Genomic DNA, 144,179 nt, shown 5'->3' with positions numbered 1-144,179 from the left:
ATTACACTGGGATTAACAGTGAATAAACATGATTACACTGAGATTAACAGTGAGAAAAATAAAGATGATTACACTGGGATTAACAGTGGAATAAAGATGATTACACTGAGATTAGCAGTGAGAAAAATAAAGATGATTATGCTGGGATTAACAGTGGAATAAAGATGTATTTTGTAATTGGGATTAACAGTGGAAGGATAAAAGAAAAGGTTAAATTAGAAAATGGATAGCTATAATAATTGGGATATTGTTTAAATATGTATAACAATTGTGATAATTTGAACATTTATTACTTAAGTGGAAAAGAAAAGGAAACTGAAACAATATATGATTATGATTTATAAACAAAAATTACTTAATTGCTGTTATATAAATGGTATGGTTTGATACATAGAATTTAGGATAATTGGGAAATTGTGTTAAAGAGCATTATTTGAACTAAGAACTATGTTTAAATGTTAAAGAGCCTTGGTAGTACAGTGGTCTAAGGCACCCTGTTATTAAGCTGGTTATTAAGACCAGCTGCCTGCAATTACTGCAGGTTCGAATCTCGCCAAGGCTCAAGGTTGACTCAGCCTTCCATCCTTTCTAAGGAGGTAAATTGAGGACCCAGTTGTGGGGGCAATAAGCTGACTTTGTATAAATATACAAAAGGATGAAGGCTATTGCTGAGCACATTGTAAGCCGCCCTGAGTCTCCGGAGAAGGGCGGCATATAAATCAAATTTTTTAAAAAAATTGCTCTATTTCTAAAATTAAAAAGATAAGATTTTAATTTGATAAAGTAATAACGGAATAAAGATTTAATGAGCATAATGAAATATAAATATATTTGAATTGTATTGTTAATAGTGAGGATTTAGGGTAAGAATTGTTGTATTATGAATTATTAATTGAATTAAGAATTAAGGTGAGTTAATAGAAGGGTAATTGTTTTGATTAAGTATATATGTGTTGATTTTTTAAAGATGGTATTAGTTGAATATGTGATTTAAGATTTAGAAATAAGTGCTATGGCAAAATAGTATAGATAAAATTTTGTTAAAGATTTTGTTAAAAATTGAACAAAGTGATGACCGGATCAAAGCTCTGTTCCGAAAGGATATAATTTGTATGTTTGGGGAAAAATAAAAAACTTTTTGCAAAAAAATAAAATAAAATTAAGAATTCTAGTAAGATTTGATTCATTTAGATTAGTTTTCCTTTCCAGTTATTTTCTGGTTAATTGCCATCTCTTAATACTATTTGATCCTTTAGGACAGTTTTATTGTTGATGGCTATATTATACTGTAACTATGCCCAATTACATGTAATTAAGATAAATAACATTCTTTCCCTCACTATTCTCATTTTCATTACCATTCATTTCATTCATTACAACATGCAATGAATTTTAGGTCACTTCTCCATAATCTCCAAGTATGTCCATTCAACTCATAGCATATGTACAGTGCCTATCTTCTTCACTTGGGTCTAGCTAGCACCTTGAGGCTACTGTGCCCCTATTGCAGGAATCAAACGCTTTGTTACTTTCTTGGGGTTGCCTGGATTTTTGAAGCCATGCTAACATTCCTTGTAGTTAGTTAATATTGCATTTAAACATTATCCCATCAAGTTTTTGTTTTCTCTCGTGTTTCTTATCCACAGTGGTGAAAAATATAAATAACAAAATCCTTGAACAACTTGCCACCATCTAGAGGTTTTTTTAAAAAAAGCTACTATTACTTAGAGCAGCCAGAAAGCATGAGGTACTCTGGCACTTTCAGTTAAGAGGGGAGTAAAAAGAATTGGGAGTTAGAACAATGGGGAACCACCTGTCTGATAGCTAAAGTGAAAACATGGCAACACAATCTTTCTTGCATTTCTCAGAACATAAATAGATCTGATTAAATTCTGCAGTCAATTAATTCAGTGTACAGCAACTACTAAGAACTCCACAAACTAACTTTGCCATTATGTGTGGAACGACCATTAGATTCCGAGGGACTGGGGCAGGGGTGAAATCCAGCAGGTTCTGACAGGTTCTGGAGAACCGGTAGCGGAAATTTTGAGTAGTTTGGAGAACTGGCAAATACCACCTCTGGCTGGCCCCAGAGTGGGGTAGGAATGGGGATTTTGCAGTATCCTTCCCCTGCCACACCCACCAAGCCACGCCTACCAAGCCACACCATGCCCGTCAAGCCAGGCCCACAGAACTAGTAGGGAAAAATTTTGAATTTCACCACTGGACTGTGGTTTTTTTAAATCTCCTTTGCAGATACTGCATCAAACCAAAAGTCTACCAATCCAGCATTTTTCCCCAGAATAATCCAATGGTTATGAACATGAGAGTTGTACTCTTAGATTCATGCTTCCCAGTAATTGGCATTGAGAGACATGCTGCCTCAGATTCTAGAGGAAACTCACTCTCTGAATTTGATCCAAGCGCTTTTGTCACCTACCAATCCTAACTCAGAGGTTTTTATATCAACTTTTTTTAATATCTGCTTTTATATCAGCAATCGATGGTGCAAAAATGTAACTACACTAAAAAATTCTGTGATGTGGACTTAGAGACATTATCAGTCACAAATCATTTTATTCTCCATCAGAGTTTTCCTTATTATTCTATTTGCAACATATATTCCTCCAAAAGCTTGCATAAACATTGCATTACAGATTCTAGTTGACCAGATTATGTGGGCTGAAGTGAGATACCCAGACTCACTTCTCATTGTGTTTGGAGATTTCAATAGGGCTAATTTAAGCCAAGATCTACCAAGATATTTTCAGCATGTCAACTATCTTACTAGAGGCAAGAATATTTAGACTACTGCTACACAACATTAAAAGATGCTTATCCGTCTTTACCATAAGCAGCTATAAAACATTCTGATTATTGTATGATTTACCTTGTACCTGTTTATAGACAAAGGCTTAAAACCATAAAACCAACAATTACCATACTTTTTGGAGTATAACATGCACTTTCCCCCCACCCCCAAAAAGAGGGTGGTAATGTTGGTGCGTCTTATACACCAAATACCGCCATTTTTGGCCTCCTGAAGCCCCGCCCCACACAACCCGTTTTTGCAAATAACAGGGTGCACAGAGACTTTGGGAGGCCTACAGAGTCCTCAAGTGGGCTGGGGAGGGAAAAAACGCCCCCGTTTTTGGCCTCTAGCCCCCCCATGTCCCATTTTTGCACTCTCCAGCCCCCTGGAGCACTCTGCAGGCCTCCCAACCCTCTGTGTGCCCATTTTTTGTGAAAAACGGGATGAGCAGAGGGTTTGGGAGGCCTTCAGAATGCTCCTGGGGGCTGGGGAGGGGGAAAACTTTTTTTCTTGCTTGGTGCATCTTATACACTGGTGTGTCTTATAGTCTGAAAAATATGGTAAATCGGTGAAGTCTTGGACTGAGGAGGCAAAATTAAAGCTACAGGCTTGCTTTGATTGCACAGATTGGAACATTTTCAAAGATATCTCTGCACTTAGATGAACTCACAACAGTGGTGGGTTGCTACCAGTTTGCATGGGATTAGGTGAACCAGTAGCGGCAGTGGCAGGAGGTCTCTGCCCACCCACCTGGACACTTCTGCACATGCGCAGAAGTGCACGCACACAAGCAAACCAGTAGCGATGGGATTTGGAACCTGCCCCTGACTGACAGATACTGTAACATCATGTGTTAGTTTTTGTGAAGACCTATGTGTGCCAACCAGAAACTTGCAAAAACACAGTAACAACAAGCCTTGGTTCACAGTTAAACTCAAGTAGCTACATTGTGCCAAAGTGGAAGCCTATAGGAAAGGAGATAGAATGCTGTACAATCAGGCCAGAAATATATATTTTTTACAAGGGAGATCAGAGCAGCAAAAAGAAGCTACTCTAAAATGCTGAGAATCAGCTCTCAGCAAATGAACCAGAAAATGTGTGGCAAACTCTTAAAAATATCATTGGTTGCAGCAAGCCTCCCTGCTGAAGGGAATCAACAATTAGAAGATGAACTGAATGTTCATAGAGGAAACCACTATCAACTATTTGGACCTAGATGCCCTACGCACGGTTACTCATGCACTTGTCACCTCCCGTATTGACTACTGCAATGCCCTCTACATGGGGCTGCCCTTGAAGACCACTCAGAGACTTCAGCTGGTGCAGAATGAGGCCGCACCAGTTGTGATGGGAATATCCCGACACTCTCATGTTACACCTCTCCTATGTGGCTTGCATTAGTTGCCGGTTGCCCTCCAAGTGAGATTCAAGGTGCTGGTGATTACCTATAAGGCCCTACATGGCTTAGGCCCAGGATATTTGGGGGACCATCTGCAGGCAGCAACAGCTTCCCATCGCCTGGTGCATTCCCACAGAGAGGGCCTCCTTAGGGTGCCGTTGGCCAGACAGTGTCGGCTGGCAACCCCCAGGGAGAGGGCTTTCTCTGTGGGTGCACCTACCCTTTGGAATCAACTGCCCCTGAAGCTCCAGGTGGCCCCCGACCTCCGCTCTTTCCGCCGTGACCTGAAAATGTGGCTTTCGTTTGGCCGGCTTGGACTGATGGGGTTTTAATTCTAATTTAATTTTAACTTGTTAGTCTTAATTGTACCTTTAACTGTTAAATTATGACATTTGGATTTAATTTTTAACTTTTTATTAGATGTTTCTTAGCTGTTGTGAGCTGCCCTGAGTCTGGCTGGAGATAGGACAGCATATAAATCTAATAAACAAACAAACAAACAAACAAACAAACAAACAAACAAACAAACAAACAAACTATCTCCACCATTTCCATCTCAGATACACCAACAACAATCAAGCCTTCATCAACCCTCTGTTTGGGCCCCCTATCTCTGGTAATCACAGAAAAACATGTGCAAGGCTTCCGATGATGCTGTCAGGGCACTGCAGAGGGAAAAGGATGAGCTCCATTCTTTGAGCCTGTGTTTTTCTGTGCTCGGGGATCCTTCGAAGGTGTATTGAGCTTGGAGAGTCATGCAAAACAGAGGGAAAGCCCAGGAGTCAGTGAGGTGGTGTGCAACCACCCGCTGGAACCAGGGAAACCCTCTATAACCCAGGACAAATGTGTCCTGTTATCTCACTTTGACATGGTGGACCTGAGGCTGTGACAGCGCACAAAAGAATTGGAAGATAAAATCTTATTAGCAGACTGTGCCTATTTCTACTTGTGAGGAAGTCCCATATGTATAGCAGCTGGAACTGTTAAAGTGAGTAATCGTAAAATATTTGGCAAAGTGCAAGGAAGCTCTGGCAGAAAACTAGCGGCAATTTAAAGGGACAAGCCGTGACTCATTTAAAACAACTGCCGAGAGAGAGGAACTGAAAGAAAAGAAAGAGCAGAATTAGATTGTAAAAGTGAGAGTGAGAGTGGGTGAGTGTAAGACAATGGAGAAAAGAAAGGAGGAAGAGAAGCAGAAAAGAAGAACTCACATTTGGATAATTGATAAGAAAACTGGTTGCTAGAGAAAGACGATCTAAGACAGAAGAAGAACAGGTGATCAGGGAAAGTACGAGAGCCAAGGAGAGAAGTCTGGAGAGGAGCAGAGGATTAGACAGAGTCATGAACAAATAAACTGAGGGGAATGGCATTTGGTGGAGGAGAACAGTGATATACAATGGAAAAGTGAAAACGGAGTGGTTGGAGCAATCTGGATCCATATTCAGATTGGGCATAAAGATAAAGATGCTTGAAAGAGACAGTGAAAGGGCAGTGAGGAGAAGAGAAGAGAGAGGAACTGTAAAGACTGAGAAATCCAGACATAATAGAACATCGGAAAACTCAGAAAAATCAAAAAGTTAAAATAGAGGGTTTGCTTTGCGCAGAATAGCAAATAGATTGTTATATTATAGACTGTGATTAACATTCTGGTAATATGATCTTTCCTGAATAGTGATTTCATGACATTGTTTTTGTAGTTTTTGTAGTAAGGTTGTATTTACAAGCATATAGATGGACATTAATATTGATAGTAATTTATGATTAGTCAGATTGTGTTGAAGGTATATTTAATACACAACCATTTATAATTAATATTTATTAAAAATTAGGGATACTTATAGTTATCTTAGTTTAATTTAATCAACTAAATCAATTTAGCTGGTTAAATATAGAGGAATTATTTGGAGTGATATATATCTATATTGTATTGTTTTGTATGTTCTTATAATTGATTTATTATTATTATTATTATTTATTATTTATTGAATTTCTATACCGCCCTACTCCCGAAGGACTCAGGGCGGTGAACAGCCATGGAATAAAACACATACATATACAAAATTTAAAATCGAATAAAATGAATTAAATAAATTTGGCTGAATTAATACCCATAATTTAAAATACCCATATTTTAAAACACATTAAAATTTAAAAATTTGCACTTAAAAGGGAGAAGATTTAGGCGAGGCCAGCTTGATGAAATAAAAGAGTCTTCAACTCACGGCGGAAGGTGCTCAGATCTGGAATCCTCCGTATCTCTGGGGGGAGCTCATTCCAGATCGTCGGTGCCCCCACAGAGAAGGCTCTCCCCCTAGGGGCCGACAGCCGACATTGTTTGGCCAACGGCACCTGGAGGAGCCCCTCTCTGTGGGAGCGTACTGGATGGTGGGAGGCTATTGATGGTAGTAGGTGGTCCCGTAAGTAACCAGGTCCTAAGCCATGGAGCGCTTTAAAGGTGGTAACCAGAACCTTGAAGTGCACCCGGAAGACCACCGGGAGCCAGTGCAGCTTGCGCAGGAGAGGTGTTACATGGGAGCTCCACGCCGCTCCCATAACCACCCGCGCAGCCGCACTCTGCGCCAGTTGGAGCCCTCCGGGTGCACCTCAAAGGGAGCCCCATGTAGAGAGCGTTACAATAGTCCAGACGAGAGGTGACGAGGGCATGAGTGACTGTGCGTAGCGAGTCCCGATCTAGAAAGGGACACAACTGGCGAATCAGGCGAACCTGATGAAAAATCCTCCTGGTCACGGCCGTCAAGTGCTCTTCTAAAGACAGCCGTGAATCCAGGAGGACGCCCAAGTTGCGAGCCCTTTCCGTGGGGGCCAATGATTTGCCCCCAATAGCCAGCGATGGCACCAGCTGACTATATCGGGACGTCGGAAACCACAGCCACTCGGTCTTGGATGGGTTGAGCCTGAGCCCGTTTCTCCCCATCCAGATCCGTACGGCCTCCAGGCACTGGGACATCACTTCAAGGGCATCGTTGGAGTGGTCCGGGTTGGAGATGTACAGCTGGGTGTCGTCAGCGTACAGATGGTACTTCACCCCGAAACCACGGATGATCTCGCCCAGCAGCTTCACATAAATGCTGAACAAAAGGGGCGAGAGAACTGATCCCTGCGGCACCCCACATATAAGGGGCCTCGGGGTCGATCTCTGCCCCCCTGTCAACACAGACTGCGACCGGCCAGAGAGAAAGGAGGAGAACCACCGTAAAATAGTGCCTCCCACCCCCAACCCTTCCAGCCGGTGCAGCATGATACCATGGTTGATGGTATCAAAAGCCGCTGAGAGATCTAACAGGACCAGGACAGAGGAACAACCCCTGTCCCGAGCACTCCAGAGATCATCAACCAACGCGACCAATGCCGTTTCCGTGCTGTACCCAGGCCTGAAGCCCGACTGGAATGGATCCAGATACGACGCTTCATCCAAGTACTGGGGAAGCTGTCGCACAACCACACTCTCAACAACCTTCGCAACAAAGCAAAGGTTGGAGACTGGATGATAATTAGCCAATACTGCTGGGTCCAGGGAAGGCTTCTTGAGGAGGGGCCTTACCACCGCCTCTTTCAGGGCGGCGGGGAAGACACCCTCACCCAACGAAGCATTTATAATCCCCTGGAGCCAGCCTCGCGTCACCTCCCAGGAAGCCAGCACTAACCAGGAGGGGCACGGGTCTAACAAACATGTGGTCGTGTTCAATCTACCCAGAATCCTGTCCACGTCATCTGGGGTCACAGGATCAAACTCATCCCAGATAACAGTCTCAAGACCTGCCTCCGTCACCCTCGCTGGATCTATCCAGTCAGAGTCCAGACCTGCCCGAATCTGAGTGATTTTGTCATGCAGATATTGAACAAAGTCCTCGGCTCTTCCCTCCAAGGGGTCCTCCCGCGCTTCCTGGTGGAGCAGGGAGCGGGTCACCCTAAACAGGGCGGCTGGGCGATTATCTGATGATGCAATAAGAGCAGCAAAATGAGTGCATTTTGCTGCTTTTATCGCCACTAGGTAACTCCTAATATGAGATCTTACCAGTGTTCGGTCGGATTCAGAAAGACTAACCCTCCAACAGCTCTATGCGTCTTTTCCAGCGCTTCATCTCCCTCAGCTCCTTGATAAACCAAGGAGCCAGACGAGATCGGCGCCGGGTCAGAGGCCGCAAAGGCACGACTTGGTCCAGGGCTCCAGCAGCCGCCCTATCCCAGGTGGCCACTAGGTCTCCAGACGAGGCGTGAGCCAGAACCTCCAGGATTGGCCCAAGCTCCATCTGGAACCTATCAGGTTCCATCAGGTGCCTGGGGTGGTATCATCTTATCGGGTCCACCTCCCTGCAGCGGGGTGCCGCAGTTCGAAGGTCAAGGTGAAGGAGCGAGTGATCTGACCATGACAAGGGCTCGATGACTATATCCCCTATCTCGAGATCACTCAACCACTGTCCAGAGACAAAAACCAAGTCCAGTGTGTTTCCCCCAGTGTGCATAGGGCCATGAATTAGTTGGGTCAGGTCCATGGCCGTCATGGAAGCCATGAACTCCCGAGCCACCTCAGACGCCTCACCCATGGATGGCAGGTTGAAATCCCCCATGACCATAAGTCTGGGGATATCAACCGCCACCGCAGCAATAACGTTGAGTAGCTCGGGCAGGGCTGCCGCCACGTGGCAGGGAGCCAGGTGCATGATCAGCAAACCTGTCTGAACCCCGTGGCCCCACTTCACAAGGAGGGACTCACAACCAGCCGTCTGAGGTACAGTGGTCTCCCTCAGCCTAAGGCCTTCTCTAATAATAACCACTACTCCCCCGCCCCTCCCCTGTGACCTTGACTGATGGAATGCGTGGAAACCTGGTGGGCACATTTCTACCAGAGGGACCCCTCCCTCCGGGCCCAGCCAGGTCTCCGTAATACCCGCCAGGTCCGCTCCCCCCTCATAAACAAGATCACAGATGAGGGGGGCTTTATTTACTATGGACCTGGCGTTGCACAGTATCAGACGAAGGCCCAGGCCCTGAAGGTCTGTACTACCTGGAGAACGAGTGGAGCCTTGGGGACCGGAGCACCCTACCGCTTGAAGACAGCGGGTGCGTGCTCCCTTAACATGATATGGCCCCATGCTCCCACCATATCTACCTCTCCCACACACAGTACCGATGGTGAAAACACAGCCTGGACCAGCTCGACCCCCTCCGGATCCCCCACCCCCCCGCTGAACGTCCTGGCCAAGCCCGACCCTCCCCTTAGTGGGTTATCCCCCAAACCCACAGCCCTAATTCCAATCCCACCCCCCTCCCCCCTCCCCGGACCCCTTAAAAGTTTAGACAAGGACAATTTTAAAAAACCCCGCAGCCCCCTCTTTGCGGCATGCCACCTCTCGGGGTTCCAAAGCCCATCATCGAGGTAGGCCCTCGATAGAATGGAGGGCCAAGCCTGCGAGAGGGGGGAGTCTCACAGACCAAGAAGCTCCGCTGCTGAGTACATTGACCATAGTGGGTAACACGACCATATCCTGAGGGTCTATATAAAAAGGACCAAGGAGAAGACAAAGGAAGGGGGATCTCAGAGACATATTTCGCAGGACCAAGTCCACTGTCCCCTCACAACAGAGGACATAGTCCAGTCCAGAGCCAAGACAACCACATTCCAAGGGGGAAATAGATCCAACCACCCTCTCATGGTGGTAAGGTCAGCTGGACAGCCCCCTCTTGTGGTGAGATGGTAGCGATGAACCGATGCATATAGACAGCGTCCGGGGGTCAGGTCCAAAAATCGCCCTCTCACGGCGGTTGGTCCGATGATGAAGTCCCCCCACTGGCAAAGTGCATATATGTAGAAAACCTCCCAGTTCAGCCCCCAGGGGCTCCGACACCCGGCCACCCTCTCACAGTGGTCGGACAATGTCTAGCCCCCTCAGCCGACGGGATGCAGCCATGTACCAGCCTCCCCTTCAGGTGAAAATAGCCCTCTCCAGAGTCAGGGGGGTTCAGAATAGTGATAGAACATAGTGCCAATGAGTCCCACAGGCTTGATAGTTGGTCCAGGTGGGCCCAGTCCTAAAAGGGAACGCTGGAGGAGAGAGAAATGGGGCAGAAATGGGGCAGTTATCTCAAGCCCCCAGCCCCTGCACAACCACAAATTGAGGCCTCCCAAGGCCTGGAAAGTCACTCCAGGTCTTTTCCGCCCCAACCGTGGTTGCAGGTCTCCCAGTCCTGATGATTCATTGCCCCCCCAACTCCTATTCCAAGGGGGGGGTCACCAGCGCCGTCTGACCACCAGCTAGCCTTCACTGCAACTGCCATCGCCGCCGCCACCACGCCGTCATCGCCAACCCCCGAAAGAGCCTGGCGACATCCCAGAGATCTTCAGGGGGTGCCCGACACATCTTGCAGCTTCGGGCAACCCCCCCGGGCTTGAAAACTCACCGCGCGGCAGGTGCCCCTGGCTCAACGCCGCTCCAATTAGCCGATGGCCTCCAGCTGTGAAAAAATGCTGCCGATACTGCCGACGCCCAGCTGATCAGCCTGATGCTCCTAGCATCGCGCCTTCCTCTCTGCTGAGTCAGGGAGGGAAAGAAGACCCTCTCCGTGCTGGCAAGGAGCTCCCCTGACTGGTCCTGGGGTCATAGATCTTCAAAACGACCCCCAAAGGACCCAAAGTGTAGGTCGGCGCCCCATCCTCAGATTGCGATCCCAGCGGGCGCCGCCATCTTGGACATGCGCAAATTGGCACAAAAAATTTATAAGCTATAAACTTTTGGATAGGCAATTAATGATAATAGGAAGAGAAATCAGAACAAAATGTGAAAGAAGAAAATACTACAATATTGATAGAAAAAGAAAAAAGACATTGGAAAAATTATAAGTAACATATAGGTGGTCTAACTAAATTTAGATATAAGAAAAAAACATCAATATAGAAAAATTAATCTTGAGGGATAAAAGAAAATACTAGTAGTGATAAAAGCAGTGGATGGTAATTTGGGAAAAGATTTATAAAATTTTGGGAGAACAAAGTAAAATTTTAAAAGAAATGACAAGTATTATTACTACAACATTCAGAACAGGGGAAAGGGCAGCATCCAACCTGACAGTGGTGATGGCCTCCCCATCAACTCAGAGAACAATAGAAGGGATGCTGCCCACAGAAAAATCAAGCTCCAATTTGACTTCTCAATCTATGCAGTCTACCCTTGTAATGATACAGGAAACCATGGTGAAACTTCAGGAGACGATGACAAAAAACCATGGAGAATTGAAAACTGACATACATAATTTAGACAATAAAGTGGATTCAACCCAAGAGGTGATACAAAGAAATGAACAAAAAACTAGGTCTGTGGAAATAAAAACTGAACGAACTGAAAAAAAAAAATAGAACAGATAGATCAAAAAATGATGGTGGTAAACAAAGATTTGGGAAGTTCGTTAATACACCTGGAAATGGATCGAGCCTCCTTTTATCTGAGGTTCCAAAATGTGATGGAAATGAAAGATGATCTAGGAGAGGTAATGGCAGGACTGATTGCAAAAGTCCTCCAGAGAGATAAAAAAGAGATTATAAATGAGATGGACAAAGTGTACAGAGTCCAAACTAATTATGCAAAGCACCATCATCTATCCAGAGAAGTATACATCAGGTTTGCATGTAAGAAGGACTGTGATATTATTTACATAATTACAAGAGACGAATCTATGATGTACATAGTTTACATACCCTGGCAGAATTTATGATTTCTTGGCCATTTTTCAGAGAACATGAATGATAACACAAAAACTTTTCTTTCATTCATGGTTAGTGTTTGGCTGAAGCCATTTATTATCAATCAACTCTGTTTACTCTTTTTCAATCATAATGACAACAGAAACTACCCAAATGACCCTGATCACAAGTTTACATACCCCAATTCTTAATATGGTGTATTAACATCAATGACAGCTTGAAGTCTTTTGTGGTATGTGTGGATGAGGCTCTTTATCTTCTCAGATGGTAAAGCTGCCCATTCTTCCTGGCAAAAAGCCTCCAGGTCCTGTAAATTCTTAGGCTGGCTTGCATGAACTGCACGTTTGAGATCTCCCCAGTGTGGCTCAATGATATTGAGGTCAGGAGACTGAAATGGCCACTCCAGAACCTTCACTTTATTCTGCTGTAGCCAATGACAGGTTGATTGGCCTTGTGTTTAGGATCATTGCCATGTTGGAATGTCCAAGTATGTCCCATGCACAGCTTCCGGGCTGATGAATGCAAATTGTCCTCCAGTATCTTTTGATAACATACTGCATTCATCATGCCATCAATTCTGACCAAATTCCCTGTGCCTTTGTAGCTCACACATCCCCAAAACATCAGCAATCCACCTCCGTGTTTCACAGTAGGAATGGTGTAGTTTTCATCATAGGCCTTGTTGACTCCCCTCCAAATGTGGCATTTATGGTTGTGGCCGAAAAGCTCAATTTTGGTCTCATCACTCCAAATAACTTTATGCCAGAAGGTTTGAGGCTTGTCTCTGTGCTGTTTGGTGTATTGTAAGCAGGATACTTTGTGGCATTTGTGTAGTCGTGGCTTTCTTCTGGCAACTCGACCATGCAGCCCATCTTTCTTCAAGTGCCTCCTTAAAAGGGGAACCAAGATGAAGAAAGGGGTACTAGAACCAGATCACAAAGAACTACAAGAACAAATAGAAACCAGAGACCAACAGAAAATTAAGAAAATGGAGAAAGAAACACAACTATTGTCAATAAATGTGAACAGATTGAATGATCAGGTGAAAAGGAAAAGCCTTGGTAGTACAGGGGTTTAAGGCACCCTGTTATTAAGCTGGTTATTAAGACCAGCTGCCTGCAATTACTGCAGGGTTCGAATCTCGCCAAGGCTCAAGGTTGACTCAGCCTTCCATCCTTTCTAAGGTAGGTAAATTGAGGACCCAGTTGTGGGGGCAATAAGCTGACTTTGTATAAATATACAAAAGGATGAAGGCTATTGCTGAGCACATTGTAAGCCGCCCTGAGTCTTCGGAGAAGGGCGACATATAAATCAAATTAAAAAAAAATATTTACAAAATTAATAAAACTGCAATCCCCTTGGAAAGATCAGAAGAAGCTCCTCAAATTGGATATTGTGGGAAAGCGACCTAGAAGTCATTGAAAAGCTGGGAACAAAAGAGAAACTGAAAGACCACCTCGCTGTGACAGCGAGGTGAGATCAACTTAATTTTATTGATCAGAAAGTTTCTCTTTCATCTACCTGGATGACTGATAGGGTGGAGAAGAGTGGCTGAAAGCGAGGAGTGGGTGCAGGCGGGTGCTCTCATTCACATCTGGAATTTTGAACGGCAAGGAATGCATGTCTGGGAGCCTTTTTAAACTTTTATCAAAATTTTTAATTGAAGAAGAAAAGAAGATTTGGGGATTGTAAGACTGTAAGAATAATTGGATATTAGTGCTTTGAATGACTGAACGGAATATACATTTTTTAAATAGTTTGTTGCAATGCTGATTGATTACTGATACTTTTGTTTGGAGTAAAAGTACCAAAAGCACCAAAGGACTGAGCTGAGACTGAAAGTTAGCTTGCAGTGCCACCTAGCGGTGGAAGAAATAGCAAAAGAAAAACAATTTTTACTTTGAAGAAAACCTAATAGATAACTGACCTTGACATTTTGGCTAGAAGATAAATAGGCCAGCTGTGGAGAAGGGAGTAGAGACTAGACTTTAAAAGCGTTTGAGAGTTCCTTTTTTTCCCCCTCTGGATTTGTGGATTGTGATTTTTAATTTTAATTTTTTTCCCTTTACTTTTTGGTGGATTAGCATTGTTTTGAGAAAAAAAAAGACTTCAGGTTGTCCTTTTATTTTTCTTATTTTCTGGTTTGAAACTTTGCAAGAACTGAATGAAATGGTCTTTTTTCCTCTTTCTTTTTTCTGAAATATTGTTTTTTTTATGGATTAAGACTTGAAGAAGAATTCATTTTTATTTATTTATTTATTTTTATTTTTTCACTCTGGGACCTTTTTATCTCTTTCTTCTGGTGTTAAACTGACTTTTTTTATGGATTCTAATCTTTGATTTTGAACTTAAAACTTTATTTTTCAACCTTCCCTTTCTTCTCTCTCTCTCTCTCTCTCTCTCTCTCTCTCTCTCTCTCTCTCTCTCTCTCTCTCTCCAGTTGGGTCATATTTTTTTTCACCTCTTTTCCTCTTTTCTTTTCTTTCCCTTTCCCTTCCCCCTTCTAGTTTGAATTTTTTTTTATCATTATTAAATTTTGGAAGGGGAGGGAGGTTGTGAGATTCTTCCTATTTTACTATATCCTGCTTTATTTTATTATTACCAATTCAATCATTGGTTGAATTAGGTATTTGAATTACAACCAAACTATAAGTGGATTATAAGTATCTGGGGAAGTGAAAATGAAGAAATATACACAACCAGCACCAAGTCCCTCAGCAGTATAAAAGCACAAAACCTCAGAGATAACAGAATTGCAAAATTTGATGCAGTCACTCCTGGCTGATATAAAACAGGAATTAAAAGAAATGAAAGAAATAATGGAGAAGAATGAGCAGAGAATACAGAAAGTAGAGGAAAAAGCAGAAAAGACAAGAAATAAAGTTGAGGAGTTGGAAGAAAAATTGGTTTTAACAGACAAATCACAAAGAGAACAATTATTCTGCTGGAAATGGAAAGATCTGAATTCTACCTAAGATTTCAGAATATAGAAGAAGAAAAAGGAGAAAATCTACCAGAGGTAATTGCAGAGATTCTGGCTGAAGTTATGGAACAACCCCAGGAAAAGATTTTAAATGAGATTGATGAAGCATTTAGAATATATACTAGATATGCAATAAGGAATAAATTGTCAAGAGAAGTACATGTAAGATTTACAAAGAGGGCAATGAAAACAGAGATATTACAAGCAACAAGGACCTCAACACTGAAACACAAAGATAAAGAACTTGATGTTTTATGACAAATACCTAGAAGGGTCAGAGACTTGAAGAGAGAATATCAATTTTTAACGAAATTCCTAATATTCAAAGCAGTGAACTTTAGATAGCTGATATCTGAAGGGATTATGGTGACATGGCAAGAACAAAGATACAGACTTGACTCGATTGAGAAGCAAAAATATTTTACCAATAATTTTGTGGACCATTGGATGGAGATTTAGGAGCAGTAGATGCTGCAAAAGAGAAAGATGAAGATAAAGACAAAGAAGAAAAAGCCAAAGATGAAAGGGCCCTCAGAGAAGGAGCGAGAGCGAAAGATCCACTGGAACAAAGAGAGACTAGAGCGATGAAATTAAAAACTAGCAACAAGTAAATATGGAGGAGGAAGTAAAAGCAATATCTTTAAATGTAAATGGACTGAATGTGGCAATAAAAAGAAATAGAATATTGAATAAATTAAACAGCTTGAAGATGGATATTATATATTTACAGGAAGTGCATATTAGAAAACAGCATTCAAAATTATTACAATACCCAAAACTAGGAGTACTATTTACATCATTGATACAACAAAGTAAAAGACGGGTGGTACTGTATGTTAAAGAAAGACTAGAACCCAAACAAATTTTTGAAGATGAGGAAGGCAGGTTCTTGATGGTCGAAATTAAAATGAACTTCAAACAAGTACTTTTCATAGCATTATATGCACCAAATGAAAACAGGAAGAATTTTATCAGCAATTACACAGGAAAATTGTAGAACTGGACTATGAAAATGTATGTATAATGGGTGATTTCAATGCTGTAACAGATACAGATTTAGACTACAGAACAGTAAAGACAAATAAAAAACCTAGGAAAACACTGCCAAAGGCCTTTTTTACAATGACAGAAGAACTAAGTATTCAAGATATTTGGAGAATGAAACACTTGAATGAGAGTCAATATACTTTTTACTCAAATAGACATTTATTGTGGTCAAGGATAGATATGATATGGATGTCAATTGGACTTATAGAAGTGGTGCAGGAAGTAAATATTGGCTCAAACATATGGGCAGACCACAGCCCAATAACAATAACATGGAAAGGGTAAAAGAAAAAGATAAGATGGACCTTGAATGCAACAATATTAAATGAAAAAGAATTTCAGAAATTTGTGGAAAAGGAATTGGAAATTTTCTTTAAAATAAATGAAAAGGAGGACACATCACTCCAGAATGTTTGGGATACAATAAAAGCATATATTAGAGGAATTTCCGGAAGCGAGCAGCATGACTGGTTGGGAAAATACCAGGCTTCGATGAGCCTGGTGAAACCCAGCCAGACAAACCATCGCTGGGGTGTCTTCAGACCGGATCTGTCCTGTAGGGACAGTGAAGAAGGAGAGGCAGCTCGGTATCTACAGAGGAACAGGCAAGTTCCTCAGAAAGCCTGAGAAAACTCTTTGATCTGATGATGGGGGGGGGCGGCAACCAGTGCAAATCACCATGAAGCCAGAGCATCTGGAATAAGCGTTGTGCAGGAGTGAAGATTTGGACAGAGTACTGGTACCGGGTGAGTGATTGGCTAATTGACAGGTAATAAAAGAAAAATTGGAAAATTTTAGAATTACCCCAGTGTGGAAATAGCGGCTAAATAGCGATGGGGGGAGACAACTGATAGAGAAAAAATACGGAAGTGACAAGTGCTCTATAGGAGAGCCCGACTAAAGATTTAAAGTTGAATATGAATGAAAATGTTAAGTTGGAATTTGGACTTTTCAGATTTGGATTGGATTATAAACAGATTGGTTGGATATAAAAATTAAAGAAGAAGTGGGAAAACTTTCCTTTTCTCCTTTTTGAATTACAAACAAAATGGATATTTTTTAACCACCTGAGTGGAACTGTAGAGAGACATCTCCAGGAGAAATGAGAATATGACATTAAACTTTCTGTTTTGAGAGAAAACTTTGAAGCAGTGAGAGAAAAGAAATAAAACCTTGAACTTTTAAAATGATAAGCTGTGAGAACTAAGGAAGATTTATGTGTCTACAAGCAGTTAAACTTTGATGATTAAAAAAGGAGGATTATAATTATAATTATAATTATCTTATACAATTAGTCAAATTCAAATATTGATGCTTCCGGTTGGTACCGCAGGCTCCGTGGACAGTCTTTTAAGACCGCCAGCTTTGCGTCTCCATAAAAGCCGCTTTGACAGCACAAATCGGCTGTCTAGTGGCTGAAAAATTCTCCTTTGGGAAAAGAAGGAGAGGAGAGCCAGTGGGCGAGAGTAGAGCTCCCCGAAAGCCCTCTGGAACATTTCCAGAGGCTTGGAGGGTGAGAGCTCCTCAGCCAGCCCCCAAGAAGCTCCGGAGCCAGGACGACTTTGTGAAAGCAGAGCGAGAAGCCACGATCTGATCCTGCTTTTAAAAGTGAGTTTGATTGACTACAAGCGCAGGCAGAGCGGAAAACAGGAGAACAAGCCTTAAAAGTACAGAGCTTAACTCCAAAGTTACTTTGTTTCAATTTGAATCTTAAACTGGAGGCAGAAGATGGTGTCTTTGTTATGATTTTGAAAGTGAAAGCCAGAAACAAAAGTGCTTGAGAACTTTGCACTGGGAGAGTGGATTAGCTGCCTATTAATTGCTGGGAACTGACAGTTTGTGGAGGAAAGAGGAAAAAAAAACTACTCTGCTTGGCAAATCAGAGACTATAAATTACAAACATCTTTAAAGACTTTATAGCTTTTAAAGAAAAGGGGGGGAGGAAAATAATGGCTTCTAGACAAGTGAAACCAGGAGTTGTTAAAGGAGGGGGAGGTTCTCCAGTTGTGTCAGTGGTGACACAGAAAGCACAACTTCCGGTTGATTCACAGAGCCAGACTCAGAGTCAAGATGCAGCACTTAATGATTTTAAAGAAGTTATGAAAGAAGCCATGAATAATCAAGCAACAGCAATGAGAGAAGCTATGAATAACCAAGCCACAGCAATGAATAACTTAACACTACTTGTGGAAGGGAAATTTAAGAAAATTAAGGAGGATATAAGTTCAATCAAGGAAGCGATTGCAGAGAAGCATGATAAAATAAGAGATGATATGGTTTTTGCTGTATCAGGACTATCAAACCTTGTTATCCAGCTTGAAGGGAAAGTTGAAGAAATTAATGAAGCCAACTTAAATTTGGAAAGCAAAAGGGGTGATGTCATGACCAGAACAGAGAAAGTGGATGATGAATTGGTAATGTTACAATACAGATCCATGGAGTTTGCTCTGAGATTGAGAGGCCTGAAGGAAAATAGCAAAGAAAATTTAAAAGACATTTGTGCTGATGCTTTGGCAGAGATAATTAAAGAAAGACCAGAAGATGTGGCAATTCAAATTGATAAAATTTACAGAGTTAATTCCTGGTTGGCAAAACAAAGACAGCTGCTTAGAGGTGTAGTGATCTATTTTACAACTAGGAGGATCAGAAATGAAATCCTACAAGCTTCTTACAAGAATAAAGTTCAGGTGGCTGGGCAAGAGGTGGTGGTTTTGAAAGAGATTCCTCCAAAGATGTTGAGAAGTAGAAAAGACTTTGGCTTCCTGGTAAATGAGTTGAGAAATCAACAAGTGGCATATAGATGGGATGTTCCAATTGGTCTAATAGTGACTTATAATGGAGAAAGATACCAGTTAAACACAGTTTGGAAGGCAAAAGATTTTTATGTAAATGTTTTAAAGGCTGGATACCCACCCTCGCCGGGGGGGGGGGAGGAAGAAAATGGAGATGTTACAACAAGAAAAAGATGGAAAACAGATACAAACCTATGCTGAAGTTGCAGCTGGAGGAATTATCATGGAAGAAGATTTGGATCTTGGGGGCTTACCCCCAACTTTGGAACCACCTAAGAAGGGAGAGCCGAAAGTACAATGACTGACCCGATCAACTTATAAATTGCAACAACAACAATCAAAAAGGCAACAATCTCAAGATTTATCTCAAGAAGTCCAAAAAACAGAAGAGTGGGGGGGGGGGGGCTAGGCCAAAGAGTAAGGTGGAGGAGGAGCTTTAGCTGATGCTCACAAGGCTTTGAAAGGCTAAAGATGGCAACTAAATTCCTATCTTGGAATGTCAATGGCCTAAACTCACCACAAAAAAGAAAGAAAGTATTTCACTACTTGACACAATTTAACAATGATGTTATTTGCTTGCAAGAAACACATATTAGATTATCAGACCAAAAATATTTGATAAATTCAAGATTAGGTACAAATTTTGTGGCATCAGCGCCAGAGAAGAAAAATGGACTAATCATATATGTAAGGAAAGGACTATCAGCTAATTTAATTGAGGCAGATGATAGAGGAAGATATATTGCAATTGAATTATCAACACAGACTGGAAAAATGCTTTTTATTGGAATATATGCCCTAATCAGCAACAAGACAAGTTTTATAAATTTTTACATACTAAAATAATACAATGGGACTATAAATCTTTTATATTAATGGGTGATTGGAATGGAGTAATTGACACGTAGAAAGATAAAAAAAGCTTATCAAAGATTTCAACACGTGCAAAACTACCTAAATCTTTTTTTGATATGATGGAAGATATAGAACTGAGAGATATTTGGAGAGAACATAACCTGGAGGAAAAAGATTTTACTTTTTTTTCTGATAGACATCAATCCTTCTCCAGGATTGATTTTATACTAACCACAAATGATTTTATTTCCAGGGTGAAGATGACGAAGATATGTCCAAGAACCTTAACTGATCATAGTCCGGTTTGGGTGGAATTTGAACAGGAGAGGGGAGAAAGGAGGTCTTGGAGGTTAAATGAAAACTTATTTAGATATGAAGAAAATGTAAAAGAGCTTAAAAACCAAATGAAAGAATTTTTTGTTATTAATATGAATAAGGGTACTCCTATGGAAATGGTCTGGGATGCTAGCAAGGCTTATATGAGGGGTATCTTAATACATATGAACAATAAATATAGACTAAAACAACAAAAGAAGTGTAAAGAGATAGAGGAAGAAATAAAAAAGAAAGAACAGTTACTTATATCTAATCCAGGAGATAAGAAAGTAAAAGAAACAATAAATATACTATGAGGGTAATTTAATATGTTAATGGCTGATCAGGTGGCAACTAGCTTACAATATGCTAAACATAATACATTTTGTAATTCCAATAAACCAGGTAGATGGTTGGCCTACATGCTGAGGAAAAAACAGAAATCACGAGTCATTAGTAAGATAGAATATAGAGGTAAGGAAGTTTATCAACAGAATATGATTAAAAAGGCTTTTTTGGAATTTTATACAAAGTTATATGCTAGTGACTCAATACAAGGTATAGATATAGATAGATATTTAAAGGAAGGGAATATTTTGGAATTAACATTGGAACAGAGGAAGGATTGAATCAACCAATAACTTCTTAGGAGATCGTTGCGGCAATTAAGCAATTAAAAACAGGGAAAGCTCCAGGAACAGATGGATTAACAGCTGTTTATTATAAGAATTTACACCTTGAAATGGTAGAGCTGCTTAGAGCTCTATTTTGTAAAATTCAATTAGGGGAGGAGTTCCACCCTCTTGGAGAACAGCTTTTGTTTCATTGATTCCGAAGGAAGATCAAAACTGTATCAAACCTGAAAATTTTAGGCCAATTTCACTTTTGAACACGGATTATAAAATCTTTGCTAAAATATTAGCGAATAGATTAATGCCAGTTATGCAACAAGTTATTCACAATGACCAATCAGGTTTTATAAAAGGGAGGCAGATGAAATATAATGTTAGACAAATTATAAACTTATTGGAATATTTGGAAAAAAATAACCAGGTCACTGCAGCGTTCATATTCTGGGATGCAGAGAAAGCATTTGATCGACTGAACTGGCAATTCCTGTTTAAAATAATAGAAAAAATGCACTTTGGGGAGTATTTCATACATTCAATTAGAGCAATATATCAGGAACAAACAGCACAAATAATAATTAATGGAAGTTTAACAGATGTGTTTAAAATTGAGAAAGGTACGAGGCAGGGTTGTCCCTTGTCTGTCAGGGCATTGATTAATCCCATGTTTGGCTCTGGGACAAATCACCCTGGTTTAATTAGAGGATGGATCATGGCTCCTCCAAGTTGCAATATTCTGAAAAGAAACGCGAATAAAAGTTCTCTAATAAAACTCATTTATTTGTTATAAAGAAAATAAAACACCTCACTAACTAAGAAAAGTAATTGCTACATTTTGAAATAGTTCTTGCCAGCTATTTCTCAGCCGGACCTTTCTGGCAAGAGAACAATGGAAAAACTGTGTGAAAGAATGTGGGTGGATGGACATGCGTAGTAGCTTTTGATAACAATTCTTGGCAAGATACGGAAAATCTGATAGTCCAGAAATGATGAGCTCAGCTGGTAAATAAAATAACGCAGTGACATTCCCCTTCTTTGCCAGTTGAGCAAATATCAGTACATCATCAAATAAGGCACATCTTCTTACGCAGATACTCGTGTTGAGCTGCTGGAAGTGGTTTGTTGAGCACATCAGCAATTTGATCATGTGTAGATACATATTGCATTTTAACAAAACCTTTTTTCACTAAATGTTTTATGTTTTGATAACGAATGTCAATGTGTCTGGACCTAGAACCTGTAAAATGAGATTCAGAAATATAAACCACCGATTCATTGTCTTCCATCACCGTGATCGGTCGGATCGGGTGTGTCCAGATATCTGTGACTAAAGCATCAAACCAAGTTAGAGAATTACATGCATCTGAAACACAAGCATATTCAGCTTCAGTAGATGAACAAGAAACAAAATTCTGTTTACGTACTTGCCAATAAACAAGACATCCATTTAAGAACATCATATAACCTGAAGTACTTTTGCGTGATTTCTTATCACTTGCCCAATCAGAATCTGCATAACAACTTAATTCTGCATAATCAGTGTGTGTTGGTTCTAACAATAACTTCAAATGTTTGGTGTATTTTAGGTATCTCAATAATTTCTTAATACATGTCCAATGAAACTGTTTTGCCTTACCTACGTGTCGTGACAAGAGATTAACACTAAGTGCAATGTCGGGTCTGGTCCAACTACTAATGTATAACAGTGACCCAATGACTGAATGATAAAGTGTTTGATCCTCGAACTCAGGACTTGCTTCTTGTGTCAAGTTATGAAAATCTGTTTGCATGGGTGTCTTTGTTGTGTTAGCATCTTTCATGTTGCAATGATGCAAAATTTGTTCAATTTTATCTTCTTGTGAAAAACTAAACCCATTCTGTGTTTTTTCAATCTGAACACCTAAATAAGTGCTAATGTGACCCAATGATTTCAATGTGAAGTATCTCTGCAAAGCTTTTGCAAAAATCTGACTCATTTGCTTATTTGGACCAATATAAACAATATCATCAACATAAACAAGAACTATCTCATATGCATTGTTAGATCTTTTTGTGAACACACACTCATCAGTTTCGGACTTAATAAAGCCCATTGAATTTAGTTTGTCAGTAAGACATAAATACCACATTAAACCAGACTGTTTCAGACCATAAAGACTTTTGTTTAGAAACCAGGTATCCCCTTCTTGCTGTCGGAATCCTGGAGGACTTTTCACGTAGATCTCTTCATCTAGGTCTGCATGTAGATAAGCCGTGTCAACATCGAACTGGAAAACTTCTAAACCAAGGATAGTTGCAGTTGCTAAAACAATTTTTACACTCTCAGTTCGAACTGTCGGTGAATAGGTATTTGTGTAGTCCTCAGGATAACGTTGAGCGAAACCCTGAGCTACAAGTCTGGCCTTGTACAATGACTCACCATTTGGCTTCTTTTTGATTCTGTAGACCCATCGAGTGCCAATGACCTTTATGTTTGCTGGAGGTTTTGCAGGTGTAAATACCGTAAGTTTCTTTAGACTGTCCATTTCAACCTGCATTGCTTCATACCATTTGTCTTGCTCTGAATCAGGGAGCTGCTTGATTTGTGTGAAATTATCAGGTGGAAGTGTAACATTGCAAATCAAAGGCAAGGGTGCTTTTGTCAGTTGCCAAGAATATCGTTGTGGAGGGATTCCTTTTGTGACCCTCTTGGAACGTCTCGGAACAACAGTCCAGTCTTCTTCTGCTTCGTCCTCGTCCTCACTTTAGTCGCTAGCGTCAGCATCCGCGGCTTGCGAAGACGGAACATCAGGTTGAGAAGAACCAGTGGAATCTTGATCATCAATCTGCGTGGCATCAGCAGTATCATCTCTAGGAAAATAAACTCCAGGATCATTGGAATGAATCCTGGACCAGTCAATATCTTCTTCAAAATTAGCAGCTTGGGAAATCACAATTACATGTTTAGAGTCAATAAATCTGCTCCATTTTGAGCTATCATCAATATCCATAAATCTCAGACTTTTTCCTGCTGGACTTCCTTTTCTTCTTTGAGCTAAGGGAATGTTCACCATAGCGTATGAACCAAAAATATGGATGTTTTTAAGATCAGGCTTGTGGCCATACAACATGAAGAAAGGAGTCTGATTTGTTACACTGCTCCAAGTACGGTTGACAATGTAATTTGCATATTTGATAGCTTCACTCCAGTATATCATATCAAGGTTGGCGTCTTCTAGGAGACAACGCATCATGGTTTGCAGTACCTCTCCGTTGTGAGCCAGTGTGTCAGGGGCCGAAGTCTGATGAAGAATTCCATTCTTACGCATCCAGTCCTGGAAACGCTGAGACATGAACTCGGCACCACGATCACTCTGGATTCTGGCGATGCGAACTTGGTGTTGGGTAGAAACAAGGGCTGCAAAGTCTTTAAAGATCTGAAAGGTCTCTGATTTTTCTTTCATAGGATATACATATCCATATCTAGAGTAATTATCAACAATTGTTAAAAAATATTTTCTACCACCAAATGATGGCGGAAATGGACCAACTATGTCAGTGTGAACCAAATCAAAAATGCGTGTTGACAGGCGTGTAGCGTGTTTGGGAATGGCTGCTTCTTTGGATTTGGCCTTTTTGCAGACAGCACAATCCAAAAACACCTTACACCCCTTTAGATCCAAACCTTTTGCGAACTACGGCATCTTCCTAAGAACACGGAAACTGGCATGCCCCAATCTTCTATGCCATTTGTGGGTACACCTGGAATGCAAAGGTTTACCAGTTAGTGAATTCTCAACATTAACATTTTTATGCAGAACCTCAGGCTTGCTCTGAGCAACCTGTTTACCAATTCTCTTTTTGTTGGCTTTAGGGGCCTTAGGAATAGCAACAGGATCTCTCTCCGGAGCATCTCTCTCTGGGCCTGTGCTCTCCCTTTTTGGAGTTTGTATACTTGCCTGTGTTTGTGGTTTAGGCTTTGGCTTTAAGTAATAAACACCACCAATTAATATGGTTCCAGCAACAATATCTCCATCTTTAACTATGTAACTTGCATTTTCAAGGTGGTGAACCTGGAATTTTAACATTCTAGACAAGTGACTCTGACTAAGCAAATTACTGGTTGCTGTTGGTATGTAATAAACATCAGGAATGAATGCATCAAGCTCTTCAACATAAACAGTTCCTTTTCCTTTGACCTGACAAGGATGATTTGAAAAAGAATAAAGTTCACGTAGTTCTGGTTCAGGCTCGTGCATCTCTGTGAAAAGTTCCTTTCTGGAGATAACATGCAATGCTGCACCACTGTCCAAAGTCCACAGGAGTTGTTTGTCGTACTCTGGTTGAGGTTGTGGATCATTGGTTAAAGCCAGTGTGGCAAGTGGAGTTTGTGGATCACACCGGGGACCACAACGACCTTGTCTTCCGCCTCTGCCTCTGCCTCTGGAGTCTGTTCCTCTGGGCTGGTATGTGACGGGAGCTGGAACTTGTTGGGGACAATCCCGGGTGGCATTTCCCACACGATTGCAGGTGTAGCATCTTGGCATCCTTGGAGCGTAGGTCCTTCCTCGGAAGGGGCGTCTAGCTGAAGTTCTTGATGTGGGTGGTCCTCTCAAGTGTGGTGTGGCCAACATGAATGCCTCTTCTTCAATTAAAAGTCTACAGACATTGTCCACTGTGCGTTGAGCAATTGGGACTTGGTTAATTTTTGTAATAGCATCTTTCCATTCATAATTCAAAGAGTTAATAATGATGCTGATCATTTGAATATCTTCAATGTTATGGCCTCTTTCTCTCAATTCTGTTCTCAGACCTTTCAGTTTGGTCAAATGTCCTCCAATTTGTTCACCGGGTTTCAATCTCAAACCGTGGAGTTCAGACATGAGTAAACATGAAGATTCAATTGAGACAGGCCTGTAGCAATTTTCCAATTCAGCCAAAATTTGTCGGGCTGTTGTATTTGTGGAAAAGTGACCTGCAGTTCAGTATCCATGGACATCAATAATGTTGTGTGAGCCCTTATCTCTAAATCTCTTATTGCATAAGTCCAAGGTTGAGCAGGAGGATTAAAAACCATGCAGTGAGTGCCTTCTCTAAGAAGCAATAGTGTAATCTCACTGACCCAGGCTTTATAATTGTGTCCTGACATTTTTAGTTTTGACTCACCAGTTAGTGGAGAGACAGAAAATGCCTGGTAAGGAGCCTGCATTTGATATGCTGGCTGTGCTGGCAGAAATGCCTGTGGTATTTGCTGTGCCTGTTGTGGACCTAAAAATGGTCTTGGTTGTGCCATTGGAGGTGGGCCAGGGGCTGACCCTATTTGCATTTGTGGCTGGAGCACATATGCAGGCATTTGTGCTTGATCTCGGCCAGTCCACCCAACTGCACTGAAAACAAGCCAACACCAGAATGGAATAAAGCAGTTGCAATCCTTTAATTAGGTTCAGCACAGCAAACACAGGCAGGAGAAAGGCACAAGCCGGAAACAAGGTTTAAAGTTAGCGCTACACGCAATCGCAGTGTAGCGCCTTTTATATACACAGCAATAAATCAAGTGGCAATTAAACAGTTAACATCACCCCTCCTTCCCCTAGCTGGCCTGAAGGAGGAGCACAATAAATCAATTAACAATCAAATAGTCAACATCATCCCTCCTTCCTCAAGCTGGCCTGTAGGAGGAGCGCGCCTCTGTTACAGCACAAGGCAGCGTCATCTGCAAACACCATGCCCCCCCCATCTCCGATGAAAGAGTTTGCTTCGTTTTGTGTGCGGGTGGTAAAGACTTCTCAAACAGCTGATGACATGCCCCCGGAGAGTCCAACAGCTTGCACCCTCCTCGTCGTCCTCCCTAGTGATGGCGAGACCCAACCGAGGCTCGACAGGCGGCTCCTCTCTACCAGGAGTCCACCTGCAGGAAATAAAATAAAGATGTTAGCATAGCAACCGTTCTACCCACTGGGACCTGGTTTATTTGGATATTTACAATGATACCGACGGAGCAACCGGTCGGCATGAATGTCTGGAGATGCTATCCAAGATGCTTGTGCTAGTGGATAACCCTTCCACCGTACTAAGTACTGTAACCTGCCTCTACGTAGACGTGAATCCAATACTTTATCTATCTCATATTGATCTGAATGACTCGGTCCCGGGGAAACAGGCTGATGTGTGGGCCTTTCCTCTTTGACAGGTTTAAGGAGGCTGCTATGAAAAACAGGATGTACTTTTCCTAACAGTGAATGTAGCTTAAGCATGACAGTGACAGGGTTGATCACACGTATTATAGGAAAAAGACCTATGTATTTGGGACCTAGTTTCCTACTAGGTAGTCGTAATTTCAAGTATTTTGTCGATAGATACACGTGATCCCCTACAGAAAACGGTTTTGGGTCGGCTCTTTTTTTAGCAACATAAAGTTTGTATTCATTTGCTGCTTTTTGAAGCGCCGTTTTTACTGCTAGCCACGTTTGTCGGATCTTGTCGGCCCAACCGGAATGTGTAGATACCCCTGTAGCTGGAGGTTCTACCTCAGGTATGGCAGGGAATTCTCTTCCATAGATGATTTGGAAAGGAGAAAATCCCGTGCTACAGTGGCTGATATTGTTGTACGCGACTTCAGCGAACGGGAGTAAGGCAGACCAATCAGTTTGCTGATACGAAACGTAGCAACGTAGATATCGTTCCACAGCGGCATTAGCCCGTTCAGCTGCTCCATTTGTACTGGGATGGAAGGCTGAACTTAATCCTTGAGTGGACCCTATCCTGTGAATGAAAGATCTCCAAAACTGGGCGGTGAACTGGACACCTCGATCTGATATAATACGCTTCGGGACCCCGTGAAGGCGGTAGATATGTTGTATAAACATGTCTGTCAATCGTCGGGCAGATGGTAAACCCCGACAGGGTATAAAATGCGCCTGCTTTGAAAATAGGTCTACTACTGTCCAAATAACGGTATGTCCATTGCTGGGCGGTAGGTCTACTATAAAATCCATCGCCACTTCCTCCCACGGACGACTAGGATCAGCCACCGATTGTAATCGACCAAGTGGTTTTCCTGACCATGGTTTTGCTGCTGCGCATGTGGGGCACGATTTAACATAACGTTCAATTTCACCACGCATTCGTGGCCACCAAAATTGACGTCTAATCAGGTGAAGTGTTTTAAGGAAGCCGTAATGACCTGCTGGTTTGGCATCATGGCACCGTCTTAAAACTGTAGTTCGAAGCGGTTCTGGAATGTATAAACGATCCCCATTCCACCCTAATCCATCTCGTAAGATTACTGACGTTTGGTTTTGATTTACCCATGTATCCTGGCTGATAGCTATCCGAAGATTCGTTAAGAAGGACGCTTCTTTCCGTAACACCGCCGCAACTGCATGCCCACTCTCAATAGGTGGTATAAGAGATTCCACTACTTCCTCGCGCTTACTGTTATATTGTGGCATACGAGAAAGTGCATCGGCGAGGAAGTTCTTTCCTGCTGGCACATATTTGAGTCTGAAATTGAATCTTCGAAAATATTGTGCCCAGCGTAGTTGTTTTGGGGACAGACGTCTAGGCGTTTGTAATGCCTCTAAATTTTTATGGTCTGTCCATACCTCAAATGGGATAGTAGCCCCTTCCAGGATGTGACGCCACGTAAGTAGAGCCCAACGGACAGCGAAGGCCTCCTTTTCCCAGATCGCCCACCCTCGCTCTGTGGTGTTTAATTTACGTTAGGTATAAGCACAAGGGCGTATCCTATCCTGTTCATCTTTTTGCAGCAACACAGCTCCCACAGCAACGTCACTAGCATCGGCTTGAACGATGAATTCACGAGACAGACCAGGGTGTTTAAGTACCGGTTCTCTGGTAAAAAGATATTTCAACTGTTCAAACGCACTTTGACATTGAGCTGTCCACTGCAATAACTGGTTTGGTCTTGGTTTTATCACAGGAGATTTAGTGCGTAACAGGTCTGTTAACGGTAGTGCTATAGCGGCAAATGCAGGGACGAATTGGCGATAGAAATTCGCGAAACCAAGGAAACTTTGGAGTTGTTTCCTGGTTTTCGGTGCTTGCCACTCAACTATAGCTTGGACTTTACATGGATCCATTTCTATCCCATCGCTTGAGATCCTGTACCCGAGGTAATCTATCTTCGACTTATGGAACTCACATTTCGAAAGCTTTATAAACAGTTTAGCCGCTAACAACTTCTCTAAAACCTGATGGATTAACACAACGTGTTCTTCCAAGGTGCGCGTATATATTAGAATGTCGTCTAAATAAACAAGAACTCCTCTATACAAATGTTCATGCAAAACTTCATTGATAAGCTGCATGAACACCGCTGGAGCGCCTTGAAGTCCAAACGGCATAACTCTATATTGGTAGCTACCAAGAGGGCAGTTAAAAGTGGTCTTCCATTCATCGCCCTGTTTGATACGTACTCGGTAGTACGCTTCCCGTAAATCGAGTTTTGTAAATACCCGTCCTGTAGATAGCGCAGCTAACAAATCCTTCATAAGCGGAAGGGGGTATAGATGTTCTATACATACTCCATTCAAACCTCGGAAGTCAACACATAACCGAACCCCACCATCCTTCTTCTCCCTGAAGAAGACTGGGGCAGCCATCCTAGATCTACTAGGGACGATGAAACCTCGAGCTAAATTTTTGTCAATATATTGTCGTAACTCGGATAATTCTTGTTGGGTCATGGAATACATCCGAGGTTTCGGTAACTTAGCCCCAGGCACCAACTCGATAGCGCAATCCGTAGTCCGATGGGGGGGTAGTACTTCGCATTCCTCTTCACTAAACACGGCTGAAAGGTCTTGGTAAACAATAGGAAAGTCCGGTGTAAGCAACACCTCTGTGGAGGCACAGCTATTGTCCTGTCCCTCATTCGACTGTCCCACTGAAGAAGCAGGGGACGGGACAGCAGGTCCCAAAGGGATTCTAAGCTTACGATAACCTCCCTCCCACCAGATGTGAGGTTGCCATTTATCTAACCATGTGAGACCCAGAATAACTGGCTCTATCATTTTTTCAACCACAATAAACTGGATGGACTCTTGATGTTCACCTATCACCAACAACACTTGTTCAGTTACGTGGTTAGCAGGCGCCCCCCCCCAATAATGACCCGTCCATCTGTTCGAACTTCACAGGAACTTTTAGCTTTTTTATCTGTAGGCCCAGAGCATCCACCACACTTCTCCGCACCAGACAACGGGTACATCCAGTGTCTATTAAAGCACCATACTGAAAACCCGTTGTGTTTCGGGGATTCCTCAGCACCACAGGTATGACAAAAGGGAACACAGTTTTGCTCACCATAGGGTCCTCCGGCTCGTTGTCATCACTGTCCCCTGACACCACCGGGAATCTCCCCGCCACAGTGGTTGGTGTAATATCACGAACCTGATGATCTACGACGGACTTTGGTCCTTGAAGTGCTTGGGTACGTTCTTGTGGCTGCCGTGGTCGGCCTCTGGTTGCTACCCCCGTAGCCGGCTTTTGGGTTTGTACTCGTACCGGAGGTACAGGACATTCAGCCGCTCTGTGTCCTATCTGATTGCAGCGAAAACAACAAAACGCCGGTCGCTGAGACCTTTCAGGTAGGACGCTGCTGGGCGGAGGTACTTGAATCCGCGTGGTTGGCAGCTTTTCTGAGGCCCTCTCCATGGGAACCCGTCTCTGTCCCACATTAACTTCCGACCGAGGCCTAAACTCCCGGAGTGTAATGTCCAGTTCAATAGCGGCTTTAAACCAAACAGCCAGGCGCGGAGCCAGGCCTCGGTACGCACAGGCTTGACGTAACTCACGATCCAGCCCCATCCGAAATTGCTGGACTAGCATCCGTTCGGGCCAGTCCCTTAAGTGACTAGCAATTTTCCGGAAATCACGTACATAGTCCTTTGCAGGAACACCCCGCTGTTTGAGGGCTACAAGATCTCCTTCCGCAATTTGTACACTGGAGTCATCCTCAAAAGCAGACCGGAGAGTTTCCAAGAACCTACCCACGTCCACTAGTTCTCTAGCATGGTTGCGATGTAATCCCGCCACCCAGTCTGCTGCATCACCAGTTAACACAGCTGTAATGGCTACCACCATGGCCCATTGTGATGGATACCAGCGACCATACTGGTCTAGATGACTAACCACCTGCCTTAAGAACAACGCCACACGGTCTGGGCTCCCGTCAAAGGTAGTTTGCAGTGCAGGAGGGCCCCAGATTGGAGGTGGTGCCCACATCCCAGGAACCGGGATCCATGCTGGGGGTGGTACAGGTGGTCTGTTCTCCCCATCTCTCCTCAGATCTCCAACGGGCCTCCGTTCCCCCACAGGACGTTGTGCCCACCTTCCAGCTCCTACCTCTCTTCTGGTCGATGGCTGTTCGGAGCCCCTGGTGCTATCCTCCCTCTTAGGCAGTTGGTAGTCCCGGTCTTCGAATTGGCCCTTTCCTTTTCCTGTTTCCTGTTCCCTTCGGAATTTGGGGCTAGCGATGCGAAACCGAGCCTCTGGCCGGGAAAGGCCCTCATCCTGCCAAGACTTGCCTTGTAACGGTTCCGCCCCAGCGGCCCAGGGTTGCCAAGACGGGGCGTCCCGGAAACTCCCTTCTCCAAACCGATCTCTTATGGCATCCATAGCACTGGATTCAGGCCCTGTATTATCATAGCCCCAATCCGCCTCTTCCTCGTCTGTCCAACGTCTCTCCCGCCAACCTCTAAATGATGGACCCAATGGGGGGGTAGATGGCCATTGGGGCCTGGTATGAGTAGAACTAGGCCACCAGCCCCCACTGGAAATCTGTCCCGAAGGGTCTAGCCCTTGACTCTGCGCACCAGCCGTCTCCACACAGTCCTCCTCACGTGGCTGGCAGAGCTTGGATCTGACTACCGGTTGATGAGGGGTTGCAGTTTGTAGCTTCTCCTCTTCCACAATCACCTCCTCCACGTCAGCCTCTAGAGGGACCTCCAACTCCGAATCACCCAGCGCCGTCCCTTCTGCCATCACCGACAGCCTTTCCCACCGGACTGCAGCTAGGGAACGTAGGCAGTTGAAATTGGTGAGTGGGGGAGCGCTAACTTTCTCTCGGCCAGTCCACCCAACTGCACTGAAAACAAGCCAACACCAGAATGGAATAAAGCAGTTGCAATCCTTTAATTAGGTTCAGCACAGCAAACACAGGCAGGAGAAAGGCACAAGCCGGAAACAAGGTTTAAAGTTAGCGCTACACGCAATCACAGTGTAGCGCCTTTTATATACACAACAATAAATCAAGTGGCAATTAAACAGTTAACATCACCCCTCCTTCCCCTAGCTGGCCTGAAGGAGGAGCACAATAAATCAATTAACAATCAAACAGTCAACATCATCCCTCCTTCCTCAAGCTGGCCTGTAGGAGGAGCGTGCCTCTGTTACAGCACAAGGCAGCGTCATCTGCAAACACCATGCCCCCCCATCTCCGATGAAAGAGTTTGCTTCGTTTTGTGTGCGGGTGGTAAAGACTTCTCAAACAGCTGATGACACGCCCCCGGAGAGTCCAATAGCTTGCCCCCTCCTCGTCGTCCTCCCTAGTGATGGCGAGACCCAACCGAGGCTCGACACTTGAGCTGCAATATTGGCGTGACCTGCTTGGGATGCAGTCATTTGCCTTTGCTGCACTAAGTGTGGCTGTGTTCCATCTAAAAGGACACCAACACCACCAGGGGGTGTTTGAGTTCGGGCCTGTGGAAACACTTGTGGCATTTCAGCTTCCTGTAGTAAATTACTTTCGCCAGCAGATGGTGCTTCGGGCAGCTCAGCTACAAGAAATGACTGTGTGGCAGGTTTATATGTAACTTGATCAGGGAGACTTTCATGTGACGTATGCAGTGCTCTTTGCCTTAATTGGCCTGACACAGTATCCACCAGGGGGAGTGTCTTTGGCTCCGGAGAAGAAGGCAATATATGGCGCTTTTTGAAAATCTTAAGTCACGAGATTCTCCCTTATCTTGCTCAAGCATAGATATAGCCATTTTTGCCTGGGATAGCTCCTGTTCATAGAATTTTATACGGGCACAATAGGCTTTCATAGCCAGCTCATCCAGGGTGAGCTTAGAGCTTCGAGGAGAATAATGAATTGTTTCTCTCTCTGCGTGGGAGTAATTTTGCTCGGCAGTTTGCTTTGGCCTTGCACCGAGCATTACAAATTCAGAAGGTTCTGGGAGGACTTTTTGAGAGCATGCATATTCAGAAGAAGACGTCACTGACGTCAGTTCCAGTACGTTATCTTCAAAAGCATTTTCTTTGTTATCTCCCTTCATTCCTTCTCCCATGGCTTCTTCTTGTTCCAGGCGTGTGGCTTTAGCAAGGGGCTGGAAATCTGAAAACCTCCTTTCTGCCACTTCTCAGCAAAACACATTTTGTATTTGTTTTTCTTCTGTTTCGGCATCTTAGCAAAATAATTAGCGTACCTCAGTAGCTAAAAACTAATTGCCTATGCGCTATAATCAGAAATAACAAAACAAGGAAAAAAGCCATAAATCAACCGTCCGAGGCTACCAGATGTCAGGGCATTGATTAATCCCATGTTTGGCTCTGGGACAAATCACCCTGGTTTAAGTAGAGGATGGATCGTGGCTCCTCCAAGTTGCAATATTCTGAAAAGAAACGCGAATAAAAATTCTCTAATAAAACTCATTTATTTGTTATAAAGAAAATAAAACACCTCACTAACTAAGAAAAGTAATTGCTACATTTTGAAATAGTTCTTGCCGGCTATTTCTCAGCCAGACCTTTCTGTCAAAAGAACAAAGGAAAAAGTGTGTGAAAGAATGTGGGTGGATGGACATGCGTAGTAGCTTTTGATAACAATTCTTGGCAAGGTACGGAAAGTCTGATAGTCCAGAAATGATGAGCTCAGGTGGTAAATAAAATAATGCAGTGACATTGTCGCCATTGTTGTTTATTTTAACTTTAGAAGTTTTGTTGAATAAGTTACCTGATTCTGATAAAATAAAAGGAATTGTAATTAGACAGCAGGATTATAGACTAAGAGCGTTTGCAGATGACCTGGTTCTTACTTTATCTCAACCTATAGAAGCGGCTCCCTATATGTTGGACATAATAGCTCAATATGGCAAAGTATCTGGATTTAAAGTAAATCTTCACAAGACAAAGATGATAACTAAAAATATGTCCATAACTCAAAGAAAGATTTAGGGAGATTAACGGGGTTTGAAGTAGTTAAAAAGGTTAAGTATTTAGGAGTATATATTGCAGCCTCAAACACAAAATTGTTTAAAAATAATTATGAAATTCTTTGGCAAAAAGTACAGAAAGAAATGGAAAAATGGAAAAAGTTACAATTATCACTACTGGGAAGGACAGCAGCAATAAAAATGAATGTACTTCCTAGGTTTTTATTTTTGTTCCAAATGATACCAGTGCTTAAAAAAGATGGAAATCTGATGGAATGGCAGAAAGGGGTTAATACTTTTATTTGGGCTGGGAAGAAACCAAGAGTGAAACTGAAAATCATACAGGATATATGTGAGAGAGGAGGTCTTAAAATACCTAATTTAAGATTGTATTATGAAGCAGCAGCTTTATCACAAATTAGTGATTGGTTTAACTTAACTGAAGAAAGAATGTTAAACATAGAAGGTTATGATTTGTTATATGGGTGGCATGCTTATTTGTTATATGAAAAAAAAGTGGATAAAGTGTTTAAGGGTCATATACTCAGAAATGCATTGTTGAGGGTTTGGAAAAAGTACCAATATAAGCTGAACTATAAGATACCTATATGGGCAAATCCCAGACATGCAATAGAAAATATAAGTATAGAGCAAAAAATAGAGGTGATTACTTATAAAGAGCTTCTTCTTTTGGAAACGGGTAAATTGCAACTGAAATCTCTAGATGAATTAAAAGAAGAAGGGATAATTTATACTTGGTTTCAGTATGGTCAGCTTCAAGCTAGATGGAGGGAGGATAAAAAAATTGGGGTTATGCAAAATGAGGAAAATCTGGTGAAACAGATTAGAGATCAAAGTCAGATGCATATTAAAAGGTTGTATAATGCATTATTGGAAATAGATTCAGAAACAGAATTGGTTAAGGATTGTATGATAAAATGGTCACAAAACTTTCAGGAACCAGTGATGATGGAAACGTGGGAAAAGATTTGGGTCAGAAATGTTAAATTTATGCAAGCACAAAATCTGAGAGAGAATTTTTATAAAATGTTTTATAGATGGCACTTAGATCCTAAAAAATTATCATGTATGTACTCGAATTTGCAAGCTAAATGTTGGAGATGTGAATGTAATGATGCAACCTATTATCATATATGGTGGACCTGTAAGAAAATCAAGGCAGTTTGGATAAAAATTTGGTGGGTGATGCAGAACATTTTGAAAAGAAGGTTCAAATTTACTCCTCAATTGTTTCTATTGGGCATAACTACGGACTGCACAGTATTAGAGACTAAATTGATTTTGAACTTAATATCAGCACTAGGCTGTTGGTAGCTCAATATTGGAAGAAGGAGTCTTTGCCTACTATTGAAGAGTGGATATTGAAAGTAACAAACCTAGCAGAAATGGCGAAAATCTCAGCGTATTTGAAGGACCACACGCAAGAAAGATATGTATCAGAATGGAGAAGATGGATTGATTATATTCAAAATAAGTATCAGACAAGAAAATATCAAATAGCTTATGAATGAATGTTAGTATTAGAAGTATTAGGTTATCTATAGTGGAGTTAAGGTTTCAGGGGGGGAGTTAGTACTTTGAGATAAATAGATTAATCTAGTTTATGATTGATTAAATGAAATACCTTGTATTTTGCTCTGGGAAGTCTGGGGGGGAGGGGGGATGAGGGGGGGAAAGGGGCGGGAACATGGGGGGGAAGAAAATTTTTGTATTTTTTTTTGTAAAACTGTTCAATAAAAAATACAAGCAATTAAACTTTGATGATTAAAAAAGGAGGATTATAATGTGGATTTAAATTGGAACAATATCAACCCAGAAAGAATAAAATGGCACAGGAACTTAAGGAAATGATGAAGATGATGTGCTTGGACATAAAGGAAATGATTACGATCTTGCATGGAAAATCAAAACTTGATGAATCTAAGAGTGAGCTAGAATACATGGAAGCTGAAAAGGAAATAACCAATGTAAAACAGGAAAGAGAGATCAACAATGAAGAAGAAGCCAAAGACAAAGAGACTGACTATAGAAAATTAATCAATGAAATAGGTTGTAATAATAAAAGGGGGAACCTTAAAGATTACAGTGGGACTAATAATGGGGAATATAGAAAAAAGGGAAAGAAACACGGAAGGAAAAGAGGGTCAAATAGAAAAAATATAAAAAGATTAAACGATTACACTGGGGTTTACAGCGGAAGTACAAGAAAGAGGGAAAAGAGATGGAAAACAATGGGAAATAAAGGGCAAAACAAAAGATTTTATGATTTTAAAATACAAGACAAGTATACTGGGATTAATAATGGAAATATAAGAAAAAGGAAAGAGAGGGGAGAAATAATGGGAAATATAGGGCAGAATAGGAGAGCTCAAAATCTTAAAACACAAAAAAAAAGGAAGAGGAAGGAAAAAGAAAAAGAAAAAAATAGAAGAGGAGAAAGGGAGAAAGGGAGAAAGAAATGAAAGGAGGAATAAATTTAAAACTGTAAGATTTAACAGATAAGATGAATGTTAGAAAAAAGATAAAATAGTGATACCAATTAAGTGACTTAAAATGATGGGAAATTATAGAGATGTATGAAGTAAATGAAATAAGATTTATGTTTGATGTTTTATGTTTTAAATATGCTCTATTAAAAATTTGAGAAATTGAAAGAATTGTCATATTTTTAAGTGCAGTGTTGGAGGTTTAAAAAATGATGTTGTAATAACATGAATAAATTTAATTGGGGGAATTGTAATAAATTGGAATATTTTAAACTATATATTTGAAATGTAACTTAAAAAGGGAAAGAAGGTGAATTAAGATTAAAATAAGAACTAATTAGATTGGGGCAATTAGAAATGATTAAGATGTGAATTATAAATATATATTGTTAACAATTAAAAAGATAAGAAGAATTTTGAGAAAGATATTTAATAAATGAAAGAAAGGTCAGAGTTGCCTGGACACCATAGTGAAAATATTAAATTGAAAATCTATACACCAATAGAGAGAGATGGAAGAAGAAGTAGAGAGATGGGAGAGAAGGGAAGGAGAGAAAAGGATAGAAGAGAGGGGAGGAAGGGAGGGAGGGGAAATCAGAGTAGGAGAGAGGGTTAGTCAGGGAGGAAGAAAGGAGGAGAAAGGAAGGGGAAATAGTAAGGAGCAGAAGAAGAGGGAAAGAAAGTAAGAAGGAAGGAAGAGAGGGAGAGGGAAGAGACTGAGGAGAAAGATTGCTGTATAACAAAAAAGAGGAAATGGAAGAAAGGCAACCCCAAACACACATATGAATATATGAAGATAAAGAAGAAATTGTTAAAAAAAATAAAAGATAATAAATGTGAACAAACAGGAAAATTAGAATTTGAGAGCGAATGAAGATGTTGTTTATATAAATAAATATAGAAATATTGAGATATGAATTTTTAAAAAAAGGGAAAAAAGGAAGATTTTGGCAAAAATTGTAATTGAGTAAAATGTATTTGAACTTGAAAAATTGTATAAGGTAAGAAATGGCCAATACTCAAAAAAAGATGTGGGTGAATGTGGGGGTGGGGGAATCAATTAAACTTGATTTAAAAAAACATGGCAATAACATATTTGGGAAAAAAGAATAAAAAGAAATGCCAGAAACAAGTAAGATTGGAAGAAGAGTATAAAAGTCTGGAAAAAGAATTCCAGAAAAATGGCCAAAACAATAAAAAAAAAATCAAGAAATTGATGGAACTAAAGAAACGAGATAATTTTAAATGAACAAGAATCATTAGCAAATCAACTGAGAACATTGAGACAGAATTTATTTGGAAATGAAAATAAACCAGGAAGATGGTTAGCATACAAATTAAGAAAAGAGAAGGAGAAGAAAACTATAAAATACCTTCAAGATGGAGAAGGGAAATTACAATATAGAACTGAGGAAAAAAAGAAAATAATCCAAGAATATTATTAAAAACTCTATTCTCAAGAGAAGATTTCAGAGGAAGAGGTACAAAGCTACCTGGAGAAATCTGACTTAATTAAAATATCAGAACAATACAAAGAAATGCTAGAAGAAAGAATAACAATTATGGAACCAACAGAAGCCATAAAAAGTCAAAAAAGTAGAAAAGCACCAGGACCAGATGGTTTACCAGCTGAACTGTATAAAACATTACAAAAAATGATTAGTTATGTAATGTTGGATTTATTTAATGACTTATTATTGAAGGCTAAGATGCCAGACTCATGGAAAGAGGCATATGTGACACTTATATCTAAAGAAGATGCAGATTATACCAATATAAAATGTTTTATAGATGGCATATGCCACCAGAGAGGTTAGCAAAAATGTTTAAAGATAAATTTGCAAAATGTTGGAAATGTCACCATCTACCAGGATCCTATTATCATATGTAGTGGACATGCCCTGAAGCAAAAAACTATTGGAATAAAATTAAAACCTGGCTGGAAGAAATGATACAATTACGTATTGAATTCAAACCAGAGTTGTTCCTATTGAGTATCCTACCTGACAAAATTAAAAAGGAATATATTTATTTGATTATACACTTAATAACAGCTGTAAGAATTATTTATGCTCAAAATTGGGAATTAGAGAAAATATCTTTGGAAGATGAAGTAATAAAAAAGATTTTAGATTGTGCAGAAATGAACCAATTAACTTTGTTGATTAAAGATAGGGAAGAATCAGAATACTTTAGAATATGGAATTATTTTTATTGTTGGTTGGAAAAGAGATATAAATGATTACTTTTATAACTATGTATAAAAATTTGATGGCAAGAATATGGTTATAGGAATGAACTTTTATAGTGGTTTGGATGACAATTAAGATAGAAGAAACTGTTGGAACAAGAAGAATAAAAAGAACTGAAGAAGTCAACACCAAGATGTCACAGGGGACGGATGATTGATGTATTAAATGTTTGTTTGTCTTAAAAAATAAAAAAACTTTCAAAAAAAGAGGAAAAGAAATAAAAGCAAATATATGAGAATCCTAAGGAAAGGGTATTATTTCTTTTATTGGTTTATTGGTTTTTTTTCTTTTCTCCTCTCCCACCTTCACCCACATCTTTCTTTCTTTTTTTGAACAGAGTGTTCAAAAACTCTGAACACTTATCTTATACAATTAGTCAAATTCAAATATATTTTACTCAATTACAATTTTTGTCAATATTGTCTTCCCCCTTTTCCTTTTTTTTGAATATACCTCAGTATTTCTATACTTGCATACATAAACACTTTCTTCATTTATCCCTAAATTCTAACTTTACAATTTGTACATATTTGTCCTCTTTTATTCTTAAACCATTCTTTTCCTTAATATATTTATATTTGTTTATTCAGAGCTGCCTTTCTTCCACTTCATCTTTTTTTAATTGTACAGCAAACTTTCTCCTCAAACCTAATCTCTCCCTCTTCTCCTTTCTTTCCCTACCTTCTTCTTCTCTTCTCTACTTCCCCTTCCCTTCTCCTTCTCCTCCTCTCTTCCCCTGTCTTACCTTCTCTCCTACTCTGGTTTCCCTTCCCTTCTTTCCTCCCTACTCTTCCATCCCTCTCTCTCCTTCCTCCTCCCTTCCAATTCCTTTATCTCTCTCTCTATATTTCATTTTCAATTTAATGTTTTCCATTGTGGAGTTCATGCAACCCTGATCCCTTATCTTTTTAATTATTAACAATATATTTCATCTTATTCTCTTTTTTCCTTCAAATCTTTACTCAAACAATTTTCTAATCTCTTATCTTTTTTACTTTTACCAATATATTTTTTCTGCTTTACTTCTTGCAAGTATAACATTTAAATCATTTTTATCATTTCAATTTCATTCAGTTTTACATTCAATTTCAATCATTAAATATATTTCTCAAAACATCTTAACAATATATTTTCACTTATTCAAATATATATTTATAAAGCGCATCGTAATCCTTTCTCATTTTACTGAATCCGATTAGTTCTTAAAATATTCTTAATTTGTTTTCTTTTCTCTTTTTAATTATGTTTCAAATATATAGTTTGAAATATTCCAAATATTACATTTCCCCCAACTGGTTTATTCATATTGTTAAAACTTATCATTCTATAAACCTCCAATATTATTGAGCATGTGACATTTATTACACTTTTCCCTTTGTTTCTACTTTTCTTTTCCTTTTTCGTATCTTTTCATTATTAATATTTTGTATCTTAAAATCGTGAAATCTTTGCCCTTTATTTCCCATTATTTTCCATCCCTTTTCCCTCTTTCTTATATTTCCACTGTAAATCCCAGTGTAATCATTTATGTTTTTAATATGTTTTTAATTTTTTCTTCTCCACCACCCTCTTTTCCTTTGTTTCCTTTTGTTTTCCCTTCTTCTTCCTTTCTTTTGTATTTTAAAATCATAAAATCTTTTATTTTGTCCTTTATTTCTTATTATTATCCATCTTTTTTCCCTCTTTCTTATCTTTCCATTGTAAATCTCAGTGTAATCATTTAAGTTTTTTATATTTTCCCTGTTCTACCCTCTTTTTCTTCTTTGTTTCTTTTCTTTTTGTCCATACTTAATATTACAATTGTTTAATTTTCCATAGTCAGTCTCTTTGTCTTTGTCTTCTTCATTATCCATCTCTCTTTCTTGTTTCTCATTAGTCATTTCCTTTTCATCTTCAATGCATTCTAGCTCTGTCTTTGCTTCCTCAGATTTCGATTTTCCATGCAAATTTATAATCATTTCCTTTATTTCCAAACACATCGTCTTTATCAGTTCATTAAGTTCCTGTTCCATTTTATTCTTTCCGGGCTGAATTATTCCAGTTTTAAAGTCGCATTAAGGTCCCTCTTTTATAATCATCAAAGTCTATCCTCTTGTAGGCAAAACGTATCCTCCTTAGTTCTCGCCAGTTATCTTTTTAAAAGTTCAAGGTTTTATTTTTTTTCCCCTCATTTCTTCAAAGGTTTTCTCAAAGTAAACAATTCCATGTCATGCTCTTCCTTCTCCTGCAGATGTCTCTCTATAATCCATAGTTCCACTTGACTAATTAACAAATTGCCATTTTATTTGTAATCCACATCCGTGTTTACCGAGTCATAAAAGAGAAAAAAGCCAGTTTTCACATCTTCTTTCACCTTTATATACCACCAATCAGTTTATAATCCAATCCAAATTGAATTCAAGTTCCAGATTTACATTTCCATTTGTCAATCACTTTTAATTCTTTATTCGGGTTCTTCTATGGTGCGCTTGTCATTCTCACTTTCTCTTCCCATCCGCCATCTCCCCCCGCCACTATAGCCGCAATTTCCACACCAGGGTAATTTTAGTAGTTAAAAATATTTAGAATTTTCTTTTTATTGTCTTTTTAAAATTGAATTTTTATTAGAGTATAAATATTAAAAAAACATAACATGACATACACATAATAAACATTTATACAACATATAAACAAAGAGAAATTATGTTTCCTTCTTAAGCATTGTTTCAAAGTGACATTCTGCTTGTTATATATTTCTTCCCCTCTCCTTAGTCTAATGACATTTTCTATACCGGTAATATTTCCCCTCTAGATTTTTTGTTTATTTCTAATTTTTAACCAATTATACCATTTATTCCATATTTTGTAGTAGTCTGATTCTTCTCTTTCTTGTATTTCTTTGGTTAACCTGTCCATTTCAGCGCATTCTAGAATTTTTTCTATTAAATCTGTTTCGTTTGGCGTTTTTTCTTGTTTCCAATTTTTTGCATATATTATTCTTGCAGCTGTTAGTATGTGAATTGTGAGATATTTAATATCTTTAGGGTATGATTTATTAAAAATTCCTAGTAAAAACGTTTCTGGTTCTTTATCTATCTATGTTTCTGTTATTTGTTTCAACCATTTTTTGATGTTAGACCAAAATTTCTTTGCTGCCGGGCATGTCCACCATAAATGATAGAAGGTTCCTTGTGTCTTCTTACACTTCCAGCAGATCGGGCTATTTTGGGCTGTATTTTTGCCAGTCTGGTTGGAGACATGTGCCGCCTATAAAACATTTTCAGTTGGTTTTCCTTGTAATATTTATAATGTTCTTTTTATTGTCTGTGGGTTAGCCAATCACTCACCCAACACCAGCACTCTGTCCAAATCTTCCCTCCTGCACATTGCTTGCTCCAGAGGCTCCAGCTTCATGGTGATTCACTCTGATTGCCGCCCCCCGTCACCGGCTCGGAGAGAGTTTCTCAGGCTATCCAAGGGACTTGCCTGTCCCTCTTTAGACACTGAGCTGCCTCTCTTTCTTTACTGTCCCTACAGGACAGCTTCATTCCGAAGACCCCCCGGTGTTGGTTCATCTGGCTGGTTTTTGCTGAGCTCGTCGGAGCCTGGCATTTTCCCAGCCACTCATGCTGCACCGCTTCCGGATTCTTGGAAGGGTATTATTACTTGAATTAATAATAGGGGAAATTAAAATGCTACTAGTTAATATATATGCTCCTAATAAAAATCAGAGGGAATTTTATAAGAAAACACATGAAAGGATCAGGTTGTAAAAATATGTGTATAATGGGTGACTACAATGGAATAATAGACATAAAAAAAAAGTTTATATTAGTGAGGAGAAAAAGCAAAAAAAAAAAAAGGAATGTATTACCAAAAACTTTTTTTGATATGATGGAAGAGTTAAACTTGATTGATATGTAGGGAACATTAAATCCCAAAAGGAAAAAAATTACTTTTTATTCTAACTTGCATAAGTCCTTTTTGAGAATTGATATGGTATGGGCAAATAGAGAATTAAGTAAAGAGGTAGAAAATGTAGAGATTTTCCCAATATTTGGGTAGATCATAACCCCTTGAGAATAATATGGAGAGGTCAAAAAAAGAAAATCAGGAGATGGACTTTGAATCTGCAGTTATTACAAGAGAAGGAATATTTGCAGAAGATTAAAAAGGAATTGACTTTATTCCTCGATGTAAATAAAAAAACAACACACCTCTTTGCAGAATTTATGGGACACAATAAAAGCATATACAAGGGGAATAACAATAGCATATATGTCAAAAAGGAATAAGGAAAAACAGAAACAACAGAACATGCTAATGAAAGAATTAGAACAGCTAGGAAAAAAATTTCAAACAAGGCCAGGTGATGTACAATTAAGTGATGAATTAACATTAGTTAAACACAAATTAAACTTAATAGAACAAGCAGAACATGTTAAAAACACTAAATAACAATACCAATTTGAAAACGCAAATAAGCTGGGGAGATGGTTGGTGTATAAATTAAAAAAAGAAAGGGAAAGTAGGATAATACATCAATTGCAGGACGAGGTAGGAAATCTACAAAACAAAGAAGAAGAAATTATAAGGATTGTATTAAAATATTTTGAGAATTTATATAACCAGGAAGAAATTGAGATAGAAAAAAATAAATGACTATTTAAAAGAGGAAAGTATGCCTACCTTGGAGGAAGAAAAGAGAACATTGCTAAATAAGGAGTTAACATTGACAAAGCTAAAAGAAGCGACCCAAAGACAAAAAACAAAACAAAACAAAAAAACAATAAGACCCTGGGACCAGATGGTTTACCAGGAGAAAACATGGGGGAACTAACAGAACCAATACTTTTAGAACTATATAATGAGGTTCTGTTGGAAGCAAAAATGCCTATCTTGTGGAGAGAAGCATATATCACAGTGATCATGAAAGAAGGTACTGATGCAAATCAAATTCAAAATTACAGACTAATTTCATTTTTGAATGCAGACTACAAGATTTTTATGGCTATCATAGCAGGAAGGATGAAAAAAATATTAAATGAGATTATTCACTCTGACCAAAATGGTTTTCTCCCATCAAGACAAATTAGAGATAACACAAGAATGGTACTGAACATATTAGAGTATTATGAAGCGTATCCAGAGAAACAAGTTGCCCTTGTTTTTCTGGATGTGCGGAAAGCATTTGATAACTTAAATTGGAAATACATGATTAAACAGAGAAATGAAATTCGGTGACAAATTTGAACAAATAATTGAAACAGTTTACTCTTCCCAAAAAGTAAGTATAATAGTAAATGGAGAAATTACAAGAACATTTGAAATAAAGAAAGCAGTTTGCCAGGGATGCCCATTGTCACCTCTGCTTTTCATTCTGACATTAGAGTCGCTATTGATGAAAATTAGAGCAAATCCAGAGATTAAAGGAACCAAAATTAGAAGGGAAGAATATAAATTAAAGGTGTTTGCAGATGATCTGGTATTCTTTTTGGAGGACCCAAGGGAGACAGGACCCATCTTAATACAGGAGATAGAAAAATATGGGGAAGTATTGGGCCTTAAAATCAATAAGGCAAAAACAAAAATGATAGTTAAAAATGTAGTAATACGGACTTCCACCGGCGACGTCAACGTGTTAGGGGCGAAAGGAACGGTGCTCCGTTTCCAAAGCCCCTAATATCCTCGCTGCGGGCGCTGATTTCGGCGCTACCGACCCCGTAGAGGTCGGTAGAAGAAGGGGAAATTTCTGAGGACCTCGGGGAGGGCAGCAATCCCCCCGAAGGTTCAGGATAACTCCTCTAACTCGGAACGAGGAAGAACCAGCCACCCGGCTGGCCAGAAACGCTGACAGCTGTTAAGAGGGAAGCGAAGATTGAAAAAGAAAAGCATCGGTGAAAACAGAAGTGAGGATTAAAGATTGAAAAGGTATATCTGCATTTTCTAACGGTTGGGAGAAAGTGGGCGGAAGGAACCCTTGAGTAAAAGAGGAGAAAGAGAAGCGGCGACTGATAAGTGGAGTGAAGGGGAGGAATCCATATTGAAAGTGACAGCGCGTAATCTGGTAGTCAGTGGAATCCGAAAGAATCCAGAGGAATACGGTTGAACGAAGTGTGTGATTGATAACCAGAGCTTCATAACAAAAAGCTGGGAGAGCGAAGGTCTCTGAAAACTTAAAAGACTTAACGGGAGGACTTTTAGAGCCCCGGATATCCATAGAAGAAAGGACGGCGAAGCCATATTGAGCAACGGCAGGGAGAACACAGTCAACTTAGAACTTATAACATTGTTGCCGATACTTACTGGACAATCCAGACAAAGGCTTCCTTAACAGGATCAAGTTTATTGATCGAGTTAATTGGATAATTGGATAATAAAGCAACGGGACTATTGGATTGTGTTATTTGGGGAAGCAGACGCTTGATACTTTTGGCGCACGATCGGTGTGTATTGGACAAAAGTAAAGTAAAGGGAGGAAAAAGTACGATCGGACGTGAAATACATTGGATTTATAATTTTTGTTTCTGCCACGGCTTATCCCGGTGAGGACTTGAACTGAGGATTACGGAACAAGTGGATAATACATGGACATATTATATTGAAACTATTGACAGTTGAAAGGAAGTGGACTTGAACTATAATTGGATATTTGATATAAAGATTGCCAGAACATAAGATACTACCAAGACCAACTACTAATTACTAACAGTGACTAAGAAGTAATATTTGGTGTATATATACTCACTGCTTTGGAAATCTATACTTATATGACTGCATAACATTACCTTATACTTATCTTGTACCCATTAAGTGAATTATTGCCTTATTAATTTGTTTTTATATATTTATATACGTAGAATCAGAGATATAGATTTTATTATAGCTAAATATAATTTCTATTAATTTGTCTTTATATAGTTAGAATCTCAATGATTTGTTAATTTGTCTTAATACAACTAGAATCAAAGATCTGGATTATATTATACTTATCATAGCTATATTATAATTACAAAAGTATATCCATATACGTATGTTATATAAATTAAAATAAATTGGATAAATTAGATAAGTAAGATAAATATTTAGACAATTGCTGAAGGAATCTACGTTTGACATTTGATTGCATAGTATGACTTTATTTATAAGAAGTGTATATTAATAGATTAAGTGATATATTAATTTGATCTATATATAGTTAGTATTAAAGATTTAGTCCATAGTATATTAGATACATTTATATTAACTACATCCCTTTACCTTCTGAGAGAAATCATATTGCACTTACTCCCTACTTACTAATATACCACTTACTCAAATACTTAATACCAGGGAGAATTAGCTGATGGATTGCTAGAACGTTACACTTTTCCCTCGACCCTCCCACTTAGCTTCCCATGCTGATTGATTTATAAGTACAAAGGAGCCTGGAAAAAAGAGAAAAATAAATTTGGGTGAAATTTTAAAACAGACCCTGAAATATTGACCAGTATATGAAAATCTGGGAAAGAATAAAAAAAGAGATAATAATGGCGACCACAAGTATAACGACAACAGCTAAAATAAGTAAGAAAACACCATTGGGCCAAATGATACTTATGACCTCACCAGCTCAACAGAAAGTAATTGAAACCACAGAAAAGGAGAAGATGAGTCCTGCCCTACAGAACATCCACTCCGCATTAGCAATGATCCAGGAAGGCATGAATAGAATGCAGGAAACCATGGCACATAATCATGAAGAGACCAAGAAAAATCATGAAGAATTGAGGTCAGATGTGAGTGAAATTAAAGATAACATCAAAAATATGGATGAGAAGATAGAACAAATTCAGCAAAACATAACAGAAAACGATCAGAGGATCCAAAAGGTGGAAGAAAGAGTAGAATATGCGACCAACAGAATGGAAAGAATGGAACAAGATCAAGGGGCATTTAATAAGGAAACTGAGGACGCGTTAACCTATCTGGAAATGGAAAAGGCATCATTCTACTTACGGTTTCAAAATGTAGAAGAGCAGAAGGATGAGGATCTAAGTGAAATAATGATTGAGATACTGGCAAAGGCAACCCAGGTGGATAAGGATGAACTGCAAAACGGAATGGATGAAATATATAGGGTGTACACGAACTACGCAAGAAGAAACAAATTACCCAAAGAAATTCACATAAGATTCACGAAAAAATCTATTAAGGAAGAGATCTACAGGAAGATGAGGGAAGAGACAATCATGCATAAGGGAAGAGAAATCATAACTCTCAAACAAATACCAAGAAGAACGAGAGATCAAAGAAGAAATTATAATTTCCTGACCACCCAGCTAAATAAATTTAAAATAAAATTCCGCTGGCTACTACCGGAAGGCCTACTTATCTCCTGGGATGAAAGAAAGTACAAGATTGATAATCTGGAAAAGGCTCAAGAATTCTTTGACCAGCACTTTACAATGGAAGAGGAACAGGAGACAAGGAGAGAAGCGGAACCCGGGACACGGCGGATGGAGAAGGAAGAAAAAGATCAGGAAGAGGCAAAAAGATTGGAGAGAGAAAGAATGGAGAGAGAGGGAGCGAGGGAAAAGACTCAAAGAGTTACCAGAAACACAGCAAAGTTGAAAATCACAAATAGATAAACTCGATAGAGATGGAAGGAGAAATAAAAATTATATCAATTAATATAAACGGACTCAACTCCCCAAGAAAAAGGAAATATATATTTACGAAATTGCAAAAATTGGACTTAGATGTGATAACTTTACAAGAAGTACACATTAAAAGACAGCAACAAATATTGTTGGAGAATCAAAAATTAGGAAAATTATTCACATCCCTAGGAGATAATAAGAAGAGAGGAGTGGCAACTTATGTCAAAAACCATTTAAAAGCTAAACAGATATATACAGATTCGGAAGGACGTATTTTAATAACTGAAATACAAACAGAAACAAGGAAAATATTGCTAGCTTCTATCTATGCACCTAATGGAAACCAGAGAGAATTTTACAAGAAACTACATGATACAATTAAAGATTTGGAGTACGAAAATATCTGTGTTGTCGGAGACTTCAACGCAATCGTGAATATACAAGATGACTATCGAAGTAATAAACAAAGTAAGACTCGAAAAAGAATCTTACCGGATACATTTAAGGATATGACTGAAGAATTGCAATTACATGATGGATGGAGAGAGGCCAACAAACAAACCAAACAATATACCTTCTACTCAAACCCACACCAGTCATGGTCTCGGATTGACATGGCCTGGATGACGCCAGACCTCAGGAAGGATCTACAAGACATTGAAATTATACCGAATACATGGGCCGACCATAATCCTATAAAAATAACATGGAGAGGACAGCGAAAGCAGAAGAGGTGGATGATGGACACCGGAATAATAAAAGATAGGGATTATGTGCAGATGATGGAGAACGAACTTAGAATATTTTATCAAATAAACACAAAGGAGCAGACTTCAGTACAGAATCTGTGGGACACTACTAAGGCCTATATAAGAGGCCTCACAATAGCATACACAGCAAAAAAAATAAATAAAGATAAACAACAAAAGAGGAAAAAATTAATGGAAGAACTCAACATATATGAGTCACAATTACAGAAACAGCCTGACGACAAAACAACAAGGGAAAAATTGAATCGTACTAAACATGAGTTGAACTTAATTTCACAAGCAGAAATCGCACAGAAAATGAAAATGGTCAAGCAGAAATACTTTGAATATGCAAACAAAACAGGTCGCTGGCTGGCATACAGACTGAAGAAAGAGAGGGAAAAAAGAATAATATACCAATTGCAGGATGAAACAGGACAACTATATAGTATGAATTTAGATAAAAAACGTATAGTAAGGGAATTCTATCAAAACCTCTACACACAAGAAGAAACTCAAGACCAAGATATTATGGAATACCTACAAAAAGCAAATATCCAGAAATTAGAAGAATCCCATAGAGAAATACTGAATAAACCAATAACAATGATGGAGTTGATGGAAGCCCGAAAGAAACAGAAGAACAACAAAGTCCCAGGTCCGGATGGAATTCCAACGGAATTTTATAAAAACTGCCAGTCTGCAATAGACGAACTACTACTACAAGTTCTCAATGAGGCACTGCTGGAAGCAGAAACACCTAAATCTTGGGCTGAAACAATTATCTCACTCATCCCCAAAGAAGATACGGATCCGACTAAAGTCCAAAATTATAGACCCATCTCGCTGTTAAATGTAGATTACAAACTATTCACGACAATTATAGCACAGAGGCTGAAAACAATTATACATAATTATATACACCCCGACCAAAATGGTTTTGTCCCAAGGAGACAAATAAAAAACAACATGAGGACAATAATAAACGTTCTCGAATACTACGAGCAAAACATCAATAATCAGGTAGCGCTAATCTTTCTCGACGCGCAAAAGGCGTTCGACAATTTGAACTGGAAATTCCTTATAGCACAACTGCAGATTATGAATTTCGGCGACAAATTCCTGAAAATGATTAAGAAAATATATTCTTCCCAGACAGCGAGAATTATAATTAATGGAGATATGACCGAAAAAATAAGCATCCAAAAGGGGGTAAAACAAGGATGCCCGATATCGCCTCTACTGTTTATAATCTCACTGGAAGTCCTTCTAAAGGAAGTAAGAAAGGAAGAAGAAATAAAAGGAATGAAGATAAGGAATGAGGAGTATAAACTACAGGCTTTCGCGGATGATGTGGTCTTCATAGTGGAACAACCGGAAGTAGCGGGAGTCAAATTATTAGAGAAGATAGAGGAGTATGGCAAAGTGGCGGGGCTTAAGATCAATAAACAAAAAACCAAAGTCTTGACCAAAAATATGACAATGACACAAGAGGAAAAATTAGAAGAAGAATTAGGAATCCAAATTGCGAAGAAAGTAAAATATTTGGGAATTTGGCTTACTACAAAAGCAACAACTATTAGAGAGGACAATTACATTAAATTGATGAAGCAAATTAGAAAAGACTTGGAAAGATGGAATAAGGTACAACTATCATTCCTTGGCATGAATATTCTGCTGAAACATAGCAGTTTTTTCAAACTTTTTCAAACCATACCCATAAAATTGGATAAGAAATTTTTCACGGAGCTGAATCAAATTACAACAAAATTTATATGGGCAGGAAAAAAAACAAGAATAAAACTATCAGATCATGAGGATAGTAGAAGCAGAGATGGCCTAAGGCTCCTAGACTGGCGACTTTATTATAAAGCAGCAATCTTAGTTTGGGTTAAAGAGTAGATTAATTTGAGAAAGAAAAGATTACTTACACTGGAAGGACATGATTTTAAAAAAGGATAGCATGCCTTCCTATGGGACAGAGAGAATAAATCTCATTTATATTTTTTTCAACATAAAGTACGAGAAGCTCTAATGGCAAGAAATTAAGAAAAAATACTATATGAAAATGCCTAGTTGGGTCTTGATGATAGAAGCGATGATTCATCCCAATACCCTGGATATAAGCAAAATGGCCAAATACAACGAAATTCTAGACAGTAAGGGGAATCTAAAAAATAGGTAAGAATTGGAAGAACAGGGAATAAATATAGATTAGTGGCCTTACTTGCAATTAAAATCACGATATATAAAAGATAAAGATGAATATGGAATTCAAATGCTGCCCCAACAACTGAATAAAATATTGATTGAAATATTTTATCCATATTAATAATCAAAATGTACAACTATTTACTAGAGTTCAATAGAGCCAAAGACATAGTAAAGGGAGCTATGATAGCTTGAGCAAAAAATGTTGGGTACAATATTGAATTAGAGGATTGGGAAATAATTTGGAATAGATATTACAAATTAACCAGATTGGCAAAATATAAAGAGAATCAATACAAAATGTTTTATCGTTGGTATTTGGCACCTTCTAGATTGGCAAAAATATATCCAAATTTAAGCCCCAACTGTTTGAAATGTGGACAAAAGCAAGGTACCTTCTTTCATACATGGTGGTTATGCTCCGAAACAAAAAAATATTGGATGAAAATACATAGTTGGATGGCTGAAGTAACAGGCTTCCAGATAGAATACACACTGGAATTGTTTCTGTTAGGAATAACGAAAAGGAAATATGATTAAAAAAACCAACATATATCACATAACAACTGTGGCAAGATTGGCCTTCGTGCAATGTTGGAGAAGCACAAATATACCCTCTGAAGATTTAATAATTTAAAAAGTATTGGATTGCGCCAAAATGGGCAAATTGACGCTTGAATTGAAAGGATTGATGGACTCGGACTTTTACGTAATATGGGAGAAATGGTACAATTGGATCAAAAATAGAAAAATGGGGAAAACAGATAAAATAGAATGTAGATTTAGTAAAAATGTACAGAGTATAGGTGAATTGTAGTATGATGTGTAAAGCATAAAGGGTCACAGTCATGCACAAGAGGTGAATAAGAATTGTTTAATTGTGGAAACTCAATAAAACAAATTTAAAAAGAAAAAAAGAAAGAAAAAAAAAAGAAAAATATGTGCAAGATCTATTTCACAGACAAAATCCTGGAAATGCACCAGACCCAGACAAGGTAACTCCTTCTTTCTTGAAAGTTTTAGCTGGCCCCTAGCTAGACCCACATCTTTAATAAATCACTAGAGATATGTTATGTTCCTTCTTGCTTCAAATGCTGTAGTATCATTCCAGTGCCGGAAAAAACCCTCCATTAAGGAGCTGAATGACTTCAGACCAGTTGCTCTGACATCCGTAGTTATGAAAACCTTTGAAAGGTTAGTGCTGGCCCACCTGAAAACTATCACAGATCCATTGTTAGACCCCTTCCAATTTGTCTACTGAGCAAATAGATTGGCAGATGATACTGTTAATATGGCTCTGCACTACATGCTATAACATTTTGAAACTCCAAGAACCTATGCAGGAGTCCTTTTTTGTAGACTTCAGCTCGGCATTCAAAACCATAATTCCAAATATTCTTCTAACTAAACTGATTCAGCTAGCCACACCTGACCACACTTGTAAGTGGATCATAAGCTTTGTAACAGACAGGAAGCAGCAGGTGAACCTAGGTAATTTCGAGACAACGTTGAATCTGTGTACAGATGGAAAATTGAACAACTAGCCTTGTGATGCGGCCACAACAATCTTGAACTGAAGACACTCAAAACTGTAGAAATGATAGTAGTTTTTAGGAGAAGCCCTCCTATTGTACCACCTCTTACAATACCAGACAACACAGTATCAACAGTATAGAACATCAAGTTTCTAGGTTCTATAATATCTCAAGACTTAAAATGGACACCTAACATAGAAAATGTCATCAAAAAAACACAACAAAGTTCTTCCTGAGCCAACTCAGACTGCACAAGGAGCTGTTAATTAATTCTACAAAGGAATTATTGAGTCTGTCATTTGCACCTCTATAACTGTCTGGTTTGGCACTGCAACCAAATAAGACAGACACAGACTTTAACAGATAGTTAGAACTACAGAAAAAAACAAATGCTATCAGCCTGCCTTCCATTGAGGACCTATCTACTGCATGAGCCAGAAAGAGAGCTGTGAAAGTATCTACAGACCCCTCACACCCTGGACCTAAACTATTTCAACTTCTTTCCTCAAGATGATGCTATAAGGCAGTGGTGTCAAACTCAATTCATTGAAAGCTGCATCAGGGTTGTGTTTAACCACAGAGGGCCGTGTGTGTGTGTGTGTGGCCAGGGGTTGGCGTGGTCATGGTGGGCATAGCTGGGGTGGGCATAGCCATGATGGGCATTTGTAAACCATTCCAATCCAGTCCTCCTGCAGCACTCTGCTGGCTGAAAACGGGTTGTGGGGGGACCATGGGAGGCCTCTGTATGTCCCATTTTTGACTGGCAGAGTGCTTCTGGATGCCGGGAGACTGAAAATGGGCCATGGGGGTGCATGTGGCATCCCCGCAGCCCGTTTTGGCCAGCAGAGGCACTGCTGGCCACTCTTTTATATTTCCAGGCTGACCCTGTGGGCCAGATTTAAGTACCCCATGGGCTGGATCCAGCTCATGGGACTTGAGTTTGACACCCCTGCTATAGGGCATTGCATTCCAAAACAACTAGGCACAAGGACCGTTTTTTCCCCATCACTCTGCTAAACAACTAATTCCCACAACACTGTCAAATTAACTAGTAGGGCTGTATTACAATTACCTTTCTCATCTTTCCTGTTACTAGTTCCTTATCTTTTTATGACTATAACTTTGTTTCTTGTAACTTATGATTTATGTTAATTGTATTTAGTATCCTAGTATGATTTATTTAGTATCCTATGACTTTCACTGTGTATTGTATCTTATGATTTATGATGAATGTATTTTATTATTATAATCATGATTTATCACTTTTTGCTTGTATGTACACTAAGAGCTTATGCACCAGAGACATTCTATTCTGTTCTGTTCATAAATAAATAATATTGAATAATAGTGTGTAGTAATTTGGATTTGCAGGGAGAAATTTGCTTCATTAGGGTTTTGTTTTTGTTTTTGTTTTTTTAGATAATGGTGACATCTCCGATACAATAACAAAATTGCAAGTGCGCTAGTACTAAAGAATTGCATAAAGACACTAAGATTTTGGTAGTTTTATTTTTAATGCTTTTGGGCATGGCATTTCTTATCTGTTTTTTTCCCCCCAATAGCCTCAAACTTCTGTTCTCTCACTGCCAGTTAAAACTGCATCACCATATACAATTATATGTTCCCCCAATATATCTCCTTTCCACTTGTTTACACTGAATTGCATTTATTTACTATGTTAATGCCAACTTTCCAACTAAGGAAAGATCCTCTTGGAGCTTTCCATTCTTGTTTTAACTATCCTAAATTGTTTTATCAGAACAGTTTGTCAATTTTCAGTTCATTTATGCACAATTTGGAAAGGATCAGCTCTACTACAAATCCTTGGGGAATATTAAATCCTTCCAATACAAAAAGCTTTCTGCTTTCTATTCTGTAATCTTTTCTATGACATTCATAGGACTTCCCTTCAAAACTGTATATATAAAATGTCATGAATATATTTGGGAAATTAGGGTATATAACATTTTGAACTTGCCATTTTAGACAACATTCTCTTCTTTAATTTCAAATTATGGATAAATTGTTTCTCTAAACAGATTAAAATTGTAATTCCAATTTAAATTAATAAATAAGCAGAACACTCAAGCCAGAATTCATAGAAGTACAATGTAGAATGGGATCACAAAGCTGGGAAATGGAAACCAAGCCCCAAAGGCATATTTTGACCTCCCAAGTAATTACTCTGCTGGTAATTACTCTGCAGAGGATGGGGAAATACTATTATACTTTTGACCAACAGCTGAACTTTAGAGGAAGAACATCTGGACATTCCTTAGTGGAAAACATTAATGCTGGATTCACTAAGTCATTTTTAAAGCGTTCTTTTCCCTAGAGACCATTCTCTGAAAGACCACTGTTCTTTCGAAAACCATTTTCCATGAAACTCTTAAGGGGATTGTAATTTTGGCATTCTACTTTATCTGCAGGATATCTGCAGGATATCTGCATGCTACAAAGCCACATTTAAAAAAAAAAACTTGGTGCAAGGTGGTTTACTTAATCATGAAATTCTTTTTAACACATAAAGAACTAAATTTCATACTAGAGTATAGTGGTAGATACAGGGTCATTAATTACATTAACAACATGCTAATCACAAAATATAAATATCAACAGCAGGGAAACCTGGGCATCAATAGGGCTACATGGAAAGGGACAGAATGTTGAACACATTCATACTTTCTTGTTGCTCCATAAAAATGTATCTCAAAAGCTATAATTTGTACTTGGATATTGTTTAATATGCCCTTTATTCAGTGGTGGGATTCAATTTTTTAAACATCCAGTTCTGTGGGCATGGCTTATTTGGGTGGGCGTGGTTTGGAGGTCATGTGACCGGGTGGGCATGGCTAGCTGATCATGTGACTGGGTGGCCGTGACTATGTGTATAGGGACTACTCAGAGGGCTGAAAAAAGTCATTTCTGACCGGTCCTAGCACTTTTGACTGATCCTCACACTTATGACCATCCTCACATTTATGTCTGTTGCAGCATTCTTAACAACCATGTCACTCATTTCACAACTGTTTCTCTTCACCATGGTGACAAGATAGGGCAAAAAATGTAAAATGTGAGGACAATCATAAGTGCGAGGACTGGTCAAAAGTGTGAGGACCGGTCAAAAATAACTTTTTCAGCCCTCTGAGTAGTACATATGCAGATAGGGACTACCCAGAGGGCTGAAAAAAGTGATTTCTGACAATTCCTCGCACTTTTGACCATTCCTCGCACTTATGACTGTTCATCATTTATGCCCATTGTAGCATTCTTAACCGTGTCACTCATTTCACAGCTGCTTCTCTTCACCATGGTGACAAGATAGGGCAAAAAAAGTAAAATGTGAGGACAGTCATAAGTGCGAGGACTGGTCAAAAGTGCGAGGACCAGTCAAAAATAACTTTTTTAGCCCTCTGAGTAGTCCATATGCACAAAAGGACTACCCAGAGGGCTGAAAAAAGTGATTTCTGACAGGTCCTCACACTTTTGACTGGTCCTCGCACTTATGACTGGTCATCATTTATGCCCATTGCAGCATTCTTAACAACCGTGTCACTCATTTCACAACTGCGGTGCTTCATGTGACTGGGTGGGCATGGCCGGGTGGTCATGTGCATCGCTTCTTTGCCCTAATGACAGTTTGCTGCAATGGTCATAAGTGTGAAAAACGGTCATAAGTCACTTTTTCCAGTGCCATTGTAACTGTTGTAAGTCAAGGATTACCTGTAAAAAAATACAAAAAGCTTCTTTGTTTGCAAAAAGCTGCTCTAAATACCAATCATTAGATTAGAAATATCTGCAAACTGGAGTTACAAATCAGGGAGGGTGCCAGAGCATCTTGAGGAATTAAAATAATTAAAATGCAATGATAACTATCAGCAGCCAACTGAAATCCTTTAGCAAAGAGGTAATTTAAGCTCTCCAGAATGAAGCAAAGGAAAAACAAAGTATCTGTTGTTTGTTAAACCAATTACCAGAACAAATAGACACAGAACTAGTCAGATTTCCAAAGCTGCTTCTTTTCAGGAACAGAGATTAACATTTTTCCTTCCAAACAAAGCTGAATAGGGAAAATTATCCCATCATTAAACACAGGATTAAACATCACCAAGCACAGAATTAAACTTCACCAAAAACCAGTTTTAGACCAAAAGTCAGAAAGGGTATGTAAACTCACGTTGGAATGTCAATCTTCCTAGCTAGTCAAGAAGCCTTGCAAAATGTCACTCATCTTGGTTCCTTGTCATTAAAAGCTTCTGCTTCGTTATTCAATTATTTCTTCAAAGTGCTGATCATTGCACCCTGGCTGGAAGAACTCCAACAGGGGAGTATTTCCTCCCAACAGTGGTGTAAAAATCTTAAAACAACCCTTCCCCTTTAAGAAAGTCAAGCAATGAAACAGGGCAATAAAGATTAGGCTAGGAAACAACACCAAATGTTGTAATTCCTTACAGGATTAACCCTGTAAAGTGGAAAAAAAACAAAAGGAGATTTCTTTTAACAACCAGTTCTCCGAACTGCCTAACTACTTAACTACTTAACTTTACTTAACAACCGGTTCTACTGAACCGTTGTGAATCAGTAGAATCCCACCACTGCTTTTATTTTTTAAAAATTCCATTCAGTTATGTCTGATTCTTGTAAACTGCCTAGATACCGTATTTTTCCGAGTATAAGATGCATCTTTCCCCCCCCAAAAAAGAGGATGAAAATCTGGGTGCATCTTATACTCCGAATGTAGCCCCACCCAGCTTCTCAAACGGAGGTTTCAGAGGCTGAAAAAAGCATCAGAAAGAAGCTTCAGAAAAGACGCCCCCAAACAGAACTTCAGAAAAAAAGCCTCCAAACAGAGCTTCAGAAAAGAAGCCCCCAAACAAAACTTCAGCAAAGAAGCCCCCAAAGACAGCTTCAGAGCCTTTTTTTTCTCTGTTTTGGAGGCTTTCAGAGGCAGAAAAGAAAGTTTTTTCTGAAACAGACTTTCAGAAGTTTCAGAGGAGAAAAAAAAGCCCCCCCCCCAAAAAAAGCAAGGCACAGAGCTCACAACCAAGGAACCTGTTGCTAAAATTCACCTCTGGGAACAGCTGATTGGGGGTATTCTGGGAGGCTGATCCACCTGCCAATCAGCTTTTTTCTTATTTTTCTCTCCAAAAACTAAGGTGTGTCTTATACCCCGGTGCGTCTTATACTCTGAAAAATACGGTAACTCCTGCAGTTTTCTCAGGAAGATTTTTCAGAAGTGGTTTGCCATTGTCTCCTTCCTAGGGCTGAAGGAAAATGGCCCAAGATGGTCAGTTGGTTTTGTGTCCAAGGTAGAACCAGAGCTCATAGTCTCCCAGTTTCTAGCCTGATTTATTTATTTATTTATCAAATATAGAGAATGCACAGAGCAACTGATGCCTTAACTACCATAATAAAATGGGTTTTGTCCTTTAATAACCCTCACAGAATGCATATCACAGTATAAATCACTTCCCCCCCCCCCTGAATTTGGGGCATCTATGACACGTTCAGATAGCATACCAAGCTTCACTACTCTGTCCTTTTCTGCAGTGATCAGTAAATCTTAAAGGATTGCATGTATTATCTCATTTTTATAACCCAAACTTATGCTATCCATAGTTGGTGCTGACATTTCTAACTAATGTTTAAAGCAAGCTATATAGATGTGAGAAGCTCTACTAAGAGGTCATACACCTATTTTGATTTTTGCTTTTGAAAAACCTACCCCAAGACTAGCCCCTTAATGTTAATCTTTCAGCCAATATGCCATTGTTGCTATAGTTCTCAGAGGCTGATAATTCTTTCACTGCCCCAAACTGTTAGATTCGATGATGGAAGAGACTGACACAGCTTCTTTAGTGACAACAGCTCTTTATTAGTAGACCAGTACAACCCAACAACCTGCTTGTCTGGCAGAATCCTCTTTTATAGAGGGCTGCCAGACAGCTTAACCAATGAGCTTCAAGTATTTTCCCGCCGTTTTGGAGGACCTGAGTGAAGCTTATGACATAACACTTCCTATGATACATAACACCCCTCCCCTCCTAGAATACAATTACTTAAGTCAATATATGTACATATTTACAGATGTAATCACGCAGGTAGGCGGGGCTGGTGCGAGCCCTAGTAGACCTGCACAGTTCAGTTTGTTCCTGGGCATCAACTTGAGCGGGTGGATTAGTTGCAGTCTCTGGACCCACCAATGGAACCTCCTGGAACATGTTGCTGGGCATGGTGGGAGTTGGAAGGCCCAACCCCTTGGAAAGTCTGCGCTGGAGTCTTGGTTCCACAGGTGGGCAATCAACTGTACAATTGGGTTTGAGTTAGTGTTAGACATTGGATTTAACAGTTTAGAACAGTCAAGGTCTGGCCGCTTGTCGGTTTGAGTTTGGCCTGGTGTGCGAAGCAGAGAGTTTGAAATCTGGCTGCAGAGTTGGTCCACATGCCAACGCCACAATCTCTTGTCCTCTAGCTCAACCTTGTAGGATCAAGGACCAGATAGTTCCACAACCTTGCCAGGAATCCAGAGAGCACCCCTGGCATAATTGTGGGCATAGACCTTGTCCCCAATTTCAAACTTCCTAATTTTCCCAGTGGAATCAGGGGGAGTGTCAGCAATATAATTTGGATGAATTCGGTCCAACTGTGATCGGATTCTCCATCCCATAAGGAGCTCTGAGGAGCTTCTATTCATGGCAGCACAAGGGGTAATATGTTATAATAAAAATATCTTTATTAAATATTTACAGTAAAATTAACACACAATAATGATTGGAAAACAATATAAGAAGTGAAATGTAGGAACACATAAACACAAGACTAAAACGAAACAACAAACATGACTAATCGAGAGTTAAGCTCACTCTCCAATTAATATTAACTAATATCATCCTAACCAAACATTTCAATACAATCAAGTTCTTTTAACTATCTACAAAACAATTGGCCTGTTTTTTTCAAAATTATAAAGAATTATATAGCCTATTAAGTATCTATTTAATCTAATTAGATGATCTTATCACCTATCTCCTAGGTTTAACCTTCTTTTGAGCCAGACAAAGCATTTGTCCCAACTTTTATTATATATTGAATCTTTCTTGTCTTTTAAGATATACGTTAGCCTGTCCATCTCGGCACATTGAAGAATCTTATTTATTATCAGATGGTCAGGGGGCGTATTTGCATCTTTCCACAGTTGAGCAAATGCCATTCTCACCGCTGTTGAGACATGACAAATATATACCAATCCTTGTTGTCAATGTGGTCCGGTCTTATTCCGAGTAAGTAGAGGTCTGGGTGAAGGGGAAAGCTCACACCTGTTATTTCCAGCAGCCACTGCTGTATTTTCCCCCAATAGCGTCTAGTTGACAGACAAATCCACCACTGATGGAAGAAAGTACCCTTGGCCGACCCACATTTCCAACATCTATTAGAGGATACTGGGAACATCTTAGGATTCTGGCGGGGGGGAGATACCAACGGTAGATCATCTTATAAAAGTTTTCTTTGAACGGGGAAGAAAGGGTCCGTTTCATAGTTTTGGTCCATACATTTTGCCATGCATCAAGCTGAATTGTTGTTCCAATATTTCTCCCCCAGGCAATCATCGTGTCCTTTACAATCTCCTCCGCCATAAAATTGGACAGAAGAAAATTGTAAACATTGGAAATAAATTTCCTTCAGCCACTTAGGAGAAGCTTGTCAAAAGTTTGTAAATGAAGGGAAATACCATGTTCCTGTTTAACCCTAGCGAATCTAGTTTGAATTTTCACATAGGACCACCGATCTATATCTAATCCTCTAGTTTGGAGATTGGCTCTAGGTCTAAGTCTCTCAACTTCATCCAACAAGTCACCATAAACCCAGTTCCTCTTTGTGTTATGCACAGTCGGAAGGGTCACTGCCTCTAACGGAGACACCCATTTAGGAATCTGTGTGTAAACTTACTTCTTCACCATTTCCCAAACCCTTAATAAAATTCCTCTAATATAATGATTTGTAAAATATTTGGATTGTTTGTCTTTCTGAGACCACAAGAAGGAATGCCATCCCTGCTGCAAATCATATCCTTCAATTGCTAAAATGCGCTTTCTTGAGAGGATCACCCAATCTTTTATCCAAACCAGGGATGAAGCTTGGTAATAAAGCTCCCACATAGGGAGCCCCAAGCCGCCCCTTGTTTTGTGCTCTTGCAGCATTTTTCTTTTTATATGGGGTTTTTTACTCTGCCAAATAAATTTACTTAGAATTTGGTCTAATTTCCTAAAAAAAAAAAATATCCAATCTTGCAGGAGCCATTTGAAATAAAAAGATCCATTTTGGTAAAACATGGGCTTTTATCACGGCAATTCTACCCAAAAATGAGATCTGAATATGCCGCCATCTCTCCACTTCATTCGCTGTATCTATTAATAATTTAGAATAATTGAGCTCTTTGATAGAAGAACATCTATTTGTAAGCCAAATACCTAAATATTTAAGTTTTTTGACACAATTAATCCCCATAATACTTTGGATCTGTTCCTTTTGGGCACTTGACAAATTTTTTGTTAACATTTTGGTTTTATCCTTATTGATTTTTAATCCCGCTACCTCTCCGCATTCGTCTAATTTAGTAAATAATTTTGCTCCTGTATTAAGGGGATCTTCTAATATGAAAACCAAATCGTCGGCGAATGCTTGGAGTTTGTATTCTTCCCCTTTAACTTTTAAGGCCTTAATTTCTAAATCCTGCCTGATCGTCTTAAGAAGTGGTTCAAGTGTTAAAATAAATAGCAGCGGTGAAAGAGGGCATCCTTGTCTGGTACCTTTATAAATCTGTATCTCATCTGATAGTGATCCATTAAACAATAGCCTTGCCGACTGTTTAGAATAGATGGCTTGAACTGCCCTTGTAAATTGAGGCCCAAAACCCATCACTTCCAATTGTTGTATTATAAAATTCCAGCTGACTCTGTCAAAAGCCTTTTGGGCATCCAGAAAAATCATTACCATTGGTTTATCAGAGTGTGTCTCATAGTATTCTAAGGCATTCAATATCACCCTTACATTATCTCTTAGGTGCCTATGAGGCAGGAAACCATTCTGGTCTTGGTGGATAAATCGGAGTCTCTCAACTAGTATTGTCGCAAAAATCTTATAATCCACATTCAGGAGCGAGATTGGTCTATAGTTCTGGATCAGAGTTTTATCTGTTTCGGGTTTCGGGATTAGGGAAATGTAGGCTTCCGTCCAGGACCGGGGTATCTTAGAGTATAGTAAAACCTCATTAAATAGATCTTTAATATACAAACTAAGTGAGTCAAAGACTCCTTTATAAAATTCACTAGGAATCCCATCCGGTCCCGGAGTTTTGCCATTGGCTTGTTTCTTGATAGCTACTGCTATTTCACCAACTGTAATTTCTGCATTTAAAATTTCTTTACAGTGATCCGGAATCATCTCCAATTGTATATTCTGAAGATAACTCTTGAGTTTATCTTCCTAATAGATTTCTTGGCTATATAAGGAAGTATAAAAATCTTGGGCCACCTTTGCTTTTTGCTCTGTAGTACCTACCAAATTTCCCATAGAGTCCTGTAAAAATTCAATCTTTCTAGATTCTGCCTCTTTTCTTAATGTATATGACAACCACTGGCCCGGCTTGTTAGCATGCTCAAATTGATTTTGTCAACATTTCCGAATTTTATTCGCCAAATCGTTTTGATCTAGGATAGATAACTCATGCCTAATCAAGTCAATTTTCTCCTTAATCAAATTATTATGCGGATCTAAATGCAGCTCTCCTTCAGCTTTCTCCAATTCAGCCATTAACTCAATCCGTTTGGCTTTCTCCTTTCTCTATTTGGTAGCTGTATATTTTATTACCAATCCCCTAACTACTGCTTTAACAGTATCCCAAATATTTTGAAGGGAAGTATCTTCTCTCTTGTTTAAAAAATGATCTAATTCTTTTTTAATCATATTTATAAATCCCTCGTCTTTCATGATCTCAGCCCTCATAGACCATCTCGCTCTTCTAGTGGAGCCCTTCCATTTTATTACCAGGGGGTGGTGGTCATTTTATTACCAGGGGCTGGTGGTCGTCCCTATTTCAACCGAATTTATGCCTTCTTTCAGATCTGATGTTGACCAGACCATATCTATCCTAGACCATGATCTGTGCCTGGGGGGAGAAATATGTAAAGTGCTTTTGCATAGGATGGAAGTCTCGCCAGATGTCTCTTAACCCTATTTCTGTTCTTAGGTTATCCCATGTTTTAGGGAGTACCTTCCTATGCCCTTTTTTATATTTAGGAGAGCCCTTTCCTGGATCATAATCAATTGAAGTATCAGCAATCACATTGAAGTCACCTACTATGCATACATGCTCGTAATTTAATTCATTAATTTTCTTATACAAATCTTTAAAGAAACCCATTTGGTTAACATTAGGGGCATATATATTTACTAACAATACTATTTTTTAGCCAATACTAATCTCTAACATCAGTATCCTACCCTCTATATCTGCATATACTTGACGTTTCACTAGGCCTCTCCGATCGTAAACAACAACTCCCCTTTTCTTCTGGTCAGCCAAGGATACATACAATTTCCCCAGTTTAGGATAAATTAAAATCTTAGAGTGGTCTTTCTTTATGTGGGCCTCCTGTATACATATAATATCATAATTATCTTTTTGAAGTTTAGCCCAGACCTTTTTCCTCTTAGAAGGAGCATTCAGGCCATTGATGTTAATGGAAAACAGGTTTAGCACCTCATCCATACCTCTACTTACCTGCATTCTTGAGTTTCTGGGATCTGGTCTCTATTTGGAAATTTGTTCCTCTTTCTTCTCCAGATTGGGCTGTGTCTTTGTCATGTCCAATATGCTCTGTGGCTGCTGTTTCCTGGGCTACCTCTTCTTAGCTCTTACCACCTTCACTCTCTTGGTCACTAAGATTAATATAGGCCTCTGCGAAGTCCTGCACTTCCTGTATGGATTCCAATCGTAACCTCTGTCTTGCCAGATAAACATCAGACCTTCCGTTAGAAGCCAACGATAACGTATCCCTTGCTTCCTCAGCCATGTTGTCAAAAAGTCATATTTCCTCCGAATGTCTCAGGAGCTGGGGCAATACTGTTAGTCGGTTATCTTTGTAGGTAAAAGCTTGGTCCCTCGTTTTCCGAAACACTTCATCTCTTAGTGCTGTTCTAGTAAATCGAACATGGATCTCTTTAGGAAGCTTGTTGCGCCGAGCATAGCTGGTATATATTTGGTACACATCGTCAATATCTCTTGAAATTTCTGCAAAATCTCTTCCAGTAATTCCTGCAATGATCTCTCCCATTAGTACATCCAAGCGCTCATCTTTCTCTTCAGGGACATTCTGAAACCGTAAGAAGTAGCCAGATCTATCCATTTCGAGGAAGATAATCTCTTCCTCGATTTTTTTATTAGCCAAGGCTTGCCGGAGTTTGAGCCGCTCCATCCTACATGTCACCTTCTCGGTCTTTATCTCGGAAGCTTGAATCTGTTCCTCATGATTAGTCAAAGTATTTTGGACTTCCTCAAACTTTGCATGAAACAACCTTGTCTCAGTACTTAATGTTTCGACATTCCTCTTTAGCTCTTCCAAGGTTTTTGATGTTGAATCTTGATTTTTAATCAATGTTTCCTGTATAGACTGGAGAATAACTTGCGTCGATGCTTTTCCCGGAGTAGCCACGTCTTCAGATGATCTTCATAGTGTCACAGAGGTAGTGGCTGGAGATGAGGCTGAAGAGGTTGTGATTGCCTTCTTCTTCAAAGTAGTAGTCATGGTAGCCATTTTGGATATTCCTAAAAAGTCTTTCCAAGCAATCATACAACACCAAATGGTTTCACCACCTATTATCAAAATTCATTCTTACTTCGCTATGTCCAATGTCCAAACCACACTAGGGGTAAATTTACTCACTAATTCCTACTGGGTATCTAATTCCTACTGGCTATCTAAAAGGAAATAGGAAAGGAAAGGAAAAGGGGAAAGGGGGGGGAAGTCCAACTATAATGAATCTAGGTGTAGTTAGCAATTTTAGTCACTAGATGGCAGCAAACACCAACTTCTCCAGTTCTCCAGCTCTTCCAGCTCTTCTTGCAACAAAAGCAAATTCAAAAGTGATTGCTCATACAAATGGCATTTTTCAAAAACAGAAAATGTTAGTACTAAGTCAAAGATAGGAAAATCAAAGAAAGCACAGCACTCTTTCTTTCAAGGTCTGTGGGGGATCACATTCCCAAACAGTAAGTCAAAATTCAAAATTCACCAGTCATAAAAACAGGGTGAAATCAGATCGCAGTAATCAGTTATAATCCAAGGTTGATAATCTTCTCAAACTGCCAACTAACTTCACTGCCACCTCACTCAGTTTAGGCTCTGGGAGTAGGAAAGATTTTAAACTCCACTACCTTGCGGCTTTCAATTGAATCACAGTCTCAAATTACCGAATCAGTCTGTCAGCCTCCGACTTTCTGCTTTGGCTGCCATAAGAAACAGGGGAGGGAAAAGAGGAGGGGGAAGGAAGCAAGCTGGTGGATTGAAGAAATGAAACCTAAGCACCAAAGTGGCTATCGGGTCAACCATCATCGCGTTCCTGATTGATGATGATGCCAGACGTGTGTCCACCTGACCTCTGGGAGACCTTTGGATTGGGTGATTGATGATGAACAGTGGGAGGAGATGCTTTCTATATGCAACTTTCGCGCCTTTTGCTTTAGTTTCAGCTTTCCATGATTGCGTTCATTTCATTTTCCAGTAAAAGTACATTACTCTATAAAATATGGAGTTTGGCTCATTCTTTCTTGGACTTTGAAGGAAGCAAGCCTGACACAGTCTTTTAGTTTGGTTTGGATGAATAGACTTCCTCAAGCAGTATAGCCACAGCCTCGGGGCGCCATAACAGGCATCCTCTCACTGTGCCGACATCAGGGAGACCAACACACTGTCAGATGTCAGCAGTTTCTTTACTGCAGTGAAGGCAGCTGCCTTGGCCAGGCCCTAATACCAGAAGCCTTTTTCCCTAGCAGCCTATGTAAGGGTTCAGCCACAGTGGCCTTTTGCACCAAAAATATGCTGTAGAAATTGAGCAGCCCTAGAAAGGCTTGCAATCCCTCTTATTTTGTGGGATAGGAGCATTTTGAATGGCAGCAATTTTGGACTTGGTGGGATGAATCCCTGAGCCGTCGATCATGTATCCCAGGAATTCCACCCAGGTCACTGCAATGTGGCATTTTTCCCGCTTAACTTTAAGGCCCACTTCTCTGAATCTGGACAGACCTGAGACGGGCAAAGAGGACAGGTTTATCAGTAGCAGACACCAGAACGTCATCAAAATATGGCACCACCCCAGGGATGCCATGTAACAGCAGTTCCATTAGACTTTGGAACAATCCTGGTGCCACGCTGACCCCAAATTGTAAGCGGCGGCATTTAAATGCACCCCTATGGGTGGCAATCGTTTGGGCTTCAGCTGTGCTGTCATCAACTGGTAGTTGGTAAGCTTGCGCGAGATCAAGTTTGGCAAATGTAGTTCCCGTTCCCAATGAATGTAGTAGGTTTTGAATGATGGGAACAGGATAGGCATTCTGCTCCAAGACATTGTTGATTGTGCACTTATAGTCCACACAGATGCCGACTGAGCCATCAGCTTTGACTGGCTTTACTATGAGGGTCTCCCAACGGGCATGGTCTACCAGCTCAAGGATTCCCTGGCCAGTTCTTTATCAATTTTAGGTCTAATTGCAAGGAGAACCCTACAGGGCTTAATTCGAATTGGTGCCATCTTGGGATCTAGGCTGAAAGAGATAGGTGTTCCTTTGTACTTGCCTAGGCCACTGCTGAATACGTCCTGGAACTCCTTCATGAGGTCCTTGGCGCTGTCGTATGCGAAGGCATTGATACCGGTCACTCCCATGTCCAGGGCTTCAAACCAGTCCAAGCCAAGCAGGCTTGGCAAAGCCCCTTCAACTATGGTTATTTTCAAAGAACCGGAAAAACCCTGAAATCACACTTGGAATGTTCCACTGCCCACAATGGGGATGCAGTTTCCTTGGTAGTCTTTGAGTTGTAACCGCTGTGGCCTCAAGTCTTTCTTTCTTATGCCCAGAATAATGTTCATCATGGTGTTCCACGCAACAATGGTTAGGGACGATCCCATGTCAATTTCCATCTTGCACACTGTCCCCTCAATCAATACTGTCACATGGATCTTTTTGGCTGACAAGCTGGTCTGTCCTATATTCGTCTGATACGCCTCTCTGTCAGCAGTTGGAGATTTCTCCCTGCAGTTGGGTTTCCATGGTCTGGGTTTCCTCTTTTCAGGCATTGCAGAGGCCACAGGTTGTTGTTTAGCTCTGAACGCAGATGACATATTAGCACGGCAGACCTGAACCAGATGTCCCTTATGGTCACACCTCTGGCACACAGTGTCCTTGTATCTGAATGTTGCTCTGGAATGTGTCCCTCCGCACACAAGGGTTGTCTCCATTCTGCATTGGGGTAGGCTCTTTTCTTGTCATCTTGTAGCCGGTAGATGTCATTTTCGTCTTCCAATGATTCAATCAGCTCGGTGCTCTCTTGATACACCATGGCAGTTTGGCGTGAAGTCAGCACATTTCCCGCTCTTTGCAGGGGAGCTGCTGATTTCTGCGAGTTCTCTGCCGCTCTGGCCTCTTCTAAGGCCATCTGTAAAGTGAGGGCCGGCTTGGGTAACAACTGCTGTTGTAGGCTAACATCCCTCACTCCACTTCTGAGTGCTCTAACAGCACATCCTCCAGCTCTCAGAACTCACAGTATGTGGTGGCTTTTCTAAGTGCTGCTACATAGTGGTTCATGGACTTGCCTTCTTCCTGCATTCTGCGGTGAAACTTGCGCTATCGTACAAACTTCGACTGCACTGGGGCATAATGCCCCCATAGTGTGTTTTATAGCATGGCCCACGGTACCACTTGAACCGCGACTGGTTATATGGTCATAACACTTCCTATGATACATAACACAAATTAAACCTGAAAGGGAAACAATGACTTGTATCAATATCTGAAAGGAAATGACCCACCTGAAGTCTTATCTATTTGAATAGTTAAAGGCCTCCAATTCATAAATTTCCCCAACATTCCTTAGACCCAGCATGTTTTTTCATGTTCCAAAACAAATTTTTATCAAAAGCAGTGAGTTAAAATAACCAGCTCTAGTCATTACTGGCACAAGCTCAGAAGACTCCCTGCCCACAAAAGACTCCCTGCCCTAAATGGCATCAGTGTATCAGATTTGTGTAACAAGCCATTCTACAAACACCAGCAACCACCACAGTCATCAACTTCATTCCTAGACATGGTGTATCGGCTCTGAATGTTTATATGTTGCCTTCAAACCAGTTCTCTGTCTCTCCTCACTGCCCTGAGTTTTGCTCAGTAGTTGCCTAGCTAGGGCAGTGTTTGGGCAAAGACTCTGGTTTGGATCTGAAGGTTTAGCTCTCCAAGGTTTAGCTGACCACTTTTACTTGATAAAAGATTAGATTTGTGTTCATTTTTGTCCACATAAAATTGTTTCCTGGGCAGATTCTGAGTTAGAAGACTTCTAAAGCTAATTGTTCTTCTCATCGACGCTTTAAAAACAACTTGTTGCACTTCCACTCCTTCTTATGATATTGATTTGAAAATCAGCTGGTCCCTTTCATTAAAATCTACTAGTGCTCAGGCTAAGGTTACCTCTTCTTCACCTTCCTGGGTTACTTTTGAAACAAAGCATTGCCATAGCAACAGCTACTGCTGTTCCCTAGATAAGGCATGCCAGCAGAGGAGAAAGTTCCTGCTCCAGTGAACACCAAATCCCTATCATACTTACCCCAGCATCCCGGCTGGTAAATTCTTCAGCTTTCTTTGTGGTGAGATGGAGGGGGGAAATGATTAATACAGTCTTCCTAAAGAAGTTAAACAACTACCTGCCAACTCTGTAATAGTAATGAAAGTCACAGATCTCTTCCTCTGTCAGGAAGTTTTAAAATGCCCTGTTAGAGGAATCTACTTGGTAAAAGTTGAAACTTGTGAGCTGACAGCTGTGAACTGAGACAGAAGGTCAGAAGCCAATCCCAAACACATGCAGGCATACTCACATATGGAGAGTTGGTATTTGAATGTTATTTTTTAGCTGGATCACCATTCACATGGTGGTGAGTAATTTTGAATGATACAATTTAATTCTGAATATATTTCAGTTCAACTTAATCACATTCAAGAGAATCTATGCCATTTTTGTAGTATTAATGTGTTATTTAACTTTTAAATATATGGTGTTAAGCCAGTTGAATGGTAAGAATTCCATTTTAATCAGAGTGAAAGTCAGATTCCAAAAGGATTTAGTATTTGAAATCTTTTGTGTGAAATTTGTATTTGGGAGTGTATATCACAGTGGTTCATTAGGTGCATTATATTCTACACACTACAAGGTGAAGCTTATAAGGATGACTGCTTTTTAAAAAAATTCTTCTTTCAATTTCTTGAAAAAGTTGTTCTTTTAGAAAATATTTCACTCATTTTCTTCAAAGCATGATATTGTGTAGTCCATGCTATTTAAATTCCTGTTTAAAAATTTAAAAGCATGAAAATGCTTGTATACATCCTATTCTAATGACAGTTTATAGAGTTTAATTTAATGTTGCCTTAAGGGAAATATTGAAACAAGTTTCTTATTTGAAAAAAGATGTTAATTTATATTGAAAACTAGATATCTCAGTTCCTCCAAATTTCTTTAAGAATCTAATATCTTTGTACTTTCCATGTGCTCATTAACTCTGAAAAATATGCCATTAATTTTTAAATTCTTGACAAGGAAATGATTTTCCTAAAAATCAGGGAGGTATTTCTCTTAACATCATAATGATCGTAATCTTAGAGAGGAAATAGCATCTTAGAATATAGAAGTTTGTCATCTTTTCAATTAATTCTGAGACAGAGCCTACCAATAAGGGCAATTTTTCTATCCCAACTTGAGGAATGAACCTGGCATCTTCCATATCATATGTCAAACTACATAAGATTTGCTTTACGAAATCTTTTCTGAAACCAGTTTCAGAACAATACTTAGAGATAAGTTAGGCATGCCACCATGATGTGACCAAACTTTAAGAACCTGGGAATATGACAGTATTTTAAGGTTTACTATCCTTAAAAGAATTGGATTCAAAATAAAATAAGTTTTTCTTTTTCTCCAGTGAAAAAGTATTAGTGTGGAGTTTAAGCATTGTTGATGGAAAGATTCATTTGTTTGTAGTACATATATGATGGCACTGTCCATTGAATAGCACTTTCCTGCCTTATTAAGAGTTTATTACTTCATAAACCCAAGGAATACCTAGCAGATAGACTCCCTTGCCCAACGTCCTTCAGAACTGTCAGCTCTAAACCTTCTTTCTAGGGCCTTATTTAGCAATCTTTTCTCTTACCAACCTCATCTATACTATAATCTGCTTAAATATTTGTATGATTGAGAGTAAATTATTGGCTATAAGGATGATGGGGATTCAGGCATTAATGTTACATAAAACAGTTTTTATTATAATAGGTCATCTGATTAGTTTATTGCATAATTGTTAAAAAGTATTCTGAAATACACATTATCTTGAAAAATTGTAATGTTTTTCTAGAATCCAGTTGCCTTTAACAGGAAGAATTGAGATTTTATGATGAAAGGCATTTATAAGAAACCATACAAAAATGAATGTGGTAAGAAGTCACATGGAAGGATAAGGATAAGAACAATGTGAACCATGTGTTTGATTTAGTAACCCAGAATTCTTTTTGTAGATATTGAATATTTCCCACTGAAACACCCACACAGACATATACACAGACTTATACATACACATAAACCTATATATTTTCTTTCATAATCTGCAAATTAGTGGCAAAATATATAGACAATGTGCAGCTTATAAATCACATGTTAGAATTTGGAATTTCTAATAACCCTGCCCATTTTTCCCTATGGCCCACCTGATTATCCAACACCTGGGCATCAGAGAGCAGAACCTGTTTTCTATTGTTAATAGCAGTGGGAAAATAGTAATTTTGATAAAGACTAGAGAGGAGAAAGGAATTTATACAGGAGTGAAATGCTCCCGGTTCGGACTGGCTCGGGCGAGTAGGTAGCGATGATGGCCAGTGGTTCAGAGAACCGGTAGCAATGGCAGCTGGAGGCTCCGCCCATCTGCCCACCCGCCCCATTCCCCGGACTCGGGGAATGCACCATTCCCGGACTCCTACTGCTCACCTTTCTCCTGTGGCTGGCTGTCAGGGAAGGCAAGCGCCTGAAAGGTACCTGAGTTGCTTACTCTCCTTCTTGAATGAGCCGCTCTGGTCCGTGTGCCGGCTGTGCAAGTGCACATCATTTATTTAATTCAGCGGCAGTTTGGGTGTGTGCTTGCGCAGCTGGTGCGTGGACCAGAGTGGCTCATTCAAGAAGGAGAGTGAGAGATTCCACTACCTTTCGGGTGCTTGCCTTCCTTGACAGCCAGCTGCAGGAGAAAGGTGAGCAGTAGGAGTCCGGGAATGGTGCATTTCCTGACTCCGGGGAATGGGGCAGGTGGGCGGAGCCATGTGGCGAAGGGCGAGCAGGCAGCGGCTCTGCGGCAAGGCTGGAGTTGAGGAATGGTGCATTCTCCAACTCCTACTGCTCACTTTTCTCCCGCGGCTGGCTGTCAGTGAAGGCAAGTGCCTGAAAGGTACCAGAGTCGCTCACTCTCCTTCTTGAATGAGCCGCTCTGGTCCACGCACTGGCTGCACAAGCGCACATCCAACCTGCCGCTGAATTAAATAAACTGTGTGCTTGCGCAGCCGGCGCATGGACCAGAGCGGCTCATTCAAGAAGGAGAGTGAGCAACTCCGGTACCTTTCGGGCGCTTGCCTTCCCTGACAGCCAGCTGCAGGAGAAAGGTGAGCAGTAGGAGTCCGGGGAATGGGGCGGGTGGGCGGAGCCACGGGAGAAAGAAATTTAAAAAGTTTTCCTACCAGGTTCTGTGGGCGTGGCTTGGTGGAAGGGGGTCTTGTGACTGAGTGGGGGTGGCTATGAGTGACATCAAGTTGGCCATGCCCACTCAGTCACAGGACACCCCCCAACAAGCCACGCCCACAGAACCAGCAGGGAAAAATTTTAGATTTCACCCCTGGATTTATGTTTCTCCTCTTACTCAAGGCTGTTATCCCCTTCTTCTCTTTCCAGCAATCTTTATCAATCCTTGTTTCCCAGTTGCTAAAAATTGCTAAAAAGGAACAAGATTTTTAAAAATCCCACTCCCTCAATAATTATGTGTTTGGTTTATGGTACAATGTGATTTTGTCTGTGTGAACTGGGAAATGTGATAAGTATATGCAAATAAATAGAGCAAGTGAGCATATTTTTGTACAGACTGTGAAGTGTCCCACCTACGGACTCCAAACACATCAATGGCCCCAGAAACAAAACTGCTACTCATTCTTTGCATATCTGAAAATAACTTTCTGTAAAATTACTGAATCTTCCAAGTATTTTCCCTGTGGCTTTTAATAACAATCTTGAAGGACTTGTAAGCCACCCAGTGTTTGGTTTTAAGTTGGACAATTGTATAATTAAAGAATCTTGTAGATTTTGTCAGAAACAATTGCCAGCTCAAAGGAAGAAATGACCAGTGTTAAAAGCAGGCATAAATTGAAATAGACTTTTAACTCCAATAATCATAGTTTGCTCATTGGACACCCTGTTCTTACCTTTTATCTTGGCTTACCTTTTATCTTGCCTTTATCTTGGCTTACCTCTAGGCCAGTGTTTCCCAAACTTGGCTATTTTAAGATACATGGACTTCAACTCCCAGAATTCCTCAACCAGGCATACTGGCTGGGGAATTCTGGGAGTTGAAGTCCATGCATCTTAAAATAGCCAAGTTTGGGAAACACTGCTCTAGGCTTACAATGCAGATGAAATCTGGTGCATTTGTACCACAGGTCATGAACTCTATAAAATATGCATGGCTACCATTTATGAAGCTATGGTGCCTCAAGGCAGAGGGAAACTATTCCTGCAGCTATGCAAAAAGCAATAAATATTGTTTCATAGTACCCTAGCAGATTAATGATAATTTACTATTACTAGGAAAATCCTTAACTAGGTTTATCATTTGCTAACATGCTTTGGGAGATTCATTCAATCATCTTAGAAAGATATGGATGTGATTAGAGTTTTGCTGAGAACCTATTAAAAAGAAAGAGTAGGAAAATAAGAATAAGAGATGAAAAGTAAATTACAATAGAATGAGCTTGGCTTTCTCCCAAATCTAGAGTTTACAAAACATATACACACCATTGGGTTAAATGCACATCCATATACCTGTTATCTATACAGGTTGGGGGGGAAGAATCAAAGGTAAATCTGTTTTAAAGACTAGCAGTGGCTGAATATGAGGCACAACATACCAGTACTGTAGAAAGAATGGCTTTCTGCTCAGAAATACAATATATTCTGGGCATATTTGTTTACAGATTTAATTTTATTTTTTATACTTCACCCTTCAGCCAAGACACTCAAAGTAAAGCATATAACTCCTAAAACTCCAGTTTTCTATGCCTTCCAATCCAAGGTACTGTTGGAAATAAAGTATATAAAGGGGCTTATGATTTTGTCTATCCATTGGTAGGATTATTGTTTTAAAACAGAACAGATGAGACCAGTTTGGAGAAGATGGATTGTATTTACTACTATAACATAAAGCAAATAAGCACCTATGATTCAAATTCTATGCTCAACTGTAAGTAAAATAAATTTCAAATTAAGTTTGATTCCCGGTGATTTCATGGACACATCCATGTCATTTTCTTAGTTTACTCTTGTTGTCTTCTGTCATTTTTGCTCTTTTCCACATGTCAATTATATCCTTTAGATTCCCTGGTTGGTCTCCAAATCCAGTTCCAACCAGGTTTTGAGATCAGGTAAGATCAGGTAAGTATTTCTGTGAAATGCCGAATTTGGGAGATTATGGGACATAATTGCAGAGTTAATCCATCTAAGCCAAGAGAGTGTTTCAAACTATGGGAGTCATGAAATGGTTAATTATTATTTTTATTATTCTTGTTAATTATTATATTTATTATTATTGTATTTTAGTTACAAAGGAAGTAAAGAAGTGCCGCTGTTACTTTTGGTCTCTGATGAAAAAATAACTTGGGTATGTATGGAGAGGGGGTTATTTATTGCTGTCTTTATGCATCAAAAAACTTTCAGACATTTCTCCCAATTTCCAAAATCGCTTTTCTTTTACAAACAAAAATACTTCCTGGAAATGTGGAAAACAAGGATAAATGTAAGATTAAGTTTGGCCATTGTGTTAGTAAGAGCAAGGCAATTTTCAGAAGTATTTCTTACTTTCCATTATAAGTGATGGAATGTTGGCATGAAAAGGTGCTCATATTTAGTGATTGGATTACGTATATATGTATCTATGAATGTGTCAGGGATGAAATGCTACACATCTATGAATGTGTCAGGGATGAAATTCAGACCGGTTCGCCCGAACTGATAGTAATAAAAGCTACCAGTTCGGGTGAACCAGTAGTAAAAAAATGCTACTGATTTGGATGAACCAATATTTCTGACGATCAGCTGTGCCGTGTGATTTATATTTACTAGAAAGCAGGAAATCCCACGAGTGCACTGAACTGGTAGCAGAGTTCAGAGCATTTCACCACTGGTATGTGTATGCATGCATGCAAAGTAGAGAGACAGGAGGGAGAATGAGATTGAAGAATTAGGATGAATCTACATAATCAGTAATCCATGAAACCAAATACAATCTGCCAGCTTTGGATAGCAACTGGATTCATCTTTCTTTGTTCATTTTTGTTCTTCCAGCCGATGATGGGCTGTATATGAAGCAACTTGCTAAGAAGCCAGATGTCCATAAAATATGACTGGTCGGCAACATTGAATTTATGGAGCCCCTAAACAGCCCATAAACCAAGAGAAGATTTTTAAATTCCATAAAATGTTATGGGCTCCTCAAGCCCATTCCACATATTACTGAAATATGTTTTACAATATAATTATTTTTTATATTGACATATTTCTACTGGTTGGGGATTTACAAACTACTTCTTTGTAGTTGAGTTAAAATGTATTTATATATATATGCACATATGCATGTATGTAGGGATGGTGATGGGAAGACATGAGATGATTCAGTTTTTAAACTGGATCAGAAGATCAGTGTGAGCATGGGATATATGTTGTCTAACCATTTGCACATCATGTCTGACCTTGTTTCTGCATTTCTTGCGGAAAACCTTCTTCAATTATGTCGACTGAATATGTATAGACATCACATGATAAGTCTGAAGACAGATTGGATGGATTTATTCATTATTATTTATTTTATTTTATTAGATTTTTATACTGCCCTTCTCCCACTGGACTCAGGGCGGTGAACAACCAAGAATAAAAACATCACATACAAAAATTTAATTTTTTTTAAAAAAAGAATTAAACAAATTCTGGCCCAATAAATTTAAAACACTCCAACTAAAATCAATTAACAATTAAAATATCTAAGGGGGGAGGGGTTAAGGCAGCATGGCTTGATGAAATAAAAAAGTTTTAAGGGCACAGCGAAAAGCATGGAGATCTGGGATCCTACGTATCTTCGGGGGCAGGTCATTCCAGAGGACAGGTGCTGCCACAGACAAGGCCCTCCCCCTAGGGGTCACCAGCCAACATTATCTGGCTGACAGCACCCTGAGGAGTCCCTCTCTGTGGGAGTGTATTGGCCGGTGGGAGGCTATCAGTGGCAGAAGGCGGTCCCGTAAGTACCCAGGCCCTAAGCCATGGAGCGCTTTAAAGGTGGTAACCAATCCCCTCAAGCGCACCCGGAAGACCACTGGGAGCCAGTGCAGCTTGCGCAGGAGGGGTGTCACATGGGAGCGCCCCATCGCTCCCATAATCCCCCGCGCGGCCGCATTCTGTACCAGTTGGAGACTCCAGGTGCTCCTCAAGGGGAGCCCCATGTAGAGAGTATTACAGTAGTCCAGGCGGGAGGTGACGAGTGCCCAAGTGACCATGCGTAAGGAGTCCCGATCCAGAAAGGGACACAATTGGCGAATCAGGCGGACCTGATAAAAAGCCCCCCTGGCCACGGCCATCATATGCTCTTCTAAAGACAGCTGTGCATCCAGGAGGATGCCCAAGTTGCGAGCCCTCTCCGTGGGTGCCAGTAACTCACCCCCAATAGTCAGCGATGGCACCAGCTGGCTATATCGGGACGCCGGAAGCCACAGCCACTCAGTCTTGGAAGGGTTGAGTCAGAACCTGTTTCTCCCCATCCAGACCCACACGGCCTCTAGGCACCGGGACATTACTTCAAGGGCATCACTGGGATAGCCTGGGGTGGAGATGTACAGCTGAGTATCATCAGCGTACTGATGGAACTCCACCCCAAAACCACAGATGATCTCACCCAGTGGCTTCATATAAATGTTGAACAGGAGGGGTGAGAGGACCGACCCCTGCTGCATCCCACAAACAAGGCACCTCGGGGTCGGCCTCTGCCACCCCACCAACACCGACTGTGACCAGTCAGAGAGATAAGAGGAGAACCACCGTAAAATGGTGCCCCCCACCACCAACCCCTCCAACCGGCACAGCATGATACCATGGTCGATGGTATCAAAAGCCGCTGAGAGGTCTAACAGGACTAGGATAGAGGAACAACTCCTATCTTGAGCCCTCCAGAGATCATCCACCAATGCGACCAATGCTGTTTCCATGCTGTGCCCAGGCCTGAAGCTGGACTGGAGCGGATCCAGATAGACAGCTTCATCCAGATACTGTGGAAGCTGTCATGCCACCACACTCTCAACAACCTTCGCCACAAAGCGAAGGTTGGAGACTGGACGGTAGTTAGCCAAAACAGCTGGATCCAGAGAGGGCTTCTTGAGGAGGGGCCTCACCACCACCTCTTTCAAGGCGGAAGGCAAGACACCCTCACTCAAAGAAGCGTTAATAATCCCCTGGAGCCAGCCTCGCGTAATCTCCCGGGAGGCCAGCACCAACCAGGAGGGACACGGGTCCAATAAACATGTGGTCGCGTTCAGCCGTCCCAGAATCCTGTCCACATCCTTGGGAGCCATAGGGTCAAACTCCTCCCAAATAACATTCTCAAGACCTGCCTCCATCATCCTGCCTGAACCTATCCAGTCAGAGACCAAGCCTTCCCAAATTTGAGCGATTTTATCATGCAGATACTGCACAAAATCCTCAGCCCAACCCTGCAAGGTATCCTCCTGTGCTCCCAGATGGAGAAGGGAGTGGGTCACCTAAACAGGGCGGCTGGGCAATTATCTGCAGATGCGATAAGGGCGGAAAAATAATTACATATTATTTAATAATTATTACAGTAATAATTATTACTGTAACCATTTGGGTCAGTTTTAGGGAGTTGATGTCATTGTCTGTGGCTTTTAGAGGAAAGGTCTTTGCATTATGAAATCTGGCCCATTGACACACACTTTCCCTTTAGTGCCATCCATCCCCACTTTCTCCCTTTTCCCTAAGTAGAACAACTGTTTCTCATACAATTTGATAGACTGCACCTTCTGGTGACACATCAGATGCCAAATGGAGAGGCAATGGATTCTTTCTTTCTTTCTTTCTTTCTTTCTTTCTTTCTTTCTTTCTTTCTTTCTTTCTTTCTTTCCTTCCTTCCTTCCTTCCTTCCTTCCTTCCTTCCTTCTTTCTTTCTTTCTTTCTTTCTTTCTTTCTTTCTTTCTTTCTTTCTTTCTTTCTTTCTTTCCAACTCCACTTTCTAAGGAATCCTTGTTCCTTACTATTTCAAGTAGTTCCTTGAAAGTATTTTCAAGGCCTTGTTAACCCAACAATTAAGTTCATGATAACCAAATCTGAAGTTAATGTGACTATTTTGATTGTGGCTATCTATTCTTTTTTTTTAAAATCCCAACAACCCACAGATGATCTTTCTGAGCAGCTGCTCAAAAGTTGTGAACTCAAGAGGATACCAAGAAAAGGGAAGACTCCTCAAATCTCTCAGAAAAATGATCTGGAACAGAGAAAACCAAAGAGAAAAGACACGCCAGCAATAAATTCTCCTCCACCAATAGCAGGTTAGCATTGCTGATTATTGCCATTGATACCTGCATGGAATTTCAATGTAATAACAGCATATCTTTTACTTGTGGTTCCCCAACTTTCAAGTATTGTATGTAATAAATTGTTTGTCAATCTTATTGATTACGTGCCATCAAGTCATTTTTGACATAAGCCTTGTTCAAATACTTTTCTAAAGAGGATTTAGCAGCCATTAGTACAGGAATGAGACTGCTTGCTTCAGTTACATGTTACTGTATTAAAGTGAAAATGAACATTATCCTTTGCTTAGCTGAATATCTTAATAAAATAGGCTTCTAGAACACGTGCAGTCTGTGGGAAGACAGAGAATGCAGACATAGAAGGCACAGTGCATGCCAATATTGTAGATATGTTGGATGCTGTAGGGGGAAGGCAAATTGCTACAATAGGTTGTTATGGTGTTGTGTACATCAAGTTATACTTCTCTCCTGATCCTTCCAAGCCTCTGGGATTACTTTGCATTTCAATTTTCAGCTTCTATATTTAGACTGCAAAAGTCAGGCAACTGCCCAGAAATTTATGCAGTTTTCTGTATCTCTTTCCATATGATTCTCTCAGATTTTTGCAACCAAAATATGGTAGCTCTACTTTAGAATGGAATGGAATTCTCTATTGGCCAAGTGTGATTAGACACACGAGGAATTTGTTTCCATTGTGTAAGCTCTCAATATACATACAACAATAGTGATAAGCAACAAAGTTATAGTCATAAGAAGATAACAAGATAGGTAATAGGGAAGATGATAATAATGATAGTAATACTGCCTTTTTAGATAGTTTGACAGTGTTGTAGGAATTAATTGTTTAGCAGAGTGATGGCATGGGGGAAAAAACTATCTTTGTATCTAGTTCAGGGATCTCCAACCTTAAACACTCAAAGAGCTGCTTGGACCCATTTCTCACAGAAAACAAAACACCAGGAGCCACAAAGCCTGGGTGGGTGTGGCCAACTTGACAACACTCCCACCTGGTCACATGACACGCCCCCCCAGGCCATGCCTGTGTGGGCATGGCCAACTCAACATCACTCCCACCCAGCCACTCCCACCCAGCAACAAAAATATTTTGAACATGTGTACTGGATACAGTGGTGGGATTCAAATTTTCCACTACCAGTTCTGTGGGCATGGCTTGGTGGGCATGGTGGCACCACCCCACCAAGCCACACTCACCAAGCCATGCCCACAAAACCAACAGAAAAGTTTGGCCAAGTCTTCTAGCATTCAACATTGCTGCTTCTCGCCTCCTTCTCATGTTTGCTTGTATGTATGAGGCTGAGAAGGAGGAGAGAAGCAGCCACGTTGAATGCTATGGCAGAAAGAAGCCTAACTTTTCTGCCACCCTTTGCAGAACTTGGAAGGCAACTTCTGCGGCCTGTCCCTTCATGGTCCTCCCCTCCCTCCATTGTCAAAGTACCTTAAAGACTGTGGTGGCTGCCTTCTGAGCAACTCTGCTGTGCCGTTATCCCTCTGGTGCAGCAGGGTGTTCTCCTGGCCGGGTCCCGTCACGAGCGGCACCGGCAGGCAATGGGATGTGCGTGTGTGCCTGGCGCGAACAGGGTGGAGATGGTCATGGGATGGCATTGCAATAGGGCTGCCCAGAAGGTAGCCGAAAACAACCAGCAGCTGGAGGCTTCCCATGAAAGGTGGTCAAGCCTCGCCGTGTCCCCCCCACCAAGGCGACTGGAACAGAAGGCAGGTGAGTGAGGCAGAGGTGAGCGGGCAGTGAGTGGACAGTGGCTCCAGGACAAGGCTGGACTCAGAGAATGGCAATTTCCCAACCCAGCCAAGGTGGACAGTGAGCAGGCAGCAGCTCCAGGGCAAGGCCGGAGCTGGGGAATAGCTTGTTCCCTGATCAGGCTGAGGTGGGCAGCGAGCAGGCGGAGGCTCAGGCCTTGGGGAATGGCATGTCCCTGGGCCCTGGGCCCTGACCCAAGGCAAAGGGCAAGTAGGTGGCATGCTTACCTGGTGAGGCGATTAGCTGGGCCGCATGGTGAAGGCAACATATATAGGGCAAGGGTAGGCGGGGCAAGCGGCAAGCGGGTGAGCAGGCGGGTGTGGGCGGGGCCAACCAGAGGTGGTATTTACCAGTTCAGGGAACCAATTCAAATTGCCATTACCGGTTCAGAGGGGTGTGTGTGTGTGTGTGTGTGTGTGTGTGTGTGTGTGTGTGTGTGTATAGAGGGGGGGAAGGGAGGGAAAGAGGGGAGAGAAATAGAGATAGAGATAGAGATACAATATAAACATTCCATCTTCTATTAAACAGTGTGTCATCTGAGTACAAATATCTCTGGGCAATAACAATCAAAATTTACAACAGTATTCATTACATTGATATTGATTCTCTGATCTTACAATAGTAGTATGGAATGTAATAAACCTATTCATTTCTCCCTCTTAACATATATTCTAATAAGAATATAATAATAATATTAAACTTAATAATCATAATAGTCATAATAATAACAATCATTCATGTTGTTTACATCTCTATCTTAACATATTTTCTACATTTCACTGATCTCCTTCTTTTATTTCTAACTTCCATTTTTATTCTCTAACCATTGATAAAATAATTCCCATGTCATAATATTCAGTTTGTTCTTTCTCCTTAATTGCAAGTGTTAATCTATTCATTTCTGCACATTCTAATATTTTTCTAATCACATTCTCATCAGTAGGGATCTCTTCACTTTTCCAGTTTTGTGCAAATACAATTCTAGCTGCAATTAATACATGGATAATTAAATATGCATTCCCTTTACTATAAGTTTCAGGTAAAATCCACAACAAAAATATTTCTGGTTTTAAATCAATGCGCTGCTTTGTCATCTTTTTCAGCCATGTATGTATTTTTGTCCAGTATTTTTTGGCTTCTACGCATGTCCATCACATATGATAATAAGACCCAGGTATCTCATGGTACTTCCAACATTCAGCTGACTTATCTTTAAACATCTTTGCCAACCTCGCCGGTGCAAAGTGCCATCTATAAAACATCTTATACAGATTTTCTTTATATGCAGTTGACATTGTTAATCTGTAGTTCCTGTCCCACAGTTTCTACCATTTATCTAATTCTATTGTGTAACCAACTTTTTTTGCCCATGCTATGATTGTCTCCTTCATATGTTCATCTTCCAGTTTAATGCCCAATAAGTAGCTGTACAGTTTCTTTATCAATCTTTCTTCTGTCTTGTCTAATTCTGTTAATTCATTATAGAAACCATATAATTTAACATCTTTCTCATATCTAGAATGTATCTGCACTTGTGAATACCATATCATATTGATCCCTTGATCACTCAGTTCTTGTTTAATTTTAAGCTCCCCCTTTTCATTCAGAATATCTTTATATCTAACAATATTTCCCCTGTTAATAACATTTGGGTGAATCAGTGCTTCCATTGTTGAAAGCCAAACTGGTATCTTCAAATAATGTTGCTCTCTAGTTTTCTCCCATACTAACAGTAGAGCATTCCTTATGCAATGTCTTTGAAAGTAACCATGTATCTTACTTTTCCCATACCACAAGAAAGCATGCCAACCTAGTTGCAAGTCGTATCCCTCCAAAGTCAATAATCTTGTATTCCTCAATACAATCCATTCTTTAATCCATGTTAATGCTGTGGCCTGGTAATACAGTTCTCAATTTGGTAATCCAAAACCTCCTCTACTTCTTAAATCCTGCAGCATTTTTAAGCTAATTCTTGCTTTTTTCCCTTGCCAGATATATTTTAATATTATTTTTTTAAGTGCCACAAAATATATTTTCCCAATTTTATTGGCATTGTTTGAAATAGGTACAATAATCTTGGCAAGATATTCATTTTAATTGTGGCTATGCTTCCTATCAATGATAGTTGCAGGTTTTTCCATTTTTCCAGATCTATTTTAATTTGTTGCATCAGTTTATAATAATTATCTTCCTTAATCGTTTCACATCTTGCTGTCAGCTGAATCACTAAGTATTTTACTTTCTTAGTGATCTATTCTCTTCATTAACTCTTTTTTTCTGTTTATCTGTAAGATTTTTCACTAAAATCTTAGTTTTTCTCTTTATTTATTTTCAGTCCTGCCACTTCTCCATATTCTTCTTTTTTTTTTATTAGTTTAGTCCCTGTTTTTTGTGGATCTTCCAAAATAAAAACTAAGTTATCTGCAAATGCCTGTAGTTTATACTTTTCCTCTTTTTTTATTTCCATACCTTTTATCTCTGTATCTTGTCTAATATTTCTATTTAATACTTCCAGTGTCAATACAAATAATAGGGGAGACAAGGAGCATCCTTGTCTTGCATCTTTCTCAATGCTAACCTTCTCAGTCATATCTATATTTATCATCACATTTGCAATTTGCTTATAATATATCACCTTAATCATATTAATAAATCTCTCCCCAAAGTCCATGTCTTTTAGTTGTGCTAGCATAAATTGCCAGTTCACATTATCAAATGCTTTCTGTGCCTTTAGGAAGATCAATGTTATTTGCTTCTCTCAATGTGCTTCATGTATTTAAAATTATTCTCATATTGTCTTTAATTTGTCTTTTAGTTAAAAAACCATTTTGATCTGGATATATAAATTGATTTAAGAAGCTTTTTAGTCTTTCTGCAATTATTGAAGCAAATATTTTATAATCAGCATTCAGTAAAGATATTGGTCTATAGTTTTTTATCTGTTGTAGGCCTGAGTTTTCTTTCGGTATGAGAGTAATGTATGCTTCCATCCATGAATTTGGTACTTTCACTTCTAACAATAGTTCATTGAATACCTCCAACATTGGAATTCTTAAAGTATTTTGTAAGTCTTTGTATAGTTCTGATGGTAATCCATCTGGACCTGGTGTTTTGCCATTTTTTTTGTCTCTAAATTACTTCTGTTAATTCTATCATTGTTATACGTTCATCTAGCATTGCTTTCAATGTTTCAGGTACTTTAGGTAGTTCCACTTTTTCTTAACGTTGTTTTATTTTATCTTCTGAAATTGTTTCTCGATCATATAGTTTTTCAAAGTAATTAAAGTAAGTAATTTTTCTTTTTGTTGTCATTTTGATGGTGAAAAATTCCTTCTTCATTCATTAATTGATGTATCAATTTCTTTTCTTTTTCCTTTTTCAATTTATAGCCAGCCATCTTCCTGGTTTGCTTGCATTTTCAAAGAAATTTTGTTTATCACTTAATTTTTTGTGCTAATTCTTTATCTACTAAATTCAGCTTGTTTTTTAAATTCAATTTAATTTTTTATATTCTTTTTTTGTGGATCTATCTCTAGTTCAGGGGTAAAATCTGAACTGGTTTGCTACCTGTTTGCTTGCCATGCATACGTGCTGAGTGCCAAGTGTGCACATGCACACCAAACATGTGCTGCATGCACATGTGCAGTGTGCACCAAATGCACACTGCATGTTTAAAAAGCTACCAGTTTGGTCAAACCAGTAATTAGCTACTGGTTCGGTCAAACCAGTAGTTTAAAAAAGCTACAATTTGATGATCACCTGTTCCGCACGATTTAGCTTTGCTAGAAAGCAGGATTTCCTGCTTTCTAGTGAAGCTAAACTGCGTGCCACAGCTGATCCTGCCCCCTCACTGTTCTACTTACATTCCCAAGCCTCCTTTTGGAGTGTACTGTGCACGCACCTTTTCTTTCCCATATATGTTATGGTTAATCTATATATAAAAAAAGCAAAAACCACTCACGCAATAATCACGAAATCTCCAGAACCGTAAAGCCTACAAACTTGAAATTTGCCACATATGTTCCTCTTGGCTTCTAGGTGCTCACTAAGAAATGATTTTTCAAAATGGCCATCAGACCATTAGTATTTCCTATATTATTATTCACAAACTCTGATGCTAAGGAGTTCCACTCCCCCTCCCCACCTGAAAAGAAATCTGTTCCAAATGCAAAACACAAGCAGAGAAGAGGACTTTCAGTTTCAGTTTTACTTTCACAGCAGCAAGCAGCTTTACTACAGAACACTTGAGCTAAGCCACACCCAGCCTCCTTCCTGTTTCCTTCTTGCTTACACAGCAAATACTGTTTCACTTTCCAAACACCCCTCAACTCTCTCACACACTGACAGGATGCTAGCCAGATGAATACCGATGGATGCTGATAGGCAGAGGCAGATTCCCTCCCCCTTATTTTCCTCCTCCAGTTCAGATGAATCTGTTTCTTCAACTGTAATACCAGTTAAAGGGAAAAGAGGCAAAAAAAATGCAGAAAAAGATTTACAGGTGCAATTAGTAAGGGAAGCTGTACACAAGTATCATCCAACTCAGCCCCAAGGCAGTAGACAGGCTATAAAAATGTATACATCTAATAAACCCTACATTAATCAGTCACAAATGAGATCAATGTCTTGGACTAATAAGTATTTGTCTAGTTTTAAATATGAACCTCAGATTGATTACTCCAGGGACAAGGTCGTTGATCTCGGACTCCAGTTACCTTGTGCCTGGTGCCATGCTCTAAAGTGGCAGGATGAGAGTCCCAGGATGTGCTGCAGTGGCAGTAAAGTCCACCTCCCTCCCCTTCAGCCTTACCCTGAACGCTTACATAGCCTTCTCACCGACCAGCATCCAATGGCAAATCATTTTCTTTCTGCTGTCTGGAAGTACCCAGATTGTGGGATTCTGCTGTCTGGAAGGACCCAGATTGTGGGGGCAATAAGCTGACTTTGTATAAATATACAAAAGGATGAAGGCTATTGCTTAACGCATTGCAAGCCGCCCTGAGTCTCCGGAGAAGGACGGCATATAAATTAAAGCAAAAAAAAAAAAAAAGTACAATGGATGCTTCCAAATGATGTCTTTGAGGGCCAGAGAGGTGAAGAAGGGAAATTTTATGCCAACATTCAAAGTGCAAGGGCAGGTCTACCACAGGATAGGGAGTATCATGGCGGAGCCTCAGCAGCAGCCTTCATTTCTTCAGTTGGTTAGCCAACTGCAGAAGTTGCTGCGTGAACACAAGAAGTATATTCTGGAACGTAAGGCTGCTGTTGATTCTGTTCCTAAGGACCACAAGGACTTCCAAGTGGTAATTAACACTGATAGGAAGCCTTCTGGAGAGCACCGAGGTTGTTTCAATGCCCCCACGACTACAGAAGTGGCTGTTCTCATTGTCGGCCAGGATTTTGAGAAGAGAGATATCATTTTCCACAGAGAGACAACAGGTTGTTATGAATCAATGAGACACACCGTGCCTATAACACTCTCCAGTACCCTCTGATGTTCTGCTGTGGAGAAGATGGCTATTACATCAGTATACTTCAATGCAAACCAAGGTTCATCTCAAGAAGACCGTGTCTGCTGCTGCCTTTTACAGCTACCGGATAATGGAGCGTGATGGCGAAGAATGCTACCTACTGCTGTTCTGCAACCTTCTCAATCAATTTCTGGTTGATATGTATACAAAAATTGAGAGTGAAAGGCTCAACTGGATTTATAGAAACCAAAAAAAAAACCCTAATAAGTGAGGAGTATGTGCACCTGAAGGATGCCATGACAAGAACTGACAGCCACTTATCACAGCTTGGCAAGATGGTTGTGTCTTCTTTCACTGGAGGACCCCAGTACATGCATGAGTGAATTCAAAATCCGATGATGTATGTGCGCCATTTTGGATGACCAGATCTGTTCATTCAATTTACCTGCAATCTGAAATGGCCAGAAATCATACAGATCTTGACAAGACAAGACAAAAATCTCATGATAGAGTTTTTCACATGAAAGTAAAACATATCATGAAGCTCTTCACTAAAGGTTGCATCTTTGGAAACACCAGATGTTACATGTACTCCGTGGAATGGCAGAAATGTGGACTCCCCCACATTCATATTCCTCTGTGGCTAGAATAGGCAAGAAGACCAGAGTCCTGAGGTACCTGATCCTGACCTAGACTTCCATGATATTATCAAGACGATAATGATCCATGGCCCATGTGGACCCCTCAACAGGAACTCACCCTGCATGATGGATGGCACCTCTGGCCCTTTTTGAAGGAAACTCTAACCAGAGAGGATGGCTCTCCTCAGTATTGCAGGCAGTCCCTGGCAGATGGTGGTTTCACTGCCAAAATCACTGGACTCAATCTTGACAATCACTGGGTGGTGCCATACAACCCCATCCTATCTCGCACCTTCTGGGCTCATATAAATGTTGAGTGCTGCTATTCAGTTAAATCCATAAAATACATCTGCAACAGTGGTGGGTTGCCCCCGGTTCAGACTGGTTCACAAGAAGAGCCTTGGTAGTACAGTGGTCTAAGGCACCCTGTTATTAAGCTGGTTATTAAGACCAGCTGCCTGCAATTACTGCAGATTCGAATCTCGCCAAGGCTCAAGGTTGACTCAGCCTTCCATCCTTTCTAAGGTAGGTAAATTGAGGACCCAGTTGTGGGGACAATAAGCTGACTTTGTATAAATATACAAAAGGATGAAGGCTATTGCTGAGCACATTGTAAGCCGCCCTGAGTCTCTGGAAAAGGGAGGCATATAAATCAAATTTTTAAAAAAACGGTAGTAAAACTGGTGGGAGGCCCCGCCCACCACCCTGGATGTCATCATCGGCCATCTGTGCATGCGCAGAAGCACAATCCCATTGTGAACCAGTACTAAATGTAAGTAGAACCCACCCCTGATCTGAAAGTATGTTAACAAAGGCTCTGACCAGGCAGGGTTCACCATTAAAGATGTGGATGAGGTGACAAGGTACAAGGCAGGATGATACATCAGCAGCTCTGAGGCAGCTTGGCACATTCTCTGCTTCCCTATTCATTCTGGTTTCCTTCTGTTATGCACCTTGCCATGCATCTTGAAAATGACCAGAGTGTTTATTTTATTGAGGACAATGTTGTTGAGAGGATCAATAGTCCTCCAAAAACAACACTTCTGGACTTTTTTGAGCTATATAAAGTCGATGCTTTTGCAAGGACCCTTTTATACTACAAAGTTCCAATTTACTATATATGGAAAGGCAACCAGTTCTGCTGGAGGAAACAAGGGAAGCTTTTACCAGGTTATCTGGGGGTGAAGAAAGGTCAGGTTTTGGGTAGAGTGTAGACCGTCCATCCCAGTAATGCTGAGTGCTACTACCTATGCCTCCTCTTGCACAAAATCCGTGACCCAATATCATTTACTGCCCTAAAAACTGTGGCAGGCATACTTCAACCAACATTTCAAGCAGCGTGCAGTGCACTTGGCTTGCTGGAGGATGATACTCACTGGGACCACACTCTGGAAGAAGCCTCCATCTCTGACTTTCCTAACAAACTCCATCAGCTGTTTTGCCTTCATGTTGGTTTTCTGCCAAGTTGCAGACCCCCTAAAATTGTGGGAGAAATACAGAGACAGTCTTGCAGAAGATGTTAGAAGGCTAATGGAGAGAGAGTGTGGAGATGTCCAACTGGTCTTCCAAATTGTTTACAACCAATGCCTTTGTCACTGCGTTTTTTTATTTCCCAGCTGAGCTTCATTATTTTTGGACTAATAGACTTACTGTAGTTTGCCAAGTTCCTTATCAGTATTTTACTACGCATGTCCGCATTCTTTCACATTCCTTCACACTTTTCCTTTGTTCTCCTGCCAGAGAGGTCCGGCTGGACTGGCAGGAGACCTCGCTTGCCAAAATGTAACAATTACTTTTCTTAGTTAGTGAGGTGTTTTATTTTCTTTATAACAAATAAATGAGTTTTATTAGAGAACTTTTCTTCGCGTTTCTTTTCAGAATATTGCAACTTGGAGAGGCCTCGATCCATCCTCTAATTAAACCAGGGTGATTTGTCCCAGAGACAAATATGGGATTAATCAATGCCCTGACATCTGGTAGCTCGGACGGTTGATTTATGGCTTTTTTCCTTGTTTTGTTATTTCTGATAAGAGCGCATAGGCAATTAGTTTTTTAGCTACTGAGGTACGCTAATTATCTTTGCTAAGATGCCGAAACAGAAGAAAAACAAATACAAAATGTATTTTGCTGAGAAGGTGGCAGAAAGGAGGTTTTCAGATTTCCAACCCCTTCCTAAAGCCACACGCCTGGAACAAGAAGCCGTGGGAACAGAAATGGAGGGAGATAAGACAGAAGCTGTTTTTGAAGATAATGAATTACGACTGAGGTCAGTAACATTTTCTTCTGATTTTCAAAGCTCTGAAAAAGTCCTCCCAGAACCTTCTGAATTTGTAATGCTCAGTGCAAGGCCAAAGCAAACTGCCGAGCAAAATTACTCCCATGCAGAGAGAGAAACAATTCATTATTCTCCTTGAAGCTCTAAGCTCACCCTGGATGAGCTGGCTATGAAAGCCTATCGTGACCGTATAAAATTCTATGAACAGGAGCTATCCCAGGCAAAAATGGCTATATCTATGCTTGAGCAAGATAAGGGAGAATCTCGTGACTTAAGATTTTCAAAAAACGCTATATTGCCTTCTTCTCCGGAGCCAAAGACACTCCCCCTGGTGGATACTGTGTCAGGCCAATTAAGGCAGAGAGCACTGCATACGTCACATGAAAGTCTCCCTGATCAAGTTACACATAAATCTGCCATGCAGTCATTTCTTGTAACTGCAAAGCTGCCCGAAACTAAAGGTGCAGCACTATCTGCTGGTGAAAGTAATTTACTACAGGAAGCTGAAATGCCACAAGTGTCTCCACAGGCCCAAACTCCAATACCCCCTGGTGGTGCTGGTGTCTTTTTAGATGGAACACAGCCACGCTTAGTGCAGCAAAGGCAAATGACTGCATCTCCAGCAGGTCACGCCAATATTGCAGATCAAGCACAAATGGCAACTGGAATACAGCAGATTCCAATGCATCACCCACACCAGCTACAAATGCCTGCATATGTGCCCCAGCCACAAGTGCAAATAGGGCCACCTCCTGGCCCACCTCCAATGGCACAACCAAGACCATTTTTAGGTCCACAACAGGCACAGCAAATACCACAGGCATTTCTGCAGCACAGCCAGCACACCAAATGCAGGCCCCTTACCAGGCATTTTCTGTCTCTCCACTAACTGGTGAGTCAAAACTAAAAATGTCAGGACACAATTATAAAGCCTGGGTCAGTGAGATTACACTATTGCTTCTTAGAGAAGGCACTCACTGCATGGTTTTTAATCCTCCTGCTCAACCTTGGACTTATGCAATAAGAGATTTAGAGATAAGGGCTCGCACAACATTATTGATGTCCATGGATACTGAACTGCAGGTCACTTTTCCACAAATACAACAGCCCGACAAATTTCGGCTGAATTGGAAAATTGCTACAGGCCTGTCTCAATTGAATCTTCATGTTTACTCATGTCTGAACTCCACGGTTTGAGATTGAAACCCGGTGAACAAATTGGAGGACATTTGACCAAACTGAAAGGTCTGAGAACAGAATTGAGAGAAAGAGGCCATAACATTGAAGATATTCAAATGATCAGCATCATTATTAACTCTTTGAACTATGAATGGAAAGATGCTATTACAAAAATTAACCAAGTCCCAATTGCTCAACGCACAGTGGACAATGTCTGTAGACTTTTAATTGAAGAAGAGGCCACGCCACACTTGAGAGGACCCCCCACATCAAGAGCTCCAGCTAGGCGCCCCTTCCGAGGAACGACCTACGCTCCAAGGATGCCAAGATGCTACACCTGTGATCGTGTGGGACATGCCACCCGGGATTGTCCCCAACGAGTTCCAGCTCCCGTCACGTACCAGCCCAGAGGAACAGACTCCAGAGGCAGAGGCAGAGGCGGAAAACAAGGTCGTCGTGGTCCCCAGCGTGAGCCACAAACTCCACTTGCCACACTGGCTTTAACCAATGATCCACAACCTCAACCAGAGTACGACAGACGACTCCTGTGGACTTTGGACAGTGGTGCAGCATTGCATGTTACCTCCAGAAAGGAACTTTTCACAGAAATGCATGAGCCTGAACCAGAACTACGTGAACTTTATTCTTTTTCAAATCATCCTTGTCAGGTCAAAGGAAAAGGAACTGTTTATGTTGAAGAGCTCAATGCATTCATTCCTGATGTTTATTACATACCAACAGCAACCAGTAACTTGCTTAGTCAGAGTCACTTGTCTAAAGCATTAAAATTCCAGGTTCACCACCTTGAAAATGCAAGTTACATAGTTAAAGATGGAGATATTGTTGCTGGAACCATATTAATTGGTGGTGTTTATTACTTAAAGCCAAAGCCTAAACCACAAACACAGGCAAGTATACAAACTCCAAAAAGGGAGAGCACAGGCCCAGAGGGAGATGCTCCAGAGAGAGATCCTGTTGCTATTCCAAAGGCTCCTAAAGCCAACAAAAAGAGAGTTGGTAAACAGATTGCTCAGAGCAAGCCTGAGGTTCCTCATAAAAATGTTAATGTTGAGAATTCACTAACTGGTAAACCTTTGCATTCCAGGTGTATCCATAAATGGCATAGAAGATTGGGGCATGCCAGTTTCCATGTTCTTACGAAGATGCCGGAGTTCGCAAAAGGTTTGGATCTAAAGGGGTATAAGGTGTTTTTGGATTGTGCTGTATGCAAGAAGGCCAAATCCAAAGCAGCAGCCATTCCCAAACACGCTACACGCCTCTCAACACGCATTTTTGATTTGGTTCACACTGACAAGGTTGGTCCATTTCCGCCATCATTTGGTGGTAGAAAATATTTTCTAACTATTGTTGATAATTACTCTAGATATGGATATGTATATCCTATGAAAGAAAAATCAGAGACCTTTCAGATCTTTAAGGACTTTGCAGCCCTTGTTTCTACCCAACACCAAGTTCGCATCGCCAGAATCCAGAGTGATCGTGGTGCCGAATTCATGTCTCAGCATTTCCAGGACTGGATGCGTAAGAATGGAATTATTCATCAGACTTCGGCCCCTTACACACCGGCTCGTAATGGAGTCACAGAATGAAGACAAGGGGTCCTGCAAACCATGATGCGCTGTCTCCTAGAAGACGCCAACCTTGGTAAGATATACTGTGTGAAGCTATAAAATATGCAAATTACATTGTGAACCATACTTGGAGCAGTGTAACAAATCAGACTCCTTTCTTCATGTTGTATGGCTATAAGCCCGATCTTAAAAACATCCATATTTTTGGTTCATATGCTATGGTGAACATTCCCTTAGCTCAAAGAAGAAAAGGAAGTCCAGCAGCAAAGAGACTGAGATTTATGGGTATTGATGATAACTCAAAATGGAGCAGATTTATTGACTCTAAACATGTAATTGTGATTTCCCAATCTGCTAATTTTGAGGAAGATATTGACTGGTCCAGGATTCATTCCAATGAGCCTGGAGTTTATTTTCCTAGAGATGATACTGCTGATGCCACGCAGATTGATGATTCCACAAGATTCCACTGATTCTTCTCAACCCGATGTTCCATCTTCGCAAGCCGCGGATGCTGATGCTAGCGATGAAAGTGAGGACGAGGACAAAGCAGAAGAAGACTGGACAGTTGTTCCGAGACGTTCCAAGAGGGCTACAAAAGGAATCCCTCCACAACGATATTCTTCGCAACTGACAAAAGCACCCTTGCCTTTGCAATGTTACACTTCCACCTGATAATTTCACGCAAATCAAGCAGCTCCCTGATTCAGAGCAAGACAAATGGTATGATGCAATGCAGGTTGAAATGGACAGTCTAAAGAAGCTTAAGGTGTTTACACCTGCAAAACCTCCAGCAAACAAAAAGGTCATTGGCACTCGATGGGTCTACAGAATCAAAAAGAAACCAAATGGTGAGTCTTGGTACAAAGCCAGACTTGTAGCTCAGGGTTTCGCTCAACATTATTCTGAGGACTACACAAATACTTACTCACTGACAGTCAGAACTGAAAGTGTAAAAATTGCTTTAGCAACTGCAACTATCCTTGGTTTAGAAGTTTTCCAGTTTGATGTTGACACGGCTTATCTACATGCAGACCTAGATGAAGAGATCTACGTGAAAAGTCCTCCAGGATTCCGACAGCAAGAAGGGGATACCTAGTTCCTAAACAAAAGTCTTTATGGTCTGAAACAATCTGGTTTAATGTGGTATTTATGTCTTACTGACAAACTAAATTCAATGGGTTTTATTAAGTCCAAAACTGAGGAGTGCGTGTTCACAAAGAGATCTAACAATGCATATGAGATAGTTCTTGTTTATGTTGATGATATTGTTTATATTGGTCCAAATAAGCAAATGAGTCAGATTTTTGCAAAAGCTTTGCAGAGATACTTCACATTGAAATCATTGGGTCACATTAGCACTTACTTAGGTGTTCAGATTGAAAAAACACAGAAGGGGTTTAGTCTTAAGTTTTGCATCATTGCAACATGAAAGATGCTAACACAACAAAGACACCCATGCAAATAGATTTTCATAACTTGACACAAGAAGCAAGTCCTGAGTTCGAGGATCAAACACTTTATCGTTCAGTCATGGGGTCACTATTGTATATTAGTAGTTGGACCAGACCCAACATTGCACTTAGTGTTAATCTCTTATCTCGACATGTAAGTAAGGCAAAACAGTTTCATTGGACATGTATTAAGAAATTATTGAGATACCTAAAATACACCAAACATTTGAAGTTATTGTTAGAACCAACACATACTGATTATGCAGAATTATGTTGTTATGCAGATTCTGATTGGGCAAGTGATAAGAAATCACGTAAAAGTACTTCAGGTTATATGATGTTCTTAAATGGATGTCCTGTTTATTGGCAAGTACATAAACAGAATTTTGTTTCTTGTTCATCTACTGAAGCTGAATATGCTTGTGTTTCAGATGCATGTAATTCTCTAACTTGGTTTGATGCTTTAGTCACAGATATCTGGACACACCCGATCCGACCGATCACGGTGATGGAAGACAATGAATCGGTGGTTTATATTTCTGAATCACATTTTACAGGTTCTAGGTCCAGAAAAAAGGTTTTGTCAAAATGCAATATGTATCTACACATGATCAAATTGCTGATATGCTCAACAAACTACTCCCAGCAGCTCAACACGAGTATCTGCGTAAGAAGATGTGCCTTATTTGATGATGTACCTGATGTTTCGCTCAACTGGCTCGCTCCTTCGCCTGGACCTTCGAACTGCTACACCCCGCCGCAGGGAGGCGGAGCCAATAAGATGGGTCCGCCCCAGGCGCCTGATGGATCCTGATAGGTTCCAGATGGAGCTTGGGCCATTTCCTGAGGATCTAGCACATGACTCGGCTGAGGACCTGGTAGCTGCCTGGGATCGGGCGGCTGGTGGGGCCTTGGACCGAGTCGTGCCTTTGCAGCCTCTGACCCGGTGCTGATCCCGCGCAGCTCCTTGGTTTACTGAGGAGCTGAGGGAAATGAAGTGCCAGAAAAGACACCTGGAGAGCGGTTGGAGGGCCAATCTCGCTGAATCTGATCGAACACTGGTAAGGTCGCATATTAAGACCTACCTAGTGGCGATAAAGACGGCAAAGTTTAATTACTTTTCCACCTCTATTGCATCATCAGGGAATCGTCCGGCCGCCCTGTTTAGGGTGACCCGCTCCCTGCTCCATCCGGGAGTGCGGGAGGATCCCCTGGAAGGCAGGGCGGAGGATTTCGGACAATACCTGTATGACAAAATCGCTCAGATCCGGGGGGATTTGGACTCTGACTGGGTAGATCAGGGCAGGGTGATGAGGAATAGTCTTGAGAATGTTATCTGGGAGGAGTTTGATGCTGTGACTCCCGATGATGTGGACAGGATTTTTGGGAGACTTAGTACGGCCACATGTTTACTGGACCTGTGTCCCTCCTGGTTGGTACTGGCTTCCCGGGAGGTTACACGAGGCTGGCTCCAGGGTGTTATCAATGCTTCATTGAGTGAGGGTTACTTTCCCGCTGCCTTGAAAGAGGCAGTGGTGAGGCCTCTCCTCAAGAAGCCGTCCCTGGATCCGGCAATATTGGCCAACTATCGTCCTGTCTCCAACCTTCGCTTCATGGCGAAGGTTGTTGAGAGTGTGGTCGCACGACAGTTTCCACAATTCCTGGAGGAAACATCTTATCTAGGTCCATTCCAGTCGGGTTTCAGGTCTGGGCACAGCACGGAAATGGCACTGGTCGCGTTGGTTGATGATCTCTGGAGGGCTCGGGACAGGGGTTGCTCCTCTGTTCTGGTCCTGTTAGACCTCTCAGCGGCTTTTGATACCATCGACCATGGTATCATGCTGCACCGGCTGGAAGAGTTGGGGGTGGGAGGCACCGTATTGCGGTGGTTCTCCTCCTTTCTCTCCGACCAGTCGCAGTTTGTGTTGGCAGGGGGGCAGAGGTCGACCTCGAGGCCTCTCATCTGTGGAGTGCCGCAGGGATCGGTTCTCTCGCCCCTTCTGTTCAACATTTATGTGAAGCCACTGGGCGAGATGCTCCGTGGCTTCGGGGTGAGATACCATCAGTACGCTGATGACACCCAGCTGTACATCTCCACCCCAGGCCACCCCAATGATGCCCTTAAAGTGATGTCTCAGTGCCTGGAGGCTGTGCGGATCTGGATGGGGAGGAACAGGCTCAAGCTCAATCCTTCCAAGACTGAGTGGCTGTGGCTCCCGGCATCCCGATATAGTCAGTTGACTCCATCACTGACTATTGGGGGTGAGTCCTTGGCCCCCACAGAAAGGGCTTGCAATCTGGGAGTCCTCCTGGATATGCAGCTGTCCTTGGAGGAACATCTGACGGCTATAACCAGGGGGACCTTTTATCAGGTTCGCCTGATTCGCCAGTTGCGGCCTTTTCTTGATTGGGATTCCCTGTGCACAGTCACTCACGCCCTCGTCACCTCTCGCCTTGACTACTGCAATGCTCTCTACATGGGGCTCCCCTTGAGGGGCACCCGGAGGCTCCAGCTGGTCCAGAATGCAGCAGCGCGGGTAGTGATGGGAGCAGCATGGCGCTCCCATGTAACACCGCTCCTGCGCAAGCTGCACTGGCTCCCGGTGGTCTTCCGGGTGCGCTTCAAGGTGTTGGTTATCACCTTTAAAGCGCTCCATGGCATAGGGCCTAGCTATCTTCGAGACCGCCTGCTGCTACCGACGACCTCCCAGCGACCCTTGCGCTCCCACAGAGAGGGCCTCCTCAGGGTGCCATCAGCCAAACAATGTAGGCTGGTGACCCCCAGGGGGAGAGCCTTCTCTGTGGGGGCACCTACTCTCTGGAATCAGCTGCCCCCAGAGATAAGGAGAATCCAAGACCTCAGTGCCTTCCGCCGTGCCCTTAAAACCCACTTTTTCCAGCAAGCCGGGCTGGTTTAGGAAGAAATTTTTTTAAAATTTTTAAATGTTTAATTGGTTTGTGGTTTTTTAAATTTTGGGCCAAATTTATATAGATTTTAATTGTTTTTAATATTTGTATTTCATGTTTTTAATTCTGGCTGTGCACTGCCCTGAGTCCTCAGGGAGAAGGGCGGTATATAAATTGAAAAATAAAATAAATAAAATAAAATAAATCATTCATAATTATCCTTGCTGATTGCTTGGTATAGATTTCTGCTATAATTTTCCCAAATTTTTCCCCAATTTGCATATTTTGTAATTGTTCAATCATAAATTTCCAATTTTGGTTATCGAAGGCCTTTTGGGCGTCAAGAAAATCCAACACTGCCTGCTTTTCCGGGTGTGATTCATAATATTCTAGAGCATTAAGTATTATTCTCATGTTGTTCTTTATTTGGCGTCCCGGCAGAAATCCATTTTGGTCTGGGTGTATATATGTATTTAATACTAATTTAATCCTTTCGGCCAAGATTGCTGCAAATATTTTGTAGTCGGCATTCAATAATGAAATAGGTCTATAGTTTTGTATTAACTGGAGATCTGTGTCTTCTTTTGGAATGATTGTTATTATGGCTTCTGTCCATGAATTTGGTATTTTGGCTTTCTCCATAGCTTCATTATATAATCGCAACATATTCTCTCCCAATACTTCTTGCATTGTTTTATATATTTCTACCGGTAGCCCGTCAGGTCCCGGTGTTTTATTGTTTTTTTGCTTTTTCAGTACTTCATCTAATTCTAATTTGGTTATTGGCCTATTGAGAGTAATTCTTTGTTCTTCTGTGATTTTTGGCATTCCTGATTTCCCTATGTACTGTTTTATTTTGTCTTCCTCTATTTTCCCCTGATTATATAGGTTCGCATAAAATTTCTTAATAATTTCTTTTTTGGCCTCTTTACTATGTTGAATTTCTCCTTTATCGTCTTTCAATTGGTATATCATTCTTTTTTTCTGTTCTTTTTTTAGTTTATAGGCTAGCCATCTGCCCGTTTTATTTGTGTGTTCGAAATAGTTTTGTTTCGCCATTTTTATTTTTTGGGCTAGTTCTATTTGGTTTATCAAATTCAATTTATGCTTAATCATTTCCCATTCTTCTCTTATTGTTTTTTCTGGGCTTTTCCTGGAGTTTTTGTTCTATTTGTTTTAGGTCTTTCTCTAAATTATCTAATTGTTTTTTCTTCTCTTTATTCTTTTTCCTCGTATATGCTATTACTAGGCCCCTTATATATGCTTTTAAAGTATCCCATGTGTTTTGTAAAGAGGTTTCCTCTATTTTATTTATCTGAAAGAATATTTTTACTTCCTTTTCTAACATCAAATTAAATTCTTTTTCTTTACATAATCTTTGGTTCATTGTCCATCTCTTACGTCTTCTTTCCCCTTTCCAGTTTATGAATAGTGGATTGTGGTCTGCCCATTGGTTTGTGCCTATCTCAATTTTTTCTACTTCTATTTTGATTTGGGGTCATCCATGCCATGTCCAGTCTTGACCAAGAGTTATGCGGATGGGAGTAAAAGGTGTATTGGGCCTCTTCTTCATGTGTTTCCCTCCATACGTCTGCCAAATTTAGTTCTTCAGCCATAGTAAAGAATTCTTTTGGAAGTATTTCTTTTTTCTTTTGTTTTTTCCCCCCAGTTTTATAGTCCTTCTTTGCATTTACTATTGCATTATAATCCCCTATTACACAAATATCATCATATTCTAATTCTCCTAATTTTATATGTAGGTCTTTAAAAAAAACCTGTAGTTTTTGGTTAGGTGCATAAATCACTACAATTAACATTTTCCTCTTTCCTATTTCTAATTCAACCATCACCACTCTACCTTGCTCATCGGTATAGACTAGTTTAGATTGTATTTTTTCTTTTACGTAAATCACTACTCCTTTTTTCTTTTTTTGGGCCAGAGATAAATATAGTTTTCCTAATTTGGGGTTTTCTAGGATTTTTTGATAATCTTTTTGAATGTGTACTTCTTGCAGACATATCACATCTGCTTCTAATTTTCATAATTTTGTGAAAATTTGATTCCTTTTCTTTGGGGCATTTAAGCCATTAATGTTTACCGAAAAGAGTTTGATCTGTTCATCCATTGCCTATTGTATCTGTTTTTTTGTGTTTCTTGTTTCCATCCGTTCCCTAGGTTTTGCACCTTCTCTCTGTTCTCTCTCTTTTTCTTGCCTCTGTCTTATTTCTTTTTCTTCATTTGTTTCTCTTGGTTCTTCTTCTTGACTTTTACTATCTGTTTCCTCCTTGCTTTCCTGTTCTTCTTCTAGTCTAAAGTGTGTGTTATGAAATTCTCTTGCCTTTTCTAGAGTGTCTATTTTATATTTTTTGTCTTCCCACATAATTAAGATCCCCTCTATTGGCAGCCATCTATACATTATCTTGTATTTAATCAATAGTTGTGTTAAAAACTGATATTGTTGTCGTAGATTTCTTACACTTTGGGGTATCTGTTTTAAAATTATAATTTCTTTTTCATTATAGATCACCGTTTCTTCTCTAGATTTCTTATAGGCTTCATCTCGGATTGATTTTTTTAAGAATTTAACATGGACTTCTCTCGCCAAACTGTGTTTTCTTATATAATTTGTTTGTACACGGTAAGTTTCTTCCAATTGTCCTTTTATTTCCTCTGGCTCTTTTTGTATCATTCCTGCAATAATCTCCACCATCTTTCCTTCTAAATACTCATTTTTTTCTTCTGGAACATTTTGAAAACGCAAGAAGTATGAGGCCTTTTCCATTTAGAGCATGGCCAAGGAATCTGACATTTCTTTATTTAGTTGTAGGGTTTTTTGTTCCATTGCTTCTACTTTTAATTCCACGTGATCTATTTTTGTTTCCGTTTTCCTAATTCTCTGTTCATTTTCTGCTATAGAATTTTGAATGCCCCCAATTTTATCCTTCATGGTCTTGATATCTTCCTTAACTTCTCCTAATTCATTTCTGATCTCTGCATGGAACGTTCTCATTTCTTCCTGATTTTCAGCTATTTTTTCTTGTGTTTGGAACAGTGTTTCCTGGATCTTTTGAAACATATCTTGTATTACATTTGGTGCCATTTCCAGTTTTTCTTTTTCTTTCCCATCATGCTATCTATTATTTTTTGTTGTGAGGAGGAAGGAGTCATTACTAACGTATTGGTTGTAGGTTTTTTCCCTGTCTTTGTTATGGTGGATGTTGTAGACATTTTAAATATTCGTGTAAAGCTTTCCAACCTTAACATCAATTATTAAGTTATTCCTTAGTATCTCTTTTCCCCTCCAAATACTGCTTATACACCGCACAACTTATATATAGTTATATTATATTATATTGCCAGTTATCCCAATTGAGCAATTAATTCTTATTCACAGTATAAATCTATTTACTTATCAATCAAGATTTTAATTTAATTTTCTTAATTTTCTAATTATCAATCTTTTCAATTACCCCCTTTTTCAATCAGTCTATCTCAGAGATACAGTCAACTCATCTGTTATTTTGTATAAAAATCAGTCTTTCACTTTAACAATAATTCCTTGTCTAACTACAATTTCACAATACAATTTATAGCTATAAAAATATTGTCAACTTATATATTTCTTTCAAATATTAAACTTATTAACTAATTAAACAGTTCAAAATTAATAATTCACTTAATTTTTATTTTCTTTAGTCTTTATTGTCTTCTTGCTTTACCTCTCTCAATCTGTTCTTTCACAATCATAAAAAATGCGATCTGTGTCATCTCAGTCTTTTTTTTTATTTCTTCTCCCAGTAATTGGATCTCTGCATTCAATTTTCAAATCTTTTTTTTTTAAACTTAAGTTCTTATTATCCAAAGTTATTTGTAAATCCAGAGTTTGAAATCCAGACAGGTCTTCTGTATCCATGAAATTCACCACTTAGTCCGGTATTTCAGTCTCTGCACTCAGTTTCCGATATACCTAATTTGTTCCAAAAAAATAGAAGAATTTGGAGAAGTGGCCGGACTAAAAATCAATAAAAGTAAATTGAAGCTAATTGTTAAAAACCTTACGGAAATCCAAACAAAAGATTTGATAGATAATATACAAATTCAAACAACAAAAAAAATAAAATATCTAGGAATCTGCTTATCTACAAGAACATCAGCAATTAAAGAAAACAATTATGATAAATTACTAGAACAAACAAAGAAAGACTTAGAAAAATGGAAAAATTTACACATTTCATTCCTAGGAAGAATTTCGACCATCAAAATGACTATATTACCTAAATTTTTATATTTGTTTCAGGTCACTCCAATTAAAATAGATAAACCGTTTTTTGAAAAGCTGAATAAAATAACATCTAAATTTATATGGCAAGGGAAAAGGCCATGAATAAAATTTAAACTGCTTCAGGATACAAAAGATAGAGGAGGAGCTGCACTCCCTGACTGGGAGATATACTACCAAGCAGCAGTACTATCGTGGGTCAAAGATTGGATAGAATTAAAGGACTCTAGAATTTTAACAATTGAGGGACACGAACTTCAAACTGGCTGGCACTCCTTTATGTGGGATGAGAAATACAAAACACATTCATATTTTAAAACACACACAATAAGGAACTCATTATTACAAATTTGGCTTAAAATTAAAAAACAACATTATATGAAAATACCAAATTGGCTAGCACCGGCTGAATCAATTAGGCACCCAAATTTAACAGATAAGACAAAAATAATTAGATATAAAGATATAATTGACTATCAAGGCAAATTAAAGACAAAACAACAATTGGAGACAGATTTACACAGAGGAATAGACTGGTGGACTTACACTCAAATACAATCCAAATACAGAGAACATATAAAAACATATGAAATTTATAATCAAAAACAAGAAATAGATAAAATTATATTAGATTCAGAAAATAAATTAATTAGTAGAATTTATAAATTTCTTCTACGCTATAAATTGGAAGAAGAAACAGTCAAAGAAACGATGATCAAGTGGGCTCAAAACATCAAACACACAATACCTTTGGAAAAATGGGAAAAGTTCTGGCAGGTAAACCTAAAGTTAACGAAAGCAACGGCGTACAAGGAAAACCAACTGAAAATGTTTTATCGGTGGCATATGTCTCCAACCAGATTGGCAAAAATACAACCTAAAAATAGCCCAATTTGTTGGAAGTGCAAAAAGGCACAAGGGACTTTCTATCATTTATGGTGGACGTGCCCGTCAGCAAAGAAATTTTGGTCTAACATCAAAAAATGGTTGGAACAAATAACAAAAACACAGATTGAAAAAGAACCAGAAACATTTTTATTAGGAATCTTTAACAAATCATACCCTAAGGATATCAAATATCTTACAATTCACATATTAACTGCTGCAAGAATAACCTATGCAAGAAATTGGAAACAAGAAAAAATACCAAGTGAAACAGAAGTAATAGGGAAAATTTTAGAATGCGCTGAAATGGATAAGTTAACCAAAGAATTACAAGAAAGAGAAGAATCAGACTATTATAAAATATGGAATAATTGGTATAATTGGTTAAAAATCAGAAATATACAAAAAATATAGGGGATATATTACCGATTGATACATATATATGTAATAAAAAATATTATTAGATTAAAGAGAGGTGAAGGAATATATTATAAGTAGAATTGTAGAACGTCACTCTGAAAAAATGCTTAAGAAGAAATTACACTCTTTTTGTGTATATGTTGTATAAATGTTTGTTGTGTATATGTTACGTATGTCTTTTTTAATATTTATATTCAATAAAAACTATTTAAAAAAAGATTATTCTTATATTATCTCGGATTTGTCTTTTAGGTAAAAATCCATTTTGATCGGAGTGTATAAAATTATTCAAGTATCTCTTAAGTCTTTCTGCCAATATCATAGCAAAGATTTTATAATCTGCATTTAGCAGGGATATCGACCTATAGTTTTTGATTTGTTGTGGGTCTGTTTCTTCCTTATGAATCAAAGTGATGTATGCCTCAGTCCATGTCTCGGGTATTTCCTTTTTTATCATTACTTCGTTCATAACCTCCAGCATTGGGATCAATAATGAATCTTGTAGAGTTTTATAATATTCGGCTGGCAGTCCAATTGGGCCTGGTGCCTTTCCATTCTTTTGTTTCTTAATTGCCTCTGTTAGCTCCATCATCGTTATATTTCCATCCAATAACTCCTCAACCTCTTTGGGAATTTTTGGTAATTTAGCTTTTTGTAAATACCTTGCCACTTTATCCTCTTCTATCCTCTTATCCTATTCTTTCTTATATAGTTGTGTATAGTATTCCTGTATTATTTCCCCCATCTCTTTGTTTCCAGATCTACTTTGTCCTTGATGATCAATCAATTGCGTTATTTTCCTTGATTCTCTTTCTTTTTTCAATTTATAAGCTAACCATCTACCAGGTTTATTTGTGTTTTCAAAATAATTCTGTTTAGCAATTCTTATGTTTTGCGCTAATTCTTCCTTCTCCAGTAGATCCATTTTGTGCTTTATAGTATTCATTTTAATTTTTACATCTTTCTTATATGGATCTTTCTGAAGTTCTTTTTCAAGTCTTTTATGATCATCTCTCAAAGCTTTAAGGGTTTTTCTTTTCTTCACATTTCTTTTCCATGTATAATCGATGATTAATCCTCTGGCAAAAGCTTTCATTGTATCCCAACGGTTTTGTATCAATGTTTCTTTCTTATTCTCCTTGAAAAAAAAAAGTCCAATTCTCAATTCATTTTCTGTGTAAAATCTTTCTCTTTTAATATTGTATTGTTCAATGTCCATCTAGATCTGCCTTTTCGCCCTTTTCAAATAGCAATCACTGGATTGTGATCCACCCATGTATTAGTATCTATATTCACTTGTTTAATGTTTAAAGTCAATTCCATTGTTGCCCATATCATATCCAGTCTGGACCAAGATAAATGTCTGTCAAGGTAGAAAGTATATTGTCTATTTTTCCCATTTCTCTCCCTCCAAATGTCTTTCAGGTTTATTTCCTCTGTCATTTAAAAAAAAAGTCCTCGGCAATATCTTTCTACTATATCTTGTTGTTCTACTTGTTTTATAATCCAGTTTTTCATCTACAATATCATTAAAATCCCCCATCATGCAGACATTTTCATACTCCATTTCAATTATCTTGTTATGTAATTTCCTATAAAAATCACTCTGGTTATTATTAGGGCCATATATTGCTACTAAGAGTAATTTTGTATTATTATCAGTTAATTCCACCATCAAAATTCTGCCTTCTGGATCAGAATGCTTCTGTTCAGCCGTAAGTGTATTTCTAATATACAGAGCAATACCTCTTTTTTTACTTGGCGCCAATGATAAAAAAGTTTTACCAAATTTTGGTTGAATCAGTAATTGTTCATGTTGCTTTTTAATATGCACTTCCTGTAAACAAATTATATCAAATTTTAATTTTTCTAATTTATGAAATACTGTTCTTCTTTTGTTTGCCGAATTAAGTCCATTTATATTTATTGAGATTAATTTCCTTTCATCCATATTCATACTTTATAATTAGTTTTTGTTGCTCTAGTTGTTCTGGCTTCACATTGCTCTTTGTATTCTATGACTCTGCCCACAGCTCCTTCTGTTTCTTCCAGCATTATCAATTCCTCTTCCGCAGGTTTTATTGGGGCTAGCATTTCTTGAGCCTCAACTTCCATATCAGCATCCGTCTCTTTAAGAGCTTCCTCGTAGAAAGCTCTTGCCTTGTCAATTGTATTCAGTCTGTATCTTTTTTTTTATTGCAAAGGTTTTACAATTACATTTTCACCCTTTCCCCCCCCCCCTCAACTCACCCCAAACTTCCCAGCCTCCCTAACCCTCCCTAACCCTCCCCTCCCCCTGGACTTCCGCACAATATACTCATATCAGGTAAAAAAAAAAACCCTCCTTTATATAAAACTTGTATAAAACTTGAACCCCTCCTTCCCACTTATAGTTTTTCATCTTCATTACGTTAAAAAATTTCTATCTTAATATAACATTTTCAAATAAAAGCTATTTGATACTTCCTAGTTTGATATTTGTTCTGAACATAATCTATCCACTTTTTCCATTCCCATTCATAAGTCTCTTCTGAACAGTCTTTTAAATATGCTGAAATCTTCGCCATCTCTGCAAAACTGGCCATCTTCAAAGTCCATTCCTCGATCGTGGGCAAAGCTTCATTCTTCCAGTATTTACCTATCAACAGTCTCGCAGCTGTTATCATGTACAATATCAACTTTGTTTCACCCAAAGTAAAACCCTTAACTATACCCAATAAAAACAATTGTGGAGAAAATTGAATTTTTTTCTTCAAAACATTCTGCATGACCCACCAAATTTTTATCCAAAAAGCCTTAACTTTCCTACAAGTCCACCAAACATGATAATATGTAGCATCTAAACAATCACATCTCCAACATTTTGGCTGAACATTAGGGTACATACACGACAATTTTTTGGGGTCTAAATGCTATCTATAAAACATTTTATAAAAATTTTCCCTCAAATTTTGCGACTGTGTGAATTTAACATTCTGAACCCAAATTTTTTCCCATGTTTCCAACATCACTGGTTCCTCAAAGTTTTGTGCCCACTTAATCATACAATCTTTAACCAATTCAGTTTCTGAATCCCTTTCTAACAAAACATTATAAAGCCTTTTAATATGCATTGGACCTTTCTCTTTTATATGTCTAACCAATTCTTCCTCATGCAACATAATACCAGTTTTTTGGTCCTCTTTCCATCTCAATTGTAATTGGTTATATTGTAACCAAGTTAAGTTAATCCCTTCATCCAACAGTGTCTGTAATGTCTTCAACTACCATCTGCCCGCATCTGTAAAAAGAACCTCTTTGTATAAACCCCCCCCCCCGAGTGACATTATATTTGTATTCCACATAATATGACCAAAATCCAGCCATAGCGGTATTTTGTAATCCCATTTGAGTCGGTGCTTCTTCCAAACTCTCATCAAAGAGTCTCTAAGTATATGGCTTTTAAATACTTTATCCACTTTGTTGTCATAAAATAAGTAAGCATGCCATCCAAATTCAAGATCAAAACTTTCTATATTCAATATTCCAGTCTTTGTCCTTCCAAACCAATCACTTGCTTGTGTAAACGCTGCTGCATCATAATATAACTGTAGGTTTGGAAGTTTAAGGCCTCCCCTTTCTGGAACATCTTGCATAATTTTCAATTTCACTCTCGTTTTTTTCTCGTTCCAGACAAACTTATTCACTCCAGTTTGCCACACTTTCAGTTGTTTATCACTTTTAAGCACCGGAATCATTTGAAACAAAAAAAGAAATCTTGGCAAAATGTTCATCTTAACTGCTGCTATTCTTCCAAGTAGAGACAGCTGCAGTTTTTTCCAAGTCTCCATATCTTTCTGCACTTCTCGCCACAACACCTCATAATTATTTTGAAACAGTTTCATGTTTGATTCTGCAACCTGAACTCCTAGATATTTTACCTTTGGTACAATCTCAAAACCTGCCCTCCTTTCAAGCTCGTGTTTACGATCTTGTGTCATATTTTTAGCTATCATCTTAGTTTTCTTCTGGTTCAGTCTAAAACCTGAAACTTTACCATAGTCTTGTATAATGTCCTTCATCTGGATTATTGATTCCATTGGCTGTGTTAGGATAACGACCAGATCATCTGCAAATGCCTTTATTCTGTAATCCTCTTGCCTTATCATTATACCTTTCAAGATATTAGAGTCCCGTATTGTGTTTAACAAGACTTCTAGTGTTAGAATAAATAGCAATGGGGATAACGGACATCCCTGTCTTGTTCCTTTTTCAATTTTAAACTCTGTTGTCAAACTTCCATTAATAATAATCTGTGCCTTTTGCTCTTGGTAAATTGCTGAGACCGCCTGTATAAATTGGTCCCCAAAATCCATCTTTTTAAAAGTCTTTAATAGAAAATTCCAATCCACTCTATCAAAGGCCTTTTCTGCATCCAAAAAGACCAGCACTGCAGGTACCTGTTTATTCCTCTCAAGATATTCCAATAGATCTATTACTTGCCTTACATTATCCTTCATATATCTACCCTCGATAAATCCCGCTTGATCATCATGAATCACCTTTTGGATTACTGGCATCAACCTTAATGGATTGTGTAAAATACTCTCCAAACTGCATCTTTTGTATTATTTTCAGTAAAAAATGCCAATTCAATCGATCAAATGCTTTCTCCACATCCAAAAATATAAGCACTGCAGGAACTTGGTTATTCTTCTCCAAATACTCTAATATATTAACAATTTGCCTTACATTGCTTTTAATTTGTATCCCATTTATAAATCCTGATTGATCATTGTGACTCATTTGTTGCATGGCTGACATTAACCTATTTGCTAATATTTTAGCAAAAATCTTGTAGTCTGTGTTAAGTAACGATATAGGCCTATAATTTTTTGGCTGACTATGATTTTGATCCTCTTTCGGGATCAAAGAAATAAAGGCTGTTCTCCAAGATGGGGGTACTTCTCCTCTGGATTGTATTTTACTAAATAGTTCCCTAAGTGGTTCCACCATTTCTAACTGCAAATTTTTGTAATAAACAGCTGTCAAACCATCTGTTCCAGGAGCCTTACCAACTTTTAACTGCTTGATTACTAAGAGAATTTCCTCAGAGGTTATCGGTTGATTCAATTTTTCCCTTTGCTCATCTTAATTGTAGGAATATTCTCCCTCTGTAAATATCTATCTATATCTATATCTTGGATTTTATCACTAGCATACAACCTCGTATAAAATTCTAAAAATGCTTTTTTAATCATATTTTGTTGATACACCTCTTTACCTTTGTATTCTATTTTCTCTATAGTACGTAACTTTTGTTTTTTCCTTAACAAATATGCTAACCACCTACTTGGTTTGTTCGCATTACAAAAGGTATTATGTTTAGCATATTACAAATTAGTTGCAACCTGATCTGCCATCAACATATTAAACTGCCCTCACAATAGTGTAATTGCTTCTTTTGTTTTCTTATCCGTTGGATTCAATAATAACGCCTGCTCTTTCTTTTTTATTTCCTCTTCTAACTCTGTCCGTTTTAATCCCTGTCTACGTCTGTGTGTATTCTTCAAGTATATTAAAATACCTCTCATATATGTTTTGCTTGCATCCCAAAACATTTCCATGGGTGTGCCCTTATACATATTCATAACAAAAAATTCTTTCATTAAGTTTTTACATTCTTTCACATTTTCCTCATATCTGAATAAATTTTCATTTAACCTCCAAGACCTCCTAAGACCCTTGCCATGTTCTAATTCCATCCAGACTGGACTATGGTCAGTTAAAATTCTTGGACATATCTTCATCTTCTTCACCCTAGAAAAGAATCATTAGTAATTAATATAAAGTCAATTCTAGAAAAGGATTGGTGCCTGTCAGAGAAAAATGTAAAATCTTGTTCTTCAACATTCCGTTCTCACCAAATATCTCTCAGTTCCATATCATCCATCATATCAAAAAAAGATTTGGGCAATTTAGCATATGTTTGGGTATTTTGCAAGAGTCCTTTTTTGTCTTTCTGGGTATCCAATACTCCATTCCAATCATCCAGTAATATACACGATTTGTAATCCCATTGTATTCATTTAGTATGCAAAAGCTTATAATTTTTTTATTGTTGTTGATTAGGTGCATATACTCCAATTAAGAGCATTTTCTTCCCTTCTATTAACAATTCAATTGCTATATATCTTCCTTGAACATCTGCTTCAATTAATTTAGTCATTAAGTCTTTCTTTAAGTATATAACTATACCATTTTTCTTCTCTGGAGCAGATGCAACAAAATGTGTTCCCAATCTTGCATTTATTAAATACTTTTGGTCTCTTGTTCTAATAAGTGTTTCTTGCAAACAAATTACATCATTTTAAAACTGTTTCAAATAATGAAATACTTTCTTCCTCTTTTGTGGTGAATTTAAGCCATTAACATTCCAGGTTAAAAATCTAGTTGCCATTTTTGGCACCTTGAAGCTTTTGGAGCGCCAACTGAAAATCCTCCTGAATTTTCTTCTTCGGCCTTGCTCCTCCCATTGCTTCTGTATTTGTAATTTCTTGGATTGTCGACTGAGTTTGCTGTATCTTTAATTCCTCTTCTTTACGTTTGGTTGCCGCTCGAGTCTGTCTTTGATCCTTTGCTTCTTCTATTTTTTCGAATAATTCCAGAGCTTGAACAGTACCCGAAAGTTGTGATAAATCTTCTTGAGTAATTGGGGCCCCTCCTTGAGCTTGTGCCTGAAGCCCTTCTTTCTCCCCCTTTCTTGCCACCTCTGCTTCTTTTCTTCTTCTAATTTCTGGAGACGGTGGGCATCCAGCCTTTAGCACATTGATAATGTGCTTGCCTTCCAAACTGTATTGAGACGATATCTTTCTCCTGAGTAGTTCACCACTAATCCAGCTGGAGCCTCCCATCTGTACTTTATCTGGTGATTTCTGAGTTCTTCGACCAAGAAGGAATAATCCTTCCTAGTTCTCAACATTTTTGGGGGGATTTCTTTCAGTACTAAAACCTCCTGTCCTACCACCTGAAGTTTGTTTTTATAAGAAACCTGTAAAATTTCATTCCGTGTCCTCTGGGTAGTAAAGTAGATTACAATATCTCTTGGTAATTGTCTCTGTCTGGCAAGCCATGAATTGACATGGTAAATTTTGTCTATTTGCCATCCTGTCTCTACCTTTGAATTTCCAATTAGCTGTGCGAAGACTTCTGCAAAAATCTCTTTCAAATTCTCTTGATTGTTTTCTCTCAGATCTCTTAACCTCAGGGCAAATTCCATCTCTCTATATTGTATCATTGTAATTTCTGTGTCTGCCTTTTCCATCTTGGCTTGAGCCTCACCCATTTTATTCTCCAAACTTACATTGGACTGATTGATTTCTTCCACCCTTTCTTCCAATGATTCGATATGGCCTGCCAGACCCTGAAGCGCCAAAACAATGTCTTCTCTAATTTCTTTATTTTGAATTTGAATTACCTCCTTAATTTCAGCCATCTCCTCAGACACGTTTTTAATTTTCTCCTCGAGAACAGATGTGATTTTTCCTTCTAAAACAGAGGCTTGCACCTTTAAAGCCTCCTGAAGGGCTTCAAGTGTCAATGTTTGTGAATCCGTTGGGGCTGGCAAAGACTGCATTTTAGATGGTAAAGCTGGTGATCCCCTAGCACTTTTGAGCACACCAGTTTTTATTTGCTTTGAAGCCATTTTCTAAATTTCAAATTGCACTTTTTCCACAGCAAAATCAACAAGTCCAATAAGTCCAATTAGTTGTAAATATTATACTTTGTAAAAAAATCAGTACTATATTCTTTAATCTTTAAATCTTAATTCTTCTGAAGTAAAGTCCATTAATTTTGAACGGGGCTGCCAGCGCTAATGAGAACTTTCCTCTTAACTTTCACTTTCACACCCCTTTAAAGTTATGGCACCATCTTCCTTTCTCTTTTTCTTTTCTCCCTCTTAATGATCTCAGAAGGAAGTAATGCTCAATCAGAGTTAAAGTTTAGAACTTGCGGTTGCCTTTGCTTTGCCTGCTTTTGAATTGATGTTTTTTAAGAAATTGTTGCAGGGGTGGTCGTGGCGTCTTTTCTGCTTAAAGCAGAAGCGTCCCAGATCCAGAGCTCTGTCAGGCTTCTAGGGAGCTCTCACCCTTCGAGCCCCAGAATTGTTCCTGGGGGTCTTGGGGAGCTCTACCTTCACCCAGCTGCTCACCTCCCCCCCTTTTCCTGAGGGAAAGTATCCAAACCACGAGACAGCTGATTTGCGTTGTCCTAGTGGTTTTAACATGATCCGGGGCTGGTGCTCCCAAAGGAACGTCTTCCAACGCCTGTGGTGCCACCGGAAGTCCTCTAGTGATTTATTAAAGATGAAAGTGACGATGGAGGCCAATTGGTCAGCACAAGTTTTCAAGCACAAAGTTATCTTGTCTGGGCCCAGTGCTTTTCCAGGTTTTTCTTTGTGAAATAAACCATGCACATAATTTTCTGTAATCACCAGAGATGGGAGGCCCAAAGGGATGGTTGGCTGTTGTTAGTGTATCTGATATGGAGGTGGTGGTTTGATAGGAAAGAACTGATAGGTAACAGTTCTTTCCTATCAAATCTACAATAAAACACATTCAGGTCAAATTTCCTTTTGCACAGGAAGGAGGTTTGCCATAACCAATGATATTTTTAAGAGTTTCCCACATATTTGCCAGATCATTTGTTGAGTGCTGATTCTCTAGCTTTTCAAAGTAGCTTCTTTTTGCTGCTCCAATCCCCCTTGTTAATATATTTCTGGCTTAATTGTACAGCTTTCTATCTCCTTTCCTGTAGGCTTTCTCTTTGGCATGGTGTAGCTGCTTGAGTTTAGCTTTAAACCAAGAGTTGTTCTGTGTAACAACAGGTTTTGGTCAGCACACATAGGTCTCCACAAAAACTAACATATGATGTTATTGTCAGGCCTGGAAGCCATCTTTTTCATTGGATCTTCAGGCCTGCCACATTTACTAATGTGAGAACTGGGAGAGGGGATTGTATTGCACATGGGTGATATATAGTCATAATAACATTCCTTTCTCCGAGAGTCAAGGACATATTGGCCTGCACCTGGAGGGCTGGAACTGGGAGGTATCTCCAATTGGGATGGTGCTTTGATTGGACCATGTGATGGACATGTGGGTGCTGGGCAGGGACTTGGACTTTCCTTTCAGTGGGGAAAACCTGGAAACTTTCAGATTCGGGTTTTCCCAGAAGTGCCAATACGACATCTCTAATAAAATGGAACATTGAGGAAACTCAAACCTCAGAATCTTCTTTCATTGGGGTTTTTACTTGGAACCCTGACATTAACCTGAATCTTTTTAAAAATTCAACCAGCTCCCTGGATACTGGGGTGCTGTTCAGGATCCAGAGCCTCTAACATTGACCTGAAACCCCATACGCACGAGACCCCTAGCACACCCTAACTGCTTTGAGCAAGTCAATGGGACACCAATCAGCAGAGACCCTGCCACACTCATCACAGAACTGGTCAGACTAGAAATGGGCTGCCACCGAGAACTCATTCAATTCATCATAGCTCCAAAAATGACTGAGTCGATCATACTGGGGCTCGTATGGCTCGATAAATGGGAACCAACCATCACATGGGAGGATGACTATAGGAAACTAAATATAAGCATCAGACCACTACCACCCATACTAGACCAATACCAAGGTGCCATAAGCCACAGCAGCACCAGCGAGCCACAGGTCACAGCCCCCACAACGGATGGACTGCCTAGCAACCCACAAGTGCCAAGGGAATACTGGGATCTATCAGGAGACTTTAGTGAAGAAGATTGCAACTTCCTCCCTCTCACCATGTGATGGATTGCACAATCAAATCTGTGCCCAGGAGCCAAGCTGTGGAAGCCAAAAATGTACTCCATGATCCCCAAGCAAATGGAGGAGCTGAGAAAATACATCAATGCCAATTTAGCATCAATCTGAAAAATACAGAGTGGCTGCCCCAGTACTGTTTAAAGAAGAAAAAAAAAGATGAGGGGGGATGAGGCTTTGTGTAGATTTTTGTGAAATTAATGCTGTGTGTGTGGAGAACACCTATCCCCTCCCGCTTATAAAGGACATGCTAAGCCACTTAGCCAAGGGCAAGGTGTTCACCGAACTAGGCTTAAGGGAAGCCTACTACCACATCAAAATCAAAGAAGGAGATGAATGGAAAACAACTGTCCACTTGGCAGCTTCCAATTCAAAGTCATCCCGTTCAGTCTGCAAGGGGCCCCAGGAGTCTTCATGCAATTAATCAATGAAGTGCTGCATGAGCATTTATACAAAGGGGTACTAGTTTACCTGGTGACATTCTCATATTCAGCGAGACCCTCAAGGAGCATTTAAAGCTAGTGCAGCAAGTGCTGAAAAAACTCCTCGCCACTAAACTCCATGCATAGTGTCAAAATGTGAGTTCCATCAAACTTCCCTAGATTATCTAGGCTACTGAATATCCAGTGGAGGGGTGGAAATGGATCCAGGAAAAGTGAAAGCGGTGCTAGACTGGCAGCCCCCATGTACCTGCAAACAGCTTCAAAGTTCCTGGGATTCGCAAACTGCTACAGGCAATTTATCCCAGCTTTTGCAGAAGTTGCCCTGCCCCTAACAGAACTGTTAAAGATGGGGCCTCCTCCTGCAGCCTAATCAACTGCTCGCCTGGTAAATGGACTGTCAAAGAGCCTTCATAAAATTAAAATGGCTCTTTGCTGAGGAGCTGATCCTCCAACACATGGACTCAGAATGATAGTTCATTGTCCAAGCAGATGCCAGTGATGTAGCCATGGCAGCCATGCTCCTACAGAAAGACCGATAAGGAGGGGCATGGCTAGCATTGCAGCAGAATAACAGATCTTTTGGGGGCTCCTGAAGGACTGTCAATATTCCAGCTGTTAGGTGGTCCTTTTGAACCTGAGTTGCCTTGTCAGGACAACAAGCAAGGGGAGCACACACTGTGGATCTCAGAGAACTCACAAATTCCCTGATAGAGCTGGAGAAGCTTCCTAAACAGACAGTTGGGAAGGAGACCATTGTGAGTCATTACAAAGCTGGGGCAGCCACTGCAGAGTGCAGAAGTGAAAGGAAGGTGTAATCAGTCTGGGTGAGATATTTTGAATAATTTTTACTACCTTTTAAACTGGATTAAAGAAGAACCTCCTTGGAACAGCAGAGGAGAGTGTGGCCTCAAAGGAGGAGGTGGAATTGGGTGTTTTACCTATTCCACCCGCAGAAGTATGGCAACAAGGTAGGCGGGTGGAGCCAAGAAGATAAAGGAATAAGAGAAAACTTGGCTTATAAAGAGTAAAGTCTGAATCTGGACTGGATATTTCAATTTTTAAATTGGGGATTATTGACAAAAGAAAGATGAACTTTCTTGGAACTTTTTAAAAAGAATATATATATTTGTTGTGCTTGTGATTGACATCGGTGGTTTTTTCTTGAGTCTCTTTTTGTTTTTCATTGTTGTTTTAAGTTGAATTGTGAATCTGCTTACTGGAATATATATGCTGAATAACTATATTTTTTGGGCTTGGTGGGCTGATTTGGATTATAAAATTTTATTTTATAAGCTCCTCTTTTAGAGGCTATCTGGATTAAGGTTAGAAGAACCTGGAGTAAAGAAGTTGGAAAAATTCTGAGAATGCGATCAAAGATTGGGTTTTGGACTAGGATTATTATCTGGATTATTCTTTTTTCCCTTGGTGTTTTTTTTCTTGGTTTTTTTTCTTTCTCCCATCTTCTCTCTGTCTTCTTGCTGGAGGACCTATATTTGTATTATAAATTGAATTTGAATCATATTTTTTACACTTGGTGGATTACAAGATATAAAACATCACAAAATGAAGAAAACATAATCAGTGCTGGCTTCAGCAAGTTCATCTGCAACTACTAACCTTGTGGGTCAGAGAACATTGGAGGCCATGATACAAAAAAAAATTAGAAAAATCTAATGCCATGCAACTAGAATTGAAAACCATGATACAAGCTCTTCATGAGGATTGAAGGAAAGAATAGGCAAAATAGATGAGAGAATGGAGAAAGTAGAAGGCAAATTAGAAAATGTTCAAGAGATTATGGGGAAAAAATGAACAAAAAGTACAAAAAGTAGAAGAAAAAGCTGAAGCAACAGAAAAAAGAGTGGGAGAGCTGGATTATAGATTAATAGCGGCAGATAGAAATAAAGATAAAGAAATAAACAGGGCAGATTATTACTTGAGATTCCAGAACATGGAAGAAGAGAAAGGAGAAAATTTAGCAGAGATAATGGCTGACTTGCTGGTGGAACCAATGGAGGAAAATAAGGGAAAAAATCTTGAATGAGATTGATGAGATATTCAGAGTGCATACTAGGTATGCAATGAGAAATAAGGTACATGTCAGGTTCACCAAGAAAGCAATAAAAAATGAGATTCTACAGAAAGCAAGAGACAATCCGATTAAGTATAAAGGTAGAGAAATAGTAGTGTTAAAACAAATTCCGAGGAAGGTTAAAGATTTGAGAAAGGAATACCAATTTTTGATGAAGTGTTTGATCAAAAAAGGAGTGAATTTTAGATAGTTGATACCAGACAGGGTACTGGTGACTTGGCAGGAGCAAAGACATAAGTTAGATTCAGTAGAGAAGGCAGAACAATTTTTTTTGAAAAATAATTTTTTTAAAACCTTTAGTTAGGATATGGTTTGAGCCTAACTAGTTGTCCAGGTAATATATGTGTTGTGGCCCCGCCCTCTGAGCTTATCTCATCGGAGGAAGAAAGCTTCAAACATGAGGGAGAGGAGTCAGCCAGGCTTCCCTCTCCAGGCCCCTCCCCTCTGGCACTGTCTCAGGTGCCAGCCGAGGGAGAGGAGATTAGCCAGGAGCCAGGTGTCTCTGATGAGAGCGAAGAAGGAGAGCCGTCGTTCCTGGATGCCAACGAAGGCGTGATAAACGGTTGCAGCAGTTAAGGAGGCGTGCTAGGGATTAGAACTGAGTCACTGGACCACACCCCAGAGACTATATAAGAGAGGGTGGTGGCTGGTAAAACTCCGTGACGAACAAAAACTAACTGGCTAGTCACTTGAACAACGTCTGAAGCTGCCGAAGGGATATTGTTTTTGCTGGACTATTTGCAATGCGTATGTAATTTTATGTTATCTGTTGCAGTAAAGCTCTTGGCAGACGGTGCTTATATTGTTGCCAAGTTTGAGATAACGACCTGTGTGCGTGCCAAGTACTTTCTTAACCCTCGGCTGGCTGTGTTTGTGTGTGTGTGTGGACGGGGACAGATCAATATGTGTACTGTTACTTTAATCTGAAAATGTATTATGTTACTTTAAAGGTATTCATTGTAATGCTGAGTCATGCTGTAATTAGGTAATGACTGGTTGTGAGAGTATTTAAGCAAGGTACTGTAAGGTATTCAGTTTGATGATGAAGCTGCTATGATATGCTGCCATTGTGTATAAAGCTGATGTGATATGCTACCAGAGTATGATAAGCTACCATTGAGAGGAGTTGATATCTGCTAATCATCGTTGGATGGATCTGCAACCATCGTGGTTTGTGAACCAGAGTGAGTTTGTTATTCTAACCAACTACTGTTTGTTGGGTACGAAGATATTTGTAACTACTGGACTGATTTAAATGGCAAAGACTTGGAATTTGTTTAAAGACTATGAGACTGTTTTTCTACTATAAAGTAAGCTTTTGATAAACCAGTTTGCATATCTCTTATTCATTGCTCTCAGCAACGTTTTCTTGTGCATTTACTCTGCTGGTTGGTAACACAACACCAATATCCTCAACACCTTTATTGTTAAAACAAAAGTTGGACATGGTGGAACCATCTTGGCGATATCACCGCCATACAAAATATAAATGTATACAAATTATAACCTAAGTTTCTTATATCTTCAATATGAATTACTACTTACTAATTCTATACACATACTTAACTTCTTTTACATATTTACAGATACATACAATATTACATATATTGCATCTTGTTTTGATCTATACCTCCTTGTTCTTATCTGTTCCGACTTCCATTCCTTAGGTCTAACCATTGATAAAATTTATAATCTCATAGTATTCTGTCTCTTCTTTATTTTTCAGTTCTAACGTCAGTCTATCACATTCTGCACATTCAAATATTTTCTTTATTATTTCCCATTCTTTCAGTATGTTTTAACTCTTCCAGTGTTGGGAGTAAACTATTCTTGCTGCTCTTATGATATGCAATGTTATATATGTTAACCTTTTACTTAAACCTTCTTTTTAATTCCTAATAGAAATAGTTCTGGTTTGAATTCCACTTTCTGTCCTGTCATTTCTTCTAACCACATTTGGATCCTTTGCCAATATTCTTTTGCTTTTCTACATGTCCACCATAAGTGGTAATAGGTGTCCAGTACTTGATCACATTTCCAGCATTTAGGTGATAGATTTTTAAACATTTTGGCTAGCCTAGCTGGTGGTAGGTGCCACCTATAAAACATTTTATATAGGTTCTCTTTATACGATGTGGCTAAAGTTAGCTTCCTGTTTCTTTCCCATAATTTTTCCCATTTTTCCAATTTGATATTGTATCTAAAGTTCTTTGCCCATACCACCGTTGTCTCTTTAATATGCTCTTCCTCCATTTTGTATTCTAATTAAAATTTATACATTGCTTTAATCATTTTTTCCTCTGTCCCCAATAAAAGTTTATCTAATATTGTTAAATTTCTGCTGAAACCCCACATTTTCATATCTTTCATATAATTTGACTGAATTTGTAAATATGACCATGATTCCAATTCTAACCCTTGTTCTTTTAGCTGCAGTCTCAATTTTAATCTCCCCTGTTCATCTAATACATCTTTGTATGTCACAATTTTTCCCCAGTTGATAAGATTTGGATATACCACCACTTCTAGGGTGGAGAGCCAGATCAGTATTTCCCTATAGTTCTGTGTTTTGTTTTGTTTTTTTGTTGTTGTTGTTCCATATCTCCAATAATGCCTGTCATATGTGATGTCTTTGGAAGTATTGATGTCTTTCATACCATGCTATCCTGTTTGAATGTCATGACTTTCTAATGTTAATAATCTTTTGTTTCTTAGGGTTATCCATTCTCTGACCCAGGTGATCATTGCCACTTGGTAATATAGTTCCCAATTGGGCAAACCAAACCCTCCTTTTTCTTTGGCCTCCTGAAGTAGTTTCAATTTAATTCTTGACTTTTCCCCCTGCCGTATAAATTTCAACACAAGTTTGTTCAAATTATCAAAATACTTTCTCTTTAATTTTATAGGTATATTTTCGAATATGAAGATTAATTTTAATAGTTGCTATTCTACCCATCAAGGAGAGTTAGATGTTTCCCTATCTCTCCAAGTCTGCTTTTATCTGATTTAATAATTTAATATAATTGTCCTCCTTAATCGATGTGCATCTTGCTGTCAAATAAATCCCTAGATACTTCACCTTTTTTACTAATTGTATATTTATTCCCTTGGTCAAATCATCTTTCTGCTTATTTGTCATATTTTTAGCAATCATTTTGGTTTTCTCCTTATTTACTTTTAGTTCAGCTATTTCTCCATATTCCTCCAATACCCCCATAAGCCTCAAACCCAATTGCAATGGTTCCTCTAATATGAAGACTAAATTATCTGCAAAACCTTTCTCCTTTGATTTCCAATCCTTTAATCTGTTTGTCTTTTCTTTTTATTCTTGTTAGTACTTCCAAAGTCAATATAAATAACAATGGGGATAATGGACACCCTTGTCTTGTGCCTTTCTGGATTTTAAAGTTCACTATTCACTATTGCTCTGGCCTCCTGTTTGAAATATATTGCCATAAACATGTTTAAAAAATTATCACCAAAATCCATGTATCTTAGTTGTTGCAGCATAAAATTCCATTTGACATTATTAAAGGCTTTTTGGGCATCTAGAAACATCCATACCACTTGTGTCTCACTGTGTAATTGATAATATTCTAGTGTATCAAGTTTTGCTCTCATATTGTTCCTAATTTGTCTTTTTGGCAAAAAGCCATTTTGATCTACATGTATAAATTCATTTAGAAACCTTTTTAATCTTTCAGCTATTATTGACATAAATATTTGATAATCTGTATTCAACAATAAGAGAGGCCTATAGTTTTTAATTAAATTAGTATTTTCTTTCGGAATTAATGTGATATTTACAGAATAATTTTATGATGAATACTTGGGACCACAAGAAGAAGAGAGATTAAGAGAAGAGAGAGAGACTAGATGCCAGGAAGAATTTGTAGAAGAGAAGGATAAACAACAGAAAAAAGATGTAAGAGATAAGGAGGAAATAGCAATAAGAGAAGGAGCAAGGGTGAAGGAACCAAGAGAGTCAAGAATGACTAGAGCAGCAAATCCTATATACAAGTAGAACCATGGAAGGAGAAATAAAGTTAATGTCAATCAACATAAATGAATTGAATTCAGCAATAAAAAGGAAAAGAGTTTTTAATAAATTAGACTAAAAAAGGACATAATTTGTTTACAAGAAGTCCACATTAGAAAACAACATGGAAAAATTTTGGAATACCCAAAAATGGGGAAATTATACACCTCACTTGCACAGCAAAGTAAGAGCACTATAGCACTATATATAAGAGATGATTAAGCTAAAGAAATATTTCTGGATGACGAAGGAAGAATGTTGATGGTGGAGATAATGTTGAATAACAAACAAATATTGTTAATGGCGATATATGCACCAAATGAGAACCAAGAAGATTTCTATAGTAGTATAGCCTTTCTTGTCATTGTACATCATACAATGAAATTGGTTTTAGCCTCACTGGTAAAATCCATGACAAAAAAATACAAACAACATAAATAGTATAAAGAATAATCCCTATGCAAGTAATTGGGGGTGGGGGAGAAAAAGAAAGAAAAAGTAAACTATATAGAAAAGTAATAGAACTGGAATATGAGAATATATGTATTGTAGGTGACTTCAATGCAATTGTGGATGCAGAATTGGACTATAAAACTAGAAAAAGAAATAAAAGAGCTGGGAAGAAACTTCCAAAAATCTTTTTTAAAATAGTGGAGGAATTAGGTATGCAAGATGCTTGATGAGGGATACATCTGGACAAAAATCAATACACATTTTATTCTAATAGACACATGTCTTGGTCTAGAATAGACATGATGTAGATATCAACTGAGCTACTACCCAATATACAAGAAATAAGTATAGAAACAAGCACATGGGCGGATCATAATACGATGAAAATTATATGGAGAGGACAAAAAAAAAAGTTAAGATGGACAATGAACCAAACAATCTTAAAAGAAAAAGACTTTATACAATTTATGGAAAGAGAGCCAGTCTTCTTCAAAGGGAATAGAAAAGAAGAAACATCATTACAAAATGTATGGGATACAGCAAAAGCATATATCAGAGGACTGGCAACAACATATATGGGAAAGAGGAATAAAAAAAAAGACAAACTCAAAAGCAATTAGAAGAGGAATATAACAAGCTAGAGATGGAACTACAAAAAGACTGACGAAAAAAGAACATCAAAAATCAAATTTATTTATTTATTTATTTATTTATTTATTTATTTATTTTTCGTATTTCTATGCTGCCCAACTCTCCGGCTTACAACAAAGACAATATGAACAATATACAATAAGAGACGTTAAAAAAACCCACTCATGGCCAGATCTTGCAAGATCGCAGCGGCGAGATCAACGGCCCCAAGCCTGCCAGAAAAGCCAGGTTTTCACCATTTTCCAGAAGGCCAGTAGGGTGGGAGCAGTCTGGGCCTCAGGAGGTAGCTGATTCTAGAGAGCCGGTGGAGCCACAGAGAATGCCCTCCCCTGTGGACCCACCAGCTGACATTGTTTAGCTGACAGGACCCGGAGGAGGCTAACTCTGTGGACTTGAAAAAATATAAACTAAACTTAATAGAAAAAGAAGCACAAACGATTAAGAGAGCTAAACAAAACTTTTTTGAAAATGCAAATAAACCGGGAAGATGGTTGGTATATAAATTTAAAAAAGAGCAGGAGAAAAAGCTGATTTACCAATTAATGGATGAGAAAGGGACTTTACATTATAGAAATGAAGAAAAAAAAGGAACTTCTATGAAAAATTATATAAGCAATCTTAGAAGAAAAAACAAAACAATATTTGGAAAAAACTGAATTACCTACAATACCAGAGACATTTAAAAAGAGACACTGGAGGAAAGAATACCAATGATGGAACTCACAGAAGCTATCAAAAGGCAAAAGAATGGCAAAACACTGGGTCCAGATGGGCTACCAGCAGCTGTATAAAACACTACAAAATGTTATAAATAATATGATTTTGGAAGTATTCAATGACCTGCTGATAGAGGTGAAAATTCCAACTTCATGGATGGAGGCGTATATTATTCTTATACCTAAAGAAGACACAGACTTGCAACAGATAAAAAATTACAGACCAATTTCTCTGTTGAATGTGGATTATATTTGTTTCAATTATAGCAGAAAGACTAAAGAGATTCTTAAATGAATTTATACATACAGATCAAAATGGATTCTTACCTAACAGACAAATTAAGGACAATATGAGAATAATATTAAACACATTGGAATATTAGGAAGCGCATCCAGGGAACCAAATGGCCTTGATTTTCCTTGATGCTCAGAAGGCCTTTGACAATGTATACTGGCAATTTATGCTGACGCAACTAAAAGTTATGGATTTTGGAGAAAAAATTATTAATATGATTAAGACAATATATCATAAGCAATCAGCAAGGGTGATGGTAAATGGAAATATGACTGAAAAGGTTAATATTATGAAGGGTACAAGACAGGGATGTCCTTTATCCTCATTGCTATTTGTATTGACATTGGAGGTATTAAACAGAAATATAAGACAGGATAAGGAGATAAAGGGTATGAAAATAAAAAAGGAGGAATATAAGTTGCAGGCATTCACAGATGATTTGGTATTTATTTTAGAAGATCCACAAGAAACAGGACCAAAGCAGGGGTGAAATGCTCCCAGTTCGGACCGGATCACCCAATCCAGTAGCGATGGAGACAGGTGGTTCAGAGAACTAGTAGCAAAAATCCCTGCTCCCCACATGCCCAGCTGAGCCTCACAATCGTCAGAGGCTTTTTTTTTTTTTTTTTTTTTACTTTTTAAAGCATTTTTTCTACAACCTCTTCGGCCGAAAAATGCTTTTAAAAGTTACAAAAAAAAAAAAAGCCTCTGATCCCCTCAGCTGGGATCGTCAGAGGCATTTAAAAGAAAAAAAGGGTTTTTTTCTTTTAAATGCCTCTAATGATCCAAGCTGAGTTGCCTGATCGGCAGAGGCATTTAAAAGAAAAAAAGCCTCTGCCAATCAGGCAACTCAGCTGGGATCATCAGAGCCTTTTGAAAGCATTTTTTTACAACCTCTTCGCAGAAGAGGTTATAGAAAAAAGGGTTTTAAAAGTTAAAAAAAATGGCCATGCCCACCCAGTCACATTACCCCCCCCACACACACCAAGCCATGCCCACAGAACCGGTAGTAACAAATTTTAGATTTCACCATTGGACCAAAGTTATTTAAAAAAATAGAAGAATATGGTGAGGTGACAGGACTGAAAATTCATAAGGACAAAATGAAAATTTTAGTGAAAAATATTACAGAAAAACAGAAAAGGGACTTGATGAAGAGATTAGATATCTAGATTGCAAAGGAAGTAAAATATTTAGGGATACAATTAACAGCAAGATGTGTAACGATTAAGGAAGACAACTATTATAAGCTAAAAAAGCAAATTGAGGTAGATTTGGATAGATAGAAAAACCTGCAATTGTCATAGAATAGCTACAATTAAAATGAACATATTACTGAGAGTATTGCTTTTATTCCAAATAATACCAATAAAATTGGAGAACAAAATATTTTGAAGAGCTCAATAAGATAATAGTGAAATATACCCATTGATGTCACCACCGGAAGTCCTCCTTACAATGCATTAAGCAATAGCCTTCATACTTTTCTATATACCTGCTTAGTAGGGCTTTCGCCCCCCCTCAAGCGGTGTTCTTTTTTTTATATACAAAGTCAGCTTATTGCCCCCACAATCCGGGTCCTCTTTTTACCTACCTCGAAAGGATGGAACGCTGAGTCAACCTTGAGCCTGGTGAGATTTGAACTTGCAGTAATTGCAGGCAGCAACGGGTTTGAAACTAGAGAAAGGGGCTGCGTTCTTGAAATTCCAAAAATTCCCATCCAGGAAGCCTTTTTGGCACTATTGATCCTGGAGAGATCAATAGAAAAAAGAAGAATCTTTGAGGACCTCGGGGGGAAAGGCAATTGCCCCAAAGGTTCAGAAAAAACCTTCTAATTCCGGAGGGAAAAAACCAGCCATCTTGATTGGCCCGAATAGTTGACAGCCGAAGAGCAGGAAGCGGAGATCAAATTAATAAATCGCAACGGACGAGAATTGAAGGAGGAAACCTGATCGAGTGAGATACAGTTATAAAGTAAAAAAAAAAAACAAAACAAAGCAGAGAAATCGAGAGTCTAAAACAAGAGGCAGAGCGGTAGCCAGATAAAGTGGCAATGAGAAGACAAGAGGAGCAGAGAGGAGTTTGACAGCCAGAGACTGCGTGAAAGGGAGAGTGCTCAGAACGAGAAAACCCCAGTGCCATACTTGGACTCGGACTTTGATCGGGGGAGAATGTGGATTATAAAAGATACAAATGGATTTGAGGAAGGAGAGCTGGATCTGAAGTGTGAACTGAGCAGAAATACTTGGAGATCAGTGAGGAGAGCGAGCGTCAGGAGAAAGAAGGAAATTTGACAGGTGTGGATTCCAAGCAAAGCGAGCCGAGAGTGAGAGAAGGACAAAGAAGGGGAAAGAAATTTCAACAGAGACAACGAGACATCGATCGAGAGGAGAATTGGACTAGAAAGTAAAGCGAGTGACAGGAGCACAGGGGCCGAGATTAAGGACTGTGAGACAGATAGACGGAGGCTATCAGGTGAGAGACAGTGAGCAAAGTAAAATAACGGTAATTGGAGAAATGGTGACTGGACAGAAATAAGGAGAGAATTGAAGTGGAAAGCAGCAATTTTTGAACATGATACTCTAAAGTGTTGAACCCAGACATTTGGTGATTTGGACAGTTGGATACTTTTGGCGAGAGATAGTCTAAGAGTGCCTGGACAAAGAACTGTACAGATGACTAAGCAGAAGATGATGCAAGAGTGAAGGAAAATTGTATGGCAAGTGTATAGTTAACTAAATAATCAGTATATACCTGATTATCTTTAGCAAAATAATAGAACAATTACTAATAATTGTTGATTGTGGTATAATTGATAATTGATTGATAAATAGTATTGGTGGATATTAATACTAAGAAATTTTAATATTATTTACTTGTTGCTTATTTAGATAAATTAGATAAACTGATTATTGATATAGACATTGTGGTAAATATTAATTTCAATAATATTTAGTCATACTATTCAAATATTCCATCTACTTAATATTTATTCTGATAAATTGCATTAATTATATTAATTAATAGACTTATATATTGAAATATTGATAGATTGACACAGTCTTAAACACATTTAATATATTTATTCCTATGCTTAACTACTGATTTGGAACACTTATATTATTTAGAAATTACAAGTTTAGATTAACTTTACTTAATATCCCAGTGTGCATAAAGTGACTATACATATTTTATTAGCTATATTGTTGTCTATAGTAAATATTGATATTCATTGGTTATAATATTACATATATACGTATTAATTCAGTAACAGATTTAATAACAATAAGAAAAGAACAATGAGCTGTTAAAATACTAGTTTTTTCCCTCTCCTCCCTAATTGATTCTCCTATCCTTTATATAACGATATTGGAAAGTGAAATTTGAAGAGTTGTATAGACTCCCAATACAAGAAAACATTTGGAAATAATGATCATATAATAGAAAACTAAATTACGTACATCTTAACTTATATATACCAAATAAATTAAATATTAATACGATATTAATAAGATAATAGTGAAATATATATGGCAGGGGGGAAAAGCGAGAATCAATCTAAAAATGTTACAAGACGTAAGAGCTAGGGGAGGGTATGGATTACCGAATTGGGAATTATATTATCAGGCAGCAGTGTGTCAGATCCTTAAGTGATTCTGCCATTCAATCAGAGGAGGGGGGACACTTGGATTCAATTTACTAGCATTGCCTGTGTCAACAGATATTTTACAATCTATATCCTGGTGCCAAACAGCCCTGAGATCCCCTTTACCTGCAGGAATTTTTATGATAGCCATGTGGGTTGTTTCACTTTAAAGGATAATGGTGGGAACGCATGTTTGTTCGGGTTCTCAGAGAAACTAGTAAAGAAAACATCTTCACACTTGTGTATTGGTTAAAATCTGCATTCTGACTTAAAGGGAGGGGTCTCTTCCACTTTAATCCTACTGCCTTGCCTAAGGGTATTCAGATCTTGCTTTAACTGGATGGCTGTCACTTCTGCTTAATAAAAGAAAAGTTTTTAAAAACCACGTTTCAAGAGTTCTCACTTTCTTAAGTTAGAAGGAGAGCTGATTCTTACAGAAAGCAAGATCTGCAAAATGGTCAACCCAGAGAAGCAAACTTCGCTCTATTGAGGGGACCTTGCAAACCATGTCGGAACGAAACAGAGAAATGGGAGAAACCGATTGCTGGGGGGAGACATCAACCGCCACCCAGTCGGATGCCTATTTCGTACACCCCATCGGAGAGGTTGAGGTAACCCTGGAGAATCCTGAAAAGCCCCGCTGGTCAATTGGCATCGGGAAGAAAGATATCTGGGAGGAGAAATCCAGAGGAGTCACCCTCAACCATGGCAATCGAAAACCGGGGTGGAAACTGGAACTAGAAGCCCTTGCTGACCAGGGGGTACTGACCGAAGTACCACTGGGGGAGGATTATTTGAAGAGGCATATAACCCAATTGGTGATGGAAACTTTGGAAAACCTCAACATCCGAAGGGAGCCAGGACAACAACCAAAGGGTGCAGAAAGGAGAGCAGTCGCAGATGATGCCACGGGAGGTACCCCCCTCCTGGAGCCTGCCTATTGAGCAGATGGTGCAGCAGCAGTGGGAGAAGACCCAGAAAATCCTCCCCCACCTGGCTGCACGCACACTGGTGCCCATTCCCAACCAGCCTTGAGTCCCGCAACTGGAAAGAGAAACTCCCCCCCCTTGGGGTGAAGTTTGATGGGAATCCGCAGCAATTAGGATTCTTTGTGGCACACGTGCTCACCTACATGCAAGAGTATGGGCATGATTTCCAAACCCAAGGTTCCCAAGTGCGAGTTGTGACTCTAGTCCTAGAGGGTGCTGCTGCCAGATCGATGGTGACCCTGCATAACGCCAATGCACCAGAACTGCGGGATTTCAACCATTTCATGATGGCCCTGTGATATCAGTTTGAGGATCCATTAGTAGATCACAAAGCACACAACCACATTAAGGTGATGAAGCAAGGGCGACAGCCAGTAGCAGAGTATACTGAAGAATTCCGGGATCCCGTGTGCCATGTGCACTGGCCGGAAGATATTTTAATGAGCTATTTCAAGGATGGGCTGAGTGATGATCTATACAATGCCTGCGTGGCCTGAGATGCACCGATGACCTATATGAATGGTATGTCACTGCCAAAGAAGCTGAGATCAATATAGCCAGAAACCAGTATCGAGTGGGGCGAGCATGGAAGAAATCCCCACCCCAATGGAAGCAAGAGCCCCTCAAACCACAAACTGCATTCTCTCCAAGATCTTCAGCCTGTATCAAGTGTGGAAAAGAGGGGCACTGAGTTGCAGAGTGTCATTCGCAAACACCCACCCGGAACCACCCATCGGGGGAGAACCCTGAAAAACCGGGTCGGTGTGGGAAGGAAACTGCCCTGAGGAGCATAGATGTTCCATCCCCTACCCTCTTTAGGGAGGAAACCCTGGCATCTGAACAGGAGAAATCACACTCATTCGGAAGTGATCCAGATGATGAACCACTGGTAAGCAAACCAATTAAACTGCTTACCCTCCCTTTAAGACTATTTATCCCAAACCAGGACAGGGAGATAAATATCTCCACTCTAGTGGATTCAGGGTGCACCCGTTGTTTGATCAGCCCAACCCTAGTAGGGAAGTTAGGGACTAACGTAAGAAAGCTGAAAAATCCCATCGCGTTCTGCCAACTAGATGGGTCAATAGCAGGAAGGAAGCTAGCTTCTTTTGCTACCAAGCCTCTACATATAGGTATTGGAAGCCATGAGGAAATGCTTACATTTATAGTGGCTCCTGGCATGGAATGGCCGTTGGTTCTGGGCCTTGCATGGCTGAAAAAATGGAACCCAAAAATCAATTGAAAACAAGGCATCATAAAATTTCAGATGAATGTGACTTTTGCTGAGAATCCACATAAAGGAACAGATGGGGCAGAGAATTGAGAAACAGCCATGCCTGGTCATGCTATACCAACTGAGGGCATACCCATAGAATACAAGGATTTAGCTGAGGTTTTTAGCGAAAAAGCCTCAGATGAGCTCCCCCCCTCCCCCACTGTGCCACCGACTGTGCGATAGAAATCTTACCCGGCACGAAACTCCCTAAACCCAAGATGTACAGCATGTCACCGAGGGAGTTGGAAGAGCTGAGAACATTCATTGAGAAAAACCTAGCAAGGGATTTCATGCAGAAGATCCTGCAGAAGATGCCGAGAGAGAGAGAGAGAGAGAGAGAGAGAGAGAGAGAGAGAGAGAGAGAGAGAGAGAGAGAGAGAGAGAGAGAGAGAGAGAGAGAGAGATTGTAAGCTCCTAGGGGTTGAGAAGAATTGCTGCAAAATTGAGTATTCTGAAGTGGACCACTAAACAACTTAAAAAACGATCTAGTAAAAAGAAAAGCCAACCAAAAGAGCAACATGCAAACAAAAGCAAATAAAACACTCCTAGGAGCAAAACAAATGAAAGTTTCATGTGTATGTATTGTTTAATGGACTGCTAAATTGGCCGTACCCACCCAGTCACAAGGCCATCTAGCCACACACCCCAGTCACAAGACCACCTAGCTACAACCACCCAGCCGGTCCAGCCCCCACAACAGTCTGAGGGACTGTGAATTGGCCCCCTGTTTAAAAAGTTTGAGGACCCCTGGAGTAGAGGAATGGTGAGACTGTGGCCTATCTGTCAGAAAATCCCTTATCCACAAACAAATCCTCTGATTTATACCCAAATTGGACATTTTAAAAAAACAACCTGTTGGGTAAAATGGTGTTAAAGGCAGAGCTATAATCCACAAATAACAGCCTTGCATATGTCCCTTGTTGTTCCAAATGATTCAATACAGTATGGACAACAAGAGACATAGCATCATCAGTTGATTTGCATATCTATATGCAAATTGGTATGGGTCCAAAGTAGATGGAAGACTAGCCTTAATATAGTTCAACACCAGCCTTTCAAAACATTTAAACATGTTAAAGCTACTATAATCATTAACGGATACCACTACTGTCTGCTTAGGGACACCTAAGCACCTCCTATATTTATATTTATATTTATATTTATACTTATATTATTTATATTTATATTTACACCTCTTCTACTTGCAGGTAAAGCAAATCTAAGCAAGAAGAGTCAACAGATTTAAAGTAACATTCTATAACTCTTGAACAAAGTATTTGCATAAAGAAACTAGATCTATTTTTCTGTTTTCCTTTTTTAAGATGGTTGTTCAAGTCTACAAGTATTTCTTGTCCAACTGCTGATTTCAGAAGCTTCTATAGCAGTTATATCCAACCTACGGCCCACGGGCCGCATGCCCTGGACAGTTAGTGATGCAGCCAAATAAGGTTTATAAGAGCCTCTCCCTGAGGGAGATGGGGCATTAAGATGTGAAAAGTAAACAAATAAATAATAAATTAAAAAAGAAGCTTGTTTTTTTTTTTTAATTTGATTTATATGCCACCCTTCTCCGGAGACTCAGGGCGGCTTACAATGTGCTAAGCAATAGCCTTCATACTTTTGTATAATTATACAAAGTCAGCTTATTGCCCCCACAACTGGGTCCTCAATTTACCTACCTTAGAAAGGATGGAAGGCTGAGTCAACCTTGAGCCTGGCGAGATTCGAACCTGCAGTAATTGCAGGCAGCTGATCTTAATAACAGGGTGCTTTAGACCACTGTACTACCAAGGCTCCTTATGTACATTAACTAGATTATATGTTTTATATGTGGCCCAAAGCAATTCCTTTTCACTCAGTGCGGTCCAGACAAGCCAAAAGATTGGACACTCATGTTTCATAGCTTCCCATTAGGTGGGATTATTGGAGACTGCAGCAACACATCTCAGCAGGAAAGCTGGGCAGTATTCAGCCACAGACACACACACAAACCTCTTTTTTTCCTTCCTTGCTCCATTAATGCACATCTTTTCACCTTTCCTCTGTAACATACAGTATCACATAACATGTCCCATAACACATTAACACAGCTGTTCCACACTTCACAATCCTTACTTGTATATGTTCTCCAGAAAGCACTTCCCCCTCTAGCTAGGAAACAAAAGGACTATTCATTAATAATCTATTAAATTGAAAGCTTAATTTTCTTATTAGCACACTTGGTGCTTCAGTGTTGCATAAGGCACACTATGACCCACTGATTTGAAAGACACATTGGGAGAAGACAAAAAGTTCTGAATACAGGTAACCCTATTTTCATTCAGTTTTGTGTTACACTGGAGTAGCAAATGTAGCGACTAAAAAACAGCATCTGGTGTCATGCTTTCTACCAAAGACATTGCCCCTATCCGGGCCTGACAAAATCCTCCCATTTTTCTTCAATATTTTAGTTCTTAGTTAAAAAGAAGAAAGAGGGGGGGGGAATCCTCAACTACAGGTAATCCTCAATTTATGACCACAACTGGAACCAGGATTTCAATTGCTAAAAGGAGGTTGTTAAGTGAGTCATGCCTGCTTTTCTGACCATTTGAAAAGTTGCTAAGTGAATAACTACAGTTGTTGAGTAAACCAGATGGTCATTAAGAAATCTGTTTTTTTCCATTGATTTTGCTAGAACTGAAAAAAACTTGCGTCCATCTATTGTATAGCTGTCAAAAATGAAAACCTCCATTCCCAGAAAAGAGAGAAACATCAAGCCTAATTCAGCAGATAGATGAATATTCAGATTCAAAATTATATTTCCTTTTTAGAATTCAATCAATCTTCCATGCTGAAAAATGAACTGTAACTTTCACAATTCTTAGCATGACCATTGCTGAGAATTCTGGGATTTGAAGGCCACATATTTAGAGGATGCAAAGATTGGGGAAGCTGCCTAAACACTCAAATCCCTTCCATAAGCATGGGTTATGTCAGGGGTGGGTTCTACTTACCTTTATTACCAGCTTGCAATGGGAGCGTATGTGCGTATTTGCTTTGCTCGTGCACACACCTTGCTTCTGTGCATGCGCAGATCACTTCTGATGACATCAGGGTCAGTGGGTGGAGCCTCCCTCCAGTTTTATTACCGGTTCTATAGAACCGGTCCGAACCAGGGGCAACCCGCCATTGGTGTATGTGTACAGAGAAGAAGTGACAAAAGATAAAATGTGCAATTCCAAAATGTGGCTTCATGACACAAACCACATTATTTACATACTTGTCTGTGTTGAGATATAAATGGAAAGTTCTATAGAATTTAAATTGTGATGTCACAATGGACATTGCATCATTTTTATGATTTGTACCAGATATTCATGAACATCTTTGCCTATATAATCAGTTTATTTTTCTTCTACATTTGACATCATAAAGATTCTTTCCTATTTATATTTGATTTGCAAATGAGGTAGATATATTTTTTAAAGTCAAATTAAAAAAACAACTAAACACAATTTTCTGCCATTATAAACTGATACTTTAAGTCAACATATTTGTAAACATTTGTAAAACAAATTAAGTGCTCACTGAAAATTAGAAAAATGCATATAAAATAGTGTCAAAATAGATTTTCATACATTTTGAGCATTACATGTGCATGAAGAACAAGGATGGCAAATGACTCCAAGACAATCAGGAGATCCTGCAACAATGGCAAGATCATTTCAATGAGATCTCCAACACTGAATTCCCATATCCACTAATTCCAGAAGGCACACCAATCCATGGACCCATTCCACTCAGCTGACTGAGTTTTTCAATGCTGTAATGAACATTGGCCATGTACCAACTGATTAGTCAACAAGTGTAACAGTTCCCATCTTCAAGAACAAGGGTGACTCAGCTGACTGTGCCAACTATCACCCAATCCACCTTCTGTCTCACATTATGAAGATCTTTGAGAGAATCTTTGGTCAAAACATTCACTGCATGGCCCAACTCACCATCAACCAATGCAGCTTCGTTAAAGGATGTGGAACAACTGATGCCATCTTTGCAGCCCTTTAGCTCATAGAGGAACACTGTGTCAGAGTGCGTACAGTGCGACTATGTGAGACAACCCAGGAGCAAATACAGTAAACAGAGGTTTGTATTTAAATAGTGGTTTTATCTACAAAGAATATATACATACATGTACTTTAGTCAAAACGCAAACAAACCGCAAACAGCAATTACAGCACGGAAGCACACACAGAGAGAGATACATCCCAACAGAGCCTCTTATTACAGGCTCTTAAAATGATATCAGCCCAAAAACCTTGCTGACTCTTGCCTAGCATTACTATCATGGCAGTTGGTCAGCTCTTAAATCATTACCTTGATACTCCTCCCATTTAAAGCTGAACAGCTGTTAATCCAAATGCTGTAACATATCCCAGATGCTTGTCTACATTTTTCCTTTTTGTCCAACAACCAGGTGTTTCTAATGTTTTCAGAAGCTGTTGCTGCCAGGGAAAAGGATGACAATGAAGAACCACTCCTCATGTGTGGGGTAGCCGTACGCCCTTGTCTTGCTGCTCCTCTGTTTCTTCTCTCAGGGCAGCATCTCTGGAGATCCATGTTGCTTGTTTCCATTACAAGCACTAACCACTAACAAACCATGATGTGCAACACCTCTGGTGCAAGCTCTCACTGAGTTTCTCTCTGGTTTCTTTAGTCACTCTGGTCTTCTCTCTGAACTGGGCCCATAACCTGTCAGAGTGCACACAGTGACTATGTGAGACAACTCGGAAGCAAATACAATAAACAGAGGTTTTTATTTAAAAAGTGGTTTTATCTATGAAGAATATATACATACATGCACTTTAGTCATACCTCAAACAAACAGCAATCAACAATTACAGCACGGAAGCACACATGGAGAGAGAGATACGCCCTAACAGGGCCTCTTCTTATTATAGGCTCTTAAAGTGATATCAGCCCAAAACCCTTGCTGACTCATTCCTAGCAGTCAGGATAGCATTCCTATCATTGTAGCAGCTAGTCAGTTCTTAAATCATTACCTTGACACACTGTGAGAAGAGACAACCACTACACATGGCATTCCTGGACCTGGAGAAGGCATTTGACTATGTCCCACACCAACTGATCTGGTATGCCCTCCAGGATCATGGAGTACCTGAACCACTCATTGACTGGGTCAAAATGCTATACAATAACACTAGCAGCCAAGTGTGATGCCCAGGTTTTTTTGTTTGTTTTTTTAATTAGATTTATATACCGCCCTACTCCCGAAGGACTCAGGGCGGTGGACAGGCACAAAATAAAACACATAGATACAAAAGTTAAAAGACATAATTAAAACCAGATTAAATAATTTAGCCCAAGACAATTAAAAAATCCCAGAGAGAGGGAGAGGGAAGAGAAGTGAGGAAGGATAAGAAAATAAGAAAAGGAAGCATTGACTTCCGACTGTCTCTGTTGCAGTAAAATCACAGCTTTTTGCTTTTTCATAATAATATGAACAAGCCATTTCTATTTATTTATTTATTTATTTATTTTATTAAATTTCTAGGACTCAGGGCGGTGAACAGCCACGAGATAAAACATATAAATACAAAAAAAAAGAAGAAGAAGAAGAAGAAGAATTAAAAACGAATTAAATAATTTGGCTGAATTTAAAATACCCCATAATTTAAAACAAATTAAAATTTACATTTAAAAATTTACATTTAAAAAGGGGAGAAGATTTAGGCCAGGCCAGCTTGATGGAATAGGAAAGTCTTAAGCATGCGACGGAAGATGTGCAGATCCGGGATCCTCCGTATCTCCGGGGGGAGCTCGTTCCAGATCGTAGGTGCCCCCACAGAGAAGGATCTCCCCCTAAGGGCCGCCAGTCAACATTGTTTGGCCAACGGCACCCGGAGGAGCCCCTCTCTATGGGAGCGTACTGGCCGGTAGGAGGCTATTGGTGGTAGCAGGCGGTCCCATAGATAACCAGATCCTAAGCCATGGAGCGCTTTAAAGGTGATAACCAGAACCTTGAAGTGCACTCGGAAGACCACTGGGAGCCAGTGCAGCTTGCGCAGGAGAGGTGTTACATGGGAACTCCATGTTGCTCCCATAACCACCCGCGCAGCCGCACTCTGCGCCAGTTGGCACCTCTAAGTGTACTTCAAGGGGAGCCCCATGTAGAGAGTGTTACAATAGTCCAGATGAGAGGTGACAAGGGTGTGAGTGACTGTATGTAGAGAGTCCCAATCTAGAAAGGGACGCAACTGGCGGATCAGGCGAACCTGATGAAAAATCCTCCCTGTCACGGCCATCAAGTGCTCTTCTAAGGACAGCCGTGAATCCAGGAGGACGCCCAAGTTGCGAGCCCTTTCCGTGGGGGCCAATGATTTGCCCCCAATAGTCAGCGATGGCACCAGCTGACTATCGGGACGTCGGAAACCACAGCCACTCAATCTTGAATGGGTTGACCCTGAGCCTGTTTCTCCCCATCCAGATCCATACGGCCTCCAGGCACCGGGACATCACTTCAAGGGCATCGTTGGGGTGGTCCGGGGTGGAGACGTACAGCTGGGTGTCGTCAGCATACTGATGGTACTTCACCCCGAAACCACAGATGATCTCACCCAGAGGCTTTACATAAATGTTGAGGGGCAAGAGGACCAATCCCTGTGGCACCCCACATATGAGGGGCCTCAGGGTCGACCTCTGCTCCCCTGTCAACACAGACTATGACCGGTCGGAGAGAAAGGAGGAGAACCACCGTAGTACGGTGCCTCCCACCCCCAACTCTTCCAACTGGTGCAGCATGATACCATGGTCGATGATATCAAAAGCCGCTGAGAGATCTAATAGGACCAGAACAAAGGAGCAACCCCTATGCTGAGCCCTCCAGAGATCATCAACCAATGAGACCAATGCCGTTTCCGTGCTGTACCCAGGCCTGAAACCCAACTGGAACGGATCTAGATACAACGTTTCATCCAGGTACTGGGGAAGCTGTCGCGCAACCACACTCTCAACAACCTTTGCAACAAAGCGAAGGTTGGAGACTGGACAATAATTAGCCAATACTGCCAGGTCCAGGGAGGGCTTCTTGAGGAGAGGCCTCCTTCAAGGCAGCGGGGAAGGCACCTTCATCCAATGAAGCATTTATAATCCCCTGGAGCCAGCCTCGTGTCATCTCCCGGGAAGCCAGCACTAACCAGGAGGGACACGGGTCCAACAAACATATAGATTGATAGATCTATAAAGATCTATCAATCTACTTGGTAAAACCCAAAATCAAAGTTTCATTCTTTCCACTTCAAGCACAAAGTTCAGAAGCAGTCTCCATGTGGAAATAAAAATACTTATATTCTTTTCTTTAATCAAAATAGTCAATTTTGCCACTTCAGCCAACTCCATCAACTTCTGCAACCATTCGTCCATTGTAGGAATCGAAGTGTCCTTCCATTTTTGTGCATACAATAGTCTTGCTGCTGTCAACATAACAAAGTTCCAAATTTTTTCTCCAGTTTTCTTTCCATTAGTCCCAAAAGGAAAAGTTGTCGTTTCATTTTTATCACCATTTTCAAAATTTTCTGTATTAAAATATGAATCATACTCCAATTTTTTTTTTTTGCTTTATCACATGTCTACCATAGATGATAAAAAGTCCCCTCTTTACTTTTACACTTCCAACATTCATTTGATGTACCTTTATACATCTTAGATAACTTATCTGGTGTAAAATATAAATAAAAAAAAAAATACCAACAGTACATCATCTTACAGAAATTTTCTTTTAGATTATAATTTAATGTAAATTTTAAACCCTTCATCCACATATTTTCCCATTGTTCAAGCATCACATTATATCCAAAATTCCTTGCACACTGAATCATATAATGTTTTACATGTTCATTTTCCAAATTCAATTTCAATAAAATTTTATAGATCTTATGTTCATCATTGCCATATAGAACAAATTCTGTTTTGCATCTATTGATGGGATATTGAATCAAGTTGAGTGATTTATTGATTCTGAGTGCTTTGAAATGTTTGAAGATCATTCAAGAATGATAGAAGAATGCTAATACTTGCACTGATTTTGACATGGCTACAATCACAGCACAACACAAAGTATTTACATATTCAGCTACCATTACAAAACTGTAAAATTGAAGCATTGCACTATGAGTTATCAAATATAGTGTAGTTGAGCACTAGAACATCATTTACACTTCGTAATATTCAGGTAATCCTCATATAAGGCAACAGTAGATATGAACAAATGAATGACAAAATGTACTATGATTATATTATTTTCTGCCACCAAAATATCCTTCACATAGCTGTTGTCACAAATAAAAATCAAAATATATTTTCCAGTAGCGAATCTTTGTTATTTATTTTCAGTCTGGCTTTCATATGGAATTATTAAAATAATGATTACATTTTTATTCAGCTTTTATATATAACTCAAGGTGATTGTTAAGGATATTGTTGTGTTAAGCAACCAGCAGAGCGTAGAGCACAAGGAAACGGTGCTGAGAGCGATAAATAAAATACATACAAACTGGTTTATCAAAGTTTTTACTTTGTAGTGAAAAACAATCTCATACTCTTTAATCAATCCAAGTCTTTGCCAGTCAAATCAGTCCAGTGATACAAAAGTCTTCTTACCATACAAAACAGCAGTAGATAATAAATAGCAGCACATTCACGCTGGTAACAGATCACGATGGTAGCATATCCACCCACAATGATAGCATATCATAAATGACTACATTTCGGCTCCCTTCTTAAATACAATTACAACACAGCTTATCCAATCAGGATACAATGACTCAGCATTTCAATGACTCAGCAGTACTTATTAAAGTCATAGAATACATATTCATATTAAAGTCATAGAACACATATATTGTCCATATATTGCCTGGACAACCTGTTAGGCATACACCGTATCCTAACATTCTCCCCTTTGGACAGGCCAATATATAACAGTTCATATTCTCAAGCCATAGCTTTTGTAACACATCTTATGTTTGATTGCAAGCTTTGGTGAGCTTTGGTGAAATTATCGGCAATATTATTTTCAGACATACAATATTCCAGCTGGACCATATCACTTTGAATACTCTGACGAACATTTAAATAACAAATATCAGTATACTTAGACCACTAAATTGGTCGCCATTTTTATAGCAACTTGGTTATCTTCATAAATTATGATTGGATAATCTACCTTTAAGCCAACGTCCATCATTAGTTGTTTATAATAAATCAGATCAGTACACACTAATGACAAACATGAGAATTCTGCTTCCACAGTGGATAGACTAATATGTTTCTGCCGTATTGATTTCCATCCGATTAGACAGTTACCTAACATTATCGCAATACCTGATGTAGACTTTCTGGTGGTCAAATTAGTAGTGAAACTGGCATCAACATATGCGCTCAGTTCCTTTTCATGCAGCTCCTGGAAAATTCTGGTCATGGATTCCAAATGAGCCATCATATCTCCCCCTTTAAGAAGATGTTGTTTGAACAATTTCCATGTGAGATATATATGAGCACCCACACTGTTACGAACATATAGTCTCTTCAACTTGGTCCAACACCTAGCAGCAGATTCCTCGCCATGAATATGGACAAGCTGCTGGTCATTCAGTTTCAGTCCAATTATGCAAACTGCTTGTTCATTGTCTCTGTTAAACTTGGCCAATTTCTTCGCATCTTCATCATCATCAGGATCCCATGCTGTTACATCCGGTGGATTATTTACTACGTCCCACAGTCCTTCTCTACACAAAAGTAGATTACATTTGGTAGACCAGGATATATAGTTTGTTCCATCCAACCGGGTTATCATGGAAATAGTCGATACTTGTTCTTGTACCATCTTCACTTGGATTATATATCACAAACACAGTTTTTTGTATTATTCACATTAACTCTCAGTTCACTATATAGCTCTGAACAATCCTAGTTAGTTCTGGTTGGCTCTGGGCCCATAACCAATGTTAAGGATATTGTTGTGTTAACCAACCAGCAGAGTGTAGAGCACAGGGAAACGGTGCTGAGAGCGATGAATAAAATACATACAAACTGGTTTATCAAAGTTTTTACTTTGTAGTGAAAAACAATCTCATACTCTTTAATCAATCCAAGTCTTTGCCAGTCAAATCAGTCCAGTGATACAAAAGTCTTCTTACCATACAAAACAGCAGTAGATAATAAATAGCAGCACATTCACGCTGGTAACAGATCACGCTGGTAGCATATCCACCCACGATGATAGCATATCATAAATGACTACATTTCGGTTCCCTTCTTAATACGGTTACAACAGAGTTTATCCAATCAGGACTCAGCATTACAATGACTCAGCAGTACTTATTAAAGTCATAGAATACATATTCATGTTAATGTCATATAACACATATATTATCCATATATTGCCTGGACAACCTGTTAGACATACACCATATCCTGACAGTGATGAAAATATTCAATACTCCTACCTCCTATTTTCCCCACCATAACTCTGTGAAAAGGTCTTGGGCTGGGAGAGATTGACTAGCCTAAGATATCCAGCCAAGTTTCATGCCTGAGGCAGGCCTCAAACTCCTACTTTCTAGACCAGCACTTTAGCAATACATCACACTGCCAAATGGCTACATTTAATAGCTCTTATTTTTTAATTTTTTTACTATAGCTCACTATATGTTTCTTATTTTCTTTCTCTGAAGCAGCCACCAAAATTGTAGGAAGAGATAATATCTCAGAATGCAAACTAACAGCAGTTTATTTCATGTATCACTTAATTAATATTCCCAGTAATATAGCTGTCTGCTAAATACTTTTCCGCACAAGAAGTTTTAAAAAGTAAGCTGTTTTTTAACTATTCCCATTTAAGATACAGCTTTCGATGTGTGTGCATGTGTGTTCCTGAAATAAAGTGTCTTCAAGAAATAGACTGAACCATGTATAAAAAAGCAAAGGAGGCAAAATTCTGAAACCAATCTATCTTTAGAAATGAAACTAATAACAGGAAGACTGCAACAGCATGGAACTGCAACAGTTGCACTGGTCTCCAGTTTACCATTATTTGCACCAATGAGTAATTCCTAATTGTGTCTGATGGAAATTTCTTGTTCAAGTAGGCAGAGTATTTATACTGAGGATTCTTAGATATCTTTGTGTAGTTAGATCCTATTTCCTTACTGGGAGATATAGAGATAGTGACTAGCAGTACAGTGCACAGAATTCATAAGACTAAATTATCCATGGTCAATTCAATTCAAACCTTTATTGTCAATGCACAACATGTGTACAATGAGATTGGATGAGCCTCCCTTAGTGCAGCCCCCCAAACACAAATACATCTCAATAACTCATAAGTGAAAGAAAGAGAAAAAAAAAACCCTAATCCAATAGATCAATCTAACACACAATCCTATATACATATATGTGCATTACATTACATTATATTATATTATACCAGTGTAGACATGTTGCACATTGTGCTGACCCTGCAAGTCTATCATACTAAATAGTTATGGTATTATGTTGCATTGAGAAGTCTGACAGTCTGCTATTTTTCAGCCTGTTCATTTTACTGGCTATGCTTCTATATCTCCTGCCCTATGGTAGGACAGTAAAGAAGTGCTGACCAGGGTTGAATCATCTCTAAGGATTTTCCTCACCCTGCTAAGACATTGAGTCCTAGCAGTTTCATCTAGTGAGGTCAGGGGACAGTCCATGATATTTTGTGTTGTACTCATCACCCTTTGTAATGTCTTTCTATCCACGGCTGTCAAACCAGCATACATAACGCAATATGTGAAGACCACTCACATATTGGGATTTACTTACGTTTACTACTGGTTCGCAAATGTGAGCACCGCGCATGCACAGTGTTCGTGCATTACATCCAGGCAGGTGGGCAGAACCTCCCACAGTCACCAGTACCGGTTTGCCTGAACTGGATAGAACCGACTGAATCCCACCTCTGGTGAGGATGCTTTCTATCGTAGACTGGTAGAAGGAAGTCATCAGTCATTATTCCACCTTGTTTTTCCACAAGATCCTGAGGAAAAGGAGTCTTTGTTGAGCCTTCTTGACCACCTGGATTGTATTATTTTTCCAGGTGAGATCTTCACTAAGATGGACTCCCAAGAATTTGAAAGAGGAGACCCTCTCCACACAGCCCCCCTTGATGTAAAGTGGGGCAGATTCCTCTCTTTTCTTCTGGAAGTCTAGCACCATCTCCTTGGTCTTGCTGATGTTTAGATGCAAGTTGTTTCCTGAGCACCATGTGGTTAACTTCTGGACCTCTTCCCTATATACTATTTCATCACCTCCTGTAATAAGACCCAGTACAGTGGTATTATTTGCAAACTTGATAATCAAGTTTGATCAATGAAATTCTTGCTGTACATATAAATTGAACATATTCATCCCCAGGTTAGTATACTAGGATTGTTACTGTTCTACAATGGTGAAACGATCAGGTGCTAAAGGCTGTACTAAACACAGTCTTTTATAAACTCTGATTTAAGATGTGCCCTCTGAGCCACACAGATATTGCAGAAGACAAAGGAAAGAGGACAAGTGAGTCTTTGACTGAACTGTTTTTTCCTTTAGGAAGAACAAAATGTTTTGTTTCTCATCCAAGAAACTTCATCAGTTGTGATCAGGGTGGAAGGGGAGAGAGATGGAAGATAGGTTCTGACCAAATTTGAAGAGGAATGGAAGGATTGTATTTCTTTGCTAACCCATTAGCACTCTCTGTGAGGATTCTTGAGGCCACTTGAGGGTTTATGTTTGCTCTCAGGCTGCAATTGGTTGTGGAATCTTCTTGGAATTGCTGCAAGAACTGCATTCTAGACTGAAATTAGGTAGTATCTTATCCCTCCCCCTCTGTTGAGAGAGGGCTGCTAATTGTTAACATAAATGACCTTTTTTTACCCCTCTTTCAAGCCAATTATCTTCTCTACCCAAAATGTGGACTTTGCTGTCTTCAAAAGAGTGATCCTTGTCTTTCAAATGCAGATGGACAGTTGAATCTTGTCCTGATCGGTTTGATCTCCTATGTTGTGCTGCACTTATGAAGTGGTTGTTTTGTTTCACCTATATACAGATCTGCACATGTCTTACTGCATTGTACTATATTGCATATATCACATTGCTCAGGTTTTTTTGTCTGGGTGTTTTATCCTTGGGGTGGACAAGCTTCTGTCTTAGTGTATTCTTGGGTTCAAAAATACACTAAGTGACTTGCGGTTTGATGTCATGGCGAGACAGCCAAGAAAATAGTGGGCTCTGAGAAGTCCTGCGAAAAACCTGACTGCCGAACCACCGCCGATGGGTCTTCGGACCAGAACTGTCCTGCAGGGACGAGGTAGGAAGAGAGGCGCCTCGGATGACCAAGAGGAACGGGCAAGTTCCTCGGAGGTCAGAGGGAACTCTCTGTGAGTCGGCGGTGGGGGGCGGCAGCCATGGTGGCTGCCACGAAGCTGGGAGAAACTGATCTAAGAGATGAGCTGGAGGAAAGAGGAAAAGAACGAAGCTCTTTGAAGCTGGGTGAGTAACACCAATCTAGGCTGAAAACAATGCTAGAGCAATGATTTTTACTTGTAAGACCCCTAGCCTTAAAACAGCGGCTGTGGATTTGAGGAGCATAGAAGATTTTGAAAAGTAACTTCAGGAGGGAAAGACCCCACTAGGAGATTTATGTTGGTACCGATTTAATCGGAACAATTAAACATTGAGACATGCTGAAAAGGAACTTCCGCTTGGCTCCACAAGCTTTGAAGACGCTCTTTTACGAGCGCCCGATCCCTGGTTCCGTAAGAGCCCCAGAACAGCCGAAAAACTGCTGTCTGGAGGCTTGGAACCCTCTCCCTGGGCAAAGGGGAGAGAGAAGAGTTGACAGGCGGAGGTAGAGCCCCCCAAGTGCGCTAGGAGAAATCCTGGGGCGCAAAGGGTGTGGGCTCCCTATAGAAGCCTATCAAGCTACTCCGGACCAGAGATGACTCCGCTAAAGCGGAGCTAGAAGCTGCGACCAAAATCTGCTGAAAATCAATGGGGGGACTTTTAACATCTTTACTTTGATAGCAGACAGAGCAAATCAGGAGAAAACAAAAAGAAAAATTTGCAAGTAACACTTTAACTCCGCTTTTAAATGCAGAAAATGGCACCTGAGGGCGGGAGGAGGGAAAGTGCTCGTTAAGGCTTGTTAAAGTTTGCAACAGTGATACAGCTACTGGATTACCCCTAAGAACAAGTTTTAAAGGGGAAGCGGCCAGGAAAATAATTTGGTATTGAGGAAAAGAATTTGGTACTGACTTTAACTAAAATCTGGTTTTTATACTGTGTGGAAAAGAGTTGAATTGTTGTCCTGATAGCTGGATAAATACAAAGTGGCTGAAATATGGCTGACAACAGGGCTGGTGAATCAGCAAATTCCCAAGCCGTGACTGTCCAGGCTTTTCAAGAACTTCTAGACTTTTTTACTTCAGCCTTGTTGGATACAATCGAAAGGGCTTTTTCAAAAAACAGCTCGGGAAAATATAAGCAGTTGTTAGAGGGACAGCAGGAAATTATTCAGAGAAATTTGTTTTTGGAAGATCAGGAGATGGACAGGAATAAGACACTAGCTGGTACAGTTGAAACAAAGGTTTTGGTGGACGTTTCCATTCAAATGACAGAAAAGCAACAAATAGTTTCTTTATTGCAAGCTGACAATCTTTATGGCAACAAATTTTGGCTATATGGACAAAGAAATGGACTGAATGATTATACAAGCAAGAAGAGACGAAATGGGGATTTCAAGTTAGAAAACGCGCATCAACCTCAAATCACCATTTTAAAAGTTTCAAAAATAAAACTGGGGGGACTGTTGACAGAATTTATTAAAAAAAAGGATTGGAAAAAATATAGAAAGAAGAGAAGAACAGAAGATTAAGAAAGATATCTACCTGTGGATTTTGAAATTGGCATCGGGCAAATATGTGTTTTAATGGCATTAAGAGATTTTTAAAATGTTTAACATAAGGTTATATTATTTTACAAGATATATGAGATAAATTGTATAAGCTTTTAAGATGTCTAATCCTTTGAAGCGAAGAGGATTAATGTTAAATTCAGAATTTTATTGCAAAATGATAATTAGTTTTGGATAGTTAAGGGTTGCTCTCTAAAAAGTTAGAGGTATTAAGACGGTTAATTGAAAAATTGAAAGACACCCTCCTGTAGATTCTGAAATTTATATTTGGTAAATAAGTGCTTTAAAGGTATTAAGAGATTTTTAAAATGCTTAACATAAGACTATACTATTTTAAAAGCTATATGAGATAAAATGTGTAAGATTTTAAGATGAAAAATTTTTCTTTTTTTTCTTTTTTTCTGGTATAGAAATGGAATTTATTCATGATTTCTACTGTTTGTAAGACTGCTAAAGTATCGGATTATACATCAAGAAAAAGTTTTTTCTTTTCCTTTTTTATAAGTAGGAAGAATGAATTTAATTTAATTGGTTTTGAGAATTTATAAAAGGGAGGTTGATGAATTGGAGCAAGGGAGTTAAAGAACATGTGGGAGTTTTGAACTTTATAATTTGTTAGTTTATTTTATGTTTGTTAGATGCTATACCCTGTTTTTGCTCAGGGAAGTCAGGGGGGGTGGGAAGGGGGGGATAAGGGATGGGTGGGAAAGGTGGTGAATAGAGAAATGTTTTAGCAGAAGAAAGTATATTCTATGAGTAGAATACAGGAGTTGCTCAGACACTAAAGGAGGAAAATATTTCACAGCAAAGAAGTTAGAAAGGAGAGAGGAGGAGGGGGTTGGAGGAGGAGAGGGAGGGTGAGGAATGGAAGAAAGGAGAGGAGGAAGGGAAGGGGATAGGGGTAGGAGTGAAGGCAAGAAGGGGGAAAAGAAGAGAGAAGTGGGGGAAAGGGAAAGGAAGTAGGATGAGGTGGGAGAAGAGGCAGCAGAAAGTAGGAGAGAAGAGGAGGGAGGGAAGGGAAAGAAAGGAGGAGAAGAAGAAGGTTTGTTGTGAAATGAGGGAAGAAAGAGAAGAAGAGAACTCCGAATGTAATTAAAATGTCTTATTTTAATGCTTTCTTTAAGGGAAACATGTATATGTAGGATTTCTTATGTATAAGAAAATGTACAATTTATGTGGGGAAGGGGAAAGGGTGAGGGGAGAAAATTGTTTGAATTTCTTATAAAACTTTTCAATAAAAAAAAGAGACATGCTGAAAAGACTGGAAAAAATTCTTAAATTTAAATTGGATTTTGAAAAAAGAAAAAAGAAAAAGTTGGGGATTCAACTTTTAAAACGTAAGAGAAGAAGAGACTTAAATTGGACTGTTAAATTGGACTGTTTCATAACTACAGCAAAATGGATACTGGAGCGACTAAGGGAAAGTGTGGATTGCAGAGATACACTTTCTCCTGTAAAAAGGAACACCGTAACTTGCAGTTTGTTTTGGAACACTTTGAAATTACAAATAATAGCCATGGGATTTTGGTGCTGGAGGTTTTTTCTTTGTCTTCAGACAGCTCCTTCAGTGGAAAGAAAGAGGAAATACAACAGAACTTTTATAATTGTTATTAATTGGCACAGGAACAAAAGAAAATGGCATAGGAATAAAAGGAAAGTTGATGTACTTATCTCCAAAAAACTTGAAAAACTTGAGGATCTTACTTCAGATATGAAAGATGAAATGGGAGTGATAAGGGGGGATATTAAGGAGTTTAATGAGAAGTTAGAAGAAATAAGAGGTGACATGGTGAAGCAGGAGGGAAGATTACAGGAGGTGGAAACCAGGTTAGGTAGATGTGAAGGTCGACTGGATGGATATGAATGTGAACAGATTTCAGTAAATAGAGCTGTAGAAGAGGAGATTTTTTTTGGGGAACTTGAAAGATCTTCTTTTAAGATTACAAGATGTAATAGAGGAAAAAGGAGAAGATTTAAAAGGGATTATAGGGGACATCATCTCTGAAATACTAGAAAAAGATAAAACAGTGGTCCTTAGTGATATTGATGAGGTATTTCGGGTTTTTACTAACTATGCAAAGAGATATAACCACCCATGAGAAGTACATATTAGGTTTAAGAAGAAGTCGGTGCGGGAGGAGATCTACAAGAAATCTCGGGACCGAGCTGTAGTATTTAGGGGAAAACAGATTTCAGTGCTGAGGCAAGTTCCAAGATGGGTTAGGGAAATCAGGAGGAATTACCAGGCTTTAATGCTACAGCTGAGGAAGAATGGGATTATGTATAGGTGGTTATTGCCAGAAGGTCTCATGTTTATGTGGAATGATAGGAAAGTGAAAATAGAAAACCGCCGGGATGCTCAGGATTTTTATGAACCCAATTTTAAATCTACACAATTAGAGCTGGAATTAGAAAGAGAGGAGGAGAGTAGAAGTTCAGAGGAATTGCAGGAAGAAAAGAGCATGGGAAACCAAGAAGAAAGGAAGAAGGAGGGGAAATTAGAGGAAAAAGGAGAGGGAGGCAGAGAGATGGTGTTACGAGAAACCCAGCAAATCAAGAAAAAAGTATTAGGAAAATAGGACTAATAGGAGGAGGGAAAGAAAGGTGGTGATGGGGGAAGATGTGCGACTCATTTCTTTGAATGTTAATGGTTTAAATATTCCCTCTAAAAGTAGGAAAATACTAAACAATTTAGCTGTAAGGATCGCCTCTCCTTCCAACTTAAGAAAGTACGAACTCTTGAAACGTAGTTGTTCAAAAGGATTCTTTTATTAAGCAGAAGTGAAAACCATCCAGCTAAAGCACAATCTGAATGCCCTTAGGCAAAGCAGTAGGATTAAAGTGGTAGAGACCCCTCCCTTTAGGTCAGAATGCAGATTTCAGCCAATACACAAGTGTGAAGATGTTTTCTTTACTATTTCCTTTGAGAACCCGAACAAACATGCATTCCCACCACTTCCCTTTAAAGTGAGACAACCCACATGGCTATCATATAAATTCCTGCAGGTAAAGGGAATCTCAGGCTTCCTTGGCGCCAGGATATAGGTTGTAAAATATCTGATGACACAGGCCATGCTAGTAAATCGAATCCAAGTCCCCCCTTACTTCACTTGAATGGCAGTATCACTTTTAGGGATCTGACATGCTACCCTCCTTAGAAAACAAAAGGGTCCACCTGTAAAAAAACAAAACAAATATACACAAGATTTCAAGATTTCATGATAGTAGATCAACAAGGTTTGTTAAAGTATTGGGAGTGAAATTTTCTCAGTAAGATTGGAGCCCTTTGTTTTTAAGAGCTTGGTGATGGGGAGGGCAATCTGAGCGAACGCAGGGATAAACTGGCGGTAAAAGTTGGCAAACCCCAGGAAGCTCTGTAACTGTTTACGTGTGCGTGGAGGGTCCCAATCAAGTACAGCCTGCACTTTTAGAGGATCCATCTCAACCCCCGGGTGTGAAATGCGGTATCCCAAATAATCAATCTTCTCTTGATGGAATTCACATTTGGAAAGTTTGGCATAAAGTTTGGCAGTGCAGAGTTTGTTTAAAACTGCCCTGACTAGTTTTACATGTTCTGCTTTGGTCTCGGTATAGATTAAAATGTTGTCCAAATAGACCAGCACCCCCTTATATAAATGCTGATGCAGCACTTCATTTATTAACTGCATAAACACTGCAGGGGCTCCTTGTAACCCAAAGGGGAGCACCTTGAATTGATAGCAGCCAAGGGGGGTGTTAAATGCCGTTTTCCACCCATCCCTTCCTTAATTCTGACATGGTAGTAAGCCTCCCTTAAGTCCAGCTTTGAAAAATTTTTCCCTTTAGCGAGGTGTGCTAACATATCTTTCATAAGGGGGAGAGGATACACGTTCTGCACACTGATAGTATTAAGGTTTCGATAGTCAACACATAAGCGTTTTGAACCATCTTTTTTCTCTCTAAACAACACTGGGGCTGCAATTTTTGGTCGGGCTGGCTCGATGAAACCCCTTGCTAGGTTTTTCTCAATGAATGTTCTCAGCTCTTCCAACTCCCTCGGTGACATGCTGTACATCTTGGGTTTAGGGAGTTTCGTGCCGGGTAAGATTTCTATTGCACAGTCAGTGGCACGGTGGGGGGGGGTGGGGAGCTCATCTGAGGCTTTTTCGCTAAAAACCTCAGCTAAATCCTTGTATTCTATGGGTATGCCCTCAGTTGGTGTGGCATGACCAGGCATGGCTGTTTCTCGATTCTCTGCCCCCTCAAGTCCTTTATGTGGATACTCAGCAAAAGTCACCTTCCTCTGAAATTTTATGATGCCTTGTTTCCAATTGATTTGTGGGTTCCATCTTTTTACCCACGCAAGGCCCAGAACCAACGGCCATTCCATGCCAGGTGCCACTATAAAGGTAAGCCTTTCCTCGTGGCTTCCAATGCCTATATGTAGAGGCACAGTGGCCAGAGAAGCTGGCTCCCCTCCTGCTATTGACCCATCTAGTTGGCAGAAAGCAATGGGGGTTTTCAGCTTTCTTACGTTAATCCGTAACTTCCCTACTAAGGTTGGGCTGATCAAACAACGGGAATCCACTAGGGTGGGGATACTTATCTCCCTGTCCTGGTTTGGGATAAATAGTCTTAAGGGGAGGGTAAGCAGTTTAATTGGTTTGCTTACCAGTGGCTCATCATCTGGATCGCTTCCGAACGAGTGTGATTCCTCCTGTTCAGATGCCAGGGTTTCTTCCCCAAAGAGGGGAGGGGATGGGACTTCTATGGTCTCCCTGCTCCTCAGGGCAGTCTCCTTCCCACGCCGACCCGGTTTTCAAGGACCCTCCCCCGGTGGGTGGTTCCGGGCGGGTGTTTGCGAATGACACTCTGAAGCTCGGTGCCCTTCTTTTCCACACTTGAAACAGGCTGAAGATCTCGGGGAGAATGCGGTTTGTGGTTTGTGGGGCTCTTGCTTCCATTGGGGTGAGGATTTCTTCCATGCTCGCCCCGCTCGATACTGGTTTCTGGCCATATCGATCTCAGCTTCTTCGGTGGTGACATACCATTCATGTAGGTCATTCGGTGCCCCTCGGGCCACGCAGGCATTGTATAGTTCATCACTCAGTTCGTCCTTGAAACAGCTCACCAAAATATCTTCCGGCCAGTGCACATGA

General features: G+C 39.6%; 2 long non-coding RNA genes and 1 pseudogene across 2 annotated transcripts in view; 1 reads left to right on the top strand and 2 right to left on the bottom strand.

Annotated features, from left to right (window-relative positions):
• Positions 1-67,403: 67,403 nt before the first annotated feature.
• On the top strand, positions 67,404-125,564 carry LOC117673855 (uncharacterized). The gene is made up of 4 exons (XR_004593669.2): positions 67,404-67,466; positions 72,737-72,797; positions 76,588-76,740; positions 125,258-125,564. It is a non-coding gene; the product is annotated as an uncharacterized LOC117673855 (long non-coding RNA).
• Positions 106,035-107,221, bottom strand: LOC148114209 (uncharacterized; annotated as a pseudogene).
• Positions 125,565-141,744: 16,180 nt separating the features above from the next.
• Positions 141,745-144,179, bottom strand: part of LOC148114208 (uncharacterized) — a 6,273-nt gene continuing 3,838 nt past the window's right edge. The window contains exons 2-3 of the long non-coding RNA XR_015733916.1: positions 143,693-144,179; positions 141,745-142,216 (exon numbers count right to left, since the gene is read on the bottom strand). The exon at positions 143,693-144,179 is cut by the window's right edge and continues 1,440 nt beyond it. This is a non-coding gene — a long non-coding RNA (uncharacterized LOC148114208). The remainder of the gene's footprint in view (positions 142,217-143,692) is intronic.

The sequence above is a fragment of the Pantherophis guttatus genome, chromosome 4 (genome assembly GCF_059756535.1).
Source record: "Pantherophis guttatus breed Tessera chromosome 4, ASM5975653v1, whole genome shotgun sequence".
Lineage (NCBI taxonomy): Eukaryota > Metazoa > Chordata > Lepidosauria > Squamata > Colubridae > Pantherophis > Pantherophis guttatus.
This window is presented reverse-complemented; position numbering and strand designations above follow the sequence as displayed.